Genomic DNA, 144,179 nt, shown 5'->3' with positions numbered 1-144,179 from the left:
AGAGCAAAATACTCTTCTCATTTCTCCATCTTCAACATTGGCGCGATCATTTGATCACGTCGGGGTCACCAAATGATCGCGCCAATGTTGAAGATGGAGAAATGAGAAGAGTATTTTGCTCTTGAATAACGAATTTAATATCATTAACAATAATATTTTATGTAAAAAGAAAATTCTTATTCTTTTGACGTCCAAGTCTCCAAGCGCAATGCTTTTTTTAAAACATGACGTCTCGCCGTAATTAATTTGTATATAGCAAGGAGGTTTTATTTGGCTCGAACATTGTATATATATATATGAGGAATTCAATGATGCATATATTAATCTCGTCTTTTAAACAATCTTCGTGCAATGTTGTTTAGAATTGGTCTTATCGTCATCGCGTATCTTTTCCACATTCTAGTGTTATAACCATCACCTTTTAAATATACAATTGGTAGACAGCCAAATGCCCCACTTTGTGTTAAGTGGTCACTACTCTTCACCATTCTTTACATCCCTATTGCGCCACCAACTTTGGAAATGAGATGTTATGTCCGGATCGTCAGTAGTTACACCAGTTCATTCACCGTTTAAACTGGAACACAACAATATAATATTGCTTATAATACTTGATGATAGAATATATGTTGAGTATGTATGAGACAGTCTACGCAGACGGGCTTGCAAAAAGCCTTACCGTACATAAGTATACAACCATTGCGTATGGTATTCAAACCGTATCAAAAGACTTCTAAGGATTGTCTAATTCGCCATTAATTCAGATGAAATGTATTAATCTTCTTTCATACAATATTGTTTCCCTGTACGTATGTAAGATATGAAATTAAATTATGTCACTCAATGTATCTCAATGTTTCAATTCTCTCGTGAATTCATTCCCATCTGTAGACAACGTAATTAAAACCGCAGGAGATACAAATAATCCGAGTTAATTGAGATTCATGATGGCAACGAACTTTGATGTAATTGCATGAATCACCTTACGATATTCAATGAAATGACAAATTGATTGACATTTGGTAAAACGACGCTCAATTGTGAAGCTAAATTCAATATTACATTTTATTTATGTAGATAGGTTGGGACCCGACGCGACCGCAATTAAATCAGTCGCAGAACTCACATTTTGTGTAACACCGATGGAGTCTTGTCTGGAAATAAAAACATCTAAATTTATTTAATATATAAAACTTAATTAGAATGATAACATTATTCGAAGGTAAAGGTAAGCACTTAGTGATATTAGTTTCAATAAAAAAAAAATCGCTAATCGGGATTTTTACCAATAATTATGTACCACTGATTATGATAATTTGATTCCCGATTTGGACGTTCGATCGATACTCTTTTTAGCTGTTTAACTAAGCCCAAGCTCAGGTCTTATATCATGAAGTATATCCAGTAACGTCTTAGACCATTCCGGGCCCCCGTTCAGTGCGATGCGGGGTTGGATCGAGGGAAAGTCAAGGAATAATCGAAGTAGGAATAAAAATAAAAAATCTCTAGATTTACGTATGACATGCGATTTGCTTATTAGCAAATCTTGGCAATTTTGTGCACTACTGAGAGTTTTTGATTACTATATCATTATTTGTAATACAACACTAATCGACTTAAGAACTAATATTTCCAAGGTAAGATAATAACTTCGTCGACATTTAAAGTTTAATTTTTTCGAAAATCCATTAGGATATAATTGATTATTCAAGCTCGACCAATGATAACGTATCAATTCTATGTCAAAAGTTGTTTATTTGGCTTTTGTCCTCTTATGATTGGAATAGAGAATAGAATTTTTATTTTTTTTAAAGTTATAGTTTAGTAAGTTAAGAAAAGATGATGCGTGCGAATTTTCACGATGCCCGCGCTCAGGGTTATATGAAAACTACATGATGAAGTTAGTCGCGAAACCGCTAATTAAATATCAAATTTCTCGAAATAGACAACTTTACTCCTTACCTTATTTTAAACTGCTCATAGTATTAAAAATAAATGTTTAAATTTGTGAGTGAGTTTTATTATAGTATTAGAGACACTGGCTCACACCGTGAATGAGGCGGTGGTGATCATTTATCATCAGGCCATTTGCTGGTCCGTCTACATAAATCATAAAAATTAATTAGCTAGTATATATTAACTCAAGTGAAACTATGCTAAGTATTTTAAGTAAATAAAAAAAAACAACAACGTCAGTATGTTCTTTGAACAATTTTCACTTATAGCTCTTTAACTTTTCGCTTGGTTAGTTAGTTTATTGAAAAAGTTTTTAGATGAGAAACCGTCTATATGCAATTTGAAGTTTTGTAATTATTACGACGTTGTTAGAAGAACACTCTATTTAAGTTATTTTCTGTTTAGCTGCCTGCTTCTCTTTAATGGACAGACAAAGATGCCATAGTAACAGATTAAATTATCGTCACTAAAAATATATATATTAACCTTTATTATGAAGTTACTGAATATAGAACATATTAATATGTATATGAATATAATATAAAATTGATTTTTCATGTACACAAATAATAACCCCATGCACAACACAAATACAACGCAAACACTTATATTTACAAATAAGTTGGTAACACTGTAGGTAAGGATTGTTGAGTAGCTATGTTTATTTTATTTTATTAAATACACTTATTCATTTTTATTTATATTCGGTGTTGCTACATCGACGACCTCCGTGGTCGAGTAGTGTGTACACCGGTTTTCATGGGTACGCCACGCCGAGGTCCCGGGTTCGATTCCCGGTCGAGTCGATGTAGAAAAAGTTCATTAGTTTTCTATGTTGTCTCGGGTCTGGGTGTATGTGGTGCCGTCGTTACTTCTTATTTCCATAACGCAAGTGCTTTAGCTACTTACATTGGGATCAGAGTAATGTATGTGATGTTGTCCAATATTTATTTATTACTACATTTTACGCGTAAGGTTTGTTTACGTTTTGTATTCAACAGCCTTTACTAGACTTTCGAAACACAACTGGGCACTGAGCATTAGCTGTGTGTTTTTGTGATGTTAATTATAATATGAATTTAATTTGTGATCGTCAGTGCAGTCTTCTGTGCTACACGTTCGATACAATTAAGGACACAAGTGGAAAAAGAGAAACGCTCATTTTGGACTCTAACTCTCGAAAATCTTGGCAAGTCATTTGATCTAATTCTCGACATTAGCAACTAATTGACACATATTTGAAACATTCTAAATCTATGCGACTGTACACGAACATCTTTTAGAAAGAGATGATTGTATTTCGTGAGTGTCTTACTTTACTTTTCCTCGTGCCTTTACCGACTTACTGCATATTGCATAAACATAAACAGCCTGTAAATTTCCCACTGCTGGGCTAAGGCCTCCTCTCCCTTTTGAGGAGAAGGTATGGAGCATATTCCACCACGCTGCTCCAATGCGGGTTGATGGAATACACATGTGGAAGAATTTTGTTGAAATTAGACACATGCAGGTTTCCTCACGATGTTTTCCTTCACCGCCGAGCACGAGATGAATTATAAACACAAATTAAGCACATTAAAATTCAGTGGTGCCTGCCTGGGTTTGAACCCGAAATCATCGGTTAAGATGCACGCGTTCTAACCACTGGGCCATCTCGGCTTATTGCTATTTATACTGCATATTGAAAATGTTTTTTCTTTTGTAACTGTTATCATTTCTTTTTAATAAAATTGTAGGTCGGACATGCAAATGGGCCACCTGATGGTAAGTGGTCACCAATACCCATAAACATTGGCACCGTACTTTTTTGTAACTATTTCTTACAGCACCAATGCGCCGCGTATTTAGAGTACTAAGATTTTTATCCCTTGTGCGTGTAGTTGCATTCAACAACGTTTTAATTTATATCCTGTTGAAATTAAGACATCTGTCTGGTCTGGTGACATAGGGTCCTTGAATATAAAAAAGGTAATAAGCGACGGAGTCAAGTCCGAAGGAATTTAATATGAATAGAAAATCTAAGCTGTTTATGTTGTTACGATCAGATTTCTTTGTTTCTCTTCTTACGACCTGAAGTGACCTGTTTGCGCCTACCCATCTGTTCCATTCAATCTGCAAAAACAATGATCGGAACATTGCTTACAAACCGGTAAACATATTTCCCTTCCGAATGTTCTGGATTCGTGCCAGAATTTATTGATTTCGCCATAAATGTCTACGGAGCTTGGAGAAATTACTAGTGGGTTGAGAATTATGTCTTCTTGAACAATGACTTATAATATTCATAACCTTAAGATTTTTCGTAGAGACAGATTCTTTAGATTGCTTGAGATGATGTCGTTTATACAAAGTTTTATGTAGTACTTAGGTAATAAGAATATTTCATTTGGGAAATATAGCTTGGACTTTTCTTGCTGTGATTTTTAGCTAAATTATTGTAATTAATTTTGTACGAGTATTTATATGAGATGTCTTTTTTTATTATCAGTAGTTAAAATTGCGAAACCATTGTTCTACAACGATATTAAATTTGTTTTACTTTTTTCTGATAATAAAAAAATATGAACCGCTTCTTTTCCAAGGTCATTGACACTGCAAATAATTTTCCTTTCCGTCTCGAAAGCAGAAGATCAGAAGATCTTTAGAAGAAATTTTTAATAATATTAAAGTATTAACGGAAAATATATATTGCTGATGAACTCCTAAATAAATATGGTACATTAGTCGTTAAATACGTAGGAGATATTACAGTACAATGGAAAACAATCCGAAATTACCGAAGAGAATCAAGCACACTGACAATCTTGAAACTTCAAAATATTTTTTTAAAAAAAGAGAAACCCAATATTTTTACAAAGCCGACTTGGGCTTTGACCTTGGACATCAGAATCTCCAGCTTTATAATGGAGCCATTTGACTAACGTAGCATAAATACATTACTTACATGACAAATACATATAAGCCCTCGCAATCTACACTCGAGTTGACCACAAAAGGTCAAATTAATAATTTACGAAACGAAGAGATTAAATGAATTCAAAAATCGGTATACCTGTTACAGTTTAGGATCGCGTATTTAGATAAGACTTATACAAAATGTTCGGTCGGGGTAATGTTACGTATGAACATTCATTTAGACTGACCGTTACACCGAATGGTTCTGTAATGTTTGTTATTTTATTGGTCATTTCCGACTTATTCACAAATTACCCAATTATTTTAAATTAAATTTTTATATCAGATAATGTATGTAAGCCAATTTAAAGAACGTTAGATTATAATTATGTATTATTATGTCAGCGCAACAACATTATTTATTCATGTCGATGTGTAATAAATCATTTCAATTATATTTTAAAATCATATTCTCATAAACTGATCGCTATGTTTATTGTTATTTGTCTAATTATTATATTATTATTAAAATAAGTTACGTTAAATTATAATTATTATTAATAAGTACGTCGCATGTAAACCGTAGGGTAACTGTAAAAAGATCATAAGGTCGCCCTACTATCTTTTTTTTATAAATATGAGTGGTTGTTGTCGCACTGGGGCTTCTGTCACGGTAACCAAACAGGATAGAGCTCTCTTTTGTCAGTTTTATCTGAATAAAGCGATTATTTTTAAGAAGTTGGTTTTACTCACTATTACTATGGAAATTTTCGATAATAATGAGGAGCATTATTATTTTTAAAAAGAATTTGGTACCTGGGAATCTGTCATATATGTTTATCTACAAATGTGCTTGGCATTTAAAAAAGAGCAGAGAGGTCAATCGTGATAATTTCTTAGTGCTCCAAGTTCCATCACGAACCACGTCTTTCTCGTTTCGTTTCTGCCAACACGATGTGACGTTTTGTTTTGACGGAGACGTCAAACTTTTCCGTCGGGAAACATATTCATTATACTAATAGAATAGTTTTTAGAGTATCTAAGGTTTTGGATTGTGATTGGGATATGAAATGTGTGCCCTATTTTTATGATTTAATTTTACCTAAAATATTTATTTATTTATTTATTTAACTCTTTATTGCACACCAACTATACATAAAGATACAAAGTATATTTTCTTTAAAACGAAATTGGCCAAGCAAAAGGCGGTCTTATGGCTTATAAGCCATTTCTTCCAGACAACCTTTGGGTTAGAAGAATAATGTGTATGGAAGACGGCAATATGGTGGTGCAGTAAAAACTTACATTATGAAATAATAAAGAATACAACTCAATAAATATAGCAAATACATAAATACAAAAAATACTAATAAATAGAATATAAAGCAGATTATAGATATTTATAAATAAATCATATATACATACATATATCTATATAGTAAACTTTGTTAATAATAATTATCTGTCGCCAGATGCCGATAATGCAACAGAGATAGCGGATGACGAGATCTTGGATTTGGGCGAAGACGTTCATCATGAGATCTAAGTTAAGTAAGTTCCCCTTTGAAAGTTATTGTAAGATTTGATTTTTGTAAATCAAAAAGAAAGTCAAATGCCGTCTCCGAGGACTTTAATTCGACGCAAGATGAAAACTAATTTTCTTAAAATCGATTTTTAATGTTATTATAAAAAATATGAATGAAATAAAAGTGGTCTTAATATTTTAGGTTATTATGTTCGTTTGGTTTTATTTTGTTAGTTTTAGTCTTGGAAATTAATATTATAAACAGCTTATACGTTTTTGTTTAGTATAAAAATATTTTTTCATTCCGCTGTAATCTTAGCCGAATTTTTACGTAATTACGTCACAAACACACACATATAAACATTTATAAAATACGGGTAATTTGTATTAATTATTTAATAAAATTTATATGATGGAGTGGCTTGTTCCGGCTTGTTTTTAAAAAACATGAATGTCAGGGTTTGGATTTCTATCCATCCTCGAAGGTATGAAATTAAACTCAGGAAATATTCTTCTCTGATTTATTCCAAACTGAGGAGGTCCGATCGCTCCGACGGCTCGAACGAGCCTCCCGATACCGGCGGGCGTTCGGCCTTTTATAACGGAAATGGGTGGGGGCACTATTCACTCAATATAACACCTATTTATGGACGGTGAAATATTTCAAACTAATTTATCATCTCAAAATTCACTAAATATTATTAATTTAATAATCAAACAGTTTTAAATTATTAAAAATAATTAAAACAATAATTTCCGAAAAAAATATTCAAGATAACCTTTTTCTAAAATGAATATTTTAAATTTAAAAACGTAAATGGAAAGTACATTAAAGTACAGATACATACCAAATCACATCATCACACATACAAAAACGAGGGCAGCAACTAGTAATATTGTACGTATATAAAACTTTCTCCCTTAAAAAGTGGACTTTCTTACGCGCTGCATATTCTGGTATAATTTTTGTATATATTAGCTTAGTGTTTGTTGAGTGTGTGTTGAGAAAAAAGGATTTACTATGTACGTACAAGTTATGTTCTATTATAAAACGAATAAAAGTTACTGTTCTAATGTAATTGAAACACAACATAAAATATATAATTTTTGTTAAAACGTGCGGTGTGACCCACGTCCTCCATACGAGGGCCAAAATGTCCACACCTCTATTACTTGGGCGCTGTGATGACGTCATTACGGTGGTAGAAAACAGCCATGGGCCATTTACCTCCAATGTTTGCCAAAGATTACAAGTATTACCGAGAAATCTAGCAATATTTGTTTTGTACAAAAAGTAAAAGGAGTATTATTCGATTATACGATTAATGTTTTTATAAATGTTATTAACGAAACCTTTTCCTTAAGAGAATATTCATTGTAGTAGGATTTTTATAGACTGCTCTATGTTACTTAAGACTTTTCTCACATTTGTTTTTGTACATCATTTCGATTTTGACTTTCATCAATTAAGCATCGAAATTTAATACGATTTTCAATTTTTTTTTTCAATTGCTGTGTCAATAAACAGAGCGATTCAAGAGGAAGGTTTATATGTATGATATATTGCAGTAGAGAAAAGCTGAGAATGTTTACTTTCTTTAAAGTTATCTTTTTATGCTTGATCTTCAATCTATAAGTTATATGGAGACCCTTTTTGTACTGGTATTAAGCCAGGACGGATAGCTAGTACTATATTACAGTGTCGGTCTCAGAGATCTGCAATTGGATGTCACAAGTTCGAACACCAGTGCAGCCAGTCAATGTCATTTTGTTTTGTCTGTCAAGAAATAGTAAAAAAAAAAATCAAGTAGGAGACACTATTTACTTTTATTTTATATCGTAATATTTTTTCGTAGATGTATATATGATTCCACTTTTATGAAACTGGTTTAAACCGGTTAAAAGGAGTTCGCAATTTTCTTTTCCCTTCCAAAATATTTCAACAAAATAATGAGATTAGATAATATTTAGTTATTATATTAAATATAATTATGACTAATGAAATATAATAACTGAACTATGTACCATTTTATTTTATTATACTTGAAGCTAAGTGTTCTTGCCAATCCTTGGAGGATACCGATCTCTTAGTGTATTATTTTGAAGGCCTATGTATTATCATTTACAGATAACCTTCAGATGGATTGTCTACACGTGGTTTGTAAGTATACTTCATTGGATAAAGGCTTCGAATACCGATTTCTTAATCTCAATCGCCTTTTTTAACGAAATAATTTTCCTTTTTCCAAAAATATTTCTAAAAAAGATATTTTGTTTATTATTATATATATTTTTTGTAATAATAATAATATTAGAAATACTTTCTTCAAATAAATGTAACTCACGTTAATTTAAAAGCGAATTAAAGATATTATCAAAGTTAGCAGCAAGTTTATCTCACTCAACTTGAAAATAATACAACATAAATATTATTTATACCCTATACCATTCGGGATTAACGTGGCTTTTTACTATTGAAAACATTCTTAGAATTGGAACATTAGTTTCAGAAATAATTTATTTATTCTTCATTGCATACCAATATTTAACATATTGATTAACAAAAGTTGCACGAGGAGCAACAAGTGTTATCGCTAAAGCAGAGATATCTTGCAGGCAGAGGACTGATTGTAAAAAAAATGTGAGAAGGGGTACAATTATTTTGTATTTCGAATAAAAAATATACTGTATCTATGTTAATAAGTTTCTGTTACATGTAATATAATTTTTAATATTACTTTTTTCATCAATCATAAAAAATATAATATAAATACAAATTAAATTTTACGAATATTTTATAAACAGTACAAATGAGTTTAATTTATAATTAATACTAAGCATTCTACTAATAAGGTTTTATTTTTAATTAATTTCTCTTTGAAATAACACATTTATGTTGAAATTGAATATCAAAATAAATTTAAATATAATGTTTATGTTATGGTAAACGATTCAATGATTTAATTCATTGTTTAAATCATTTATATTACAAATATATTTAATACTATATCATTCAATAAAAGTACTTACTCGTATAATTGTTTTATTCAGTCCGTCGTTCTTATTAGTGTAGTATTATTTAAAAACAAGCGAGCCGCCCCAGCTTTGCAAGGGTGAAATTTAATAGAGAAAATGATATGATATAAATATAATTAATACCCAACCCAGACTGACTTGAAAAATAGCCAACGCATTATCAATACTTCAATAAAAAAGCAAGGCAAACATTTACGCTCCTGCATAGAAAGATTAACCCTCCCAAAGGACAAAGGACGTAGAGATCTTATAGATATAACCAACCTTTATAACATACAAATAAATACATGAAGAAGATTCTTTCATTAAGTAAAATTTAATGAAAAAAAATCACCCCTTAATTTGTCAGAACAGAACACTTAAAGGAATGAAAAAATAATCGAAATAAAAACATGGCTCCAAAATGATTCTACTTGAAAGACATAGCGCTGACCTACCGCAACAACATGTTGACATATACGTGTCAAACGCGTGGCTGAGACGAGGCGAACTATTTCATAAACTCAGGTTATCCAGGATCAAGTTATTGACTAAAAACTACCAAAAACATATCATCTGTAAAGCCAACATCAATGACACCTGTAGACAATAGCAGCCCAGATGCTATACAGCATATAACCGGCGCGTGCAGATCCATAGCACAAATGGACTACAAACACCGCCATGATCAAGTTGTAGCCATAATATATTATCATCAAAAGCTTATCAATATAAATTAATTTCTGAAAAAGTACCATATTATAAATATAAACCACAATCAGTCCTCGAGAACAAGAGCTATAGGATTTATTGGGATAGAACTATACTTACCGATAAAACCATTTACAACAATAGACCAGACATTACAAATATCTAAGTACACTGATTTATCCATAAAAAATAAAAACTCAATGGAAAGTCAAGAACGCCAAAATGGTGTCTATAGTTCTATCGTCCACAGGAGCTATACCTCACACTCTCCATGGCAGTTTAAAATCGCTGAATATCCATAGATCCTCTCCAGAACCTACATACTTTTACAGAAAACTATAATTTTTAATATGTATGTGAATATGCTCCAAACCTTCTCCTCAACGGGAGAGGAGGCCTTAGTCCAGCAGTGGGAAATTTACAGGCTGCTAATGAAATGTAAAAAAAAAACAATTTAAATATTTGCCGCCTTGTCAGAAACTTCTTAAGCCAACTGCCCTAGCTATGCACTTGGTTCAGGCCCGTGAGTTATATACCTTTTTGAAAAAAGAAGAGAATCAACAATGCTAAAAATATCATAATAATAATTATGTTTATGATTCGCCGCAAGTATAACGAATCGTTCGAATATAATAGAAGTTTTTTTCTGTAAAGATCATTGATACACTGTAACACTACAATTGTATTTTGTGGTTTGATTTTGTGTTCTGAAAGATTCTCGTTGCACCATTCTGGTTAGTGCCTGGTGACTTGCTGATCACATATATCACAAAACAACAAAAAATAATATTCTTGTGTTCCTGTTTGAACAATGAGCGATCCAGTGTACAATCCAAGGTACAATAACATCTTATTTTCCAATATTTCAGGCAGTTTACAATGAAGAAATATTGGATAATAATATTACTTGCTAAAATTATATCTAGAAATCATAAATCAATTATATGTTTATTATATAAAATGATTGATCTTTATTTACAAAGCTATAGTTGGTATGTAATTATGATTGAGAGCCGTACAATATTTGCCAGGAAATATTTTTTAAAAGAATATAAAAGGAATGGATTTTTCTCTACGTCAACGATTTCTTATTGATAGCAATATAATTCTATCTCTAGACGTCTTTATAGAACGAGGTTAATATAAAATTTTAATTTTTAAATAATTAATGTAAAATTTTAAAGAAAAAAAAAATCTATTAATGTTATATTAAATTGTACCGTATAATGGAGTGTAATTTATTATACGACTATTCAAATTAGTCAATATTATGATTGCATATAAATCACAGGCAATATAAGTAAGGCAACACAGAGCACTTTTTCTCTTGGTAGAGGTTTCCATCGTATACTCTGCCGCCAAGAGAAACACTTGGTATTGTTGTGTGAAAGTTTGAATGAGTGAGCTAGTGTAACTACGGTCACAAGGAACACAACATTTTTATTTTCCAAAGTTTTTGTCACTTTGGTGAGAAATGATTATCAGGTGGCACATTGGACCGTCAACATCGATCGATCGATGTCATAAATTAAATAGAAATAAAGCGGATGTAGGCTTATTAATTATTGTATAACTGGTAACGGTTTTAATCTTTTAATGTGCACGTAAAAAGAGTTTATTTAATTTGACACTTATTTTAATTTAATGAAGGGTCATTATGTAACAACAGGGACAAGGGACATAAAACCTTAGCTTCCAAGGTTGGTTGCGAATTGGCAATGTAAGGATTGGTAAAAATTTCTTACGCCACCGTAGCTTACGGGCCGTGGTGACCACTTAACACCAGGTGGCACGTCCGCCACCACCAACCACCAGAGATAAATATATAATATATTTAATACACAATTACTTTTATATTAGGTACTTTATTAAAATATACTTTTTTTACTGATACACTTTTGAAATTTAATAATTTGATAGATATATACTTACAAAGTAATATCGTTATTATGGCGCTTGAAAGAAAGTCTAAAATGCATTAACTTATATTAACAAGCTGGGAAGACGTAGCATGGAAATTGTAAGTCGATTTCATTTAGTATCTATCTTTTACGTGATATTTGGAATTTTTGGATGAAAAGCTGGATGTTTCCATAAATTAGATAGAGTACTACTACATTCTATAAAAATTGCGCACTTTTATTGATGTTTTTGAAAGAAAATTAAGCGATATGAATAATGTTATTGATATATTTTCAGAACCCAGAGAAGTCTAAGACTAAGTCAAGTAAAGACTCTAAAAATATACATGTTGAAACGGAATTCCGTAGTGCAAAAGGCATAGTGGTTTGATCAAGTATATTTTATCCAAATATTTGGATTTTTAATGCTAGATGCATGCAAGAACGTGTTATTCTTACATAATTTTTATTAAAATGAATTTAAAAAAAAACAGTCTGTTAACATCCCACTCCCAGTAGTGGGATGACCTCACTCAAGGAACTCACTCCACCATACTGCTGTGGCAGATTCTCTTCCACCTCGTGCAGTTTTCCTCACGATGTTTTCCTTCACCGCCGAGCACGAGACGAATTATAAATACAAATTAATACATGAATTCAGTGGTGCCTGCCCGGGTTGAACTCAGAAACATCGGTTAAGATTCACACTGTGCTTTTTAATATTAAATGGTTAAAAATAACAAATTGGGTGAAGATGTTAAAAATATATTATTATTATAAATTTATTTAATTGCAGCTATCGAGCACAATCTCAGGGCAGTTAAATTTGCCATCGTTTTTAACAATTTTGGGACAAAACAGTGGTCTTATTGTTCTGGCGAATTAAGAGTTTATCCATACTTAATATAATAGAGCTAGAGGTTGTCCCTAAATACACTTATCAATATCAGTACTGCGGTTGGCCTGGATAAATCATAGTCTTGCTAATAATGGACAAATTATCGCTGCCACTGATAAATTACTGTAACCCTACATCATTAGGAAGGCACCACGAGATTGGTTGAGACAACTAAGGCTACTAGACTAAAGGCGTCAACGATGTAGCTGATATTTTGTAAGAGGTCAAGCCATTTGGTTTCAATGTCTGAGCGCTGAGGTGATCACTTACCAAAAATTTACTTTTTTGACCATGACTCTGTAAGAAACATTGACCATTCTTTACAGCGCTCATGCGCCACCGACCTTGGGATCTTAGATGTTATCTCCCTTATACCTGTAGTCACACCAGCTAAGTCAACTTTCAAACCGGAACACAACAATATTGAGTACTGTTTGGTGGTAGAACTCATCAGATAGATGAGAATACCAGTCGGGCTTGCACAATATTTTATATAAAATTCCATCCCTACGGGTTGTAGCGTGAATATATTTAATCTATAACATGTTATCAAACAAATATAAACATCATTTGATATTAACATAATATAATACTTTATAAATATCTTCCAATACACAAAAAAAAAACCTATAAAAAAATTATTTGAATTTATAAAATTTATATTTATTTGCTAAAATGTTTTTATTTATATTTTAATCCAAATACAAGAGAATAAATAAATAATGATGTACTCTTGTATTAGCAGCCTGTAAATTTCCCACTGCTGGGCTAAAGGCCTCTCTCTGAGGAGAAGGTTTTGGAGCATATTCCACCACGCTGCTCCAATGCGGGTTGGCGGAATACACATGTGGCAGAATTTCGTTGAAATTAGATACATGCAGGTTTCCTCACGATGTTTTCCTTCAGCGCCGAGCACGAGATGAATTATAAACACAAATTAAGCACATGAAAATTCAGTGGTGCCTGCCTGGGTTTGAACCCGAAATCATCGGTTAAGATGCACGCGTTCTAACCACTGGGCCATATCGGCCATCTGTACTCTTGACCGATATCAAATTGGACCATGGTGCTGCTAATTAATGATTTAAATAAACTTTGATTTAAGCTTACTCTGTCGATGCAATAGCGATGTATTTTGTAAAAATATCATTAATATTATATATTAATTATAATTTTAACAGCCTCGGTAAAGTAAGTAACGGCTTTGGTTCAAATGAACTGTTAGCATTGGATTATGTGGAGATCAGAGCCTCGACGTCTGGGCCTTAAAACATTGGCCTAGAGCCGTGGACGTGTGAGGTGTCCTATTTCAGTGGGCTCTGAGTAGGACGGCAGCTGGCATGGCCTCGTGCAACTTTTTGAGAAGGAAGACAACCGGAAGTGGTCTCGTGCTACCGTACATGCGAGAGATGAATGCGGGGGGGGGGGAGTTGTTAGAACACCGTCGCCCCCTGAGGAGAGCTCCACAAAGCAACGAACGGAGTAGTCTCTCCGATCCGTGCTGAAGATAGCCATCAGAGTGGTTTTAGTGGTTAGGAATCCCACATATAGAGAAGACGGTATCATACTGAAAATCGAGGGAATCATCATTATCCTTGATATCATTAGTGATACTTGTGACTCTTAGGCATCATCAGGATTGAAAACGAACACAAAACAAAGTATTTAATGTTTCGTACAATTTAATTAAAATTTCATTCTGTTTGATCATTTCACAAATTAGTAATATAAAACATTAATCAAACAGTTACAATCGAGTAGCAGGTTCACGGAACCGATCTAACTCCACCCAACAATATTATTATTTAATAATAACCCTTCCAATGATCAATGTCGATTCAGCTTCCTGACATTCGTATTACGTATTACTCCAATATTAGCAAACATGCCTGGGTAGGTCCCGTCCACTTGTCATATATTCTACATCCAAACACCAGTTTAGTATTGTTGTTTCGGTTTGCCACGAGGGGCATAACATCAGAGCTCCCAGGGTTGGTGGCGCAGTGGTGACGGACTGCGCTGCCAAACTACATTAATTAAATAATAAAAAATAGTATGGGAATATAGGAAGTACCTATATTTGATATTTATGGGCAAACATTTGCGCACTTGTATAGTTTTCTGCGAAGTCAATTTGTCTCCATTGAAAATAACCACCGAAACCAATAAAAAATGTCATAGACGATATTAAATAGATGATATGGGTCTGATTTGAGTATTTACAGATATAGAAATCCTTATCTTATTAGTATGGCTATATTAATATATAAAAAGGTGAAATATAAAAAATATATATGTTGGATATCTTCATTTAGTATTAAATTCGCGGATTTAATACTGAGATTATGCAGGATCTGATTCCGTCTCGTTTCGATCACTGGGTAATATTTTGCGGGTATTTTAATCTAACTCCTTGTTAACCAAGTCTTGAATATCTTCATCGGTATTTTAATATTTTCATTATTGAATTATCAAAACACAACATCATTGGTATTCGAATAAATCGAATTTAAATTTCCTTGATAGGCTTGTTTTGGCCAATAGCAACGTTGGAATTTCGAATTCCATTCGAGTGTAATGCATCCGATTGGCCCTGATCGAATGACGTGATAGAAGGTGTCGCATAAGCACGTTCTATTGGTTTGTTAACTCAAGTTGCAGAGGGTAACTTAACTGATCCCCATCATACATATGCCATATTTATCATATTTAACTCGTAACTAATGGACGAGGTTGAAAGCCTGTCTAGGATCGTTTTGTGCCGTACATTGGATCCAGACTGCTTGTTATACTCCAAAGTGCTGCATATCAATTTCAAGTAGTACGATTGAGTTGATCGAGCCTTGTCTGGATTGCCACGATACCAACTGATAAGTACTTGTTGAAGCCCTGACCGTCGTACATTTTTATCTTGGTCATTTTATTTCGGTTGCTTTGAAATAAGTTCCTAGTTTAATTAATTTAACATAATTATTTATTAAACAGGAGATTAAAAACCGTAAGTTATTTCAACAAAAACAAATTGAAAACTCAATAATGGATTCCATCAACAGATACCTTTTTAAAATCAATAAGTGGTATTATATAAAATAAAATGTTTTATTGATATTTGTGTGAAATAGTAAATTTTGAGTTATTTGACGATAACTAAAAAACCTTACAGTAGAATTTACATCCGGAAGTGCTAGTTATAAGTTCAACAAATATGTAAAATGACGAATTAGAAGTTTCCACATCCATACGGAATTTCCTAATTATATTGGTACGAAAGATTCATATCATCATTGTAATCTGTGTTCTTCTGTTTATTTCTATTACGATAAGATATATGCTCCTGACCGATTTAACCACGTGACCGTTCTCGAGTGTGGCAAAATATTTATGACGTCTATTTAAATCTGGACAAGTTATGAGTTTCCGAGTGTTTAATTCGAGTTTTTTTTTTGTTAGAGGTGGCAAACGAGCAGGAGGCTCACCTGATGGAAAGTCACTTTCCATCAGGTGAGCCTCCTGCTCGTTTGCCACCAATGACATAAAAAAAAAAAAGACTACCACCGCCCATGGACATCTGCAACACCGGGGGGCTTGCAGGTGCGTTGCCGGCCTTTCAGGAAGGAGGACGCTCTTTTCTTGAAGGTTCCCAAGTCGTATCGGTTCGGAAAAACCGCCGGCGAAAGCTGGTTCCACAGAGTGGTTGTGCGAGGCAGAAAATGTCTTAAAAATCGCGCTGTTGTGGATTTTTAGATATTTTTGAGTTAAATAAATTTGATTCAATGGCATGTGTTGTATCTATTCAGCCACATACATATTTACTACTCAGCACTGAATCAGCATGGCGGTCTTCTCTTCAAGAGGAGAATCTTTGATTTTAAGTAGGATATTAAGACATTATTAGGCTTCGACTTACTTATTATAATTCTTCAATTGTTTCTACCTGAAAAAGCGGAACCTGTATAAACCTTTTTTTCATATCTATATTGATGATCATTCTAAAAGTCCATATAGCAAAACGATTTGATACCGATATTTTTGGTATGTGCCAAATGTTCGCTAGCAGCTCTATATAGACTTTGACGTATGATACAGTCGGATACACTAAATGTTCAATTTGTTAGCGGCTGTTTCACGTTGCGTTTAATGGTTTAAATACGAATGTTACGCTTAATTTATTTTACAACTAACGTGAATATATAACTTGTGATGTAACATTCAGAACACGCTGTATAAAGGTTTCATTATATCATGAATAACACGATTCAATCAAAGTGGCCTTTATACGTTTTGAGATCGATGGATTAAGACAAGACAATTCAATTATTTTTAATATTTTTGTCAAACGATAAGCTTCGTATTTTATACCGACCAGAGCGAAGACATATGGAAGATTTTTATCAAACCAATAGAAGTTTAGTCGCGATGAAGGATGAATTATAAATTCAACGGTACCTGTTCGTGGTTAAACGCCACTTTTACGATAATCGAAAATTAATGCCGTACCTTATTCAACATCTCAACCAATGATATCGCGGCAATTCAATATCAAATATTCTCTGTATCCATTCTGTGATTGTAATTGGCTACGGGTTATTTTGTCCGTTACAAATCAGTTTAGACAACTCAAAATGCCATATAATGTTCAGAACTACAGAATACAAAACTTTGACTTTCATTGACATTCCAGAAAGGGTTAACTCGTTAACTTTTTGAGGAGGTTCACTAAGAGCATTTGCATGTTATGGAATAACTTAGAACACGAATTATATATAGTGAGAATTGAGATATGGTGGAGTTGGATATTACGTCAATTATAATTTGCTTATATGTCTTACTCCTCCTATAATTGAAACAGGCAAAGAATGATTATGTCCATATGAAAAAAAGTCATATGAAAAAAAATATATATACATATATTTTGACGAGACAGTGGTTTATATAATATTTTTTTTATTTTTATATAATAGTGGACAACATCACATACATTACTCTGATCCCAATGTAAGTAGCTAAAGCACTTATGTTAAGGAAAATTAGAAGTGACCACGGTACCACAAACACCCAGACTGTCCGTAGACATTGATGCCCGTAATTACGCTTCAGATCGGAACACAACAGTATTGAGTATTCTTGCTTGGCAGTAGAATTTATTCCTCTTGTCTTCTGTTGAGAATTGGAGTTTATTCCATCACGTTGCTATAGTAGCTTGGTTAACATATAATGACAGAATTGCGATCTATACAAAAATGTTCCTCTCGAGCCATGTTTTATATCGCCGAGCCAAATATAAATTAAACAAAATACGCGATATTTGGCATTGATTATTATTTGTGTTCGGTTAATCAATTAATATTTCACAACAAATCATGCTATAGTAAATAGTTAACTGCTTCCTAAATTGCAACCAACGACTCCTTAGTTAATTTGGAATACTGTATGGATATAACGAAAGAGTCTGGATAACATGATCGCAGTAAGGAAGATCACGGGGTCGATCACCTAACCGCTGGTGCAACCGGATCGAAATATAACGGGACTTAATATTCCGACAGCACTGAGATAAAATGAGGACAGTAATCTGGAGGAAGCTAGTCGTCATATCAGTGAAAGCACAAGCATCGGCTTCCGTAATTAATTGTACGAAAATAAAGGAGAACTTGTTAACTTCCTCACAAATTTTTTCATTTTGATTCAGATTTAATTCATAAATGACGACCTCCGTGGTCGAGTAGTGTGTACACCGGTTTTCATGGGTACGCCACTCCGAGGTCTCGGGTTCGATTACCGGCCGAGTCGATGTAGAAAAAGTTCATTAGTTTTCTATGTTGTCTTGGGTCTGGGTGTTTGTGGTACCGTCGTTACTTCTGATTTTCCATAACACAAGTGCTTTAGCTACTTACATTGGGGTCAGAGTAATGTATGTGATGTTGTCCAATATTTATTATTATTATTTATTATATTTATAATCATCCTATTTGTCGCCGGTGTCGGGTAAATAAATTTATCACACATCCCACACAAGTCAAATTAAACTATACCAGTATCTAAAGAGTTTCAGTAAATTGTCACCAATAATAAACACTTCGAGCACGACGAGACGGACATATAACGTCTTTAAAACGACGTGTACAAATTGGATTTTTCCTCAACAACATTTTTCACCACTTTCATTTTACCAATACAAATAAATTTATATGGATACAAACTGTATTATAACATCTATGAATAATATTATAATAAAAAAGAAGTATTTGTTTTCCAGCCTGAAAATTAATGAATATTAATAATACTACTTTTTTGCTTTTTTAAATGTTGAGCGGGAAGGTCTTGTTAAAAAAAAAGGTTTGATCTTGTTTCACCAAGATAATTAATTGCTGGATGCTAAATTTTCGACTCATACTGATACGACAAGGCTCCAATTCATAGCTATTCCTTACAACCAGTTCAAGGTGACATATAAACACAAAAAAAAAATTAAGCTCAGTGGTTAATTTTCAGTCAGAATCAACGATGTATATTATTATCATTGGATATTATTAGCTGCTGGCTAAATGGGCTATCATTAGGAATTTTGAAGTTTGCACTGGATCCCGTACCTCAGAAGTTAATTAAGTAGTCCAAGGCCTTAACTCGATTCGGTCTTGTCGAATTGCCGATCCATCAGATAACGTGCTGGGAAATGAAATGCTATAGAGTCTGTGCTCACACTGTTGCTCTAAAACAGTGACCAGTTTACTCTGACAATGACTACATACATTTACATTTTACATTAACAGCCTGTAAATTTCCCACTGCTGGGCTAAGGCCTCCTCTCCTTTTGAGGAGAAAATTTGGAGCATATTCCACCATGCTGCTCCAATGCGGGTTGGTGGATACACATGTGGCAGAATTTCGTTGAAATTAGACATGCAGGTTTCCTCAAGATGTTTTCCTTCACCGCACGAGATGACTTATAAACACAAATTAAGCATATGCAATTTCAGTGGTACTTGCCTGGGTTTGAACCCGCAGTCATCGGTTAAGATGCACGCTTTCTAACCACTGGGCCATCTCGGCTCAACAATGACTGCCATGGCCTAAAAACGGTTAGAAGGACATCGATAACTAAGCCAATCAACGTGAAAAAACAATACTTTATGGATCAGGTATTTATAAGCAAAAAACTAAAATATAATATAAAAATGATCTTGATAATGTTATAAATATAAACTCAGACAAAACGACTTGTGAGTTATAATATGTTGTGGTAATAAAGTTCTGCTTATATATAAATTTAGCTATTAAATCACAGTAATGAGTGTCATCATTATAAATAACTGTTAAGCATCTAAAATATTATCAATGAAATATTTTCCTTTCATAGCATTTGCAACTTTATTTAGTTGATTTTAAGTTTAATTTGGAATGTCATAACGTAAATCATTAGGAAATTTCATGCAATTAAGTTGATGTTTAGTGTGATTCAAAGTTATTATACTGAAGTTTTGTTTATCAAGTATGTTAATTAAGCCTTTAATTGAATATTAAAGGTTTAAACTTTGGCTTCGAATAAATAAAATGATTAATAAGAAACTAGCCTCATAATAGTCGCATGTCATGGATAACATTTTTTATCCTACCTTGGCAATACACAACATTAACATGATATCCTCTGATAATGGGTTGGTGCTATCTGACAGCCCACATTTACTCTGCGCGCGCTCATTGGTCAAATCACCGAGCGCGGGCATTCCTGTTACATACTTCCGTCCCTTTTTACGAAATCACTACCACAGATTAGAGAAAATCTAAAGGAAAGTTACTCATATACATTGTTATATATATATAGCTACTTAGTAAACAATTTAATTCAATATTGTCATAAGATGATATGGTGTAATTATACACAATTCACTGGAGTGAGTGTCGTATGTGAGTGTATGTAAACAGATAATTATCACATGTTATTATGTCATTCGATGCGTAAGGCCTAGGGTGACCGATTTGATGACGAGTAGTAATATATTCATCATAACATTATAATATAATAACATGATCCTTGGCCACATTCATATTTATTTTAAATTACTTTTGTAAAGTCAAGCGTTACATTCTATCAGAATTATTCTGAATAGAAGAAAAAGTATGAAAATATTTTGAAACAATTTGGAACATCCAAAAGTGTACGTCTATAGAATCTAAAAATAAAACAATTCTACCTATATATATTATTACCAATATTGTTAAGTCTTTTGATATAAAAAATAAAAAAAAATCGAGCCTACAAGTCTATGACAACAGAACATATCCCCTATATTTTTGCAAAGTGAACCTTCTTAACAGTAAAGGTGAATTTACGTTCAACTATACTGGGAAGAAGATTGGTAGCTCCTTTCATTAGCTGTTCAACTGACGATTAATACGCAGGTGGCAGAATTTCATCCAATTAGTGCAGATTTTCTCACGCTAAATCTTTACCGTCAAACTTAAAAATAATAAATACAAAACAAGTGCATTTTACACTCCTAAAGCTCGAGTTTCGAACACTGGTAACGATCTGACTTCTGTTTGCTTCTAATATTCTCGACATAAAACGTTTATCAGTCCGACTCATAACCGTAACATAGAACCTAACTGTATACAACCTTACTAGGTATACTGCTATGGTATTAAAACTATGTTTGTATATATATAAGTATGTATAAAGTTTTTTTTTTGAAATTTCACTTTGATAACTAATGCCCTGAAGCGAAATATTCATGCACGGGATGCTTTGAAATCTAGATAGTGGTACGTTTAAGTAGGATACTCAAAAAGCGATATTCAGTCTGACATAACAGAAAAATCCAGTTACTGTCGAAAATGTGTCAATTATTTACTATCTAGTGTAATATAAGAGCCGAGATGGCCCAGTGGTTAGAACGCGTGCATCTTAACCGATGATTTCGGGTTCAAACCCAGTCAGGCACCACTGAATTTTCATGTGCTTAATTTGTGTTTATAATTCATCTCGTGCTCGGCGGTGAAGGAAAACATCGTGAGGAAACCTGCATGTGTCTAATTTCAACGAAATTCTGCCACATGTGTATTCCACCAACCCGCATTGGAGCAGCGTGGTGGAATATGCTCCATACCTTCTCCTCAACGGGAGAGGAGGCCTTAGCCCAGCAGTGGGAAATTTACAGGCTGATTATGTTTATTATGTAATATATTATGACGATTTATATGCAAAGTTTTGATGATGATGATTTGACGTCACTTTTGATCTTGGTAATAGGGCTCCTCGTCATATATTGTACCGTTAAAGCAATACTTAGTATTATTGTGTTCCAGTTTGAGTGAGTGAGTGAGCAACTACAGGTACAAGGGACATAACATCTTAGCTCCAAAGGTTGGTGGCGCATATTTATCAGAAGTGGTGAACATTTACGATCAGATGACCGATTCATCCGTCCGTCTATGACATAAAAAACCTAAATTTAGTCACAAATTCGACATTAGAAATTTGAATTCCAGGGTTATTCTGATATTCGGTTTTTGACTGAAGATTAGTAATTAGGCCACAGGCTTCCTGCAACCTGATATTTTTTGAATTCCGACATGATTCCTATTTGATTATTTTTCAGCCTTCTGCGAATGTTGGAATAAAGTGGATCATGACTGCGACTAGTTTGAATAAAATCAGTCGAAATGTATACTTATTCTTGTCATATTTAGTTTTTCTTTTTTTAATACCGTCGTTCAGTACGCTTGATAAGACTTTTTTAATATGTTACTTGTGCTTAAATTATTCCGTCAATATATATATATATATATATATATATATATATATATATATATTTTTAATTTGTCATATTTATCACAATTACACTAATATTATTTTTTTTATTTAATAGTGTATATCTTATACTCTAATCTAAGGACTTACGATTAGAGTATATTAAGCCTTTTAAAAGCTAGTGTCTATCCACACTATAATTTATTAATGTAGGAATCACATTATAAATAAAAAAAAAAAAAAAAATCATAGATAGCCTTTTTCTATTTTCCTGTCTCCGATGTAGCTTTTCTGTCCCGTAAAAAACTATTAATTAAAAAAAAAAAAGTAATCGACTAAAAAAAAAATCAAAAATTAAAAATTCCAGAACTAAATCTTCCAATCACAAAAGAAACTCAAAATTTTGTATGTAACGGTCCTAAACACACACACGTAAGGCGCTCATTATATAAAGTAAAGGGGGCCACTGACAAGTTTCGTTGTACCAACATCACTTCACCCACTTTAGGTATCTCAAAAGGGTAAGCGTAGCATAACATAATTTTGCTCTTACTAACATTCCGTCATTGAACTTTCAACTTTATAGTATTGCAATAAGAATCGAGTTAGAGTACAATGGATGCATAAACGAATTTAGCATAGTACGTCACTATTATATAATGGATTGCGCATGAATAAGTTAATTTATTAATACAATAGCTACATAGTGTTAACGAATTCATAAATATGAAATAAGGGATGATACTGGTTTAATTTTGTGTAATAATATCACTTATGAATGAATATTATAACTTCATTGTAAATAAACAGAAAATTGCGAATGAGATTTAATGGCAAATATATATTTTTTTTAAGATTGAGTTCTATACGCGAAAAATAAAATATTTAAAGGAATATTAATTCATAGAAATACTTCTAGATTTATTATTAAGTCACATTTGTTATATGATAGTGTTATTTACAATAAACTAAATCAATTTGTCGTATCCCCCTCCCATTTTGCCCCTTTAGGAGTGAATTAAAGAAGTAGCCTATGTCCTTGCCCCGGGCTCAAACTATCTCTATTAAAAAATTTCATCAATCGTAATGTAAGTATTTTTTTATTCAAGTAGACTCATAAAAGCACTTTCGAATCGTCGTGTTACCGTGTTGAATTAAATTTAAAGCTACCATCTAATTCGATTTGTGCGGTTTAAGCCTAAAGAGGCGACAGACTGAGTTACTTTCGTATATATAATATTAGTATATATTGTATACACTCGTATATATTACGTGTTTTAAAATTATGTAATATATAAAAAAATAAATCATACACGCCACGTCCGACGTCACGAATTTTAGTGTTGCTATCCTTATTCCTTATAGTTCGAAATTCTAATAATTAACTTTATGAATGCGAAAATTAGTTTGTTTCTTAACTAAGCAATAAAAAAATAATTTCTCATAATTTATACGGGAAAAATATTTACTTTTTATTTAAGATCATCACCTTTTATGAGATTAAAAGGCTGTAAAAAATTGGGCATAGTATTTATTTGAATGAATTAATTGGCTGGCTATTATACTAATGGTACAAGTTTCCGAACCCGCAAAGTCAATAAAACCTTTTTGGGCAAGGTATTCGTATCTATAATAAAATTATACAGATAAATTTAACATTTCCGATTCATAAATTCTAATCGCGTAATAACAAAACATTAATACATGACGTATATTATTCAACAAAAGATTTTTATAAATGATAAAAAAGCATGGAGTTAATACTTGGTAAATTTCATACAGGATGTATTGTATAAATGCTATTTTATTTAAGTGACATAACTTTGTATTACAAATTTTGGAAAAGAGTAAACACTGAGATTCTTGCCGGTTCTACTCGATCAATCTACCCGTGGTAGTTTTACTTTTAAAATGAATTTAGAGTAATTATTGGAATATTATTGGTAAAGCATAGACTACACTGACCGCACTACTATACTACTCAATCGTACGACAAAAAATCTCGATCGGACTACAATTATTCTGCTTCACGCACTCTAAGCATCGTAGAACAATAGAATCGGTTAATACGAAAAGAAAAACAAAATCATACTGACACCAAACACACCTAGAACACCTCAATTATTTCTTATTAAGTCTTGGCACTGATTCGTAGTGTATTTCAAAACAGTGCTCAAGCGTAAGCGTGTAATTTAAAAAACACTACAGAGGCAAAACATGTTACATGATTTTGTAGATATGGTACTTGAAATTTTACCGTCAATACGCCCAAACAAGTTTCACCTTTAAAATTAGTAGATAATTAGTGTTAAATTAGAATTCGTTGCTTTTAATGAAGATTATAAGAAATGTTATTGGGAACAATCGTTATAATTATATATTTACTTTAATAATATTACGAGTAAATGGATTGGTAAAGATATTAAATTTTTAGTTAGTTGTGGGTGAAATTTTCATTTCAAACCAATGAGATATTTTTTTGGAAAGTACACAACAAAGTTTTCATTAGAAATGTTTTTTTTTAATTTAGATATTATAATAGATCTCATTAATAATCATACACGTGTCCATAAATTTTGAATTTCGAATTGTCTTAAAAAAAAATTCTAAGTAAAAATATATTGGTAAGCTAAAGTCTCGCGTGAACCACTTTTATCTATAATGCTGCGTGTCGCAAGCCGAACGATAGGCGTAACGTCAAGCATGTCAAGAGATCCTCTTTCCCTCTCGTTGACATCTTGGAGTTTGTAGGAAAATAGCACAACGTTTTCAACCAACGTTTAATGTAACATTTAACTATATGAGCGATATGTGAACGCTTTTAAATATTTATAATGTTCTTAATGACATATCGTTTTGTAGATAAAATTATTTTACAATTTTTAATTTAAGTATTCCATTTAGTCTTAATAAGGGAAAGTACCGTAATGAAGCTACAATCTTAGTAAAATCTATTTCATATTTTCTCATAAATATCAAAGTAATACGACATATATTTATTTTTTTATTTAATTTAGAAAATCTGACCATTTGATTTACGGTCACCATTATAAATGATACTGTCAGCAACAATACTAGAACAGAACTAAAATATCATACGTGCTTAATTACAAGGTACATTCGTCTTCTAAACCAAAACATAGAATTGAAAAAAGGCATATAACCCATACGAAGTGGATGGCACTTACATTATTGGGTGTGTAAATTTTATCACCAATTAAATAAGAAAAACTAAATAAAATAATGTCATTATTCATATTAAGAGACTTTTTCTAAAAGTTTTTAAGTCGCACTGCTGAGAAATAGCTCTTTCACAGCTTTCTTAAGAAGATTTAATGAGTATAATATTTGAGGCTTTTCATGTGGCCTATCAAGCACTTTGCTTATACGAATCGTAAAAGATAAAATATTGAAAGGTATAAAGGTAAATAGGTATATAGATTTTCTATTAAAATGTGGGTAGGCCTTTAAAAGTACCATGTAGCTCAATCAATGCACTTACTGTAAGTAATCTTCTTTTATTATATATACTATACAGCCTGATGGTACATTAGTAAGTAAGCTGTGAAAAATATTAAACATTGCCAATGCACCAGCAACCTTGGGAGTTAGGGAGTCCCTTGGGCCTGTAGTCGTACCTGAATCATCCTTCAAACGGGAATACAAAAGTACTAAGTTTGGCGGCAGATTATCTGATCAGTGGGTGGTACCTATCTACATACATAACATACATAATCAGCCTGTAAATTTCCCACTGCTGGGCTAAGGCCTCCTCTCCCGTTGAGGAGAAGGTATGGAGCATATTCCACCACGCTGCTCCAATGCGGGTTGGTGGAATACACATGTGGCAGAATTTCGTTGAAATTAGACACATGCAGGTTTCCTCACGATGTTTTCCTTCACCGCCGAGCACGAGATTAATTATAAACACAAATTAAGCACATGAAAATTCAGTGGTGCCTGCCTGGGTTTGAACCCGAAATCATCGGTTAAGATGCACGCGTTCTAACCACTGGGCCATCTCGGCTCAGTCTACATGGGCTCGCACAATTCCCTATCACCAAGTACAAATTACAATAAATGTGTCAGTTTTATATTCAATTCGGGTAGTTTTTCAAACGTGTCATTTAGTTCAGTACACAAATCATAATGTTTTATTGAAATATCTTTTTTTTTCACGTTACAAATGTTTTATAGTCTAGCCTATCGCAGTTTGAATAAAATAGAGCCTTTCAAATACTTTATTTGAAAGTCTTACCTTTATAAGTCTTGCTTCCCCCGTAAGTGCGGAAATGGTAGAATATTTACTTGAATTATATATATTGAACGCCTGTTCCCATGACTCTATCCCCTATTGTTTCAATCATGAATTTAACATGAATATCATTTTTTGGAACTCCTGCTTACCAATTTTAGTAAAGATACGTTACGTATACGTTTTCACGGTATATTCTTCATGAGCAAGAATATACCGTAAAATATTATGACAATTATGAAAGGGGTGCGACCTATCCTACCCAGTCCGCATGTACGTACGTATCGCTATAAATATATTCGTACTTAGTATTTACAAGTGGATTCATCTAGGCGTATGAGTTTTCTTGTCCTGTTAAAATAATATGCACTGAATATTCAAAAATTAAGGTCAGAATAGCACCAATGATGATGTCACAATTGTATGGCGATATATGACAAATGGTGTTTATTCTTTGCAGTTATAATAAAATGAACCTTGTCAAACATTTATTCTTATTATATTAATTTAAATTCAGCACAGTGCCTTTCCTAAAGAGCCTGAAAAAGAATATAATAGTTTTACAACAGACAACGAATTGGCTACAAATCCTAATACAAACACTGAAATGCCATTAATACATTCGCTTGTCAAAAGCATTTTCGTTGGCTTAACGAAATTTACATTTAGAGATGATCCGATAGTTGATAGGATCTCTTTTATTCTATAGAAACCAGAATATATTATAAATCGATAGATTTTTTTTATGAATATTTCATCACAGAATACGTAATAAGTCTGTGATGCAACCACCGATCTGTTTCAAGTGACAAAGTCCTTATTTTCAGCATTAAGCGTGTCAAGAACTTCTCAACGTATTCACAATGAGGTCGGCTTGCATTTTGTATAAAAATAGTGCATCGCTAGCAGACTGCGCTGAGCGCTAAATGTGTCATGTAAGTCTTCTAAGGAGTTGAACGAATTAAGTGAATCCACTTAACCACTCAACCGAGAGGTCGCAGATTCTGACCCGTGCATGCACCTTTGCAATTTACCGAGATTAAATCCACACTGGTGCGTAAATAACGGAAACGGTTTATGACATTAGATATTGGGTTACATTTAAGTTATTTATTGAACTGTAATTGAAAATTTCAATCTGCACGTGTCCATATATATAAAGCTTAACTTCTTCTAAAGAGACGAACGACCAGACACATCAAATATTTACGGATTGTTACTATATTAGAATTTGATTTTGAACGCTTCAGATGTCGCGTTCAGGTGCACTAGCAATTGAGTTGTGTTCAATTGCTTGACCAAACACTCGAATACATGATCATTCAAACTCAAGGCACTACGGTAACGTAGGCGAGTGATCGTTACTGAACTCTGAACTCAATTTAAATGCTCATATGCACTACTTCAAACAGAAGGTATATTCGTAACCAATTAAGAATATTTCCTTGCTTTAAATAAGTTATTTCTGCACCTATTATTAAATAACAAAGCCAAGAAAAACAATACAAATTTAAACTAATAGGTACATTATATGTATGCATTAGCAGCCTGTAAATTTCCCACTGCCGAGCTAAGGCCTCCTCTCCCTTTGAGGAGATGGTTTGGAGCACCACGCTGCTCCAATGCTGGTTGGTGGAATACACATGTGCCAGAATTTCCTTGAAATTAGACACATGCAGGTTTCCTCACGATGTTTTCCTTCACCGCCGAACACGAGATGAATTATAAACACAAATTAAGCACATGAAAATTCAGTGGTGCCTGCCTGGGTTTGAACCCGAAATCATCGGTTAAGATGCACGCGTTCTAACCACTGGGCCATCTCGGCTCTCCTACTAATAGATAAGTTTTATTTAAATAGTGATGATAGATTATTATCTATACGATATAAATACTTAGGAAAATCGAAAATTGGTCCGTCAATTCAATTGTTTTCTCAGTCAGGATAGCGATTTATCTTTGCAACAAAAGATAGATAGAAGATGACTATTTCCTATTACAGATTGAATATTGAAATAGGGCATTGCCCGCTACATATTGGAAAGATGTTGAGTTACCGTTTAATATGATATGAAATTAATCATCGACTACTAAGTCAAAATATACATATATACCTACTGGTCACTAGATTTTGCATTGTAATAATTTTTAACTTGCGTCATCTAGACGAGAATTAAAAATCATTGAATAAGGCGTTTCTTTCCTTATTATCACGTCAATATTGATGATGATCATGATTAACTAATTCTGGACCCGATGGCCATTCACAAGAGAGAATATCTATTCATGAGATATCATACTAAGTGCACTAGTATGTGCCCAAGGGTAAGTGCATCCTCGTCTTATAACACTCTCCCAAACCGACGACTCGGCAAATCCGGCAGAACCAGAAAATTTATACTTCGTATTAGGGCTTTGTGCAAGCTCTAGGCAAATATCATCCACTAATCATTAATTTTACCCCAAAGCAATAATACTAAGTATTGCTGTTTTTTGGTTCCGAAACGTTAAGGGAGCCAGTGTGATTACAGGCACAAAGGACATAACAACTTAGTTCCCAAGGTCGGTGGCGTACTGTTTATGTAAGGTATGGTCAATATCGCTTTCATTGCCAATATCTATGGCCAGTGGTGACCACTTAAAATATATTAAAACCTTTATAAGAAAAAAAAATGCAGAATGCAAAAGGCTCCTCTCGAGGAAAAGATTTGGTGCGTATTTCACTACTATAGTCCAATGCTGTTTGGTGGAGTCATTTAGGGTTTTCTCGTTTGCTTCTTCACGTGCTTGCTTGGATTTCAACCCACAATATTAGGTTAAGATCTACACATTCTTTCTTCTAAGCCATCGTATCGTATAAGAAACAATATAAAAGTAACAATTAAAGAAGTAAACTATCTATTTGTTTGTTAAGGAAAATTAGTATGGTGTTTATTTCGTGATTGGAGAGGCATTAACTTGTTCGAGTTTGACCTCTTGAACTTACCAATCGATGTTTATTGCCATTCTATAAACTTTATTTGATTACCTTGCAAGAATCTTATTATAAACGATCGATTGACTAAACTGTAAGTTAAATGCTGATAATACTTTCAGGCAGCTCTTGAATTACCTCGTAACGAGAAGGAACATTGGATTTTATCTTTATTTAATATATGTCTGGATTGCTTTTAAAAAGCGTACTTCTTTTCCAGTGCTATACTCTTTTTAATAGCATTTACTGAAAGTATTCACATGTACATACGCCTTGCTAGATTACCAAGTGCTTTTTGGTAGGGAATAAAGAGCAATGTGTTCTAAAGCGTGTAGAATCTGGTCAAAAGTAGCATCCTTTTTTCATCTTGCTATAATATAGTAACTATAAAATGTTCTTTTTTTATGATATCGGTAAGCGGACGAGCAAATTGGCCACCTGATGGTAAGTGGTCACCACCGCCCGTAGACAATGGCGTTGTAAGAAATATTAACCATTCCTTACACACCAACCTTGGGAACTAAAATGTTACGTCCCTTGTGCCTGTAGTTACACTGGCTCACTCACCCTTCAAACCGGACCACAACAATACTGAGTACTGCTGTTCCGGTACCTACTCAGACGGTGTGCACAAAGCCCTACCACCAAGAAGTTTGTCTATGTCTTACAGTACATAATAGATTTATATTTTTTTTGTTAAAGGGTCTTTTTTTCTACCATTTAGTCGTATTTATTTATTCAAATATACCACGAAAAAGCTTCAACAACAAATACTGCTGTATTATAATAATCCTACATTCCAAACGCACAAGGGCTTTAACACAATGGTCTTGGCACGACTAGATCTTGCGGTATTTCCTTGGAATTCTATACATGCTAAGACGGCGTTTATGTGTGCTGTTTGTGAAAACGTATATAAAACGTCTCTGTGTTCATTTCTGAGTAAATAAGATGTTTGTAAAGTGAAAGGAAATAGTTAGCATTTTATATTTTACACAATAACTTTGAATATTTTAAAATTTTAATAGTATTTTATTGTTGCTTTAAAAATATAATTGTCTTAGATTAAGTTCGTAAGTACAATTACATGAAAGAATTTATGAAAAGGTTCGAGGATAAATTCAGACTAATCGGCGACAAATATTTGTATTGTCTTTGTTGTTTTTTTAAAAAATCTTATTAAGACTAGTTACTGTCATTTTGATTGCACCGATAGCCTCTAAAACCTTTTAAATTCCAAGTAAATAATTAAAAAAATATTTTTTAATTATCTTTAAATCACAACGCAAGCATGTTTGATTAAAATTAAATCAAAAAAAATATGAGAAAACAACTCAACAAAAAAATTGAACGTAAGACGAATGTATATATACACAAATTTCATTTGGAGAACTGTCACAGCTTCTAGGCAGCTATTTCAGTAATGCTTTCAATGTGTCCATTCATTATTAAGATAAGGGAAGGAAAGATATTTTTAACATTGCCGTTTCATAAATTCAAATCATTTGTATGAAATACATTGGTAAAGAAGGCACATTATTCGATACAACATTATATAGATGATAAAAAAGCGTGGAGTTAATGCTTGTTGACTTCCAGACAGGATATATAACATACATATATAATTGTATTTAACTAACATGACTGTATTTTTAGATGTTGAAAAAGAGTAACTACTGAGTTTCTTGTCGGTTCTTCTCGGTAGAATCTACCATTCCGAACCGGTAGCTTTACTTAATATAGTTTGTTAAATGACGATTCAAAAGTGCTTGTAAAAGCCTACTTGAATAAAGTATATTTTGATTTTGATTTCTTGAAAAGCGAACAATCTAAAAAGCAATCTGATGGTTAGTGGCAAGAAGCCATAACGATGCTTACACTGTAAGAATTACTCACCATCTTTTAGACAGTCAACGCAACCAACCATGGGAACTAAACTCTTTCGTCTCCCGCGGCTGCAATTCCATTAGCTTACTGGCACTACAAACAATTATAAAAAGTATTACTGTTTGACTTTAAAATAAAATTAATGAATGAAAATGTGAAAATATTGCAGTTTAACTAAAATAATAACTAAGCGATACATGTTGAGCATTCGTGAATAAATCTATACATAACCTAATCATATTAGCTAACTATAACTACGAATGATTATTTTTTAGTGGAGAAGCTGCTAGCCTTAAATGGTTTGTGGCGTTCTATCTCAAACCCTGCACTGCGTGTTGTCGAGTAATAATAAATGAAAAATAGCATTATAAAACACCCTTTTATTGCTGCTGCGGTTTTATATGTAACTTTAAAAGTGCAGCAATTCGTACAGTCGAAAAGATTAATTTAAAAAAAATATAGATATTCATTGTGGCTGTGAGTTTTTTTGCCGGTGCCGTGATACCGTTCGCAGTTACGTATAATACGGTAGAGTTATTTTAAATGTTCAAGATAAAGCTTTATATATGAAGGACGATCTATCTGACCAATCACAAAATCGAATAAATTACGACCACGGTGCACGCAAGGGATTAGCTAACGCCAGCGGTTTTATAGTCCATACATATTAACGCTTATTGGGAGGGGTTCGAACACAATCATAATTCGATGGGATGGCAATCGGACACGATCGAAAAGAGACGTCCAGTCTCTTTTTGTCATGGTTTCTGAGGCAATGGAGTATAATGCTGCGTATAGAATAGAATAGAAAGCCTTGTATTTCTCATATAAATTAAAGCTAATTATGATTTAAATTATAATTATTTTTTTTTAGCATTAATAGCCTGTAAATTTAAAGTTGGTGGATGCACGTGTGGCAGAATTTCGTTGAAATTAGACACATGCAGGTTTCCTCGCGATGTTTTCCTTCACGAGATCAATTATAAACACAAATTAAGCACATGAAAATTCAGCGGTGCTTGTCTGGGGTTGAACCCGCGATCATCGGTTAAGATGCACGCGTTCTAACCACAGGGCCATCTCGGCTCTTTATTTTTATTTTATATAATATTAGATAATAATATTAATGTGCATAAATAATCTAGTTAAGGGTATAATGTTAATTGTATTGATAAATTATATATTATAAAAAATAAAAATATACGTTTAAAAGGTTCCAATAATTTATCATGCCCCCTCCAGAGTTTTCCATTTGTCTCTATCTTTGGCAATTGTCATGCAGATTTTAGCAGCTATTTTTATTATATCGTTATGCCAATGAGTTACTGGCTTTTCTCTCTTTCAACAATAACGCTGCCTTTAACAAATGTTTTATCAGGAAACATTAATTACTTTAATATATTTTTTCTATGAATATTTGGTACTCGAAAGGTTATACCAATTTATTTGAGGATATTTACTAATGTTATAAATTCGAAAGTGTGGATTTATGAATAGGTGGATTTTTCAATTACTTCAGAATAGCTGAACAGATCTAAATGGAATTGGACACAGACAGATTATAGTCTGGAAAAGTAAACAGAGTAATTTATTCTGTAAAGCTTGCCCACATGTCGTTGAAGCCGTAGGCACAAGCTCAATGCATGGTTAATATTTCTTACAAATTAAACATATTTTAGGAATAAGTCAATGACCTCCAGGCCATTTTTAATGGAAAATTTTGTTTCTTCATCAATGTAATATTATTATTCTAAAATAATATTTGTTCTAATTATTTTGAATGTTATTCAGCTGCGGATCTGACGTTGCGTAGTAACGTTAAATTAAGAAAAGGTACTTGAATCTCAAGTTTAATCGTGACGTCTTTGACTATTCTGATCTATATCCCATCTCAATACTCCTCATGCTTAATTAGCCATCTGAAAATAATAAGTTAGGTAACCTTTTACGAGTAGGTATATAAGTACTTTTTTATTTTATCATCCTGACGATCCACGAAATTGTTATAAAATTAAATTAAATCAATTAAATCAATATTGAAGTATTGCACCTATTTATTGATTATAAAATTTAAAAAATCCACCGGTTCATAAAAGAAATTACACTGATCTGAGAAGAACCGACGAAAGAAACTGAGCGGGTTGTTTTTTTTTTTATTTGTGATTATTTACGTATATTCAATATCAAAAATGAAATAGCCAGGAGTCGATCGGCTACCCAAGGTGTGCTTATTAACCATGAACTCACTAATATAAAATAAACTAATTGTATAATATCGTTTCGCACACAAGCGAGTAAATTATTATATTGTCATAAACCATTAAGCACCTATTTGTTCAAATTTTCAAATTCATCAAATGTCTCGAAGATGGTGAAAATTATGTTTTACCTACTCTAAATAGCAATTATAACTCATATTTTACGAAAAATATTTTAAATCGCTTTGACGGAGTAATCATGTATGTAAATAAGAATCTTAATTGTAACGTATCGGAACCTTGTATAAAAAATTCTTCTTGTCTAGTGCTAACGCTTCCGGACACGGTGATAATAGGTATATATCGTACACCTTCTATAAGAAATACGGATGACTTTATTTTTTCACTTCAAGCTTTACTTCAGCAATTTGATAATTTCAAGAACATTATTCTAACTGGCGATATCAATATAGACATTAAACATGATAGTATAGACCCAAGTTGCCCTAATTATTTAAATACACTCGCATTTCATGGAATTTTACCAGCTCATAGGTTAGTTACTCGCGACAAAATGTGTTATGATCATATGATGCTCAAAACTACTATATCTGCAAAGTCAATTGTACTTAATAACGCTTCTACTGATCATTCAACGGTCCTTTTAAATCTTACATACAAGTATAACCGAGTTTTATTTAAAACAAAAGTTATTACTGATTATGTTTCAGCTTTTAATGATATAAAAAACAACCTTGTGGATATATTGACTATTGAGGACCCGACAATCGCTACCGAAACGTTGATGAATAGTATAAAGGTAGCATTTAATAGTAACAAAAAAACAATTACGATACCTAACAGAAAACGTCACTTACAGCCTTGGATTACCCCTGGTGTTTTACGTTGCCTTAGGAATCGTGATAAACTCCATTTAAAACTTAAAAGGAATCCTGATAATCAGATATTAAAAATAACTTACACTCGGTACAGAAATTTTTGTCATAAACTCGTAAGAAAACTAAAAACTAGCTATGAAAAAAATAAACTAGATAGCGCTCAAAATTCTAAAACACTTTGGAAAGCTATTAAATCAATATGTTATATTAGTAAAAATAAAACTGAAAATACACATAAACTCATTAATCTTTCGACGTCCCCTGTACAATCTGCTAACCTTATCAATGAACATTTTTCTAATATGGGTAGGAATTTGGCTGAAAAAGTTAAAGATTCACCCCCCTCCTCATCTCACAGTAATTTGTCAGAAACCTTCACCCATATAAACTCCTTTGTTCTCCTCCATACCGACCCTACTGAAGTAGATATGATTATAAATAGTCTTTCAAGTGACTCTGCTCCTGGTTGGGACAATATTCCTACGTCATTTATTAAAATGGCCAGGCACACTCTTGTACCAATATTGTGTCACATCTATAATCTTTGCTTCACAAACGGTTGCTTTCCCAAACATTTTAAACAGGCTATTGTAACACCAATATATAAGGGTGGGGATGGGGACGATGTTGATAACTACAGGCCGATCTCTGTAATTTCCGTACTAGCTAAAATTTTTGAAAAACTCATTAACAATCGCTTAAAACAATATCTCACTAATAATAATCTCTTGTCTTCAAACCAATATGGCTTTAGAAATAGCATTTCCACTGAAGACGCAGTTCTAGCATTAACGAATGAAATAAGCAATCAATTGGATTCTGGTAACAAATGCGCTGGAGTGTTCCTTGACTTGGCTAAAGCTTTCGACACCGTGTCCATTCCCATCCTTCTTGAAAAGTTATATAATTTTGGTATAAGAGGATTGCCCCACGCACTACTCTCGGATTACTTAACCGACCGTCAGCAACTACTAAAGTTGAATGAGTATGTGAGCCAACCCTCAAGTGTCAGTTATGGTGTCCCACAGGGAAGCGTATTAGGACCTACCCTGTTCCTAATTTATGTAAACGATCTCTGTAATTATAACGTTGAAAACTGCAAAATTTACACGTATGCTGATGATACAGCCCTCATCTTTAATGCTAAATCTTGGGACGAGTTACATTCTATAGCTGAGTCGGGAATTCATCGAATTTCTTGCTGGTTAAGGTCTAATCTGTTAACATTAAATATAAATAAAACTAAATATGTAACCTTTTCCATCCGCAAAACTACACAACCTGACTCCCACTTTAATCTAAAAGTTCATAACTGTAATTATCCTGATTTAAACACTTGCTTTTGTGATAACATATCGAAAACAGATAAGATAAAATATCTTGGTGTAATTATTGACCAGCATCTCACCTGGAGACCTCATATTGAGAGCGTCGTTGACAAGATAAGAAAAATTACTTGGGTTTTCAAAAAACTTAGACACGTTGCGAGCGAGGCCACTCTTATTACCACCTACAAAGCACTAGCCCAATCTATATTGAGCTACTGTATCCCTGTATGGGGAGGTGCGGCTAAAACGCATTTAATAATTTTAGAAAGAGCGCAGAGGTCTCTCATAAAAGTAATGTTTTTCAAACCGTACCTTTTTCCAACTTTTGATTTACACAATCAGTACAAATTACTGACTACTCGTCAAATATATATATTAAATTGTATACTTAAAATTCATCATCATTTACCTTTTGTTCCCTCTCAAACCCAAAACCGTAGGCGTAAATCTGTTTGTCCTATCCCAACTAGTAAAACCAAATTTAAGAAAATGCAATACAATTATCAATCGTCATATCTTTATAATAAACTAAACAGTAGACTTGACTTCTACAGACTGACAAAGACCAAAGTAAAGCGTGTTCTAGCTGAAACATTACTCACGTATAATTATGATGAAACTGAAAAATTGATAATCAATCTAAACCTTTCGCAATTATAATAAAATTTATACATGTTTAAGCGCACGCACGCACACACACACAGACACACACACACACACACACACACACACACACACACACACACACACACACACACACTTTTCTAGTTGTAACAAAGTTATTGTTGACTTTCTAGTTGTCCTGGTGGATGAGCGGGGCACCCAGTAATACGGGTTTGCACCTAGTACAGGGGCCCTTGCAACTTGTTTGTAATGTAATCCTTAAGTCAATAAAGTTTATTTTATTTTATTTTTTATTTTATTATGTCAATTGATTCCTTTACATAGACATACATGGTCGTGCTATAAAACCATGTTAAAAATCCATTAAAATTTCTTAACATTAATTTAAAAAATATTTACAGAAGCTGATAACTCTGTGTGATAAGTATGTTTTAATATTTAGTATAAGAACTAATTGTGGTAGGTATAATAATATAAATAAAAGAAAAAAAAGGTTAAAACTAACTGTATACAAAATATAAATAAAAATATTGTAAGTTTAATTGAATCAGTTTTATTTTATAATCATTTATTAACTAACATCGAAAGAATAAAAAACAATTCTGTTGTCCTACCTATTTTTTATGAGATTTATGATTGATCTTACTTCGCTGGGTTTGGCGCCATCTATTAGAATATTTGGGCGTAACCTCGTTACCTCGCTTAACCCTTAGTTCACGGGCTTGCCGTTTTTGTCGATTTTGTAAGTGTGTGCGTGCGATTCTCAAGGGCACTTAGCTCTTGTAGTCCTCTTAAGATAAAACGATATCTGGCAATATAAAACGCCCATCGGAACGGTTGGATGCGTTACTCCTGATATTAATATCGATGTTGCCACTACCAAATCATAAGTAATGAAGTTTGCCATATTGAAATACATGTTTACCGAAGGCAAATACGATTTTATGTGCACTTTTTGTTTTACAGAAATATATAAAATCAGAGAGAAAAATGAAAAAGGTTTTAGTAAAGAAATACGCCGGATGTTATGTTGCATTGGAGTATTAAACAAGTGTATGATTATTTTGGAGATTTTACTAATTTAAGAACTTATACATTGGTTTTATAAGAAAGGCTCAATCTCCAATCTACCAACCTTGGAATCTAAGAAGTTATGCTCCTTGTGCCTGAAATGACATCGTCTTACTCATGAGCGCACTTGGCCGGTTATTGTTCAGTAGATCAAAATTAAATGAGATCATTTCGCACCAGATCAAAAATAAAAAATGTTATCTATGTATATAAAGCCGATATCAATATTTCTTGGTATTTTTTAGTAATAGTTCCGGCATTTTTACGAAAAAGTTTAATGTAGTAGGATGTTAAAACTAAAAAAAGAAGTGTAGAACTCTGCTTCATCATGCAACAGAACTCCCATTTAGCTTACGCATACTCATAAACTTACGCATCCCTAAAACCGAAAACAAAACAATACTACAAGTGCTGTTGAGCGGTATAAGGCTCTCTATAGACACGCTCTCTATATTATGATTGGGGGTATCTTTTCAGACGGTAAGCACAAAATCACCAACTAGTATAACTCACGTACTACACCAGTTTATTCTTAGGAATATTATTAAAAAACAAAACAAATAAAATTGTTTAATTTTGTTTTATAAACATTTTTTATGTAGGATATATTGTAATGTAATAGTAGGTAACTTCAAAAGATTAAAAAAAAACGTAGAAAGTAACTTTGATTCTTCTTAGTAGACATCTCACTAGCAATAAAATATATAAATTCTAAAGATAGCTTCAAAATCCCTCTCCTTAAAAGAAAAATGGCCCAGCAGTGGAATAATTACAGACGGTTAACTTTAAATTTAATTTAATCATGTAAAATCACCATCTAAAAGTTCTCGCAAGTGAACGTTTGCATAAAATAAATATTTTGATTTCGTTACTTAACATTTTCATTTGGATATTTTACGTTTCACTCCCAAATAGAAATAAAGCGAAAAGTACTCGAGTAATTTCAAAAATGTTTGCTATGATATAAATGATGAAAATTTCGAATGGATGTTAAGTTGAACTATAAACTGTTCCAGAATTCGAACTGACAGCCGGTAACCCACTTCGCGTTTGTAACACGGAAGTTCGTTACTAAAAATGTCATAACGACTGAACGACGTTTGATCAAGTTGCGATTGTCGATAGCTTGGACTGAAGCGTACTTCTTAACTTCACGCTAAAAAAAAATAAGTTTATTGTTGTCATGTCATTTTTGAAAATCGAGTTCTTTTGTATATTCAAAAAACTACTTCGGACGCCCCAAAAAAAAAAAAATCCGTGAATTATATGAAAAATTAATTTTTGTTGTATATTTATTTTTAATTATATACAAAATTTGAAAACGTCAAAAGGTTTTACATCAACCCTCAATTGATTTTAAAATTACATCTAATTTACAATTATTATACCCATAATTGCTTTGCTCGGTTAAAACACATAAAACTAAACAAATACGGTTAATCATTTACTTTTCATATTGCTTTTTTATAAACGTTGTCATTATTAAACATCTTTCTGAACGCACCCATAAACGTCAAATATGGCCGCCCGTTCAACCGTCATGTTTAATATAATGGATTTAATATGAAAATATCTCGATTATACGAATTTTGCGGATATATGTTATCGACTAAAAATCATTATTTATTAACGATCTATAATTGTGGATAGCTTTCGATCGAGTCTGTTGTGGACCTGCACGAAATTATTGATATGGAAGATTTTTTATCAGAAAAGTAACATAATACATAACTCAATAGAAAAATCCTAAAAATTACTAATACAGAATATAAATGAAAATTAATATTTATTGAATCACAAATTGTAGGCAGATATAAAAAGTAATTTATAATTATTAATTTATTTTCTGTCCTTATGATAAGGTTTTAACAATATTTTATTACTTCATTTTTTCATATCACTCGAAAATATTTTAATTGTATTTATAAAAATATTATCATCATTAAGATTATTATTTTCTTAATAACGATCATGTTTTAATCTTGCAAAGCCTGAGAAGCTCAATTAAACTTATAAAGGCTTAGAACTTTTTCGAGCGCCTTGATCTCGAAAATATGAACTATAATAAATAAATATAAAAAGTTCGAGAATGTTGAGATTTAATTTTATCTCAATTATTCGATCGCTAAACAGGACTACTTATTGTTGTTGTGTTCAGATTTGAAGCGTGAGTGAGCCAGTGTAATTTCTAAGGCACGTAACATCTTACGTCCCATGGCAATGGAATTAATTAGTAATATCTTTATTATGGTCGGTGGTGACCACGTATCATCAGTTGGCACAATATCGCCTACATATTACAAATTAATATAAAACCAGGATTATACGTATCGGTATTTACGCAATACAAAATGCTATCTATGTGTTTAAGTTATGAGAAATCCCTGTCGGGAGAAATGCCATCACAGGGATTTTAGTAAAATAAAAATTCCAATACGCGGCCTTCGCCTCTGCGGCTCATGTATCTTTTTAAAGCTTAAAAAATAATAAGGTGTTATAAATAACTAAGCAGCAGCAAACAAATATTTTCGCGTGGTGTGTTCACTAATAAACAATATTATTAACATTTTTAATATTTTGTATTAGATGTAGACCGGGTAGGTAGGCACTAATGTACTTTGGTAAATATCTATTGTTGTATTTATACATACCTTCTGTCATGGTGACTTGTTGAACAGTATAGAAGTTGATTTGTTGCTGCGCTATCTATTATCAATTTTCAACACAAGTTTACAAAATAAAAATATTTATCATTTTAATTTCATTTTAAATATTCATTCATTTTAATTAATATGTGCCTAAATTAACTTTATAGTCATATTTCGGACAGTGTGTTTTTTATGGATGAACTCCGGGAGCTCCAGGCATAGGTGCTTGTGGAGGTATATCGGTTTTGGGCGGAACGGAACGAGCCAGGAACGGTGGCATCCAGGATCGGTGGAGGTTAGTCGGATCAGGCCTCTAGAGAGCCTCGGAAGCTCTATGGGACGAGGACCTGCGGTCATGTATCTGACCGTAACTAACTGACATAATGGAAACATAAGAAATTCAGGATTACTTGCGTTCTGGTCCCTCGATAAGGCTGTTTTAGGTCAATTCTGTTCCTTCTTTTCCATCTCTGCACAGAGACGGTGAGTCATTGGCCTATATCGCGAACGTGAACTAAACCCGAAGGCGCTATAAATTGATAACGATAATAAGCAAAGGAACGTTTCATTCGAGTAGATTATAATGTCACCGGCAAAAAGATCGTGTGCAAAAGCAGCAATACCGCGAAGGTAAATTATAATGAGGTGCTCCGATTTGAAGCGTAGCTGAGCCAGTATAACTACAGATGCAAGGGACATAGTATCGTAGCTCCCACGGTCGGTGGTCATGAACAACGTAGCGATTTTTTTTATATTTCTATCAGCGCCATTGTCTATGAGCAGTCGTGATCAATTATCATTAGGGGAGCCATTGGCATTTTGTAAGCATTATATCGTTACAAGTACACGCATATTGTTGTAAGGATTCCGAAAAGAGTCACGAAATCCAAGTTTATAAATAGATCGGATAGCTTTATTCACGCATTTAAAATTTCATTACCTTTAAATCTCAGGTTTTACACGTTTTGAATGAAGAAAAATAACGCGATTTTTCTTCTATATGTATTACTATCATAATACGAAATTCACGTTTGTTACGTCAATAGCCGAAACTTTAAGGGGGGTGAATCTCTGAAGCGCAATATTAATATTATCAACTGTCTAGCTATCGCGGTTCTTGAGATACGGCCTGGTGACTGATGGACGGTCAGCAGAGTTAGTAAACGGATTTTACCCTTTTGGTATGGATCCCTAAAAACTTCTTCGAAACGCACTGCATCTTCATGTAAAAGTTTTTTTCAGTTGGACATTATTCGTTAGTATAGATTTGAACATTAAAGACATTTATATTACTTGAACTAAATTAAATATACACTACTATAATAATCATAAAATGTGATTTACAATTATTTCTCACTAAGTAATAATGCTTAAAACCGGCGGAATGCTTTTTAATAACTGCATTTTGTAACCGAAATGCTAGCTCGGCTCCGGGTCACAGGATCAAAATGGCGGCAAATTATAAAATGGAATGGAAGAACTAAATGGAATTAATTTCAACGATTTTGTAAATAGAATTAGTAATGTTTTTTGTATAGTTTTCATTTTATATGCAAGGAGTTTATACTCGTGGACAATTATAATATGATCGCATTAATACTATTTTTTGGTTTTACTTTTTATAGACACCGCACAATACTACGTGTAGCAAAACAGGCAGTTGTGATTGAAATTGAATTAAAAACAGAGTGTGTGATGTAATTATTTGCATATAGTACCATTTGCTTGGTGTTAGGACTTTGTGTAAGCCCGTCTAGATATGTACCAACTTGTAATATATTATAACGGCAAACAACAATACTTACTATTTAATTTAATTCAAGGCAGAGCGAGTCAGCTGAACTACAACCAAAGGGGCATAAAATCTCAATTACCAAGGTTGGTAGTGCATTGGCGATGTAAGGAATGGTTAAAATCTCTTACGGAGCCGTGGACTGCTGAGCTATCTTCAATTGACCTATTTGAATGTCTACCTACATATTAAAATAATATACATTAAAAAAATACTAGACAAGCTATCTACAAAAATATGAAAAAGGATTATTTAAAATTTTAAACCTATTATCGCCTTTGATAAAAAAATATTTCTAACGAATCGTTTGAATTTTTTATATTTATTTTGATAACAATTATTTACATAAGGTCCTAATTATGTACAAAATATATATATATATATAGTTACTGTACAAATAGTGACCATGCGGAATTATAGCAAGAATACTAGCAGCATTTTCTGATCCACCGGGCAAAGAAATGTTATACTTTTAATAAAGGTTTGAATACATAAATAGTTTTAGGGAAAGAGCATTTCATTATTTGATCTATTCTCCAGAATACTTGTTCGTGTGCACTGTTAATAATTCTTGTGAACAATATTCAAATTAGATGTCCTAGGTTTAGAACAAGAAACGAATTAATATTCATAAAGCGTACATATAAATACATGTAGACTTTGCCTAATTCGTGCATGTAATAATTAAATTTGTTTTTGTAAAATGGATTTTGTGTGGAAGTCCGTTAATTTATATATTTTTTACTTATATTAGGTACTTAATAGTTATATTATTTCATTTGATTACATGTGTAATTATAGTATTATATAATTGTTTGTTTCTTAAAAAAAATATAGCAAGTCTCAATTTTGGTGTTCATATTCGTTTTTTTTTTTAATGAAAATTTAAAATTTATTATAACATTTTGTTCAACAATAATAAAACTTTATTAACTTCTTCACGGAAAACCGAAGATATATTTCAATACAAATTCAGCAATTAAATTCAGGAATGATTTACAATCAAGTGTTTGTTCGGAGCTGGTGTCAATTTTTATAGGCAAAATAATAAGATTTTAGTTATTTAGAAAAATTTTATTGTTTATTAAGCACAATTAACTCTTGAAATGTAGTTCGGGGGCGTATTTGAAAACACACTGAGGTATTTCATTACCTAGTTTACAAGAATCTTCATCGGTTTTTATCTGTGAAATGTAAAAATATATTTTAATTAGTACGATAAATATGATATCAAATAAATACTTGATACACGTGATTATGAACCGCTCGGACTACTAAGTTTTGATATGATTAATTTGTGCTTATAATTCATCTCGTTCGAATTCTAGTTTCGTCTCGGAAGCAAAACTTCATACAGCGGATGAAATTCACCTACATGCGCAACCAATCAAACCATATAAAATAAATATTGTCCCGATTTTTTGTCCCTGTTTAAGTAAGTCGATAGACAGACTGCCAAAAGATGCTATGACCTTATAGATATCTTCCTTCTATCTATCTTCTTACAGTTAAACGCAGCTCTGGATATGTACCAATTTATTTACTTGGTGGTAGTGCTTTGTGTAAGCCTGTCAGGTTAGGTACAACCCAGTAACTATGGAAATAAGGGATGTAACATCGTAATTTTTAAGGTTGGTGGTTTGATGTTAGGGATCGTACATAATATTTGCAGCGCCAATGCCTATAGGCTGTGGTGACCATTTATCTCCACCCATTTGCCAATCTGTTCATAATAAATATATATATATGTCGAAGCATCAAAAAGTTTAATTAAGATTTATTTATTTTTATCGTACATGCTGGTAACGTCAGTATGACGTTAAAAAGAAAAGAATCGAAAAGTGTCAGGATTGATTGAACATTAAGAAAAAAGATACGAACAAAAACGACGAGACTTATATTTTTGGAAATAAATATGTCTGATAACGAATTAATACCCAGCCCTTCGTTATATATATATTTCCAATTAAGACGTATTCTAATAAGACAGCAAAATTTGTTATAACTTTATGTAAATAACAGAAGCCTAGTCCTCTGTTAAATTAATGTATCGCTCTGTCATATGATATCCTTGATAATTTTGCCAGGATTAAGTTAACCAAGTTTGAGCTCAGAACTAAATATGATAATTAAATAGTGGTATCTATAAATAACTTAATATGTTACAGGAAGTTTCTAGAAGACTAGGCAAATTTAGGTTATAGAATTAGAAGATAATGGTTTAGTTCATTCTTCGGTAGTCTGCATAAATATTTTTAGTGAGCCAAAAAGAAAAGGCCCAGTGGTTGGAAGACGTGAATTTTAAGCAAAGATTTCGTTTACAAAACGAAGCGCCACAGATTTTTCATGACCTTAATTTATGTTCATTATTTAAAGAAAACATCGTGAGGTAATCTGCATGTGTTAGATGTGTATCTGCCAAAAATATATCCAACCCGCATTGGAGCAGCATGATGGAATAAACCAAATATTCTCCACGAATAGACAGGAGACATTTGCCCAAAAGTGGGACATTTGCCGGCTGTTATTTTACTTTTCTAAAGTCGTATAGTCGTAATACCTTATCAGTATTTTTGGGTTATTTCCAATGCGAAAATTAGAAAACCTGGACACTCTTATAAAGACAACATAAAACGACTTGAATTTCTCATTGAGTTCAATTTTCAGATCTAGCCTCTTTCAGATTATGAAGAAACAATTTAAACTCTACACAACTCTATTTGGAAATCGAAATTAATTATTAAAGTAACCCTTTCAAGTTTCCGAAGTTTCACTTGATATTTATTTATATAAAATAACCTACCCAATAACTAGTAATAAAAGGCTAATATTGAATTATTAAACGCCAATTTATGTTTTAGAATTTATTTATGTTTTGGATTATATTCCAGATATATACATAATACGGAGATGTATGACTCGGAAGATGTTAAAGGTGAAGATGAAGGTGTGTTATTTGTTTATTTGGGATTCTGTATTCATTAGCTAGTACGGTTGATATCCAGCCAGTCTCTTGTTAATTGAATAGACTAAAACGATTCTTATAGATCTGAACTTTAATTTTAATTATATAAATGCACCTAGACATATATTAGAAATGTGTGTGTTCCTTTTTTGAAGTGATAACTTCTTACGGGTAAACAACTTCGTTACGTAACGCGTTACGGTACCAGTCTGTCTGGCTTCCCTTTCTTTTCAATTCTGATATCAGTTTAAGTTATCACTTCTGTCGGGCGTAATGAGACGCACACGTATTTTTTTTTTTCTATACTTATTTTAATTGACAAAAATTACCTCTTTTTCACAATTCTCGGAGACAGTCTTCATGTGATCCAATTTCTTCTTATTTTGAAAGACCAGCGGACCGACGATGACCATGAAGCCAGATTTTGAGAATACTTGGTCCTCCACGATGCCTATCTGTTTATTATTGGGAGATTTGTCAAAATAATTGATTAAAGTTTAGTTATTTATGTTTTCGAATATGTAGTTCTGAATAGCTGTACTGAAAAAATGTAAGGATACATTTTTAAAATGTAGCTCTAATCAAAATTGAAATTTAAAATTGAATTATTTGCGACGTAGATTGCTTAAAGACTTAAGCGACGAATACAATAGGAAATATTTTGTCCTACAACATGCCGCGCAACACTCAATCTACGTGACGCTGCAACGTTGCACAGTGTCCCGCAACATTTTACGTGACGCGCAACATGTTGCACTCTACCGCTACGAGATCGTAACCACGTGTGTCGTGGCATTGTCGCGCCATTTATCACAGAGTGTAGTCGTGTAAGGAATGTGCTTCACATTACACCGTGCAAGGTGGTACACAGTAAACTATTAGTAAATCGACATTACCTCCTAGGGAATATTTATATAAACACTGACCAGTGTGGACTACAGATACACATTTGTCCCGAGGATATTCCACGTATTTGTTTAGGGCATGTCACACATCATGTTAAACTATTTTTTCACTAGTGTATCCGTGGCTTTAACATAACACCTACCGCGTACTAGTTTTAATCATATTAAGTAGCATAAAGAGATTAGGTTTCATAAGGTTATTTTTATTTTTATCAATAAATAGTTTGTGTTGTATTTGTGATCAAGGATAGGAAGGCGCGAGGATCATAATTATATATGTAATAATTTGCTTACTTTTTTTAAAAGACAGGTGACGATACAAGCGGCCTTATGCGGGAAAGGTGGATCATTGCGAAGGTGCATCAGATCAGATTCCGTAGCGTTGGTCTTCTCCATACAGGAACGAGCAGTGGCTCTCAAAGTTTTATGTACCATCGCTGCTAATGGATTGTCTTATAAAATGAAACGTAAATATTAATTTCAACAACACAAATACATTCGTAAGCTAATTAAATTGCATATTAGTGGAGAAAGGCTACGATTTGGTATAAAAAAATTAAGGAATATTACAAAAAGCCTGCGGCTTTACGCACGCGGAATTAACAAAATCTTTAATTAGGTAAAGCAAATAAACCATCAATGCTCATTTTACCCCCTCCAATTTAAAAACCTAGACTAGCTTCCCTGAGATTCTACTTCAATATCTCTATAACAAAATTCATCAAAATCGCTTAATCGGTTTAAGCGTGGAGAAGTAACAGACAGAGTTACTGTCGCATTCATAATATTGATAAGGAGTAAATATGGTATTAAATCAATTAAAATTATGTATTTTTTTACAATTACATAAAAACATAAACATAACATAAACATAATCAGCCTGTAAATTTCCCCCTGCCGGGCTAAGGCCTCCTCTCCCGTTGAGGAGAAGGTTTGGAGCATATTCCACCAGGCTGCTCCAATGCGGGTTGGTGGAATACACATGTGGCAGAATTTCGTTGAAATTAGACACATGCAGGTTTCCTCACGGTGTTTTCCTTCACCGCCGAGCACGAGATGAATTATAAACAGAAATTAAGCACATGAAAATTCAGTGGTACCTGCCTGGGTTTGAACCCAAAATCATCGGTTAAGATGCACGCGTTCTAACCACTGGGCCATCTCGGCTTTTACAATTAATAGAACGAAAATATAAAATATATTATTATGGCACACTAAGCCCTACCGCCGTATGGTCTCTTTTATTTTATTTTGTAATAAAATATTTATCAAGCTTTTCACTGCAATTATTATAAAGAAGAGTTCAGATTTGTTCAGGTTTTATCTCACCTTTTTCATGCTGTGCGGTTATAGAGTACACCAAGAATAAATACATAAAATATTTAAGCATTACGAACGTTGTATATTATAAAATAGTACGAAATTAATGACGGAATAATCACAAGACAGCATCCCGTCCACAGATGATAAAATCTCCACGGAAATATCATTTCACGTTTCGATGGACGTACAGAAAATCGTAATTATATCATAATTGTATTAAGGCAAGGCCGTGAAAATAATATGTATTAAATTAATGAATTTTATTGTGTCCATAAAACCGTGTTACATTAATCTGTATAAATATTATAATGAGGTAAAATTTGTTTGTTCGTATGTAGGGTTAATCTTCGGAACGAATAAACACATTCTAAAAAAAAAAATCCTAGTAGAAAGCTAAACTATTCTTAAGTGCTATTGCGTATACATTATATTTGCACGTGTGTGAAACCAAGGCAGGTCGGTAGCCTTCAATAAAATAAAACATACAACATATCTTTGTATAGAAGTATGGAAGAAGAAGACATGCTGCGCAGACCATAAGTAAAATTGGGATAAGGGCAGGAGGATGACGAATGACAACATATCTTTGTAATGTTACATATTTGTTTTGATACCAGCACGATGTTAGCATAATCATAATAGTATTCTTAGCAGAGTTAAGTCAGCATGTATAGTTTCATATTAATACCAACATTTATATTAGGTAAAGCATAATTTTATGTATTTTTTTTTGCGACTATGCCTATTCATATATACATACATTAGCATCATAAGTATTTGCATTTTCTCATAATATTCACGGACTGAAAATTGGTAAATGGACTATCTGGTGGTATGTGGTCGCCACCGATCAGACGATGGCGTTGTAAAAAGTATTAAACTTTACTTCATCTCCGACGCGTCAACGGTCTTAGGTGCTCAGATATTATGTCCCTTATACAACCCGGAACACTACAATACTAAGTATTTCTTATTGGCGGTAGAATATCTGATTAGTGGGGGGTTACCCACCTAACTAGAAGCGCTCGATAAATACGTCCAAGTATTTTTTTAAATTATAACTATATGGTCATTGATCTCATTTACACCTATTTTGTGTCAAAAATCCTACTCAATATGGTATATTTTAAAGAAAACTAACTCAATATAGCTAAACCATTTCAATTGTCTTCCAAAATTTAAACTCTGCTAATAGTGAGTACGTCGATAACTCAAATTTCCAGGATTGAACTTGTCATTCACTACGCTAGAGATCCCGCATATCATTTTTAAATTGAAACGGCATTTTAGTTCACATCATTTTTATCCTTATCAAAATTATTTGCACCAAGTATTATCTGTGGTGTACAGTCCTAACTTTAACGAAATTGTGGCTACAATAACAATTTCAACATGTTTTAAAACATTATTTTTAATGTATATTTGATGATGTTTTGTTCATGATGTTATGTCATAACTTTATAGTATATTATATAAGGACTGTCCCTTTAGCCTTAGTAGTATTTGGTACAAACTCAAAAGTCACCGCAGGATCCCAACTGTCAAATATCAGAAAGTGCGGGATATTGGCTATGATAATTATATATTTAAAACAAACACGCATAAAAAATATCATTGTATATTGGTTTGAAAAAAAATGGAGATAAACATTATGTTCATACAAATAAGCCCCGTAGAATCAATTCCTCTACAAGTTTATTATAAAAAAAAAACAGCCAAAAATTATTAAATTTTTAGTAAGAAAAAATTAAAAAAGAATTGTTCGCGACCTCGCTTTCGGACTTTTTTCTAAAACTGCTTGTAAAATGAGAAAAAAAAAATCGAGGTACATATTATGTTCATACAAAAAATGCCCCCCAGAATCAATTCCTCTACAAATCTATTATAAAAAAAATGTAACAAAAAAATTTTTGGATTTTTAGCAACAAAATATCAAAAAAAAAAAAATATAAATTCGTTCGAGGTTTCGGTCTCGGACTATTTTCTAGAACTGCTTCTAAAAAACAGTTCCATCATACAATGGTATCCTATTACTTTATCAATTTACACAGCCTACATGGCATGCCTAGGAAGCTCTCCGGTAGCATATTTTTTCCCAACTTAATCTTTATTTATCCTTATGTCATTTACACAAAATATTCTAAAATTATCTAAGCAATTGTAATTTCAATAGGCTATTCAAAGGCAAAATAAAATTATGTTTTAGAATGATGCTCCAATCTCTCTATATTTCTTTACAATCCCTCACAATCATCCGACTGTTTTCCTTATCACAGCTCAATCATTTTTAAAATAAGAAATAGTGTTACATGCCAGTATTAACTGTTATTCCATATAAAATAATATTAACTAAAGTTGTACAAATTATTGATCAATTAATTACAATAATAATTGTATATATTTGTAATATGTGATATTATTAATGATATAATTAATTATGATATCCTATGACGTAGCACCGTATTGGAGGCTAGAGCTAGTCTCTAACACAATGCTTTACAATAAAAATGACACCCATTCTTGTATCTTCGTAGTATCAATTCTACTACATTCGTATAATTGGGGTGAAATTGTCTGTGACTCATCAAACAAGCCTTATCGCTTAGGCTTCAAAAACCGCACTAAATCATACCATTTCGCGTGGCCGCTTTATCGTGTGATCCTTGTGAATAATCCCTACAAAATGGGATAAACCTAAGGGATTTTACACGTTATATATTTCCCTAGTGTTATGAAGACATTTTTTATTTTACTCGTCCTATCAAGAGGACTAATAGTTTATACAGAGTATGTAAACATATCAACGTATCGAATTGGGCAAAAATCACGAAAAAATCAACCTAAATTTAACTGGAGAAAAAAAATGTGTTTTAATTTCCAGTATATAATTTTCGACTTCAAAAGACATATCCAAGTGATTGTTTTATCCTCAAGGCGTGTTATCATCTACGCGGTTTCAGAAAAGCTTTAGAGGATTGCTAGAGCGTTATAAAAATATATCTTATAAAAGATTTACTAGTTCTGGGTACTAGATGGTAACAGAGATATCAGCGTTATGTTTATTGTTAATGTTATGAATTTGAAAAGATACCACTCTTAAAATCCTTTACACCTACTTTTTTATTTATATCAAATGATGTTGTTTGTTCTTGTGTCAGGATGGGTACCATCTCATCATTTATTCTACCAAATATTAATACTTCGTAATACTGCGTTCCAGTTATAAGTTAAAGTGCGAAAGTCATGTACCGTGACTTCATATCAAATAACTTTAACTCTGTCTAAAGTAACTTTAAAAAAAAAGTTAGCCAACCCATACAACAGATTTTATTCGCTACAACTATATAGTAGTAACCATTCATGGTTACTATTTCTCACTAAACTAATGTCTCGGAAAGCTTGGACTACTTAAAATTGGGTATTTCCTCGTTTCCTTTGAAAAAAATATTATAAATAGCAAGCCTACATAGAGTAATCAGTTGGTCTCTCATATCTCATCCTTAAAGTAGAACGAGACATCTTGTCTGAAACTGTATAAATACAACATTATAATAACGAAAACTTTGTCCAACTGCCATTATTTCGTCCTCTGTTATCGTATTTTTTTATGATTTCAATTTAAGTCCGATTACCATATTCAGAAATGGAACACAAATCCTTCCAAAATAACGGTTAATAGGCGACATTTCTTCTTTTATATACAGACTAGTTGCAACCCGTGGCTATGCTCACTTTTAGGGCTTATCATCAGGCATATAAAAGTTATATATATACGTCCACGCTACTTTCGCATATTTCATACTCCTCCATTCATCCCATATGTAAAAATGGGTAAAAAGATTATACTTCACGTATTTATTGATAAACATTCCTAATAAACGGACTATCTGACGCTTTTTTCAAATCAAAATCAAAATATACTTTTTTCAAGTAGGCTTTTACAAGCACTTTTGAATCGTCATTTAACATACTTTATTAAGTGAAGCTACCCCCGGTTTGGAAAATAAATTCTACCGAGAAGAACCGACAAGAAACTCAGTAGTTACTCTTTTCCAACATTTAAAAATACAGTTATGTTAGATAAATACAATTATATGATATGTATGTAATATATCCTACCTAGAAGTCAACAAGAATTAACTCCACGCTTTTTTATCATCTGTATAATCTTGTATTGAATAATATGCTTTCATCACCAATGTATTTTTTACAAATGATTTGACTTTATGAATCTGCAAAGTTAAAAACGTCTGCGGAATTTTATTATAGAAACGGATACCTTGCCCCAAGAAGGATTTATTGACTTTGCGGAGTCGGAAACTTGGGGGGCTGCTAGATGTTTATACTAGATTATTTCACTATTAAAGATCAGTCATCACTTTGACGATAAATCCATATACATTTAGCTCTTGTTCAAAATTAGAAAAAATGTAGTTCACTAGTTGTCGCCCGCGGCTGCGCTGCCGTTTTAGGGATTAGTCGTCAGGTGTTAAGGATAAAAAGTAGCTTTCCTTTCTTTTAGTATAAGCTTGCGTCGTACCAAATTTCTGCAAATACGGTTCAGTGGTTTGACCGTTAAAGGGCAACAGAGTGACCGACAGAGTTACTTTCACAATTATGATATTAGTATAGATTTATTTAATTCAAAAACTAGGCGTTAACTTAGATGCCATCAATGAGGAAATTATTTTTGCCAGATTTTTTTATTTATTATGGATATCTAATTTGGAATCTTAAAGTAATCTGATGCCTTAAACAGGAATATACTATTTTAAAAGGAACCTTACTTTTGTCCCTTAATAAATTCAAATCTAATATTTAGATATAATTAGTAGACAAAAATTATTCAATGTAAGATTAAAAAGAAGAAAAATAGTTCATAATTAGTAGTATTCATTAACTTATTTTAATACGACTATTAATTAAAATAATATTCAAAGAAAGTCAAATAAAAGAAAAGATAAAATTGATTCTAATAATTTTTTATAATTTCATGAAGAACAGGGAAAATAAATTTAAAGGCGTAATTCTTTCTTAATAAATTGTTTAAACTAATTCTTGATTTACTAGATCACCTAAATTTTAAAATACTAGATTGTATTTTTAGCTCCAGAGTAACTATAAATTTAAAAAAAAAATCGGTTATATTAAACTGATTTAATGTTCAGTTGCAGGGTTGTTACCACAAAAACTAACAGAAAGTTAAATAAAGGACTGGAGAGTGAAGGCAAATGATATGATGATGATGATAAGATCGTCGTTGGAATTCCAGGAGAGAAGAAAACTATCTTTGCTGATGTTGTTTAGGAGATGATAAGTTAGACAATTCAGTGTCTTCTTCTTGCGAATATGAAATCAATGACGATAGAAAGAGTCAACAGTAATTAACTTAACACCAGCTGAACAATATTATAAGTAAGGCCTACAGTTCTACAACGCTAACGTCTTCATGAATAAAGTACTCCAAAATTGTTACAAATAAGTGTACCTGTTTTCATAAAATTCTCCTGCTTTAAATTCAAGAACATATTTTCTCGAAGTTGTTCCCATGAGTTGCAACGAATGCGTCTTCAGGGTAGTTTAGACTTAAAATGAAAATAAAGTATTCACGATGAAATATTCTAAGATTTCGAAAGGGTGTGAACAATTTTGGTTTCAGAATTTTCGGAAACATTCATATGTTCGCATGCTGTCCGAACAAATGAGATGTCATTATTCAAATATTCAATGAAAATCGATGATTTGCAAATAATAGAAGCGTACTCTCCTAGAACATTTCGTTATATTGATTGGTCTATACTAAGATTATAATTGCAAATGTAACTCTGTCTGTCTGTAAAGAATTTGTTGACATTTAGTAACTTGAACTCCAAAGACATAGGCTACTTTTTATGCCTAACGTATAAGCGTTTGATAACTTGTTTTATATAAAATAAGTTATAAATTTAGCTATACTCTGGCACATTGAACATGTCTGACAGACAAACTTGAGGCTTTTGTGTTCATGCCTTGATGGTAGAGTTTTTTGGGTCTTCTACGAGTCCCTATTCTATCGCCAAGCAGAAAATATATAATATTATTATATTCCATATTAAAGATTTAATTATGCAGTAACTACAGGCACAAGGGCCATAGCATTTTGTTTCCCACGGTTGGTAACATAAATGCATTAATGATTATGCTCAGAAATATATTTTTTCAAACAACAAACATACTGCGGAATATTATCTCCAATTTTATATAAAACATGGAAAAAAGTTAATACCGTCTTCGGTGAAGGCTGCGCCTTGAAACAGGGCTGACCTAATTACTTTTTTATTACCTTCCGGACTATAATAGTTGTTTTTTTTTAAGATCCTATAAAATTATGCCTTGAACCAGTTGAACGAAAATATATATTCGATAAATCAATGTTAATTCTGACAGTTCAAAAGTGTTTGTAAATGCCTAATTACATAATGTATATTTAAATTTGGTTTGATGACATGAGACATAAGAATCGACCATAAACAAACATAGAACTAGCATTTTATATCAATACTTTTTAATTAGTAGTAGAGCTTCGTGCAAACCTGTTTGTTTAGTGAACCCATAATTATCATATATTCGACCGCCAAGCGACCATATTTGCTGCTATTTAATGGTTTGATGGGTGAGTGAGTCAGTGTAAAAGGGACATAACATCTTATTCCCAAGGTTGGTAACACATTTGTGATGTAACGAATGATTAAAATACCACAACGGAATTTAAAATGTTATTGATTTAAATTAAAATAAAAAACACTGATTATTCATAGATAATATAAAATATAAGTTATATATTAAAAATGAAATAGCGATACCGTACAAATAAATAAAAAATGAACGTACAAATGGCTTTGAGTGTTTCTGTGAAGTGCACACCACTGGCTGATAGCAAAAATAATAGTTATAAATTCGGTCTACTCATTACTTCAAAAGTGTGAATCCGCGTTGATTCAACTGCGTGCTTTGAAATTGACACGTATACATAACTAGCGACATGCCCTGACTTCTCACGAGCGCAATGCTGATACTAAATATACTATAATAAATCGCTTCGTTCCAGTGAACGTCTCACATTGAAAATTCGCAATCACTCCACTACTTATTACAGCAAGTCTTTTTGTATTGAAGCAGCGCGCTTGTGGAATAACCTTCCGTTACACATCAGACATGCGAAATCACGTGAATCTTTTAAAAATAAAGTTAAGGAATACTATTTAAGACTTTAAGTTTGCTGTCAATTACATTATCACTAGCTATTCATATTTGTACTCGATTGTACTCGTACATAAGTTTATGACATGCTGTCTATATATATATGTATGTATGTATGTGTATTTTTTATATATGTACGTGTATATCTATATATGTATGTATGTATGTTTATTGTTATGTATGTACGTGTATATCTGTATATGTATGTATGTATGTTTTATATGTTTTGATATATATGTATTTGTGTAGTATATTTATCTTGTTTAGTGTAATAATTTGTGTATAAATATAATTTAATATAGTATTTAACTTCTGTGCTGTACACCCCCTTTCCGCTTTTTCACATTAACTCCTCCATGCTGGTTGTCTGGAAGAAATCGCTCTTAAGCGATAAGACCGCCTGTTGTACATTTCTTTTTTTTTTTTTAATAATGTGTTATTGAATGTAAGTTTTTCTTTTCTCTCGTGTATGTACAATAAAGAGTTATTATTATTAATATTATTACAGAATGTCTTACAACGTTCACAGTTTTTCAGTCATTAGACAACACAAACCGCTATGTCCCTGCGTTTTAAATCTGTGATATCTTCGAAAATTTTCATTGAAATTACATGCTGTAAAGAGCCATATTTATCTATATTAAATGCACAATGTATTTATGGTACTTAATTGGATCAGGATTAATGCTTTATTGCTTAAAATTGCTTCGAAAGTAAGCCATTATTTCTCGTAAAAAGTAAAGGATAAAAAAGGGTTATTGTGGAGATAGACATATACCACTGTGACCTTTTTCGAATACCTTTATAAAGTGTTCAATACTGTAGTACATTATTTTGATCTATCTCGTAGGGTTCAGCCGGAATTTGCAATGTAAGCTCAAAAAATGTGTTTATTTACGTCATTACTTTAGAAATCTCGAAAATTATCAGTGTGTCTCTACCGTATCGTGCACATACATAGAAACCAAATAAAAAAACACGCATCAAAATCCGTTGTGTAATTTTAAAGATCTAAGGAACAGAGAGCGGTAAGCGACTTTGTTTTATACTATGTAATGAAGAATATGTTATGAGTCTAATTTTTTTTATATGTAATATCTTTTGACACGCCATCGGTGGGCGAGACTATGCCGTGTACGATGAACGGCAGGACGCATTCTTATAGCATGACACATCACCGCATACATCGTAATTAAAAAAAATATAAATAAATATTGGACAACATCACATACATTACTCTGATCCCAATGTAAGTAGCTAAAGCACTTGTGTTATGGAAAATCAGAAGTAACGACGGTACCACAAACACCCTGACCCAAGACAACATAGAAAATTAATAAACTATATCGACTCGGTCGGAAATCGAACCCAGGCAAGTCCTGGGCGTGCAGTGGCGTACCCGTGAAAACCGGTGTACACACTACTCGACCACGGAGGTCGTCAAATGGTTATAATCGACCATTCGCTAAACCATTTACAAATAAATATCGACGGACACTGATTAACTAAGTTTCAGATATATATCAACAGAATATTATGAAATTCATCAAGAATGCAACTGACAGCTACAAACTTGTCACCACCCAAGATAGATGCCCCTTTAACTGACGTCACCTTTCAGACGTAGTAAAAGATGACGTCTGAAAGGTGACGTCACTTAGTTTTCGTTCTACAATAATACATTATTAAAAATTGTTATCGTCCGCGGTTTTTTTTTTACGGCATTGGCTGGCGGACGAGCATATGGGCCACCTGATGGTAAGTGGTCACCACCGCCCATAGACAAAGGCGCTGTAAGAAGTATTAACCATTCCTTACATCACCTATGCGCCACCAACCTTGGGAACTAAGATGTTATGTCCCTTGTGCCTGTCATTACACTGGCTCACTCACCCTTCTACCCGGAACACAACAATACAGTGTACTGTTATAATATTTGATGAGTGGGTGTTCTACTAGGTGGTAGGGTGATAGTTCACAAAGCCCTACCACCTAGTAGAAATAAATGATTATATTACAAACGTTAAATAATGATATAAGAGAACTTGTATTCGCCCGCAATTTCACTCGCATGTTAAGTGTTGATCGTTAATTGTTAGGTATAAAAAAAGTTACCTATCGCCTTCCCTGGAGTTAAAACTTGCTTCATACCAAAATTCATCAAATTCGGTTCATTGTTGTCTCACAGGGGTAATAGATAAATAGACAGTCAAACAGACAGAGTTACTTTCGCATTTATAATATTAGTATGGAAAAAAAAAACATTTATTTTAATAAAGAAAATATATATATTTTTTTACATTAGCAGCCTGTAAATTTCCCACTGCTGAGCTAAGGCCTCCTCTCCCGTGCGGAGAAGGTTTGAGCATATTCCACCACGCTGCTCCAATGCGTGTTGGTGGATTCACATGTGGGAGAATTTCGTTGAAATAAGCCACATGCAGGTTTCCTCACGATGTTTTCCTTTACCGCCGAGCACGAGATGAATTATAAACATAAATTAAGCACATGAAAGTCTGTGGTGCCTGCCTGGGTTTGAACCCGAAATCATCGGTTAAGATGCACGCGTTCTAACCACTGGGCCATCTCGGCTCTTTACTTATATTACTTATAGGTTTATTTTCTTCGTCAATTCTTAACAGGACCCTTCTATTAGATCATTATAGCTCTACCATTGGTTTCGTAGTTATTTAATGTCTTGTTGCGTTTTGAGACTCACTGATACCTTTCACAACTTTATTGAAACAACAGCGACAGTTTAACTGGAAACTTCAGAAGTTGAGTGTTCATTCATTTAGATTTAAGACAGCTGTATTGAAATTTATATTTTGAAGTAAATGTGTCTTAAATTTATTAAAATTTTCATTCATTTCATAACACAATTTAGACTTTTGCCTTGTCTGAAAGTCTATTCGAAAAGTTAATAAAACCCTCCCGCGGCCAAGTATTCGTTTCCGTGATTATATTCCGATATAATTATAAACATTGATTACAAATCATTTATAATAATTTCAAATATTATAATTTAAAAAAAAAAAATAGATCGTATATAAACTTTTTTCTTTTTTTTTTAAAAAAAAAGAATCGGTCTATTCTTCAAATTAATAATATATAATGATAAAAAAGTATATGTAGTAGTATAAGTATATACACATGACAAAAATATAGACAAAGTTTACATTACTTAATTTAAACGAAAAACAAGAAAAAGGAGAAAAAAAGAGATTTAAGGAGCAATGACTGCAATCTTGTCCCAAATAGGTTTACCATTCGGCTTCCAAGTTGAATGAAGTTTGAAGGATGAGAGGCAGTAATAATAGCAACAAGAGACAAGATCTTAGTTAACAGGGCGCCGCATTGGCGAAGTAATAAAAGGGATATCATTTCTTGTAGTACAAGTTCCATGTTATTTATTTTTGACGTCATAATGTTAATATAGATATTATATTTAACTAAACGTCGACCTCGACTTCGTTTCCGTTTTAGTTTAGTATGTAGTATATGAATTAAATTAGTAAATATTATTTTATATTTAAAATTTTATTTTGTTAAAATTAAAATTAATAGGTGTATCCTTTTTTGTGGGTCACTGTGGACATGTACTGCCTTCGATTCTAGAATTGAAATCAACTTTGTATATTTGTATTGCTCATTGTACAAGTGAACTGTAAGGTTCTGTATGAGTAATCTTTCTTTCCTGAAGTTGAAGCTTGTTTCACACTAAATTTCATCAAATTCGATTCAGCGGTTTGACCGTGAAAGACCAACAGACAGACAGACTTACTTTCACATTTATAATATTAATTTTAGCGTTTGTTTTGTTTGTTTCGGTATTGTGGTGAGAAATAAAGTTTTATCTATTCATTGATGGGAGGTGATGACCACTTAACATCAGGGAACTCGTTAGGTAGAATTGCTCGTATTCCTTCATTTATAGCTGCCATTAATTTGAAAATTTTAGTGCAGCAATAAATGAAATCATAAAAGTTCTATGCATTCAGATTCAAGTAGATCTTATTGTCACAGCTGTACGCTTTATGAGAACCTTAATTGACGCTATAAAAGTGTTTAGTTTCCCAATGCGTTTCCTTGAATAGAGACTATGAATTCCATCATGAAACTGTTTTTATCATTACTTTGAACTTTTTTTTGATCATTCGCAGGCGAATCCGCGTGGCACATAGGTAACAACATAGGTGCCCCAACAGCTTATATCATTTGTATACGTAGTTATGTTGGCTCACTCACTATATAATATGTCTATTCTTCTATATTTTAGACGTTAATTTAAAGATTAATATTCGTATTTTAAGAAATAAACGTACGGAAGGAATCCGTAATCAAAACAATACTGATAGAGAAAATATTTTAGATTCCAGTAGTAACATTCGCCAGGCAATTTTTTGGAGGATATATTGATTTCTATAGTTATTTATATTATGTATAGTCTTATTAAATATTTATAATCTTTATATAATTTAACTATAAACTAGAAATGGATTTACAAAAACAAAATTTTAATTTGCACTATTTATCTTATAAGAGAAAATTATCTGAATAAATATTGCCTCACTTAAAATACATGATAAAATAAATCAAAAATTAGATTTATATAAGCCAGTATAATAGAAAGCTCAAGTAAATCCACCTTCTAATTTTACCTTTTAAGCTGACAAAAGAAAATGAAATATTACTGAAACAGGCAGCGATATACACTGAACTGAATCCGGGTTACGGGATAATTAACAGGGAAAATTTATAAATATTGAACAACTAGCTCAGTCGATCCTAAGGATGCTCCACAATACTAATATTTTACTAATAAAACTATTAGGTGCCACTGGTAACCATATTTATTCAAAAAAATCCTAAGTGCTATATGCAAACAATTAGCGAATCTTGCCATCGCGATTTAGAATTGTCTACAATTTGACATAACGCCATCTAGTATTCATAAGTTGAAATATATATGTACATTAGTTACGTATACAAATATATCATATAAAACGAGTTAAAGATAACATACAAAAATTGTTTTGGCAGTTAACCGAAACAAACGAATTCACATTAAATTGTCGCTTGGAGTTTAAAGTTACTTTTGAATGGGTCATTATTGCGTTTTTGGCATATTGGAACGTGTTTATTTCGATGAAATTACCATCAACGTTTTGAGAATTTATGTTTATAACTATTAAACTTGGAAATATGTCATTGTTGTTACAAAATATCATACTGTTTACTGGGTGGTTACCGCAAACTCATCATTATTTCTACCACCAAACAGCAATGCTCAGTATTGTTATGTTCTGGTTTGAGTGATTCAGCCAGTGTAACTACCAGCAAAAGCGACAACATCTTAGCTTCAAAGCTTGGTTGACTTTGATGATGTGAGATGAATGGTTGAAATTTCTTACATCATGGACGGTGGGGACTACTTACCACTACTTACCTTACGGGGCCTATCTATTTAAATGGAATATCTATTAGATTTACGTTCATTTTATTCAAGTTTTTGATTAGCTTTACAAAACTATTTTTATGACTAAGAATATTTTATTGAGATCAACTAAAGCATATTATGCGACTATTATATTTTAATAGATTTATTTTATCTTAAATCTGGTTGGTGATATAACAACTCAGTTCAATTTTTTTTTACGCACGTATTAATACGATGATAAAAAAAAATAATAAAATAAAGAAAACTTCAGCGATTATGTGATCTTGTTATATGCCTTAATTTAACGTACTTATATATATGCTTTTTAAAATTCAGTAAATGGAAATGGTACTTGATTTTTTAATTTCATTGTATACTTGAACAATTTTTATCTAGGTTACCTCAAAAGTTCTCTGGGATTAGTCCACCTTTGTAAACTTTCATAAATAGTAAAATTTAGTCCTAGGATGATCATTGATTACCATTAATTACCATCCGACGCGGCCAAGATTTATACAGTAACTATTTTTAATTCATATTTGTATTATATTTAGGCACTTAATGTTATCTATTCTTATTATAAATAATTATTATAGTTGAATGTTAATGTATGTATCACAACACCAAAATGTAAATGTACCTCAAATAATCAAGTACGAGAAAATTTTATGCCATCAGAGTAATTCAAATAAAGTATTATTTTAGGATGATCACTAATTTGTGTTTAAATATATAAAATGAGAGCTGGTGTCAAAACAATTGTACTTACATTATTGCTCGGTTCTGATTTCAGCTCGTTCCTGTCACTGCAGCCCGTATTTTCTGGCGGTTAAAGCTGTTACAGGGTTCAAATAAAACAAAATAATTTATTATAATTTGATCTGTTTATTTTTACATTATTCGCTTTCAAATAAAATTTTTAGAAGCTATCGTTGGCCTATTTGAAGTATATAGCTTTATACAGTCGTAAGTCACAAAGAGAGATGAAAATAAGACAAAGAGGTCAGTCTTATATTTGGGAAGTTTGTAAACATGACTAAACAATATTTACAAAAGTTGGGAAGACACATACGCGAAGTCATAAAAGGAATATTTAGTAAATTAATAGGTCGAGACTATGTAAATACCTTCACATACCAACATTCCGTACGAACCACCGATCCACATAAAATGTTTATCTTACAGTTTTTTTTTCAATATTGATAACAAACAACCTTAAGTTATTAAATCTCACAAGATGTCTCACACCGTTCGCACTCACTATTTACAAATTTTAATTAATCACGTTTAAAATTATCGTATCTTAAATACAATAAAATTGGGAAATAGTCTAATTGACTCAAAAAGTTTTAGGTACCAGGTCACCTTAAATTGGCGGCATCTAGTACCATTGGCCTAGGCTAAAGTGAGACAAACTCCGGTGGTGGTGGCGGTAGAGTAAGGACAGGGGTCTCTGATATTTCTATATTCTCTGAACTAGCTCCTGGGAGTGACCACGTGGAGCTACCAGTTGCCGTCACTCTAGGACCCATATTGTCATATGCGGGAGCGTTACAACATGTTCTACTTCTCCGAGGTAACGTTGCACCACCACTAAGTAAATCTGGATATTTTCCTGGTTCACCTCGACCGGAAACTTGGACAGATATAAATATATTTCCGTAAGGAACTGGAACAGCAAACTCCGCTGGTGGAGGTGGAAACGCACCTGGTGTACCTTCAATAGTTATGTGGACTGGATCAAAGCCACATCCTCTCGGTTGATCGTCTATAGACCTTTCTGTCAATTCAAAATCACACGGAGAAGCCATATCAGCAATCGAACGGTCACAACTAACTACTACTGAAGCATCTATCAAACGTTTCTCTTGATCAGTGAAACTCCGACTTGGTGGTACTGTACGTCTTCTTAATTGCCAACAAGCTACGGCGGCAATAAACCCAAGACATGCTAATGCACCTAAAGCTCCAAAAACAACTCCGAGCAATTGTGGTATTCCTGGAGCTGTCCGTGCAGTGGCAGTTTGAGATCTAGGTAAAACAAGACTTATAACAGCTCTAGATTCGCCAGCCATACTTTTAGCTACACAGGTCCACTCTCCAGCTGCACTTGAAGTTACATTTAATAATGTTATATTCACCCATCTAACGCTACCGGGAACTTTGTCATCTATAGTATCGTCTTCAACTACTGTATCCGTTTCTTCCATATCGCAGTCAATTGTACTATTTCGTATTTCTACACCATCTAGGAGCCACGTAACTGAAGGTTTTGGTACTCCATGGACCCAACAACCAAATGTAGCAGCCAAACCTATCTCTGCTCTCACAACCAAGGTACTTGATTTAACTTCTGGAGGGCAAGCCATTTTCTCGCTTGGTACATTGCGCCATTTATTCCCTGACTGAGTCGATGGTTCTACGCAAACTAATTCTTCCGTTCCTAATTTACTTTCTAAAAACCAATCCTTAAACTCACGTAAACGACAATCACACCGCCAGGGATTGCCCGACAATGACATAGTCTTTAAGGCCGGTAGTGAAAAAGTAATCAAACGTAGGAATGTTAGTTGATTTCTTCGTAAGTCTATAGTCTCTAGTGATTTTAAATTTCGCAATGCGTTTGTTTGTATTGTTCTTAGTCTGCAACCATCTAACAGGAGCATTCGCAGATGTGGAAGTGTCGGAAACTGATCTGAGATTAATATTGTCAATGGGTTATTACTAAGTACTACCAGTCGCAATCTTTCGTTTCCTCTGAATATATCTCTTGGAAGAACGGCCAAATCGTTATCAGCCAAATCAACTTCAACTAAAATTCTTAATTCTAAAAAAGCGTCTGCGTGAATAGATCTAAGTTTCGTGGCTCGTAAATTAAGCCGTTGTAAATTGAGAAGGCCAATGTTTAGAAAAACTTCCTGCGGGAGATTTCTTAAGGGGTTATCGTGTAGGTCCAATACTTGAATGTCTGATGAGAGAGATGGCGGGCGGCGTAGGTCACCGGAGGCACACGTGGCGGTTTTCTTCCCGGAGGACCACTTACAACGACAGGTTGCGATGTGGGCGCAGTCGAGCCAATCACTGGCGGTCCTCGCGGTACACGTCGTGAAGATAACTATCCAATACCACCTAGCCCACGACACGCGCATACTCATCTCATTTCGCCTTTGTGCTTACATCGGCCGTATGCCTGTAACAAGAGAGAACAATTTATTAAAAAAAAAAAAATACTCTTATTATGTTTTGAATACATTTTTTAGTATTTTATTACAGTTCAGAAGTATAAATGTATATTCTTTGTTATAAAAAAAAAAACAAAGTACAACAATATTTACTCATTTAACTTTCACAAAGTTGAAATAAGTCCGAAAGATGACCGTAATATTCTCTCAGTATGTTCTTTGTGAAACAGTAACAAATAAGCACAAAGTTATATAAAAACAATTAATGTTTTGGGAAAATCGTACAACTTATTTCAACTCAAAATTACCAACCCGCCGTCTCTCAAACCCAAGCATTATATATATATTATTTGTAGACGGACTGGCAAATTAGTGGTATAATAATTACCGATGTATGGGTACATAGACTAGGACTGTATAGTTTAGCTCACTGTCAGGGCATCACACGGCTCCCTAATAATCACTGCAACCTTTAAACATTAGCGCCGTATGGAATTTTAATCATTTAAATACACCAACCACGGGACCAGTTGTGTTATTAAATGTTATTGCATTTACAGAAAAAAAATAGACCCAACGTATTCGTAATATTAAGTTACCTATGTTTATTTTTTTTTAATTATAATTGTACAGATATACAGACCATAATATACAGAAAACTATTAACAGTTTAAAAACTAAATCGAATTATTTGTACCTTCCAATTTTAAAAAGTATAATGTATTTAAAAAAAAAAGACAGTATTCAATATATGAGTTAAATATAATATACAAAAAATCCTTACAAAATATGACAGAATTATTTTCTATCTGCACATTTCAAGATCTATTTGGCATGTTTTGATAAACGTCCGCATCGCCCCCATGCGGTCCGGAGGTTTTCTGTCAAGATTAGAAGGATTAATGGTTTGGATAGGTTATTTGTCTTGTCCAGTTGGTTCCGGCCTCACAGATCGATTCGGGAAATATTTGTAAGACATAACCACATTTTATCCATTCTTTCCACAAGAATTATCGGCGCTTGAATAGATAATAAGGTGTTCAAAAGAACTTACGTATAATAAATTGGCAAAGTCAATAAAGGGCCTGAAAATGTCCCACAAGGGTTTAGATAGGGAGGAGATGTTCAGCCTCTTCTCTTTTTTTTGAGGTTGGTGCTTATTTCTCAGCGCTGCAGAAATATCGTCGGATTTTCATCCAACACTTTTTCATTTTCGTCCAAGGTTTTCTTATTTTTTCACAGACGAGTATGAGATTAATTATAAAACAAAGTATATACATATTATGGAGGCAGTCAACTGTTGAGGCGTCACGGTAGCATGCGATAGCGATTCCGTGGTGCTCCCCGAATAGACAGACAGAGAGAGGCAGCATGTCCCACATAGAGAATAAAATTAGGAAGTCTGCCTGAGATTACAATCTTCGATTTAAAATTGATATGTTCTTATTACTTAGCCAAGTTGGCATCTTCTAAATAACGATTTTTAAAACATAATTATTATTGTGAAATTGTTATAATCCAATTTCAATAATGCTGCTTTTGGTCGTGAGTATTTCCACGAACTAGAGATTGCCTACCCACGTGTTATTATTGCTCATTGGTGCGGAATCGATCTCTGTTTTGACAGCTATTTGTAACAGCCAATTACATGTTTCCATCTGGGTTTTATTATTTGAGTCCACCAATTATAATAGAAAGCGCGTTCAGACATCATTACCTTATAAAAAATATCACCTCTTTGAAAAAAAGGAGTGATTTATTTAAATTCAATATTATTAATACTGTTTTATATTTATAATTCATGCATATTACTATAAACAATATTCTAAAAAATCCATTTTTACAAAGTTTGTAATACGATTTATCTTTGACGTCATAGCGTAACGTGCTTATAAGAAATACATAATCGCTGAAACAATTCTAACCAGTAACACTAAGTCCTGTGTGAGGTATCGATTAGTCATAGCCATTTGTCAAGTCATCCATGATACATTTCTCATAAGCTTGGTTTTGTGCAAATCCGTCTGAGTACTCATGAGTTATTCCACCGTCTAACATCGATACCTTATATTGCTATGACAAATATTAATATTGTAATCAGCGGCACAAGGGACATACTAAACAAAATGGTTGGCGGCTCATTGATATATACATCCATATTGTATATCCATTGTCACATTTGAGATAAAAAAACCGTTCCTTTTAGCCGGACTCAGGTCTTTATTTCCGAATTTTCATGGAAGGTTTTTGACAATCAAAAAGCAAGTGTAACGCTTCTATATTGAAATTGGATTGAGACTTTGATAATAACTTGAAACCAGATAGTACTTTCTAGTCTGCCTACCTACCTAAAATAAATTATAACAAGTAAATCTCTTTAAATCTATTATTTTGAAGGCAATTTATTAAATAGAAGACCTAGGATTATTTATACAAAAAAAAAAATATTCAATTTTCGTAAACATCAAATTCCAGGCGACCAAATCCCAAAAGATTCGAGTTTTAGATAGATATAATTCACGAGGATTTATTTTACTTATCTTCTACGCCCTTAGGGTATAGTAAAAGATTAATTATTATCTTGATGTTTTACTTTTCTTTACATTATTTAGAAGGTCTGTTCCATTTTTTTTTTCTATATTAATTTGGCTTTAGACGTCGTTTCTAAGCGATATTCTCTAAAATACTTCAGAAGGTATATTGTTTGAGTATTAATATATTACTCTTACATAATTACCAATTCATTATATTTAAATTAAATTTATGGAGGGAAAAAAAAACAAGTCATTATTTAAAAAAAAAAGTAACTAAAATTATATTTTTAAAATACATTATGTATATAGCATCGATGCAAAATTATAACTAAAAAAATTAAATTACGATATAAGTAGGTACATATTTGGGTCGTTCTCACCCCTAATAAAGCTCTATATTTAAAAAAAAAAAAATAAAGTACAGTGCAGCAACATCTTGACATTAATAATTTAAATAAATAGAGTCAAAAATTATGATGCTGTTGCTACATTGGAAAATTCATAATTTCGAACGAAAAACGTATCACACGATTTAATGACTGGTTACCAAATATTATCTATTGAAGCACTAATACAAGCAGCTTTAAATATCAAAGAGAAAAAAGTACACAAAATTTTGTACACCATTCTTGGTGCAAAGGCCAGTGCGCTGACCCCAGGCAGATTACCAAGATCATTTACCCCGAGCTCTTTCGATTTCGCTAAACACGATAAAACTCAAACGTATTCAAAACTTGAATAAAACTGCAACTTTAATTAACACATTCGAATTTGAAAATAAAAAGTTAATCCACACAAACAAATACAATTGACGTGTGACATAAAAGTGCTCGTTTACGAAATAAACAGAAAACAAGTTAAACAAAATGGAAAACACTTTAACACGTTGGATTCTCGAGCACTTCACTTCACTGGATGCAGTCAGAAAGTTTAGAAATTTGCGGCACTGTAGGTGAGAATCGAGCAAAGTTTCCACATTGAATAAATAAGACTGCAAAGAGTCACTATAATAAAGCCTTTTTTTTTTAAATCCTCTTAGGTTTAAGCTATGTCTAAAATAAATAATTATTAGTTATATTGAATGATAAGCTGAGACAAATCGTAGGCTAGGATATCCTGAAACTTAGGTGGCGGGTTCCAGATCAAATAAAATGTGCCTAATTAGTGCTCATTACTTTATCATTTTCTGTGAGTGTGTCTCTAGAGATTTTGATACGCAATTTTTATGCATGTATCCCTTAATCCTTTCGTGGTAGGGTTGTGCAAGTCCATCTGGGTAGACACCACCCACTCACTACAAATTCTACCAAGTTATACTTCGTATAATTTTTTCCGGTTGGACGGGTGACTGCGCCAGTGTAAATAAATTCACAAGGGACTTAAAATCGAAGTACCCAAAATATCATACGTGCCCATAGAGTTGTGGCTGATTATCATCAGTTGACCTATTTGCTCGTCGACTGATGTCATAAAAACATGAAATGTCTCATGTTCACTTTCAACTTCGAGCTCGTTCTTCCGTAATAGTTCAACTATTATCAAGATTCTACTATTATGTGAAGAAACTATTCTCATTTCCTTTGAAAACATTTATACGACAATCAAGAACTCATTCACGAGATAAAAGTATGTGAGTTCAATCTGAGATCAATTTAACCATGAACAAATAACAGACACTGCCATGAGACTTGTTGGCAATCCTTTGAATACCTTTTGAAGTGTACGTTGCGTTTAGTTACCCAGTGATGCGGAATAAACGCGAGCGACCGCTTCCAGCGCAGTATGAGGGTTTGTATTTGAATTATATAACCTGCCGTAAATATGATGCCTTAGGAAAGTCTCAACAATATATTATAGTATAGCAAAGCGTACAATCACAGCGTCGTTTTAGCGTACAATTATATGTATATAATGAATTCTATTTTAAGAGTACTGTATTCTAGCTCATATAAATTAAAATTGACAATATCACGTTATTTATAAATACTCTTTTTGTCTGCCTCATTGGTCTAGTCTCTAGCTAAGGTTCCATGTTCAAACCCCAGATGATGAAAAGTCTCAGTTAGTTGACGCGTCACACAGAAACTGAGCAAAATTGGTCTGGACAACATTATGTCCACTGTTTTATGTCATAACCACTCAAAATATAAATTTATTATAAGAAATATGAATATATTAATACTTTTAAAATTGAGTTTAAACACAACGTCATGAAAACTAATTAGTCCCAGGGCCTAAACGGTCTTTTTAATAAGAAACACGATATGAAAGTTGTATCAAGCTGCCATAGATTGGATATAGACCAAAAACATCAACCGACTTCGACTTTAATAATTTTAAAAAGATCAGTATTACAATTTCTTACAATTTCTGATAGAACCATTACTTCGAGTGAATACTAAAACGCAATGTACTTTAGTTGCTTTTAAAGTACGATTCAATTTATCAAAGTCTAAGAGCGAAAAAAAAAAGGATTCCGCATCTAGACTCACCCTTCACTTAATTTACAAAATGTTTCTAGCTCATTTATTCATCATCACGTACTGTTTCTATTGAAATACAACTAAAAAATGTATTTTAGATAATACAATTCTTTGGGAATGAAACGATGGCCTCCTGGCTATTTCTATTCATACACAATTATGTAAATAATATAAGTTACAAAAAAACGACCTGCTGAGTTTCTTTCGCCGGTTCTTCTCTGGTCAGGTATTTACTTTTCCGAACCAGTGGTAGTGTTTCATTTGACTATCAATACGTAAGTGTAATGCTTCTATATTGAATAAAGGAATTTGAGTTTAAGTATATATAGATATCAAAAGATCACATATTATGTTAGTTGACTTAAATTTATTTGAGAAATAGATATAACCAAGTTTTTTCATGTACTTCTTGGTACAGTTCTTGACGTCCCTTAGATGGTCTGCTAAGAACCCTTAGGTAAAAAGCATAGATTTAAGAAAGGTACGAAGACGTAACATCAGTGCATCGCCTAGCAAGGAATGCTGAGGGATATACGAAACTGACTGGCAACCTTCGTTAGCCGGAGAGGAACGCAAAGAAGAGGTAGAAAACATGATAATACAGAATATTAGAGAATACTCGAATAAAGATTTTTTTTCACGCGAATCTTAACGGAAGATTGCGCTCAAATCTGGGCAAGCTAAGCTGAATTTACAGATGTATCATAATTTATATATTAACATCGTGCTCGGTGATGAATGAATTATCGCGAGGAAACCTGAATATATAGTATAAAAATCTTCCACGTAAGCATCGTGAAATGAGCTTCTACTTGAAAAAAGCAGTGAAAATTTAGTGAAAAAAGAAGGAAATTTAGGTTGCGATTTTTTATTTTTTCTTGAATATAGTTTTAACTTATATAAATATGTACTTGAATTATTCAACATCACAAAAGTAAAGCAACATCCTAAACGTTCCACTGGTGTGCTGAAGCCGCCTCTTCAGTTTGAAGCTAATCTCACCAGGCTGCTCAGTGCGGCTTGGTGGATATACATGAGTTTTTTTTTACATTGAATTTAGACAAATGGAGGTTTCCTCGAGATGTTTCCTTAACACCGCACGAAATTAATTATGTCTTAATGATCTCAAAGACATTCGTGTTTACATTTCGCTTATTAAAGCGCTTTTCTATTTCATGTCAAGAAATATATTACCTGAAATGTAAAAGCTTTTCGGATCTCCAGTAAGTTATAAATTCGATTCGAAAATAATAAAAGTGTGCTATCAAAGATTGCTTGTTCAAACACAACGTTTAGTTTTCTTCTTTACTTAAAAGGATTTTGCTTCGAATGGTTTCCTTTGGAACTCTTGAATTGTATCTTCAAACGTCTTTCTCAGCGTACTTTTACGATATAAATTATTTTTTTCTATTGCTTTATCTTTAAATTTAATTGTTGTTTAATGATTAACAATTCAATTACAGATTAGAATTTTCGTCAAGGCTAATCCAGTGTCGGTTGATATTTTAATAATATATTCATTATAAACTAGTAAGTTTCCAAGATTTTAACATGATCTATGAAGATCAAATTGGTAGAATACAATATTATGTAGAAAAATTAGATGCTTTATAAACGAGAAGCGAGATTAAAAAAGAGACTTGACTTGGGCCACCCATTTGGAACGAATTTGATTTCGCTTAAATTACGTATTGAATAACAGACACACTAAAATAAATTAACAAGTTTATGAATTAATAAAAGACAGGAAACACATTTCTGTATTAAAATCTCGTTTGAATTAAAAGAATAACAAAAAATAATTTTAAATAATATCAAACCGTCTATAAAAGAGCGAGACAGAGAAATAAAGAGAGAGAGACAAAGTCGCCCAGAGGGATCGTAACGCATTTTTCCTTACGCGACGTTTTGCCAATTCACTCTAATGTAAGCCGTGTAAAAAACTTCGTTCCAAAAACGTGTAAATCATATCTTGTACCAATTTTTCATTAGCGAACCAATACCGCGCACGTTAACACAAAAGCTAATCTTCCGTTCCTATCATATCATTCGGCTCGTAATGGTTAATATCAAATGTTTATGACAACCAACTTGGCTTCAAGGGCAATCAATTTATACCTAAACAAGCGGAAATCGCGTCTACTGCGTTATACGTCCTTATTCCGTAAATCTTTAATTCCTTTATGTTGTGAAACTCACGCTTGTTTCACAGAGGTACGCGTAGGTTATGTCTAACCATGCAACCCTGAAGAAGAAGAAGAAAAGATAAAGCACAGGAAACAGTCTGTAAGTGTCACACTGTTCCTGTTTGCTCTTCTTTTGAGGAGAATATTTGAAGTTTATTCCACACTGTTCCAATACGATAAACAGCCTAGCCATTTTAAAAAGCGGTGCCATTCAATCAGCTGCCTCAACAGACAGCACATCTTCCGTTCATCATTACGCTATTAGTAATTAGGTTTAGATTTTCCTAAAAATATATCTTATTTAGCCAAAAGGATATGACAGATGTGTCAGATTGATCCAACACATGCAGATTTCCTCACGATGTTTTCCTTCACCAAGACGAGAGAGATAAATTAATTATGAGCACAAATTAATGAATACTCTTGACGAGATTTACGTGTTCTTGGCATTGTACCATCATAGCTCAGAAATAAAAGATACATTAAAACAAAATAAGGTTGAATTTTTTTATCGATATGGAATACTATACCATACTATAATCAGAGATAGCATAATTCTAAAGTTTTTATTGTGACGCTGCTTGCAAATAAAAACACACAGACATAAAAGCCATTAAAAATAGAAATACTTCACCAAAAGAAAGAAATTTGATTACTAAAGAAACGAAAATGATTAAACTTGGCAGTTTTGGAGAGGAACGCAAAGATTTACCGATCTGTGCGCTAGTAAGTTCTTTTGTTTATAATAAGAATCACGTTGCAAAAAAGACGCTTTTTAGTGTATATTTGCGAAGCGTCAAATAATACTGACTTTATTTGACGTGAACTTGACGTTTTCTCTTTAAAATTATGAGAAAATTTAAATTTTGAAGAGAATTATACGAATTGAAAATAGTTCAAGTAATTATCTTTATTAATTTAGTCATCATCCATATTTTGGTCGTTATGTTTGTAAGATTTGATGTAGCAGGTAATATCAGATACTACTTATACGATATAAAAAAAAAATTCACTAAAATTTAGAATGTTTTTATGAAATTCGCATAGGTTTTATAGTATCCAATTAAAATGAAACCTTTTTTCATTGAAAACTTTGCAACAAAAATCAAAAAACCTTAAATGAGAATATACTCAATCACGCCACAACGGCTGAACGGATCTGAATGAAATTTGGCACTGAGACAAACTATAGTAAAAATGTACTTAACATCTCCAAATCTAATACGCTCCCCCCCCCCAAACAGGCGAAGCGGTTTGTCGAAATTAGAATTTAATACAGGCCACGACAGTTTTTTACTAGTATCGAATAAAAATAAAACCTTCGACATAAATGTAAATATATTTATTTATTAAAACTATTTTGTTATTCTGTTTCATTTCTCATGAAGGTATTACAGAGTGTACGAAATAATCCGCCGCCCTATCCGCTATCGTTACATTTTGAAGATCAAAGATATCTTATAAAACGAAAAATTACTTAATATTCAACTTTGAGTGGAAAGGGTAATTTGATGGATCTAGAAAGATACTTTTGAGAGATTTATAGTAATTGGGTGTATGATGTACTTTTGTATTCATTTCTATGTGAAAAGAGAATTGATGATAAAATATTATTGTATTATATTTTGACAAAAGAAAATGTATGATCGTGAATGAATTTCAAATGGGTTTGTTAGCCCAGTCGGCGACCGTCCAATTATCACATAGCTGCTCGCCCCGACTTCGCTCGGCTATATACAGAAATAAATAAATAGTCTATCTATCATTGATAATATTTTTTCGTATAGGAGCAGCAGTTCTTGAGACTAGCGTGTTCAAACAAACGAACTCTTCGGCTTTATTATATTAGTATAGACTACTGCCGAAGTACAATACTTATATGGTTGTATTACGTTTTGAATGGTGATTGAGCCAGTGTAACTATAGGCATACGGACATAACATCTTACTTTCAAAGATTGGTTGTGCATTGATGATGTGTTGATCTACTGGTAAATATTTGTTGATGACAATGTGCGGTAGTAACAACCTACTTTAAAAAATGTTAAATCTTTGAAGTTTCTTGTAAATGATTATCATTTATCACCAGCATGAGGATATACGAGTAAAGGCACGTGGTAAGTGGTCACCATAACTATTATCAAATAAAAATATTTATTTTTAGATATTTTAAGGACTCAAAGACTATATTGTAATTAATATTCTATCAAGAATAACCGGCAAGAAATTCATCACTTACACTTGCCCAAATAAACGACAAATTTTTCTTAAAAAATATAATTAAAAACCAAAAATACCATGAAAGGTGGGATATATGGTTGGAACAAAGATGCTTTTGCTGTATATTTTGTATTAAATAATAGATCCAATGAAATAAATGTTCGAGAACAATTAAATTACAAGAAATAAAACTGCTATTAAAAATCTCATGGGTATTAAAAACAACAAAAATAAGTTTAAATGATTTATTGAATCGTATATAATAGGGACAGAAAAACGGTCATAACGTTTTTTACTTACATGAAGATTTATGTCTGTCTACTCTACTGTAAGCCGCGTAAAATAACTTTGTTCCAAAAACAAAATATGAATTCAATGGTAATAATTTTACAATGGGTATAAATATTTTAACCTGGGTAGATACCACCCACTCATCAGATATTCTACCGCCAAACAGCAGTACTAAGTGTTGTGTTCCGGTTCGAAGGATGAGTGAGCCATTGTAACTACACGCACAATAGATATAACATCTTAATTCCCAAGGCTGGTGGTGGTGTAAGGAATAGTTAATACTTTTTTACAGCGCCTTTGCCTATAGACGGTGGTGACAGCTTGACCGTCCGCCTAACTGTAGCATTAATAGATACACCAAAAGTGAAAAATAGAACCAAGATAGAACTAAAACAATGCCATTTTTCATTTAATATAAAACGTTTTATGACAAGAAAGAAAGCTCAGTATACATTACAAAACAATAGTATTTACCAGAGCTGGTATCTTTACTTGGGATATTCCGCAATATCAATAAATAATTTACTATTTGAAGAAAACCAGCATAGTCCCTTTTTCTCGGACATTCCGTAATATATAAAAAAAAAACTTATAATTCCAAAATCACATGACAACCAATAAAATTTTCTAAATGAGACTTTTTTATTTAATGCCCACGAAACGGGTACCAGCGTTTTAAATGTTCCACTGCTGGGCTTAGGCCAGCTCCAAACCTTCTCCTCAAAGAGCTCTTCCTTTGAAGAGAAGATTAGGAACTTGTCACACCACGTAACTCCAATGCGAATTAGAGATACACAGGTGACATAATCTCATTGAAATTTAACACATCCAGTTTACTTCACGACGTTTTCCTTCACCACTAAGCTCGAGAAGAATTATAAACGCAAATTAAGCACAAAAATTCAGTGGTGCTTGCCTGGATTTGAACCCACAAACATCGGTTAAAGTGCACGCGTTCTAACCACTAGGTCATCTCTGCAACAGAGGGCTTGCCGCATTTTGTCTTAATGTTGTTTACATTTCATCAACTCGACCTGATTGAATCACGATCATATATCAGTATAATCATTGTCACATCCAGCAATCACCCTGAGACATATTTTGTACATGGACAAGATTCAATGATTTCCGCATACCACAGTTCACATGTTGCGTAATTTGTAATGCATAGAATTAGTTCTGTTGGCAGTCTGCCACTAGTTATTCCGGGCGATGACCCCTTTACTGTTACATCTTGTATGAAAACAATGCACGTTAAACGTGCGAAATATTTCGCTGTACGTATTTTCAACCGTCCCTAACGCGCGAGCTGAAGGGCATTGTGCCTAGACATTGTTTTATTTTTTTTCTTGTGAACGTTTATGAACGCTTTTTATGTTTATTACAGTTAAGAGTAAAATATGCCCGTGACGCTCGGTAGATGTGAAACATCGAAATTAATGGTTTTTGAAATCATTTGTCATTAAAGATAACCTATAAATAAATATAGATCAAAAAATTTGGTGGTAAGTGGTCACCATCGCCCATATACATTGGCTGTAAGAAATTTTAACACCTCACATCGCCAAAGCAATGGCAATCTTTGAGACAAATGTGCTTACACTGGCTTACTCATCGTTCAAACAGAAATACAATAATACTAAGTATTGCAGCTGTTGCTTGGTGGTAATTATTGATGAGTGGGTGGTACCTACCTAGACGGGCTTGCACAAAGCCCTACCACCAAATAAATCAATTTAGTAATCATTTATACGACAACACTTTTTCTATTGTAGTTACTTTGGTATCGATAATATAATCTGGAAATAACAATAATATTATAACAAAGTTAAACAAAAATTAATATATTTAACTGAATTAAGCTAAGGGCCCTTTAATTTTCACTTAATAATTTAATGGTAAATATTACGGCATGCGTGATTAATTGAAGTTTATTAATAATTACAAATTATTATTGAACCAGAGCGTCATGAGCACAATAGTTTACGGTTCGCCTAGCGATCTAAAAAGTCGCAAGTTCGATCCTGACCCTTTGGGCTATATTCGTACCCACTCCGAACACAAGTGATAAGCTTAAATGGAGGGGTAAATAGGAATATTAGTCATTCCTTCATTAATTTGGGGCATTGGCACTAATCTTTTTAATAAATAATAATTACTTTTATTCGTAATTCATAAATACATTTTAGTTTTGGCGAATGTAACGGATTATTATAATAACTTAATTACAACCAATCATTTCTTTCGAACAGTATAAGTTGGCGGGTGTTAATTACTTGTGAAAGATTTCAATGTGAATTGATATTTTATGATTATATTTTTTCCTCTCCTGTCCTACATATGTTAACAATAATTATTAGGTACATATATATATGTATTTAACTAACATGACTGTATTTTTAGATATTGAAAAAGAGTAACTACTGAATTTCTTGCCGGTTCTTCTCGGTAGAATCTACATTCCGAACCGGTGGTAGCTTTACTTTAAATAGTTTGTTAAATGACGATTCAAAAGTGCTTGTAAAAGCCTACTTGATTTCGGTAATACCTAATAATTTAGCGTATAAGTTTCTTTTAGTTACCGTATGAATACAGTTCAATTTGTTTTTATGGTATTGTTGGAAATGGGGCAGGAGGCTAACCTGATGGTGAATGATTAACATCGTCCATGGACATTTACAACACCGGGGAGCTTGCAAGTGCGCTGCTGGCCTTTGAGAAATGTGTCCACTGTTTTCTTGAAGGTTCCCAAGGCATGTCGGTTTGGAAAAACTGCCGGCGAAAGCCAGTTCCACAGAGTGGTTTTGCGAGGTAGAAAATACCTTAGAAATCGCGCTGTTGTAGTTTTTCGGACATCAAGGTAAATTTAATATTACCGAAGTATAACAATCGGTAAAAGTGATAAATTTTGCAGTCATTATCACATTTACCAGATCGTGTAGTAATTGTGAACAATGACCGGTTATTTTTAATATTTGCCACATTAATTTTATTTACCGTAACATTTATACTTTCATTATATTTAAAGTAATATATAAAAAAGTATAAGCATTTATTTTATACATATTTTAATTTAAACAACGTCAATTAATGATAGTTTTAATTATCATTGATTTTATTAAATTATTACTGTGTATTTTGGTGGATCTGTTAAATATTTAAATTTTATAATAAAAATATGCTAAGTGGTTTTGTTACATTTTAAACAAAAGAAAAACGGAAATCATTGTTGGATTTCATTTTCAAAGAAATTTCAAGTTGATGACGCGATATAATCAGACGAATAAACAATTTACTAACGTCAGTAAAGAAACATCCAGCATATAGGTAGAATTTTGGGGGTTATTGTTTATCGACTTGGTGGTGAGTTAAGAGTTCATATTCGAATGAGATACAGAACAATTCAACTAGTGCCAGTATTAAACTTATTTAATAGCGTTAACGTCATCTAATAACTAGACTAACTAGAAATCGGAATCACAATTTGTAAGCTTGGGGTTTTTTACGTCGCTGTTATCGTTCATTCGAAAGTGAGAACTTTAACGCTTGTGATTAGTTGTTTCCAGTATATTTCGAGTGCGGGCGGCTATTTTGACATAAATTGTAAAATTTACGTCAAACGTTAAGGCGACGGTGAACATATACGAGTAATCTTGTAAAACTCGCAGTAGGCATACTGAAGTACGAACAGGGTACAATTCTTACCTCTATCGAATTTACCGGGTAATTTAAGTTAAATTGTAATTACACAACTAAAACTACACATCTGTGAATAAATTTGATAGTCTATCGTACCTAGAAAGACTGAAGCCAGTCACCGAAATAGTCATGGCTAATTTTCTACCGTTATATAAATAAACCATTTATGTATAACCAGTTGAGTTGTACATTCGCAGAACACAGAGTTTTCTACAGATAATAAATAAATTTGCTCTCTGATTCACAGATCTATTTAAACTAATCAGAATACGTAATACCTAACGGAGAAAACTACAAAATCGCAATACAAAAAACATAATAAATATACCAGAAGTTGCAGCGAATATCAGAGTAAGTTTTAGTATGTTATATTATTATAGAGTAGCTGAGTTTTTCAGTACCACCCGCTTTAAATTTCGACTATAGTTTAAGCGTGAATGTTATGTTTTGAAAACTGACATTAGAAGTAAAATCATTACATATTATAAAACAAAGTGGCCTACCGCTGTCTGTCCCTATGTATACTTAGATCTTTAAAATTACACAACTTATATTAAATTATAATAAATGCACAATAACGTTGATAAACACTGATAATTTTAAAGGTTTTTGAAGTGATTTCGTAAATAAAAACATGTTTTGCGCTTACATTGCAAACGCTGGCAGAATCCTACGATATAGATCAAAATAATGTACTACAGTATTGTACACCTTAAAAATGTCTTCAAAAAAGTCCCCGGTGGTATACGTGTATCTCTTAAGGATAGCCCACAACAAACATTTTTTATCCTTTACTTTTTACAAGAAATAATGGCTAATTTTCGAAGGGGTGATAGTGTCAAATAAAAAAGTTATGTGACCTTTTTGCTGTACTTATCTTTGATTTTCATTTAGAGACGCTAATAAATCGTTAATTGACTCTGAGAAGGCACTTATTGAAATATAAGGAGTGCTCTAAGTAGACGTTAAATGTCTCCGAGTGTAGCGAATACTTAAAATTTGACGAAGACTTTAATCACAGTAATGCAAAGGCACAATTAAAAATATTATTTCCTTAAAAAAGATTTGAAATCCGTTTGAATTTTAAAAATAGAACGTACTTTCTAAAAAATATGAGTGAAAAACAATAAAACGGTTTGAAGTGATAATACATTTTCAAAGTCCACGAATTTCACAATACATTTAAAAGGTAATTACTGTTTCAAAACTTTTCGCCCCAGACATAATTACATGGCTTTGTGAGAAGATGTTTCTTTCTCACTCACTCGACAGTGTTATTACATAAATATATCTCTGTCTACCGCGTCACATTGTTTCGAGGTTAGGTCTTTAATAAATAACAGGCTTTGAGTTATTTCCTCAATATTGCTTCAGACTGTTTTTCTTTTGTTTCAGCTGCAGCGTAGCCATATTGTTTTATTTTTTTTAATTTACAATAATGTGTTTTCGGTTTGTTTATTTTTCATAAACTACTAAAACCTTGTGGATTCATTTCGTTGCAATATCGAGTTTATTCTTTACAAAACTCCAACGAAGGAAATATGGTACTTTTAATGCCCAACATTTGACGACTTACCCTTAAAGATCGAGCGGAACAGCGGGTTACAACTAGTTTACTATATTTTTTTCTAAATTGGAACAACCAAGCTTAATTTATGGATTTATCGTCAAACTGATGATTATATTTCAATCTTTAATAATAATCAAACAAAGATAAAGAATTTGTTTGTTTGAACAAACTAAGATAAACACCTAACAACCCGATTTGATAAATCTTTTTGCGTCAGATAGTCCGTTTATTAAGAATATTTATCTGTATAATAACGCGTAAAGCAAAAATATTCGATCCATTTTTACATATGGGTGGATGTTTACAGGAGTAAAGTCTTTACGGAGAAGGAGTGCATTTTTTATATAACACTAGCAACCCGCCGCGGCTTCGCACGAGTGCAATGCTGATACTAAATATACTACAGAATCTCTTACAATGTTCACAGTTTTTCAGTCATCACACAATACAAACCACTACGTCCCTTCGTTTTAAATCTGTAATATATTCGTAAAAAATGGTTATTGTAGGTTATCCCTAATACATAAACATATAACATGATCTATCTCGTAGGGTTGAGCAAGCGTTTACAATGTAAGCGCAAAAATGTGTTTAATTACATCACTTCAGAAACCTCTAAAATTATCAATGTTTCTCTACTATATTGTGCATGTATTATACCTTCGTCATGAATCAATCTGTATATTAAAAAAAAAACGAATTAAAATCCGTTGTGTATTTTAAAGATTTAAGCATACATAGGGACATACAGCGGTAAGCGACTTTGTTTTATACTATCTAATGATGAATTACAAATACACAATAACTTTACACACACGTGCGTTTGACACACACAAATACACATAGTTAAACGTTACATATTAACATATTATTAGCATGTGAGATTCAAGTTTATTCGCCCCACCGACTCCGTTCTGAGCCGAGGTGCGATCTCATAGGAGACACCCTCAGGACGAACGTCACTCTCGAGCCCAAAAGGGTTCAGCTTAGGGCAGAGTCTTAACACTCGCCCCAACGTTCGGTGACGCTGTAAAGGCCAGTAGGGCCAACGGCACTGCTCAATCAAGATACAAAAAAACAAGTTAATTCAGACACACGTCATGTCAAAGTTAAAATCAATAAAGTTTTTGATATTAAAGTTTTCTATATTAATAATAACAAGATATCGCCTAACTGAGTTTTGCTTTTTTTCCTACCTTTCGAATACTAAGCAACGTATATTATTGTTAGCAATGAATGTCTAATTTCGGCCAATGAGCGAACACTAGCATACTCTAAAACTTTACACTTCGTATCATGTACAATCGTATAATGTATGTGTCGTATGTTGATTCAAATTTTTTTCCCGGTAATTTTCTTGAAGGATATTAAAAAAAAGTGAAGAGTCCAATTAAAATTATTAATTATACAACATATGTATATTCATATTGTTCGGTGCTATGTAGGAATGTTTTAAATTTTTACTGATTATTATTTAAATATTTTTTTTCTTATTATAGAAAAAGATAAATCTACGATATATTTACGAGATATTTCTACGTGAGTTCTAATAACTATAACGAACTCTTGTAAAAATAAAATTACTTTAAGCGTGATATTATAGTTAGTATAGACGACCATGTCTTATCCGATTTTGATTACTTACGGCTAAAATATTGTTTCAAGCGCTTTCTCTCCCTTTTTTTATTCTCCAAATCCAACGGAGAGAGCTCAGCCGCTGGACCAACAGCTTCACGAGCTTCTAAGCCACGTGAGTTTAAGCGCTGTTAACTTTTAAATTATATTCTACTACTAATAAAATAAAGCGCTGAGATGGCCCATTAGTAAGAACACCTGAAACTTAATTGAAGATTTCGAGTTCAAAACTAGATATTGCTGTACACTCATTTGCTTAACTTTCTGTGTAAGATTCAGCTCATGTTCGGATGTGCATGGTGCACTTATTGTTCCTATTATTCCTCAAAAAAAGGGAAGAAGGCCCAGTTGTGGGACAGATTGTTATTTTACTTATTTTTACTGAGAATTACTATATACACCCAGAAATACCCAAAAACTCTTTATGAGAGAATTATCACTTAACATATGGAACCGCATCTTCATAAGCGTGTAAATTCACCAAGGAAATTAAAATTATCTACAAAACCATTCTTTACAGAGAGATATCATAAGTATTTAACATACATCAAACTTAACTTAAAACATGATACCATATCAAATTTACCTTCACAATATATCTATGTCCCAAAGGGTTAGCAACCGTAGTACGATATAACCATAAGTCTATAACATACATATGTATATTAAACCTTTATGATAAGTACATACGATGAGTTATTGTTACGACCTGCGCGAGACATTTTGGAAATGTCATATTTCCAAAACGACGTGCTGTAAAGTGTATTATGACCACTTTATTGCTACAATAGTTATAGCCCGTTGTAACGTCCATGTGGAATTAGTTACGAGTGGAATCGGGCGTTATATATTGGTTTAAATATATTGGAACATGGTTCTGGCTTTATTGTTTGTTATTAAAATTGTTCTATTTTCAAATTAATTTTAAAAGGCAGCTTAGAAGGAGATTTGTCTTTTTTTTTTTCTATTTTCACAAAAGAGTAAAGCAGTCGTTAATTATAAGATAATTATTGTATTAATATAATATTAATAAATAATTTATAATTATTCGGATTTTTTTCGACGCTCCTGAACGCTGTAAACGTAATTCAAGAAACAACAGTATAGCAGGGGCGATGAACCACGAAAACAAAACGGAAGCAATTTGTTTACACAGTTTCTAATAGAACTTGAAACAACACAAAACAATCATGAAATAACCGAGTCATACGCGACATAACTATAAAACATGTACAATTCTACACGCATCAAAATTGCGTAACGTCGATGATTTCCGGAATTTAACGATTGAGTTCGAGATACGAAGTGAGTTCTAACAAAATACCACCACTGGAAAGAGGGCCAACGAAGTTATCGTGCGTATAGTTTACTCCGCCGTCCTTATTCACATCACTAAATACTTTACTAATGAATTAAGCTTAAGAGATTTTATTATTTGATTATCACGATGGTAGGGCTTAATGCAAGTCCGTCTTGGTAATTAAATACTGCCAGTAGAATACTTATTATTGCTGTAATGTGGTTTGAAAGGGGAGCCACAGGACATAATATCTTAGTTCTCAAATTTGATGGCGCTTTGATAATGTGAGTTGTGGTTAATATTTCTTACAGTGCCAACGTCTGTAGGTTATGGTGATCTCTAACCATCAGCCAAAATTTACAAGACTGCCTACCTATTTGAATTAAAAAAAATACAAAATTAATACCACATTGATGAATAGAAGAAATTTTATATAAAACCATTTAATAGCATTACGCATTTAATATTCAAAGGTCTATTCAATTATGTTTCATAAATTTCAATTCACTTTTTAAGTCACGGAATAAATTCAGTCCTCCATACAATATTTGCATTCCTTCCAACCTTTTAAACTTTTATTATACGAAAAATACATTTGTAATTCAGTAACTACTTATTTAAATGAGTCGTTCCTTTGTTCGCAATTTCAGTTCAAAATTCACGTTGCAAAGTGAAAAAAAAAACCCACAAAAGGTCCCCCTAAAAGATCTAACGAATTTGCCTTTTCATAAGTTTTTACGACATTTAGGTTTCACATGTCGGATAAAATCGGGTATATGTCTATTTTATTTTTAAATTAAGAAACAAAGAATGAGGTGATGATCATATTTTGAAATGTAACATTTGAATAAATTTGCACGACACTGTTTAAATATTATTTTAAATTTATTATATTCGGGTTTTGATCGCGATAGTACCTCTTTATTATTTATCTACACTCAAATATCCAAACGTAAACTACATATCATATCATAGCTTCATATCATACCTTCATAGTGGACTAGAATAACAACCAAGAGTGAGTAAATTACAAAGGTAGTTTACACCGAGAGCGTTCGACTTGATAAGAGATTTGTCATCACCGAACGTCCAACTAATGAAAACAAATATCATAACATAACATAAGCAGCCTGTAAATTTCCCAATGCTGGGCTACGGCCTCCTCTCCCTCTGAGGAGAAGGTTTGGAGCATATTCCACCATGCTGCTCCAATGCGGGTTAGTGGAATACACATGTGGCAGAATTTCGTTGAAATTAGACGCATGCAGGTTTCCTCACGATGTTTTCCTACACCGCCGAGCACGAAATGAATTATAAACACAAATTAAGCACATGAATTCAGTGGTGCCTGCCTGGGTTTGAACCCGTAATCATCGGTTAAGGTGCACGTGTTCTAGCCACTGGGCCATCTCGGCTCCCAATATCATATTAATAAATTATAAAAAATCCAAATCCTTCTGTGCGACTTATCGGAATACATACATAAAAGTCCAACGAATTGAGACCCTCCTCATTTTTTGACGATTAAAAATATGTTTTAACCTCGCAAATCTTTTAAGTATACAAAACTGTTATATTAAGGAAAATTTTCTTGATTACGACTAAGCCCAAGGGAGATCTCGTTGCTTGTAAGGCTTTAACTCGGTAGGCTTAGATGCATAAAATCTTAATAAAGGAGAAACAGCTCATAAATGTTTCACTGTTGGCGTAGAGGCCGTTTTTGGTATAAATGAGATTTATTTTGAAGCATAGCCCGTCATGTGTTACAATTTGATCAAAAATATATTTTTCTTTGCAGCATATAAACATTCTAAATAATGATAAATGAAAAGAAGTATAATTGAGTAATTACAAACTGCCAATGTCGCTGCATCATAAAATAATTGTAGAATAGCTTTTATATGCAAAGTCTATTAAATTATTGAGTTCATGATATGACAAATTTGGGAATGGAAGATGACCTCGTACCTTTTTCGTTATTTTAGATTTTATATAATTATTTAAAAAAAAGTGTGTTGATCCATTAATTAATTGGGTTCTTTTTTTAAAAAAAATAATGGACAGGCACATGGTAGTGGCCTATTTGCCACATACCCATATACATTGACGTTTAAGAAATATTAATTCCTTACATCGTCAATGCGAGACCAACCATTGGTACCAAGATGTCCCTTATTAAACGCCTATCAAACTAAAACGAATAATACTAATATATTGCTGTTTGGCCGTCGAATGCAGGCGGGTTTGAACAAAGCAAAAATATCAATGTAATGCTTCTATATTGAATAAAGGTATTTGAATTTGGAACACAAAAGTAAAAGCTGCAGTTAAAACTAGAATATTAAAATATGTCACTCTAATACAATACGGTCCTATCATCTGTTATTCTATGTGAGTTACTGACGCTTCGAACTGACAAATCCCTTAGGAGTTTAACGTGATGAAAACTAACGTAATTCGTTCACGTAGATACATGAAAACAAGTGAAGATCAATGATTTTTTACAGGATACGGCGCGGAAACTTCTTTATTTAAAACAACGATAAAACAAGAAGTATTGAAGTTATCATTAAATGTTTAAGATTTTATTATTGCCTTTCGAAAATGATATCATTTATGGCCCATTCTGCTTAATACATTGCGAGAGTTCAAATTCGAATATTTGGTCCACTTTGTCCAGGTTCTGTATTGATCTTGGATCTGGTCGATAGCATCACGAATATTGTTTTTCAGTTCATCTAGGGTTTTTGGGCGATGGTTATATACAAAGGATTTAATAATAGTCCCTAAAAACAAATACAGGGTACTAAATCTGATAAGCACGTTGGCACGTAGCCCTTTTAAGGAGATAAGACGATTGGGAAAGTGTACAGGAAGTTTTGGCACCACCTCCAGCTTGTATGGATGAAATAGCAGATCTTCATAATGAATCAATCTCACTGTACGATCGGATTACGCGCAGATTGGTTAGTAAATTTAAAAACCGCTGTCCGCAATCTTTCGACGTTTTCCGTCCGATTTCGAAGGTTTCGGAAGATCCTGATTTTTTTTTAGACATACTATTGATATTCATAAAAGTATCCACCCATCGCACGAAGACTGGTGACGATCGGGACCTTTAAAAGTGATTTTTATTTTTATTCTGAACGCTCGCTGAGTTTATATAATTAAAATTTGGCTAGAAAAATACATCGCTAGGGCGAATGCGCGCTCCTCCCCTGTCCACTGCGTAGTGATTATTGAACTAACCGTTTACGAGACGTTATGTTGGGCCCTTTCAAATGCGCCTATCCACACTCGTTGGGAACTAACGGCTGCTGTATGGTGCGCAATTCAAATAAGGAAGTTCCCACGCCACACCCTGTATAACCAAAAATATTAGGCGAAGAGTCTTCCCTTCATGTGATGTATACTAATAATAGTCTTTTAATTTTCGTGAATTAGATTTCTTGAGAAAGTGTTACTAATATTCGCATTAGGTTGTATTTATCCGAAAGTGTGGTAAAAGTCGGTGTTAAGTAAAACTTTGGTAAGTTAACTATCACGCTGCTTTTGTGCCTATTTTTCACGAAGTTTTTCTTCACTGTCAGCATGTTATAAATAATATCTAAACATAAAAAATAAGTATAGGATGCACTCAAAAATATGCTTGATCATTGTTTATATCCGTTGTGTAAGGTCAATACCACGACAGGATGGTATTTAAAGATAAACCAAAGTTTTATTCTTTAACTATTAAAACAATTGAGCCAATTTTATTATCTGAGTGTGAAAATTTATTTTTCTTTACTAGTGCGTTTACCTAGTGGCCAAGACGACGCGTTCTCTCCTATGTCTATCTGTCTAGACATAAATAATATAAGGTTTACAATATGTAAATAATTTAGGAAAAACAAAATGGGCTCATCATTTTTGTAGCTCTGTACTGCTCTGCTCTGTAACCTTTATATCAGAAATATTAAATCATAAATCGATACAATTTCAAAATAACGGCTGACTATTCAAATTGATAAAAAAACGCAATGATCGTAGCAGGTACTCAAGCACGTATCAACTCATCCGTGACTTAATCGATAATGACGAATTCTCAATTTTTTTTTTTGTTTTGGCTTTTTTTTGTGCCAAGAGGGCACAGATTATTTCGCTAATCTCACGTGCGATGGAGAAGTCACAGTGGAGATTGAACGGTGCGGTCGAGATTACAGGCTTAATTTAATTTTGAAGGCACAATAGTATCACAATGGCTTCTTAACGGTTCCACATTAGTTCACTTAAATGTCAATCAGTAACTTATGACATTTGACGTATCATAGTCATCTGTCAAGTCAACGGCACAGATAATATTTACCCACTGTAATAACTACTGACAAGCAAAGTAAAACCTTCTACCATTCATCCAAATATAAAATTGACGTTTCTTAAAGATAACATTGTCTAATATCTAGTCTGACTTATAACTTGTAGAATTAAAGCGATGAATATAATTTACCTCACAAAATAAATTATTGTTTCGATGGCTGCGCTTAAAATTGTTGGATTAAATATTTAAAACAGTTTTCCTAAACTATTTTGAGTCGCCGTTACATAACAATTATTATTCTTCGAATTATAAAAAATGTTTCAGCAAAACTTTTTTTCAATTTATACACCATACAAAAAGCCCTAATGTAAGAGATAATTATTTTAACCGTATTGCAGCGCTTATGTAAGCAATAAATTGACTCTTAGACGTTTGACAAAATTTATTTCGCAAGACTCAACTAACGTTGATTGTTAATTAAATTATGAGTTTGTTCAGCAAACTGTTTGTAGTCGAAAATTGTATTACATCTGGAAAGTGAGGTTAAGTCTACCTCATAAATACGTTATACCGACATATTGACAAACACGTGATAATATGTGATTCGACTTACGCATAATTCACCTTAAACCTCTCGTTGTTTCAGTGGCTAGATTATAAGACCACAACGCGTTGTCCTTGGTTTCAACTCCGGGTCACACCAATAAATAATTTATAGGGATTTCCTCCGAGAGTTTCTCAGTAGCAGTCCGAAGTCTGGAAATTAGCAGTGTTTATATTTCCGTGACTCTGAAAAAAAGTAAAGCTTGGTCCTGGCGCTTGAATTATTTCGGGTCAAAACGCGGTCATGTCGGATTTTTCGTATCCATGAAAACAAGGAAATATTTACACTGTATGTTAGCCGAGATGGCCCAGTGGTTAGAACGCGTGCATCTTAACCGATGATTTCGGGTTCAAACCCAGGCAGGCACCACTGAATTTTCATGTGCTTAATTTGTGTTTATAATTCATCTCGTGCTCGGCGGTGAAGGGAAACATCGTGAGGAAACCTGCATGTGTCTAATTTCAACGAAATTCTGCCACATGTGTATTCCACCAACCCGCATTGGAGCAACGTGGTGGAATATGCTCCATACCTTCTCCTCAACGGGAGAGGAGGCCTTAGCTCAGCAGTGGGAAATTTACAGGCTGATTATTTATTTATTTTTTTTATTTATGTTAACTTGGTAAACTTGTGTTATTGTGCCCATACCTGTACACTACAGTAACTCCTGCACAGTTGACTAGTTTTCCTTTAGAATAGTCACCGTGACCGCAATCGGTCAGAAGGACAATATCAAATAAAAATAGATTTTATTCAACGCTCATATAAAGTATAAATTCGTTTTCTTATATAATTTGTCGTTTTAAAGAAGTCGATTTTACGATTAATATGGAATTTAATTCCAATTTAAAGGAGTAAATTTTAACGATCGATATGGTATTAAAAATTAACGATTTTTACTGTTTGATATAAAGTCAAAGATAGAAGATTAATTAATGGAAATGAGAACGGAAAAATCGTTAACGAATTTCGCTAATAGCCACTTTATCCCGATATGAATCCCATGGGAATCGCTATTTTCCTCTCTCTTATAATAGTGTAATCTGTTTGTTTGGAGACAATATATTCCTGCGGAACATCTCTAAGGGATCTCTTATGTATCAATTATAATTTTCCGGTCGCGTTCTTTCGACGAGATTTCGCTATCACGACGACGAATTTCCTCATTGCGGACACTTGTTTCCTCTGACCTCATTTTATTTCCATGAAAATTTCATTATGATTAAGTACTTTCAATATTTTTTATTAGTTCCGATTTATTTTGTGGGCAAAAGGGAAAACCAAGAGGCAAATAATTTTTAATTAAATATTCGTCAGAAGCATATATTCAACTTAAAAAAAAACCTAAATTCGAGTACACATTCGAATTCTCTTTCAAAGGATTCTATTTAATATTAGCTACCACTAGTTGAGATGTAGATTCTAGTTAGACGAATGTGTATAACCCGTTTTGCATCAGCTTGTTAGAATAAGCTTCTAACTGTATCTATACGAGAAGAACATGTATTATCCTAACAGTTGAAGATGTTCAGAAACTGCAATTTTAATTATTCTAAACGAAAATTTTTCACAAATTTCGTTCCGCCTATATTGCCGTCGCCACGAGTGAAAATTGTTAAAATAATTTAACCAAATATCACTGAACTTACGCTACAACGCTGAAGTACCTAAATTTTTTTTTTATATCTAAATAAAAATTGGTAAATGGTCACCGTTGCTGGCATACATTGCTTCAATATTAACTCCTTCTCACATCGTCAATGCTACCAACCTTAGAAACTAAGATGTTATATCCCTTGAGTCTGTCTATACTGGCTCCACCCGTTAACTTGGAACATAAAAATACTAAGTATTACTGTTTGGTACAGAATATGTGATGACTGCGTGAATATGTGATGTGGTACCTACCCAGACTTACACAAAGCTCTACCAACAAATGAGACCAACGGCAATTTGTGTAATGTAAATGTAACTAGCCTTATAAGCCTACGAACTAATCAAAAATATTTAAAGTACTAAATATTAATTTCCCTTCATTAAAAGTATAGCACCTCGTCTTATATGCCACTGCTGAGATGAGGGCTGGTTCGTTTTGTTGCCCAGAGGATCGGAATTGCATTTCAACGGGGAAATGTAGCTTGCATTCCTGCCACCATTCCACGCGGTCAAGACTTTTACAGTGACTATTTTCAATTCATTTATTGTATATATTTTTATGACTTTTAAATTAATATTTAAAGTAATTTGAACTACATCACTAGTAAGATTATTGGAACATCATGGATTAAACAATAACTCAGTGAGATATATACCAATATATATTTAATTACGTTGTTTTTTCGTCCTTTAGGGTAAGAAACGCGTATCTTCTGATTTTACGTGCGTAAAATATATATGTAGCCTAGGTAACATTTCCGCTAATGTTTAAAGATTACAGCCGTCGTATCTAGCAGTTTTATTGGCGGCCTCTTATCTTGACCTTATTTGATACGATCGGTTGGTCCCGAGCCAGACTTTTAAAGGCAGTTTTTGGATAAAAATTCATCGGCCATTTGGTCCTAGGTGATCGACTTTTGTGAAATTTAAGATTATTTAATATTATCAATTCATCGGGTTACACGCTTAGTCAAATGCAACTTCCTGTGAAAATTATTATTTGAATATATTTATATTTACTCGTTCAAGGATTAAACAATAATATTGTTGAGATAATATTGTTGATTTATTATCTTAAATATTAGTTGAAATTTAAATCAAATCAAAATACTCTTTATTGTACACCAGTAAACACATATTTTAGTCACGTTTGAGAAAGTCGTGACTTCATTCGAGCCGTCAGCTGTAATTTTAACTTTATCTTAGTTAGGTCGTTAAACAGTTTGGCCACTTAATAGTAAATTAAGTAATCTATACAGTTATCTCAATATATAAAATAAGATATTATGATGATGTTCTTATGCATGAGTTCTTATAGTGATATATATTGTGTTTCGAATCATGTCCGGATAAGCAGAATTGAATTTTCATGTTTATAATAAATAGATCCCTCTATTTATTTCTTATATGTGTCGAATTCCTTTTCCTTAAACTGAGAAAAGGCTTTAACCCAGTACGGGGCATTTAAAAGCCAATTAATTTTTTATAATCCCATCGCTCAGCAAACACAGTCGGTTTGAGAAATTTCAGGCAGAGGAACAACAAATTTTCATAATTTCAAAAGTACAAAATAGTACACACTGAAAAATTCTTATAGAAAACAGTTAAACCTTAATTGATTTACTTTTGAATGGGGAACAATAAAGGATTTAAGCCCAGAACCTAGACATCGTTGAAAAACTCTTTTCTAAATGACGTATTAGAGGCAGTCACAACACCTGTGCCTCAATTTAGAATAGAGGCTACATTATATTATGGCATAGATAATATAATATTTTAACCTCTGAGAGGGTGTAATCGGTCCGAAAAGTTCCTATACATTTTTTCATAATGCTAATCTTTGTACTTTTTCTAGAATATTAAAATCTCGATAGAAAATCATCAACAAACATTTCAAGAAATGAATGTAACAGTTTGTTTGAAAAGTATATAAAATAAAGATAACGTTCTATATAATATAACAGAAATAAAGACGACGGTTCGGTCAATGTATAACGGGCATACTCATTTAGAAATAATATTTGATAAACTAGGATTAGTCACCGCCATAAATATTGTCACATAATGTAACTCCGGGATCAAATTCGAAATTCAAGCACCAATGAGTTTTGTTTCTTTTTTAATTTATTTATATTTTATCAAGTAACATAAAGACTCATTTTGTTAGTAACAATAAAAACTTATTTCCTAGGTTAGTATTTTAATTATTCTATGCCACTTGAAATGGCACAGAAATGGTTGAGATATACACAATCCAGTCTATTAGAGATCATACCTAAGATGCTGTTGGTGCTACCCCGTAGTCTATGCACTAAAGAGCCACATCTTTTACGCATAGTAGCAAAGAAACAGTTAACTTGCGCCGTTGCGAACATACCCGACGCACTACAGAAACAAGGCATCCCCAGCAGCACCCTAAGTGCGTCATTGTATTGAACCCGAAGAGCGCTGTAAGATTTTTGTGAATACCTGGCCCATAGACTAGACAAATAGAAACTTAATTTATATTTTTATATATATATTATTTATTAATTCAGTCAGTATTCATCAGGAGAACATCAGGGTGGAATAAGCTCTAAAGCCTTCTTTTCAAGCAAAGAAGAGTCCTTTATCTAGTCGTGGGGCATTTACGTTTGTTTTATTTTACAATCATTATATAACTATAAAGTTTATAGTAAGATAATAAAAATTTTAAAATATTTATTTGTAAAGGAAAATTATCTTTTAATAATTAAGATATTAAATTCGAACTATAAATCTTACTCGGCGTTAATTTAATAAACTCTGTAATTTTAAGATCACCGAATAAATATATAAGAGAATTAGGAATAAATTTGATATTAAAATATAATTCTACTTAATAAATTAGTAAGTTTTTGAAAGATATTATTTTAAATGAGTACTTTGCCCAGAATACTAGCGTCCAGTTTGAAATGTTGATCTGTGTCAGATTTACTAATGTTATTAAAAGCGCAACGTTCATTGGCTAATGATAACATCATCGGCGGCATTGATCAATGCTTCGGTCGGATTCGGATTACGATAAAATTAGTTAGTTGTACTTCGATTAAAATTATTAATGAACTGTCATTACATTTAGTATTGTGGAAGTAATTTTCAAAAACCAACTAAGCTAAAAAACAGACATTATGGTTTTAGAGAAGCCGGCTAAAACCGAGGGATGTGGAACTTGATGATGTTACTCTGTGCAACGGGATTAACGGCTATGAAAAAATATTATTATATCCGTATACTATATTAGAAAAATTCTATTTACAGATCTAAACAAAATAAGAAAACAAATGCTACGGACAAAAAGGTCTTTGCAGATATAATTAAAATAAATAAATCGTAAGCCATTTATACAACCCCCGATTCCTGTTCGTCCTGGGATCTTTGTCACACTGTTTTATGGTAAATTTAACCTCCTTTATCGATACTCCAAAAAAAAAGCGATTTTCCGAACCAGTTCCTTTATTTGATAAATAAAATGGAGACGTTAAACAAATTCTCTGCACTTCAGTTCGAATTACACGCGTGTAAATTTTAATTTAACAAATTCGTTTCAAAATTGCTCTTAAAAAAATGTATAAAATTCCCGTTATTTACTTAATTATTTTAGATTGAGCCACTGACGCTGCGTTTCAAGTTACTGACTCATCGCTTTAATCTTTACTTATTCGTCTTATCTACGTTCCTTTAACGTGATAAAAAAGTTCAGTAAAATAAAAATGCTACAGTAAAGGTTGTTCACCTTTTCAAAAGGAGTCTCAATTCAAAGTTTATTCCATCATGATGCTCCAATGCACTTGGTAGTCATACGGCAGAATGTCATCTGCATCGTTCAGATTTCCTCACGAATCAAGACCGAGTTCAAGACGAAATATAAAGACATTAATCACAAAAAAACTCGGTGCTTTCCTTAGATATGAATCCACTATCTAAGATAACTAACTAACGTATCTAAAATGTATGTTGTATATATAAATATATCTAGACAATATCGCACTACAATATAAGTATGACAAACAAGCCAATTTTTTATCTTGGTTTGCGTAAGAGCTATGATTTACACTCGCCAAACGCCCTACTACTTTACTAATGTGCGCGTTCTTAGTGGCCAACTCTTGGCCACTAATTTTCTCGACACAGCTTTGACGGTCTATCTAAGATATAAATAATCAAAGGTATTCGTTTATAAATAGCATATTATCAGAAAAAAAATATTACAGTAGTCTAAGCAATTACTTATAAAGCAACGTGAAAATATAATTCGAATAACATTTAAGAAAGTTCTAGAAAAAAATGTAATGAATCGAATTGCGATAAAAAACGACAATACCCAAATAATTGTAATGGCGAAATTTTTCAAGGCTCTGTCAGCATTTATCACTTGAACCAACCCCTGCGGTTGGCCTGTTACGTTCGCTTCACCCACGTTCCACTCAATTAGGGTAGAATCTGATATTGGAGGGGATGTAACATTTTATAGGCATTTTTCATCTCGCTCACTGATTGAACTGTTTACAATTTTTCCACAATCGTTTATAGTCCTTAACACTTTATAATGGTGGAAAAGATTAGCTACTTTTTTTTTACCGGTTTTTCTCGGTAGAATCTAAACTTAGAGCCGGTAAGTTACGTTTAATACAGTTCTTTAAAATTACGATTCAAAAATGCTTAAAAAGTCTAATTGAATAAAGTATATTTAATAAGTATGACAGTAACTTTATTTTATGCTTTAAACTTTGCGTAGTTAGTGAATACATTCAAAGAGTAAGCTTGTCATAAGTTACAAAGGTAATAAAATAAAAAAAAACATAAATCCTCTTTTGTTTTGTTTATTAAGACGTTATCATTTAATCTATTTTATTACTTTAGTATAAATCGGCTAATCACTGTGTGGTAATCGGTTAATATACAAAAATCTTCATTAATTGGTTTAAATATTAGCTATTTTTTTTAAAATATTCAAGCTACTACGCTTTCATTAAAAAACGTTCAGAAAAAAAAGTTAAAGTATGTGTTTCAGCTCTTTGTAGTTATGATGTTCCGTAAATAACTTGTTCTTACTTAAACATTTTTCGCTGCAACAAGAACAACAACTAAAAGGAGAAGAAAGGTTTTGTGGTTTTTTTTTTATCTACACAGATAAAAAAGTTGAAAAAGATGTAAAAGTAACATTTCTATAAATGATTAATACTATAATAGGTCAGGTCAACTTTATTCGACTAGAGTTTACGTAGTTCTAGGTTCTTTTCTTCCTGTTTGAAGAGTGTAAGCCAGTACAACTACAGACACAATGGACATAACATCTTAGTTCTCAAGGTTGGGTAATGGTTAATATTTCCGGTGGTGACCACATACCATCAGATGGCCTATTTATTTGTTCTCCTACCTACTTCATAAAAAAAAATCAAATAAATGAATAATTATTACAATTTTTATCACAAACATTTTTCATCAATTTAGCGGATAATCAATTTAAAATCGTTAATAACTTCATGTCCTAAACACGTTCTAAAAATTTAAACGTAAAAATATAGTCCTTGACTAAAGTTTCATTGGCCTTAATGATATTACAGACTCGTATAGCTTTTTAATTACGTGATCCCGAACAAAACACCTGTCTTAAGAATATTTCAGAAAGTTTTAACGTCGTAAGCAGCCGTGACCTACTTCGCGAGTTATTTTAAACGCATTAAGTATGGTTCGGTTTTAATCTGTGGTAAAAAGTTATTCCCGGAATATTTATAAATGATTCCACATTAATAAACATCTATACTTATAAAATAATTTATCGAGGTTAACTAGCAGACAATACTGCTGAGTCTAGACAGCTGAAAATTAGAACATATTATTCTATAACGTAAGTACGCTAAGGACGTTTTTTAGAAAAACCCACCCATTTCCCCAATATTGTTGATTAAAGGGGAAATGGGAGGATAAAATTCAACCAATGTTACTCATTATTTATAAATTTAACCCATACATAATCGAGAAGCATTTTATTAATATATCTGAAACAATTTAGCAACAAATCGAAACGCTTAAAAATAATCCACTTGAGTGAATTTCCGGAATGGTGGCGAAACTACATCACTTGCTAGCTGCACAGGAGATTTGGTAGTGTATATATTGAGCACTCTCTATTATTTTAATCTTCTGTCTGTTCTTGTTCGAATAGATCGATATCTGAATTGAAAAGTTGTCTGGAAGGGATGGCTAATTAGCCATAAGTCCGCCCTTTGTTTAACACATAAAATATTTGTTTATATTTTTTATGTTATTTTTATTTATTTTATTGTGTTTAGTCCTAAGACTTTAGTATTTTATGTTTATGGTGTACAATATAGCATATTAACATTAACATTAAAAGTTCATATGCAGTACTGTGGATGGACTTGTTTTACAAGGCTCGGACGTATACACACTCAAGTTACCTCAAAACCTGCAGCGTTATAAGCTAGATACGAAACCGACAAGGTGTTAAATATACATATAACATCGCAACAGGGAGAATTTTTCGCATCGCATTTTTTTCTTTAACGACAAAAGAAATTGTTTCAACAAAATGCAGGATTAAATGTAATTAAAATGGAGATTAATCAAAATAACGAAACATTCAATTCCATTCACTGCATTCCTGTTTCCAAAAAGGAAATTCAAACGAAGTGGAGACTGAATTGTTTTTAAAAAGTTTAATATCATTTATTACGTCATATATCTGACGAAATATTCTTCATTCATTCAAAAGCACTTTAAACATTGTTACGTGTACTTAGGGTTTTGTGCAAATACGTCTTGATAGCAACCCTTTGTATTGTTGTCTTCCGTTTTGAAGGGAGGGTTAACTTCCAAGGTTGGTAAGGGATTACTTAGGAATGGTCATATTTCCTATGTATAGTACCCATAGACATTGGCGCTTTAAGAAATACATAGCCACCTGATGGTAAGTGGTACACTGTGTGGGTACCACTATACAATTTCTTGTCCGCTTACCTATAGTATAAAAAAAAATTCAAAATGAATGTAAAGTTTACACCAGCTTAGAATGATATCCATCCAGAATACCGAGCAGAACTAAGACCAAAGCAAGAAACTCTTTGAGATTGAGTTTATTATTTGATATGAGAAATAAAACGTCAGATCCAATGATTAAAACACCAGAGAAATAATTACACATGAAATAATTTACTGCGGCTATTAAAAGAGATTTATTGTGCACGGGATATGAGTAACAGACGGACGTATAAACATATGACGTATAATATTATGGATACGTTATGCTAACAAAGGATTTACTAACGAAACTAGGTCGGATATGCCATATGTTTTGTTTGAAATATTCTTGATTGATATGTATAAGCAGCGGTAACTTGATATTTTCATACAACATCAAAAAACAACGTTCTGAATCACGCTAACGTTTGGTTCACTGCAATTTACAAATGTTTTTGTTTTAATTCAATGACCGGGTAGAAAAAGTGTCGATCGAAACTAAAGAAGCGGTTTTAATAGACGGTGTCCGTTATGGTCCTTCAAGCCGGATTTGACTGGGGTACAATATCAACAGTAGTTCAAAGGAATATTTCTATATGAGGGTGTCAGATTAAGTAAGAAATAAATAAATAATTAGACAATTACAAACAAGGCTTACACTATGTATTGTATGTTTTAATCAATTCTGTAATAACAATAATTTAATTTAAGTTATTTTTGAATTTTGTTGATAACATTGATATTAAATAAGAGGGTACTTTGACTTTTCTGTTCAATATTGTGAGTCACGTGATTTGTAGTGAGGCTTATATAAGTGATGGAAGCTCCGTACGGAACACTTTAACTTTACGTTTACTTTTCACTTTGATCCTGGACCAGCAAGCTGCTGCTAACATTTCAGGTACGATATAATTTTGTGATATAATATAATTGTTATTGTTGTTAAATTATTGATGAATATATGAATTGTGTTTTTGCAATTATCAATATACAAAGTTAGTATTATATATACAAATTTAATATAATTGTATTTAACTAAAATGATTGTATTTTTGGATATTGAAAAAGAGTAACTACTGAGTTTCTTGCCGGTTCTTCTCGGTAGAATCTACATTCCGAACGGGTGGTAGCTTTACTTTAAATAGTTTGTTAATGACGATTCAAAAGTGCTTGTAAAAGCCTACTTGAATAAAGTATATTTTGATTAAGGTAATTGGTTTTATTGTAATGATTAATTGATACAATATTACGATTACTACAGCTATTATAATGGCTAAATAAATATTTGTGTTTCATATATAATCTTTTATAGTCTTAAAACCTTAAAATATAATAAAATAATAAAGAAATATAAATTATTCTTAAAATATCCTGACATAATGTATTAACTCTCTCTATAAAAAAATCTAACAAGTGCAATGAAGGGTATAATATTAAATATGCAGTCTAACAGCTGTACAAATGGGCGGGCTAATTGCTTACAACACAATTTCTTCCAGACAACCTAAGCGCTGGAAGGAAATGTTGTGACATAAACAAACTAAGAGACAGGTGTCTTTTAAATATTTATTGCTATTGGTTTCGCTTTTGTTTTACTAGTTGTTGCTATTGGTTTCGGTTTTGTTTTAGGTTTGTCAAGTTTTATACATAAAAGTAGATTATGTCCTTCAATTAAGTTCATTTCATCAGATCACATTCATTAAATTCGTTTAAGTGGTTTAGCAGTGATCGAGTAACAGACAGACAGAGTTACTTTCGTACTTATAATATAAGTATAGTTAAATATGTACATACACTTATATCTGACGTATCAATAATTTTGAAATCCTGTCTCGCCTAGTTTTAGTATGTACGTGCTTTTGCGCACACACTTTGGCTGATCCCGTAAACGGCCACTGTAGTCGATCAAAAGGTAAAATAAATAACAAATTAAATTATGCACTTTTGTATAAAATGCAAATTAAAACAATATTCAGCAAAAACCGAAATCTTATTTCATTTAATCTGATATTATAACGCCTTAAAAATATTACTGTGTTTAAGTATAATTAAAAAAAACCGAAGCATATTTCAGTTATGTCTTGTTGAGTTAAAAATAATCTGAATTTTTGAACGAATGTAAATCATCTTTATTTTTTTTTATATAAAACGAAAGCAGAATCATAATTAAATATTATTTAGGAGCATATGATTACTCACTTTTCAGTATATGGTCACATTGTTGTTTGTTGCCTATATCGTAAGGGTTGGTGAATATTTCATACAATTGTTATATATCGTGGTGATAATAATTAAAGGTGAAAAAAAAGGTGAAAATGAAGTGTTCATATATATAACACATCTTGTTGGACCAGTTAAACAGTACATAGTGTACATTTTATGAAAAACAGCAATAAAACTGTTAATAAAAGCAGTTTCCTTTTTCATCGATTTAGTCTAGATGTAACCGGTTGACTCCCTTCTCCGGTCCCGCGATTTTTAATAGCTCATCCAGTGTGAAACAAACCATCGAATCGGATAGACTTTCAGATTTTTGATATAAGTATAGAGTAAGACTTCTCTACTGCACACCGTTCTATTTATTTATGTAGAAAATTTTCGTCAAAATGTATCGGACTAGATCTTAATGCATGCATGAATATAACAACCCTCAGTTTGTCCCAAGTTGGACGTCAATATTAAAATTCCTTTATTGTTTAAATTCTTTCTTCGTATCGTCACGTTGGAATTTAATAAAGGCTTGACGAAAAAACGGATACATACGTGAAATTTCGTGCGTTGTTTTGTGACGTAAATTATAATATATCTTTTAAAAGTTTAGAAATTGTATTGATGTTTTGTTTTAATATCTTTATTATTTCATTTTAATTTTTGCAATTTTGCTTTTTTTTGGGTTTTTGAAGATGGATGAAATGTACCACATAAACATTGGCGTTGTTAGAAATACTAACCATTATTTTCATCGCCAATGGCTACCATCATTTGGGTATTACATTTTTAGATGATTACCTGATTGACAGCTACTGAAATTAAAGATTTTTTTTATTTAACAGTAGATTTATCAAATGTTTTTCGGATGGTAAGTCATCTTCGTCCAATGACACTGATATTGTGAGAAACATAAATCAGTAATCTGCTATAACCATTAATTTTGTTAAAAACGCAAATTTTTGCTTCAGATATAAATCAAACGCTTACACCTCAACTATTTAACGTTTTATTATCGTAATAAAGTTGATAACGTGATAACAAAATTCAAAATAAACACATCACTCATAATATGACAAGGAAAACTTACAAGTAATAAGCCTATACATCCAGTAAAGAATGAGCTATATGACGCTAATTATAAAACAAAAATAATTTAACAGCTAATAAAGCTATATTATGAATGCGCAAGTAACTCTGTCTGTCTCTTGATCTTATACGACCATGTCACTGAACATTTTTTTAAATGCCTAAAACCTAGCGACCATCCCCTAAAACACGTTTTAGTTTTACGATGTATACACTGGATTATATAAATGGTTCGTAGAACCGGAAAATGTTTATGAAGAAGACAATATACACCAATCTTTAATACATAACACATACTACATTATAATAATGTTTAAATTTATTTTGCGTAACTTAAAGTATGTTTTCATATTAGCGGGGAAGTGGTGGGGTATGTGGCACTCGCCTGTGCTCAAGACGCCGAGTGCACCCCGCCACACCAGAATACCCACTCCGTCTCTACGGCGGTCGCCACGGGATCGCTTTCGGATGCTACCGTGACACGTGATAGATGATACCTACCCAGAAGTGATTGTACAAAAGCTTACGACTAAGTAAAATCTCGAAAGTCAACTAACTAGACCAAAGAGGTAGAATAGCAACGTGAATATCCATTAATAAATAACATATTAGAAAATAAACCCCTTTGTGTGCAAATGGTACAAGTGATAATTACAGCGACGTCGACGACAGTAACGTCAGCACAAACAAACTTTCGTAATTAATCATGGAATCCCTCAGAACATGTGTTTTATTACCGCAAATTATAACGCCCAACTTAATTGATTATCCTCCGAGTATACTTTTAAAAGGAAACTTTCGAGGACGTTCGTGATTTTAATATCATACATTTAAGGTTGTTTTTTTGGAACCTGTTCCATTTTCAAATTAGAAATTTGGTTGTAATGAAAATATGCTAGAAGATATAAAACTTGGTAATATTAAAATATTTATATTTCATCTCGTGTTATGCTCGAGAGTCTTGAAAAATGCGTAGAAGATATTATATTGTTGACGTTTTCAAGCAAAACTGACATATATAACAAAGGACCTACACAGTCGTAATATAATTTGCGGATAATGTAACGTAAGCACTGCACGATTTATGAGGCTAATATTTACACGGTGTAAATTTAAAAATAATTTGGCAGTTTTTTTTTAATCGTATATAACTATTTAAAAATAAAAAAGAGACAAAAGTTGCAGCTTTCAAAAATAAATGTCAAAGTTCTGATCTTCAGTGTGACGCACAATTTAATAAATAAAACAATTGAATAATAGAATAGATAGTCTCAGGCTTAGAGAATATTTTATTTAAACACCGTTTCGTACATATGTTACGAATTTGCAACGGTTATCGTGTAAATTAAATCTTACTACGCATCACGTAACCAAAGTGACATAAGTTTCTCATTAATCAAAACATACATACCTGTATGTGGCTTATCCCAATGGCATAAGGAGTAAACATAGTAATAAATCATACTCTTTAAATTAATGAACAATTAAATAACCCACTTTGACCTAAAATTACCTAGAATTATATTATATTATTACATTAATAATATAAATATTTTAGACTAAATAAGAAAAACATAGACTTCGTAACGTTCACTGATGTGTATATCAATAAAAAAAAAATACTCATAGTACTAAGCATCTTCAAATCTGGTTGAGCATTAGTATTAGCAGCCTGTAAATTTCCAACTGCTGGGCTAAAGGCCTCCTCTCCCTTTGAGGAGAAGGTTTGGAGCATATTCCACCACGCTGCTCCAATGCGGGTTGGCGGAATACACATGTGGCTGAATTTCGTTGAAATTAGACACATGCAGGTTTCCTCACGATGTTTTCCTTCACCGCCCAGCACGAGATGAATTATAAACACAAATTAAGCACATGAAAGTTCAGTGGTGCCTGCCTGGGTTTGAACCCGAAATCATCGGTTAAGATGCACGCGTTCTAACCACTGGGCCATCTCGGCTCTGGTTTAACTGGTTTAAGTATATTATAACTAAGTGGAACAGTATTGTTATATAAATAAATATATAGTAATCTAGAACGATCTGTGAAGCATAATACAGCAGAGCTATTAACCAATCGGCTTACGTAAATCTAAGGTTTGTTTTCTATACTCCTACTCCCAATGGAATATATTCATAGGCGGCATTCATAAAGCGATAATCCTGCTATTTATTATAATTTTAAAACGTTTAAAATTCGAACAGTATCAGAGAGCTGTCTGAAAAAAGCATCACTATTAAATCGATATAAACCGTGCAATATGTTTTAGCCATTAGTGTGTGTGACGGGAGGTTGAAAACTTCGCTGCTAATGGAGCAAGGTATGCAAAAAGGTGGCCTGCTTCTATAAAATATAGCCCTCCGCTTAAACGTTTATCGATAATAACATTTTTAGTACAGCTTAATATATTATGGCTATGTATAAATCTGTATATTGTATTTTTACAATGTCCATAGAAGAACTGGTGAAAGAAAGTCAACTGTTTGTTTTTTTTAATCTCAAATTTAAAATTTGTTTTACGATAAGGTTGATATTTTTGCCTCTCTTGTTACGATAACAGATCCAATGTCAATAAAAAATATTACAGATTTCTCAGAAATTATAATAGATTATCTGATTAAATGCCTCTGTCAACCATACACAGAAATGGCTTCAGAAACCTTATGATTGAAATTACAGATTTAACATTGCACTTTTAAAGTGCGTAATAAAAAATGGAAATTATGAGGGAGATATAAACTAACTTTTCTATAGGCTGGTTATTCTTCTCTGATGGTACCTAAATTATACGTGACAGCCAAGAAAAATCAAGTGCAATAATTTCCAAGCTATTAAATTTCTTGACATATTCCAGGACATAGGTATCTGCAGCCTCACCAGTACCAAAAGCATTTTATACACATAGAAAAATGTAGGGCCGAGGAATGAGGTTCCATTCCCAAGTCTGGCAAGTAAAAATATATTGAGGTTTCTGTTAAAAATTACTCATTAATAGCTCGAAGTTCGGTAGTTGCTAGCAATAGCACTCATGTACCTCGGGAAGAACTCTCTCTGGCTGTGGTAGATTATCATCCAATCAGGTTATAAGAGAGAGGGAATGAAGAGAGCACCTGTCTTGTGGACTCGATCAACAACACCAATTTGTTTAGTATTGTTAACCACAGTGTGATCTCCTGTGCAGATCCCTGTGCTGAGAATAGATACCATCACCAAAATCAGTCAGGAGAACATCATCAAATATCTTTATATAAATAAGCAACATACCATACATATACCATTAAAATAAAATGCTGCATTCATTTAACGTATACAAAGGAATAAAGGCGATGAATCCAAAAGCATTTTACACAAAAAAATCAATCCTAGACGCGGCAAAGCGGCATAACGAAACCACTCTACGTTAAATCAAAGCGAGATATGTTTGAAATGAAAACTGTAGGATAAAATAATTTATACATCATATCTAGTGGATTTTTTAGCCCTTAACGGCAAATTGATTGGGCTAAAAATCCGTTGGACAGAAACGTATAGCCAATGATAAGCAATGACTATTCGAGTTTTTCTGCGCCAATAGTTTTGCGGTTATCGCAATACAAGCGTTGAATGATTAAAGTAATTTGAAGAGGTATTTTTAAGACTAGTAGTTAATTGGATGTTGGAACCATTTATTGGAGTAGGCCTCGTGTTTTTTCGAGAGTGTATTTCGTTCTATTAAAATGAATACGTAAAGCGTTTATTTTGTTTCGTTAAATGAAATAATTTTTTAATCGATTATTTTATTCGTAATTCGAATTTTGGTAAAAAACATGGAAAAAATATGTAGATTTAGATCGCTTTTGGAATGTTCTTTGATTTATTTACATAAAAGTTGTATATGTCAAGGATTTAATATTCACAAATAAAAATAGTTACTGTGCAAATGAAGATCGCAGGTAGTGATGCCAGCACGATTTTACCGCTGAATCGAAATTCCGATCCGATTCTTTGAACCAACCATTTAGCAAAAAATGAACCAACAATTACAAGCGTAGACCATAAGAAAATTATTATCAATAACAAATTTTAAATCGGTTTTATAAGATTATAACAATCAAAATGATAATACCGTATTTAAAAATGTTATCTGATGGTACAGTTCCACAATTAACATTATTAACACAGCAAACCGCTTAATTTGACTTCCACAAAAATCTTTGAAAGTCCAGTGAAGACGGATGTACCAATATTAATTTAATTCAGCTTAGAGTCTGTTCTTTAGACTATCTAATTTTAATATCTGAAGATTCTCGCCTTTTCTCATGGAAATTATGATATTACAACCTTTGTTATAGTAATTCGACTGTATCATTCAAACTTCAAACTGAAATACAGCAATACAAAACATTTATGTTTAGCAGTGAAATAAATTAGTGTTAACCCTAAGCAAAGTTTTAATACTGGGATATTTTGTACTCATGAAATTCAGCCTTTAGTGTTTGTCGTGTGCTGTCGTGATATCTTTGAAGTTATTTATTTATTTTTCGAATGAGCTTTGGTGTTTTTTTTCGGAATTCAAATTAGCTGAATTTCTTGATGGTTTTGTGCAAGCCCGACTGGGTGGGTACCATTCACTCTTCGAGTAATATTTCTTGCCTGTGGTAACCACCTACCAATTTAACGTTGAAAAATCGATTTATTATTATGCTGAAAATATATGTTATTATGCTTTATATATATTTTTCTTTATGACTTTTATTAATGATGGTAATCAATCTTTATTATGTCCAAAATCTGTAATATAGTACATATTTTGGCTCAAACTTCGTTCACTATTTATTCAAACCTGTATAGCGTATAGTCGGAATTCGAACAAATCATAAAATTCGAATATTTCCGATATTCATATCGATATATTTTATGTCCATTCAATATTAATCAACAATCTTTGTGCTGCTGTTCGCTTTATTCACGACGTGACATTTGACTGCTACTGAAAATCAGCACTGAACTCGTCATCTGATTGGAATCCCAAATTTGTTCGTAATAAATATTTTTGCTAAGAATTTAAATTTTCATATATCAAGTAAAGTAAAATAACAACCTATTTATGATCCACTGCTGAGCAAAAACTCTCCCCTCGAAGAGAAGGCTTTTGGAGCTTATTATACCACAATGTTTCAATTTGATTGGATACACAGGTAGATTGTCAGAATCAGTGAAATTCGGGAAATGTACGCTTCTTCGTTAACTTTTCTTGGTTGAGATAAATTATTTAAGAACAAATATATGTATAATGTTTATAATTTTTAAGATATGATATTAATTTGATTTAATATTAAGAGAAATACATTAGAAGAGGAAGGCACATCATATAATATTGTACAGCTAATCAAATTGCTCTTCTGTTTCACCCTGCATTGGTTGCGCTTTGGAAATTTGAAAAACAAAACACGTAGACTTCTATACTCTAATAATAACTCCAAAATATCCCATTGCTGGGCAATTGTTCACTCCAATTAGGTTTGACATGGTTTGTTTTGTTTTGTTTCGCATGGTCCATTGGATAAGTGTCGTAGATTTTTATTTGATGATTCCTTACGATATTTCACTCCACTGTCCAGCGTTAGATGAATTATAAAAACGAATAAGCTCATGAAGTTCTTATACGCGTTTTTCCCTGGATTTGAACCTGAAATCCACGCCTTATAATTAATATAATACATATCGTACGTTCTGTTTGACGCCATTGTCGCCCCACAACTAGTGAACTGACTTTATAGAGAAGGAGAAGTCTTGCCGAAAATTCCCAAATATTCTCATTATATTTTAGGTACAATTATTATATTAATTTCAGAGCACAGAAGGTGATATGCGACACTGGTTACTGTAATTATATTTAGTAAACAGCCTAAAGTTAAATTTTGTAAAATAAATATTTGGAGCATATGAATCGATCAATCAAAAGATACTTTAAAATTTTAAAACACTTGAATATTTTTCAATATTATTTAAGGTATAATTTTAATAATTTAATCATGCCATTTCTTAATCGTCATTTTACAGAATTGTATTAAAGAGAGAAGAACCTGAAAGCATCTCCTCAGTAAAAATCTCCTTGAGGACTCAAAGGAAGAGGAAGTTTTGGCCCAGTTGTGGGACATATCCATCACATTATACAATATCAGGTTTATGGACAAATTAATTCGAGTTTTCATAAGGTACATGCTTTCCTTCTCCGCCGAGCACGAAACACAAATTAAGTACGTGAAAATTCAGTGATACTTACTTGCAGTTAAGGTTCATGTGCTCTAACAACTGGGTCCTATCAATATGGGCAATAAAATAAATTGTCAGTGTTCAACTTCGACTCATGCTTCTCCAATAATAAGATGCACGATAGAACTACGTTGCTTATAAAATATTTTCCTAACAAGCGTTAAATTAAAAATTAAACAAAGATCAGTTGAAAATGATAATTTATATTTATGACTTAAATAAGTGTCAAAATCGATTTTGATATAGCAACGGTACAAATCGTGACCGCACGGAATGTTAGCAAGAATGTAAGCGGCATCCCTTTTCGAACATTAATTCTGATGCCGAAAATCAACCAGCTCTGTTACCGGTGTTAACAAAAATGGGTCTACAAATTAAATACAATTACAGTTTACGTTTTTACACTGAGTTTTTTCAGCAAACTCTTAGTATAGCTCCAGAGTTAACAATGGCTTAAATATATTACTACGGTTTCATTAGTTCATGTAAAAAAATATATAAAACATGATCAGAATAATTCTGTGTAACCAATAAAATATAATAAAAGTGTTTGAATTTGGAATTCGAATTTGTTAAGATGATTTGGTTTAAAAATTTCATTTACGACATTTGATATACACGTATTAGGTAAATAATATTAATTTAAATAAAACCTTACAATAAGATATTTTCTTATCTCTTTAACACCCAAATATTTCTTACGTAACAGAGATATTAAGACTGTAACTTACTCCAAGTTTCACAGACTTTAATGCTAGCTTTAAACCTAAGTGAAGCTAATCTTTAACCTAAGTCGCGTTGTTCGGTGTTTATGTGATAATAAACATTTTTATTACGGTTTCTTTTAAATATACTTGAGATTTATAATGCTAACCTACAAATATAAAATAATTCAGTCATTATGCTTATATATATTTAAAGGGTTTTATTATTTAATGTTAAAACAAAAGTATATTATACTTATATAAAGTATATTTTTTTAATTATTTGTAATCTTACTGATAAAGTCTATATATAGTATGTATATAGATAATAAATCAATTATTTATTAAAATTGATAAAGACGAATCCTTCCTGGTATTATAAGGTTTATTGGGAGACATACCATACTGATAAAAGTTTAATACATTAGTGAGCTTCGAAAAAATTTGCTTTTCATATGTACATTTTGAAATGTATATATACATGAAAGTTTGTGATTGAAATATTTTTCCAATAGCCAATAAAGTCTTCTCCTTCCTAAAGTATATAATACGTAAAATATTTTATATTTTTTTTATAATTTAGAAGTAAATAAATGGTATAGTTTATATATTATATACAGTTTATATATTATGTTCATAAAGTAAGGCAAACTGTTTTACAAATATTAAATACAATAAAAGAAAAAGTTTTATTTAATTACTAATAAATTGTTATTATTTAATAAACTAAATTATGTAAATACAGGGCATTATTTAAATTTAATTTATTTATGATTTTTTAATTTAATTTTGTATTAATTTTATTGTTTAAAAATGGTTTTAGAATAAAACGAATATTTAAAAAATATATATCAACATATTTTCAAATTGTTTTTGTTTTTTAAACGATATATTTTTTAAACCGTTGTTCTTAAATATTTTTAAGAACCAAATTTACTAATTATAAAATTAATAAAAGTCTACTCACCATGTGCGGAACCGGGGATTCCTATAAAAAGTCACAACACATCACATTCGTCTAATACGTCACTCTCCACAGAACATCACTAGGAAGACGAATCCCGGAGCGCGAGACACGCTCGGGCGTCGCGGCGGCTGCAAAGCTTATGGATGCCGGGATAGCTCCCCCCACCCCGCATCCCGGCGCCATGGCTATCCCATAATATTTCTCTTCACTATTGCGCAATGCATGTATGTACTGCATACAACGTAAACGTCCTACGTATTACGCTTTTTAAGACGTTGATTTTAATTTTCTGAACAATTACAGTTTTATCTGCAAATTTTGCTTAGGGGTGATTATTGAGACAAATTGGTCGTTTTCTTTCGATAAACAAATCAAAGATGATAACAATTTGTATTTAATTAAACACCCGATGACTAGTGAATAATTAGAAATAAAATGTGCTTATATACAAATAACTATAAATTATAAAGCGAGCTGAAATGTTATGAAAAAATAGTCTGCTTTTATGTTTTATTAATTCATCTATCAAAAAGTATAATATTTTAATTTAAACTCGTATATAAATGCGAATGAAACATTGAATACGAATATATTAAAATCCGATTACCTATTATATTATAGTAGCTCCTTTGAATAACATATTTTAAGCAAGAATATATTAAAATGGCCTATCTAAACTTTCACAAAGCCCTACCCAGAAAGTTTCGTCCAGGCACTTTCGAGTTGTACGTTTTTTTAGTTTCGAGACTTGGTGGTAGGACTTTGTGCAACCCCTCTAGATAGGTACCACCCACTCATCGGACATTCTACCGCCAAACAACAGTACTCAGTATTGTTGTGTTCTGGTTTGAAGGGTGAGTAAGCCAGTGTAACTAAAGGCATAAGGGACCTAATATCTTAGTTCCCGAGGTTGGTGGCGCATTGGTGATGTAAGGAATGGTTAATATTTCTTGCAGCGCCATTGTGTATTGGTGGTAGTGACTACTTATCATCATGTGGCCCATATGCTCGTCCAACAACCTAAACCATAAAAAAAAAACTTTATAGTTACCGGTTTGAACTATAGATAAAAGCATAAAGCAAAATCTAAATATTCTTTATTCGACGCTCATAAAAGCACTTTAGAATCGTTCGGCTGAAAGCTACCGCCGGTTCTGAATGTAGATTCTACCGAGGAGAACCAGCAAAAACTCAATAGTTATTCTTTTCCACCATTTTAATTACAGAGTACGTCAATGACATAAAAAAACATACGTCAATAAATAACACTTAAGTTTTTATATATCCTGCCTAGAAATCAATAAATAATATATGATATTTTAATCGGTGTTAAGGAATAAAATAAGAGGATAAAAGAAGGGAGAGGAACAAGGGATCTTCCTTCCCAAGTTTGGTGGCGCATTGGCTATGTAAGAAGTAGTTAATATTGTATACAGTGCTGAATACCAGTTTTGTGCATGGGTGGCGGTTACATAGTATCAAGTAGCCCAAAGGCCAGTCTGCCTACCTATTTTTAAATTAAATAAAAGAAGTTCCTCCTACATATATTCTATCTTTAAATTCAAAAGTACAAATAAACGGAGAACTTGTAAGATTATAACGAATTAATAAAGGCTAATTAAAATAGTAGCGAAACGAATATCATTAACACATGAGAATCATTTTAATTTTTCTCTACAACAACTCACCGCCTTACTTCTCTCTTGTATTTTATCCCTTTCGTTCTTTCATAATTGATTTGATATTGGAAAGAAGAATACAGCAGTGTTTTACTGAACACCTTATAAGGCGCGCGCCCCGCGTTAAACTACACGCGAAACTAAAAAAAACAAAAGTAATCATCTAAGCGAAATTGTAGTTTTTTTCTTGTTGTGTTTACTCTTATGTTAATCGCCTCACGCACACTACGACATTTAGTATGAACAAGCGTAACTCAATGCTGAATGCCGACAATTTAACGTGAAGGGGCGCGACTTCGTGATTAAATACCGTATTTATAAGAAAAGCTTTTGGTAATATGTCATTGTGACGAATTTCGACTACGGTGGCCTATCTTAAGGAAAACTGAGCAACTGCACAGGACATTATAGTGCATTGGTGTGTGTAAATGATATCTAATTGGACAGCAAATTCGACACAATCGAAATGTGTTCAGGCGTATGGCGTGTTCTTTACGTACTTTCCAAGGCACGGCGTTGTGGCACAGTTTCAACTTCCGGATTCCATGTTGCTACTGAGAATTTCGACCGAAAAACCTACTAACTTTTTATCGGCTCGACCTGGGGATTGAACACGTCCTGTGTGCTCGGGATAAAACTGTTCGAGTATTATAGTTTGTAATACTCAAAATATCATATATAGGCACGAGGAGATTTTTTTTAATTAAGCACAAGAAATTTTTTTGTTGTGTTCTGATAAAATCACCTGTTTGGAATATACGTCTATTACGTGCAAAATATATATGTATATACTACATACGAAACATGTATGTATGTACTATATTTTAATGTAAGTAATCTGTAATTTTGTCTGCTTTTGTTTTCTCATTTGTAATAATAGTCTCTAATACTGTTGTGTATAGAAGACATAGCCATGGTCAAATTATCATTTTCAATATTGCTATGAACAAATCTGCAGACGACCTTTGAGTGACAATTACTCACTCAGATTAAAAACAATGAGCCAGGTGCCGAACGTCACCGGGAACATTACCGAAGGTGTAAAGAATCACACAGTTTATTAAAATGTCTCACAATAAGCAAACTGTATCCTTATAGAGATAAGGAAAGTCATTATATCCGACTTTTTTACAAATAATTTTATATGAGAACCAAACTTCATAGTGTAATTACGTCATTATAAACGGTTGGTCAATACAGGCGGAGTCATAATAAACGGATTCTACTGTATATATCATATACAAATCATGCTGCGCAATATTGGTTTCATTTATCACCAACACTAAATATGTAATATGCAGCCAACTTTTGATCCAAGTTTGTCAATAAATTAAAAAATTTAACGATAGTATAACGTCAATAGATTATCGATAAAATACATCTGGTGATTGCCCGTCTGAAGATGATTTCATTATCAATGTCTAGACATCCCTCACACTTCACACGTCAACCAATCTTTCAAACAAAATTTTATTATCACTAGCAAAATCTGGCAGACTAGCCCAAGTATTGATAAATTTTATTTTACATATATTTTATTTAAAAAAAAAAAAAAACGATATCAATTAATCTATCATTTTTGTCTCAACTGACAAATAGTAAAAAATGAGTCGTTTTTTTTTGTTTCATTCGGTTTATTATTTATTTTAAATTGTTTTTTTTATTATTATTTACAACATACACGGGCTCACAGTTGCCCGTGCCTTTTTTTACATTTTGCTTCTATAAATTTTGTCATTTTTATATTTTTACTGAACATCAGCAGATCTTCACTTCGAGCTTGTCGTATTCTTGGAAGACGTGGGCCACACTGTCATTTTTTTCAATTTAAACTCTTGTATTTTATACTGTTTATTTTTCATCATCATCATTCAAATAATTAACAAAATATATACCGTCATTCTTAAAAAAACGTCTGAGTCGTCCACAGACGCAAAAAGGGTGCCATTAGGCTGCAAAATTTTTTCTTTTGCCTGATATTTGAATTTCGTTTCAATTATATATAAGTTATATTAATTAATCTATTTTTATTCCAAACTATTCTATATCTTTTGAAAATAATCCATTACATTATAAAAAGTAAATTCTGCCTTTCGTTAACATCGTCGATATTTCTAGAAATACATAAACCTTTTCATAATATATACATACATATATGTTTTTTATGGCATAGGGACAAACGAGCAAGAGGCTCATTTGATGAAAAGTGACTACCACCATCCATGGACACTGAACAGCTGCAACTCTGGACTGCTTTCAAGGTCGTTGACGGCCTTGAATATTTATACTATTGTCATAGTTCTCAGTTGAACGGTGATAATGATGAGAAGATGCAGGGGCAAATAATAGTCACAACAAAGTTGTATACAAATATTCTCATTAAAATATATAATGTTTTAAAGCAGTTCTTAGTCGTCGAAAATTTCTGATTCTGTAATCTGATTATATCTAATAATATTATAAACGTGAATGTAACTCTGTCTGTCTGTCAAAGCCAAATTTGATGTAATTTGTTATGAAGCAAGCTTTCCAAGGAAAGACATGGGCTACTTTTGTACGCCGAATGACTGACGACTAGTGTCTAAATTGCGATTGAAGCCGCAGGTGACATCTGCTGTGACATCTTTATATAAATTTAATATTGTTTAAAGGAGCTTATGTTGGCACTGAAAAAGAGCTAAATAAATGAAAGTACGTACTTGGTTGGAAAAAGCACTTCCTTGGCGCTCACGGAGAGTCTCGTTTTCGTTATAAAACATGGATTTTATACAACAAGCCTATGGCAGGATATATCTAGGATAAAATATGTGTAAATTTAGAGAATGATCTGTTATTGAACATCAAATAAAACTGGACATGGTAACAAAAAATCATTCGGGTTAAAATATTAGAACTTTTTGGAACTCAACAACTTAAACTCAAGACAAACCCAATGACCGTATCTGGTGTGCATGGATAAACACAATTTTTTGGAACATTTCAGGCCTGATTCTACTGCCCGGGAATCGATTATCCTTTCCGGGAATGTCCTGGGATAGCTTAGCAGTTTTAATTACTCGGCCCGTTTGATCACCGAATATTTAAAAGAAAATATGTTCAGAGACAGGGAGCGAAAGTATATATTCGTCGAAACATGCTGATCCGCAGATTTTCACGATGTACAGAATAATAACTATCAAAGTGTTTTACCAATCGTATACATGTGGCCTTTTAATGGATGACGGAAAACATCGTGAGGGCACTTGCATACGTATATCTAATTTCAATAATATTCTGCCACATCTGTATCCCCCAACCCACATTGGTTTCAAAGGTAGAGGAGCCCTTAGCTTAATAGTGAGATATTTACTGTCTGTTACTTCTTTTTTTTTACCTTATTAAAAACGAGATCATCATCATCCTCCTGCCCTTATCCCAATTTTACTTGGGGTCGGCGCAGCATGTCTTCTTCTTCCATACTTCTCTGTCGGACGTCATCTCACAAGTAACATTCTTGCTATCCATATCGTCTTTCACACAATCCATCCATTGTTTCTTTGGTCGTTCAAGACCTTTCTCACAACATGGTTCCCATTACTCATTCATTTATTAAAAACAAGATAGTGAAAAAAAATTTTGTACGTCTACTAATATTAGTGTTTAAGATAATCGTCACTAACACTATGTTATGGGCCTGGCCTGTTTTTTTTTTTAATATAAGTATTATAAATGACTATTATGGGGTCAAATTGAAATTCAGCGTTGGAGTTTTGGAACCCAACTTGGAATCCGAATGGTACATCTGTTTAGAACACGATTACTATCAATGCTTACCGAATCTCTTTTTTTTATATTTACTTTCCTTTTTTGTAGTGTTTTTTCGTTTTGATTAAGTATTATACTAAGTAGTTTGTATATTTTATTTTTTATTTGTCAAGATTCTTTAATTTTTTTTATTTTGGTCTTTTTATACTTTTTTATAATTGTACCGTATCCTAAATAAACTTTTCCTACTTTCGTTACTTTTAATATAAGCCGATGTAAACCAATCAGTCGAATTTAATTAACTGAAACTCAACACAAGGAAGAAATCGATGTTAATAATACGACGTCATCTTCGCGTTTCAAGTTCTTTTATAATCTTCTAATCTAATTATACGTCGCCAGTCTAATTATAGTGCAACCTATTTCGTGAGCAGTGACATAAACAGTGATACAGATGTCTTGTGTTTCCTTTACATTTTAATTTGAATCAACATCAAACGACAGTGAAACCAGTTTTAACCAGTTCAAATGGAACATTTTGCGTTCATTAGTTCATGTTATAATATTTAATTGTATACAATATTACTTTACAGTCAATATTGAAAATGTTGAATAAGTATTAAAATAAGGTACTTTTCAGTATCCACATAATATGATGTGTAAATTCTTATATCACCTTAGGGGTTATATGCAACATTAATATTATGCCCTCTTGGAAAATTAGTTAGTCCCATCTGACGGCTAAACTAACACCCCGCGCGCTCATCGGTCAAATCAAATAGCGCGAGCTTCCCCAGCATCGTGTTACACACTTCCGTCACATTTCACGAAATAAATACCACAGGAAAGCGAAAGTCACGATATTACACATAATAAATAAATAATCGTTTGATTCCTTAATCAGATTTTCGAATAATATTGAAATAACATAAATTATTTTATTATTTAGTAGATTAATTAAATTCAATCAATTATTATTATTATTTTATATTAAATTTTATATAACATTGGATTAGACCAAAATCGCGATAGTCCATTGTGGTCGTACTACGTACTGTAATAGATCTAAACCGAACGCTGTGAATTGAAATACGATGAAGTTTTGAACTTTTGTTTTTCAGGTCATTTTTAGGTCACAATGAGATTTCAAGACCTGTCAGATATCCTTTAATATGTATTTTCGAATATCATAGGTGTTCGAATTAATAGGAAAAGCGAATCGACTTAAAATAAACAGTTAATAGTCAACGATAGCCACATTCGTATTGCAAAGTAAATTGAATTTACTGTTCTTGGTGTTAAGGTATATTTAAAACATAATATTTCAGTCTTACCTAAATTTAGCAAGCTTGGATTTGCAACATCGGATAACAATCCAATACCTACAGATACAGTGTCAGTTCTGCACTTGTGCGTGACACATGATATCCAAAATTCAACCATTATTTGCATTGTAACGTAACACCGAGCTTTGTAGCAGATCTGGGTGATTCTTGGATAAGATATATTATTTTAATTCATGAAACCCGTTTTATGGAATGATAGTAAGGTGATTATCTTTACTAATATTATAATAAAAGATCATTTTTTTTGTAACCCATAAACTCTGAATATATACTATCAATATATATATAAAACATATAGATAAATCCGTTATCACTGAGGGGATCCCCAATGCTGAGCGCACGTGTTTTTTGTACCCCCTGCTAATCCCATAAATTATCAGACTGATTAATTCATATCATTTCATTGTAAACGGATTTTTCGATTTTCTGGGTTTCTTTTTGGAATATATTTTGGTCTATAATAGCTTCGATACATTTATATATATTTTGTAAGATGAAGCGTCAATAGCTCAATGGTTTCCGGGCCGCCTAGCGATGTAAAAAGTCACAGGATCAATCCTAACTCCTTGGGCTATTGTCGTAGTTACTCCGAACAGAAGTGATAAACTTAAGAGGAGGAGGAGTAAATAGGAATATTTGTAATCCCTGATTAATTTTGGGCTCTGCTTTTATTACTTTGAAAATAACAAAAAATATGACTGCGATATATGTAATCATCGTCGTCCTATTTCATCATGCAGTATTTTAGTTTAATTTAGACTTTATGAAATATAAATATCATTTACAAGCCTCAAATTGTAGTATTATATACATGGTATTCACAAATACTATTCTATAAGAACAAACTCAAAACACGCCGCAGTGTACGATTGCGAAATGTCAGAAAGACCTTAAATCTTTTTTTAGGTAATAAGATTTTTAACAGTGTACTCAAATTACTTTTCAGCGATCACTTCTCTCACGTCAATGGGAAGTAAACTCCAAAGACTTACAGCTTCAGTGTGAAGAGACGTAGACACGAAATCATGTTGAATTATGTTAATTTTTATCATACGAGTTCTACTAGTCACTACTAGTATATTATGTTTTTTAATACTCTCCAGTTGATATCGTATTAAACTCTGAGCTATGAAAATAAGTTATTTTCGTTCCGTAGAATCTAAATCTTTAGTCGTATATACGGCTGGAATAATGCCAATTCCGTTTTGATATTTGCCGACAATGGTTTTACGTCCGACCTTCTGTTGTATAAAAAAGTCATTATTATTATTATCAAACTGTACACATTTTATGTAATCAGCATTGTTTATAGATGGTTCGTTTACTTCATCGTTTTCACGATATATTACTGGTCCTATAAGTGGTTGTTTTGGAGAGCTTGGAATGATATTTTTTATTTTTTACATCGAAGTGGATAACAAGACAACATTACGAGGTGAATATAACCATTGTCTGCTCCTAATATTCAGGTGAGTTAAGCAAAAACTAAAGTAACAAATCTAACTGTATCTGTATGTCTATATATAGGTACTGTAACAGATATTAAACATTCATTACATCGTCATAGTGTCAATAACCTTGAGAACTAAATTGTACTGATCTGCCTGTAATAACACCACTTAACTCAAAATGAAACGGAATAATACAAAGGGTAAGAATTTGTAATGAGTAGGTGATACCTACCCAGGTGGGATTTCACTATACCAAGTATAATTAATACGAGTAGTCTATTCTGTAGATCGCTTGTATATTCATACATTTACAAAAACCGTGTCTCGTCAAACTAGTCATCGACTCACTGACTATTTTAAAACAGCTAGAGGCTTAAAAATTGAAGAAAACCATAGTTTTTACAGTATTATAAAGATTTCAAAACATAACATAAACATAATCAGCCTGTAAATTTCCCACTGCTGGGCTAAGGCCTCCTCTCCCGTTTTGAGGAGAAGGTATGGAGCATATTCCACCACGCTGCTCCAATGCGGGTTGGTGGAATACACATGTGGCAGAATTTCGTTGAAATTAGACACATGCAGGTTTCCTCACGATGTTTTCCTTCACCGCCGAGCTCGAGATGAATTATAAACACAAATTAAGCACATGAAAATTCAGTGGTGCCTGCCTGGGTTTGAACCCGAAATCATCGGTTAAGATGCACGCGTTCTAACCACTGGGCCATCTCGGCTCTTTCAGATTTCAAAAGAGTTTCACATTTTGCTGTTAAAAGTGACATAGTTTTCAGCTCAACAAATCAAATATTGTCGTACGCACTGTACCTAATTATGAAACAATAGTTTCTAATGGGAATATACCATCTCAACAGAAACATTACGCAAAAACTCATCGTATTTTTTTAAGTATTAGAGTTTTTGTTATCTGTTTCCTCTATACCAATTTCCAAAAATGACTAAGTTCCGTACAAACTTTCATCACCAATTCAACTCGTTTAGGAGACGAATTTTGAAATGTAAAAAAAATCTCAGAGAATATTTGGTGAATAAAGCATGATGATCATGTCATCCAGGCCGATTTCGACAACGGCGGCAAATCTTGATAATACAGTGCACAAGTGTGTGCACAAACAGAGGTGCATTCTCCACTCATTATCTCATTCTAGCTGACTGTACTAGTCGTCTTCGCGTTTGGACTCCACTTCCACTTACCATCAGGTGGAGTGGAGTCATATGATTACCTGGACATAATAAAAAAAATATATAATAACAAAACTCCCCTCACTCTCATAATCCGATGGCCCTCAAATCCGACACGACTGGAAAGCGTTCAGGCGCAGGAGCAACTACTTTACGTGATTTCTAAGGCACGAGAGCATATACACTTTCAGTTTATTAAATAAGGCATAATATTCGATACAAGATTATATAGATTATAAAAAAGCGTGGAGTTAATGCTTGTTGACTCCAGGCAGGATATTACCAAACAACAATACTTAGTATTGTGTTCTGGTTTGAAGGGTGACTGAGCCAGTGTAACTACAGGCAGAAGGGACATCACATCTCCCATACATAACGGTTCTCAAGAGAGCGTTAGCGATGTAAGGAACAGTTAAAATTTCTTACGAGCCAATGTATTGACGAAATGTCGTTCAGACTGAAGCGCACTTACTAAAATTGCTCTACTAAAATTGTTAATTAAAATACTAATTAAGCTAGTTGCCTGCGACCAAATATGACCAAATTTCGCCCGTCACATGCAGGTTTCCTCGCGATATTTTAGCCATCGCCAATTACGAGCAAAAATCAAACTTATGAGAATGCTTGATATATGAACCCGCAACCTCGGTTAAAGCTCATTCAATAAATGTATTCATAATATTTTATTAGTTAGTGAACGTGAAATATTTCTGAATATATACCATTAGGAGCCATCTTGTTCCTTTACATAATGTCGCATCACACGTGAAATTTCACAAAAAAGATAGCAAAATATTCTTGAAATATGAAAACGATTTTTACGATGTCTTCGTTCCATTACAAGACCTAGTATAGGTCACAATTTTCTCACTTAATAAAATCGACGACGCAAGGAAATTTCATCCATAAGTCATATGTAATAAAGCGCAATTTCAGGTGCAATTTTTTGATTACATACAATTTATGAGTTCGGCGAAATCCTTTAAGTTTCTCTCCTACATGCCAATACATGTAAAGGTTACGAACACAGCTATTCTAGTTAAGTAACATCATTGAAAATCACTATCTATCTGCATATTTGAGAACTATCGCGAAGTAAAATATTACTACTAAAGGTCCGTCCCGACAGAAATATGAGTAAAGATAAAAATTACACTAGTAAGTTTTCTCCTTTAAGTTGAAATTTTCATTACGTTATCAAATCAAAGTATTATTTAATCAAGAAGGCTCATTATTTGAATTTATACCAGTCAAGAACAATTAAGACTTAAATATTTTATACCTTAATAAAATTTAACACAAATGTATATGGGGAATATCTTATGGTTGCGCACATAGTATCTTATGCACTTTATTGGTTAGCTGGCTGGTTCGTGACCGTTGACTGACTGATCAAAATTGAGTCAGAAATATTTAATAATCAACTATTGTATTATTGAAAAAGTATATTTGACACTATAAACAAGAAAATGAAATTTACGCTTGACGCAACACTTTTAACATTTACATTACATTAACAGCCTGTGAATTTCCCACTGCTAGGCTAAGGCCTCCTCTCCCTTTGAGGACAAGGTTTTGGAGCATATTCCATCACTCTGCTCCAATACGGGTTGGTGGAATACACATGTGGCAGATTTTCATTGAAATTAGACACATGCACGTTTTCTCACGATGTTTCCCTTCACCGCCGAGCACTAGATGAATTATAAACAAAATTAAACACATGAAAACTCAGTGGTGCTTGCCTGGATTTGAACCCGAAATAATCGGTTTAGATGCACGCATTCTAACTACTGGGCCATCTCGGCTCAGTTCGGAACATTGTATACTATTAATAATATTATATAGGTAGGTACTGAAACCTCCGAATCTCGTTGCATTTTTCTGTTAAGCAATACAATAAAACGTCTTCTCGTACATTAGTTTAGATAGATAAATATTCACAAACCAATATTACCAATAAGGTCACAGTAAAAGTTACACAATGTAGGGAGAGTACGTGATCTATAGAGTAATTAATAGTCCTTGGAACTTACAGTTTGAACGAGGCTACGAAATAACTAACTTAATTCCACAAGTTGTTTGTTAGTTTCAATTTCCTTCAAGTTTTGTAACTGTATGATGAAAACCTTCGATTCCAGGATGATAATATTTTTATTAGCAATTATCTTTTTTCAATGAGCCTGGTAATTCCATGTCATCTTTGTCACAATATTGTTGTCACATGCCCTTGGTGGTAGGGGTTTGTATGAGCCCGTCTGGGTAGGTACCACCCACTCATCGGAACTTCTACCGCCAAAGAGCAAAACGTAGTATTGCTGTGTTTCTACAGGCACAAGGGACATAACATTTTAGCTCGCGAGGTGTGATGTACAGAATGGAAAACATCCTTCAACTCGGAACACAATTATACTAAGTATTGCTGTTTAGCGATGGAATATTTATGATGAGTGTATGGTACAGGCCCAGACGGGCTTGCACAAAGCAAATAAATCTATATCTAACTATGAACCTCTTCAATTATGAAATAAATATGATCTTATTTTTTAATATTATTACAAAGTATTGTTATTATAAAAATGATGTTCCATAATAATGATTCAATACTAACTTATTATAAATAATATTTCTTCTTCAGCTCCTTTAAGAAAAGTTGAAAAACTTTTACTTAACTCTGGTACAATATATGGAAAGCGTATGTTGTAACATATTTTTCTAAAGACGAGACTTAAAAATATATAATAGGCCCAAAGATGTCAAATTCTATCACAATTGGTTGGATCATTGACGAGAGTCTTAAAATTAAGATAAGATTAAATAAATATAAATATTGCTCATTAATGTCACAATAATAATATTAGACTATGTCCTTATTTAGGGTTTAAGCTTGATCCGTAAATAACATCAAGTGGTTAGCCCTTAGAGCAGTAACAGACAGACAGACCAACTTTTACATTTATAATATTCGTATATATCTATGTAAAATAATACAGAATATTTTGATTCAAATTCATTCAACATATGTAGGTTAACATTCATGTCATATATTAATTATTCATTTCGTATTTTGTATCCGAGTTTTAATCACGATCATACAATTGTTTTTATAATTTTATCCTTCGCGTTGAAAGAGTTGTATCAGTCGCGGTTAAACAAGTTTTTGCAATATCTATAAACTTTAGAAATACGCCGGGATGGTAATGAAACGTATGAATAGTCTTTGATTATTATTAATATGTCTAGGTAGACTGTCAAAGCTGAGAACGCTTCGCAAAAATAATGTTCAATTGTACTATACACATATATACTATAAATTGGACATTATTTTTAGTAAAGTAATATGATGTTTGAAGAGTGGAGCGTAGGCGTCACACACACCAAGATAATAAAGTTAGCTCCTTTGTTTTATATATGTTATTTCGTTGTATATATACATATATAGCACAGTACTTACTCCGTGGTTAAAAAGTGTCTCTGTGGAATCAGTTTTTGCCGGCGGTTTTTCCAAGCTGATATGACTTGGAAACCTTAAAAGCCGGCAACGCATCTGCAAGTTCCCCGGTGTTGCAGATGTCCATGGGCGGTGGTGATCACTTTCCATCAGGTGAGCTGACTGCCCGTTTGCCACATATACCATAAAATAACCTCTCAGCTTTGAATGCATTTCCATCAAATGTACTTTTATCAAGAGTAATAGTGGCACATTACTGCTATCTAAAGCTGGTACCTATTTATTTGAATATGTTACGTAAAACTAAATATAAATATCACATAAAATATATTTCATAAGGTCGATGCTATCCACAATATTCAGTTTTATCAAGTGTTTCTTCAATAAGCAGTTGATTCTAAATATTCAAATTTACATGAATAAAATATAAATGATATTTATACACTAGTTTCGGGGCCTCCGGTTCAAATAGGCAGCAATAAAAGGCAGTATAGCAGAATTTGCTTCACTTAGGAAGTACATTACTACCCAAGCTTAGTTCTAGACTTTCATTATATAAATTTATAAATTAAATTCTTTTAAGAATGTATAACATTTAGTTAGTTTCAAAAGCATTGTTAGAATAATTTAATCTAAATACTATCTTTTGATAGAAGCAAATTTATTTGAATAACTAGTAACTACAGACAGGAGTATACGCAACGGAGTAGATGAATTATGTTATTAGAGAGCATAGTGCCTTTTGCCGTTACGGCATACAGCTAGCAATTTTTTTTTTTTATATTATAGATGGCAAACTAGCAGGAGGCTCGCCTGATGGAAAGTGATCACCACCGCCCATGGACATCTGCAACACCGCGGGGCTTGCAGAAGCTTTGCTGGCCTTTAAGGAAGGAGTACGCTCTTTACTTGAAGGCGAAAGCTGGTTCCACAGAATAATTCGAATATATAACAATAATTCGACTGGTGAATTTCATGCACAGAAACACTGGCTTTAAGTAATTTCCAAAGCATAGGATTGTATATTTACTGCTAATAAATATGAATAAAACAACCCAATAGCTGGTTGATAGTCCGGCACGAAACTTAAACTTATACTAAGGGCCCTACGGCTTAACAAGCTGCCTCCATTACGCCGCCAACTACGGAATATTTCATGTCCCTTCTGCCTGATATCACAGTATCACATCTTTTCTCATACCCTTCGAATCAAAATATTTACTTAAATATTGTTATATGATTTGTTTATTATCTGTTCATTTAATGTAATTTATAATCCTAGCCAAAATATTTTATTCTAATATTTATAATATATAATGAAATATTTATAAGAGTCAGTCTTAAAATTTGATTGAACAAACCTATTTTGTAATAATAACTAAATTCAATCTCTCTATTATGAATAAAATTTACTATTATTATTACTTTAGGTAAAACAAAAACCTTCTTTGAGTGAAGTAAGATTATAATATTATGAAATATAGAAAAAATATTCGCAAAATATTTATTTCATTGAAACCACCAAATTCGAAACACCAAACTCACTACCGAGTTTTCATGTACGTCATTTGTGTTTATATCATTTCGAGTTCAGCTGTGAAAAATAACATCATTAAGAAACCTCCATCTGGCGAAAATATTTCACGTAGGTATATTCAAAAACAACAAATTTGTTAAACTTCTATTCAAAATGGAAAGTCTTAGCCCAGCAATTCACAGTTGTTTTGCTTTTATAATAATTCATACAGTGCGTGACGTAGAAGAAGAAATCGTGAGGATACCTACTTATGTCGGATGATCAAACTGGCACTGACGACGCCCAGCTGTGGGATAACTAGATTTTAAAAGGCACCACTGGAATAACTACATTAAAAGGCTATTCGATGTTGAAGGCATAATTTTTGAATTATTGCCGACTGAAAACTGCTCAGATAAATATTCATCAAATATCCGCGATGGTCCTAGTTTCGGAATAAACCAAAAATTCGGAGCCCATTCTTGATTTGTAATAGTGATTTCACACAGACCTAGTTACTAAGTTGAGTTTAATTTACATTGTCCTTTCAAATGTTAATACTGAATTGAATTTCATTATAGATTATTATAGTTGAATGTTGAAAGGCAACCATTATATTAAATTGATTTTCTCTTCTTTTTTGTTGCTTGATGCCCTGACTGGTTTTGGTCACAGTGGCCATTGACCATTCTTAATCGCTATAATATGTCATATTAATATATCCAACTAGCTTGCAACCGCGGCTTTTACCACGTTTGTATCCGTCCATCTAGGTAGATGCGAGTTGCCGAAGAAAGACCACAGTGGCGTGCATTTGGAGAGGCCTATGTAACTATGAATTATGGCCTATGAATGTGGGCTGATGATGATGATGATGTATTACAAACAGTTATCACCACTTACTGATATTGACGCCCTTAAAAAATATTAACCATTCCTAACATTGTCAATGCGCCACCAATCTCGAGAACTAAAATATTATCTTGTGCCTATAATCAAATCAAAATATACTTTATTCGAGTAGGCTTTTACAAGCACTTTTGAATCGTCATTTAACATAATATATTTTGTGAAGCTACCATGGTTCGGAATGCAGATTCTATCGAGAAGAACCGGCAAGAAACTCAGTAGTTACTTTTTTCAACATTTAAAAATACAAAGTCATGTTAGTTAAATACAATTATATATGTATGTAATATATCCTACCTGGAAGTCAACGAGTATTAGCTCAACGCTTTTTTATCATCTATACAATCTTGTATTGGATAATATGCCTTCTTTACGAATGTATTTGAATTTATAAAACGGCAAAGTTAAAAATGATTGCGGAATTTTATTATTGAAACGGATACCTTGCCCCAAAAAGGATTTATTGACTTTGCGGGGCCGGAAACTTGGCGTTGTAAGCTTATCCTTACTTCTCGTGCACATACAATGATTATCACTGATTCTATCAAAGTGATCAATGTTACTATGACTCTTTTACCCTTTTCATCGGAATACATGAATACTAAGTATTGATATTTGGTGGTAGAATATGTGGTTTAAGGGCTTTGTGCAGGCCCATCTAGATAGGTACCACCTTCATAACATTTACCACCTAGACAGTCTCGCTACAAAAATCATATTCTTATCACTATACAAAGCAGCAGAGTTGGAGTAGCGTTGCAGAATAAGCTCCAAACTGTCAATTAAGGTAGAGGGAACAGTTTTTCCCAGCAGTGGGGATTCAATTTTCTTCTTAACACGATATCGTGTTTAAATTAATTTTTTTTTTAATTTGCTCATAATTCTTAAAAGTATGTCGCAATATATGCTATCGATTACGTAATTTCTGTGTAGGTAATTTGACAATTTAAAATCATACTTCACACAATAATCGATGAACTCACACACCAGGAAATTAACCCTAATACCCAAGTTTATAATATTATCTTGTAATACGGAAGCTTGGAGAGTAAGCGTGTGAAAAACCCTTAAGATCAGGGATTAATTTGAAGTAAGTGTTTAATTCAATAATAATTTGCCATTCAAAAAAATTCATAAATTATATTCTATTAGTATCGTAAGTTATAACTAAGCATACGCGTAATAGATGGCGCTAGTGTACTCTTGAATCGCGGTATAGTTTCGCTCACGTCAACATCATACTCACCCATACTAATTTTGCTTTGCGCATCCGACCACTAGATGGCGTTGTATTAATCCTAGATCACGCAATAGTTTTGTTTAATAATTTGTACAATACATTTCTTTACTTTAATAAAGTTAGAGTTTTATCAACAGTGTGGAGTTTTAGTTTAAAAGTGCAAGTAAGGACATCTGGTGCCGAAACCCGGGAATTGTGTGGAATTTGGATTACAGTGTTATGAATAGTGTATGTTCGGGACTTGTGTGGAATTTGGATTACAGTGTTATGAATAGTGTATGTTCGGAATAAAAAATTGTGGACTACGGTGAGTTGTGTTAAAGACTTATATTTGCATTTAAAAGGACTTAGAAAATTTGGATTAAAAAATTGACTTAGAAAAATTTGGATTAAAAATTGACTTAGAAAAATTTGCATTAAAAACACTTAGAAAATTTGGATTAAAAATTGACTCAGAAAAAATTGGTTTAAAAAGGACTTAAGAAATATTTTGGAAATTGTACAATGGAGAAGTTACTTATGAAACAGGAAGATACATTAGAGCAATTAAAGAAAGCTTTTATAAATTATAAAAAAACATCCAAAGATAGATTGAAGGCTTCTTATATAGAATCAAAATTAGAAAACTTAAATAGATTGTTCGAAGCTTTCATCAATATACACGGTGATATAGTTGGCAGTATTAAGAGAGAGGAAAAGGCTAAATTACCATACTTCACCGAAGATATGTACACAGTATTTGAAGATATTTATACAGAATATAAAGCTAGAATCAAGGATGATCTCCGATTGTTTAGTGCAAATGCCTTTTCACCACAAGCACATGGTCCTGAAGGATTGGTCCTATCGAATACAAAGGTGAAATTACCACAGATCCAATTACCAAAATTTTCTGGACTATATGAGGAATGGCAAACCTTTCACGATATGTTTACCTCATTAATTCATCAAAATACTGCATTGAGTCCAGTACAGAAGATGCACTATTTAAAGAGTAGTCTAACAGGGGAACCGGAAATATTACTAAGGAATTTAACCACAACAGATTCTAATTATGAAGACGCTTATGAGCAATTGATTCGCCGTTATAACAACAAACGCTATAACTGCAACGAAATCATGAAACGTTTACTCTCACAAAGAAATGCCACTGATTCTGCAAGTTCCATCAAGTCACTACTGGATGTTACATCTTCATCGCTTAAATCATTGCAAAACATGGGCATAGATACCACCTCATGGGATGTAATCGTTAACTATATCGTGGTCTCAAGACTTGATTCAGAATCAAGAAAGTTGTGGGAAGCAAAGGTCAGTGAGTTAGACTCGGACACATTACCGACGTGGAATCAACTAGTAAATTTCTTAGAGTCAAGATTCCGGACATTCGAAATGATTAGTGGCAACAACAAGTCCGTCGTAAAATCCCCAACTATGCACTACAACAACACCAAACCGAAAGTGTTTCATTCCACCGCCCAAGAAGATAATAAACGAGCAAATCCTACTTGTACTATTTGCAAAGGTCAGCATCTATTGTATCAATGCAAACAATTTGCAAAGCAGACTCCTAAAGAGAGAACCGAAATAATACAATCAAGGAGACTCTGCTTCAATTGTTTTGCACCTACACATTCCGTTAAAGAATGTCGATCGTCAACTTGCTGCCGCCGCTGCGGCAGACGACACCACACACTGTTGCATCTGGAGAGGAGCGAACTACCAAGTTTAGCAGAAGCTCAATCTATCAATAAGGACAATATTGAAAAGGAGACACCAGTGGTAGCTCATTTAGTTACTAAAAAAAATCAGAAGGAGATGTTGTTGGCTACTGCAATAGTCAGAGCAAGTTCTGCCAATGGGTACTCACAAGTTGTACGAGTTCTTATTGATCCATGTTCAGAGGGTTCTTTTATAAATGAAGCAACGACACAATCACTGGGTTTAAAGAGAACCAATATCAATGGTCTAGTCTCTGGTATAGGTGATAAGTTAGCAAGATCAAGAAACATGGTGTCATTAAGCTTAGAGTCTATTCACAACCAAAAATCAAAGCACACAATAAATGTTGATGCTTACGTATTGAGAAAGTTGACATCATTTTTACCAACATGTCAAACAAAGATTACCGACTGGCCAGAAATTAAGAGCCTTAGCTTGGCTGACCCTGAGTATGGATCACCTGCAAAAATCGATATGATTCTAGGAGTAGAAGTATATGAAGACATAATTCTAAAAGGCCTCTTAAAACATCCAACAGAGAAGGGCCCGATAGCACAAGAGACACAATTTGGTTGGGTTCTATCAGATCGAGTAAGAACCAATTTAATTTCAACAAACCCCCAATTAGTTGGTTTTCATATACGAGTAAAGGAGGATGACCTATTAAAAAAATTCTGGGAAATTGAAAGAGAGCCTGATGCAATTTCGAAGAAGTTTACTAAAGAAGAACTCAAGTGTGAACAATTTTTTGAAGCCACTACTACAAGAGACAACGAAGGTCGATACGTGGTGCAATTACCTTTCAAAGAGCATAAGCCAAGATGTGTTGAAGGTAAGACAAGAGATATAGCCTTGCGTAGATTCTACTACTTAGAGCGAAAATTACAAAATAATCCACCACTATATGAAGAATATAAACGCGTAATTAATGGATACAAAGACCAAAATCATATGGTACGGATTCAGAAAATTGATGACATACATAACACAAAGGCTGTGTACTTGCCTCATCATCCAGTGGTCCGAGAGGATAAAGAGACTACAAGGGTACGCATTGTCTTCGATGCGTCATGCAAAGGTATTAACAGAGTGTCCTTAAACGATTGTTTTCTTGTTGGACCGAAGCTGCAGCAAGATCTGCGCCACATTTTGATGCGATGGAGACGTCATCCTTTTTGCATACTAGCAGATTTGGTACAAATGTACAGACAAGTTCGAGTTGACGAGAAGGACACTGACTTTCAGCGCATTCTTTGGCGATCGAACCCTAATGATCCAATTGAACATTATAAACTTTTGAGACTTACTTTCGGTACAGCCTGTGCTCCTTATTTGGCTGTTAAGGCATTACAACAACTTGCAAAGGATGAGGAAGCACAGTACCCGCGTGCAGCTAAAATCGCCCTTCAGGATTATTACATAGATGACCTGCTAACAGGATGTGAGACGGAGATGGAAGCAGTAGAGATATTTGAAGAAATGAATAACCTGATGAGTGCAGGCGGGTTTTGTTTACAAAAATGGTGTAGTAACAGTGAGAGATTAATGAATCATATTCAAGAAGAGTGTAAGAAATTAGACCAACCCTTAATTTTTAAAATCAATAATATGATTAAGGTATTGGGTATTAGTTGGAATAAAAACAGTGATAGTTTCGAATATACACTACAATTACCAAATTTATGTGAAAGTATTACGAAGCGCAAGGTTCTATCTGAAATTGCTAGATTATATGATCCAATGGGATGGATTTCGCCGGTAATTATAACAGCCAAGATATTCATCCAAAAATTATGGAAGGCTAAGTTAGAATGGGATGAGAAATTACCAGCCGAGTTGCACAAAGAATGGTGCTCATTTCGTCAAGATCTGCACAACGTAAGAAATATAGTTATACCAAGATGGTTACAGTCTCATAAAGGTGACAAAATAGAACTACACACGTTTGCAGATGCATCTCAAGCAGCGTACGCTGGTGCTGTATATATGAAAGTGACGGATGGTTTTGGCAATATTCGTGTTAATTTAGTGACATCCAAAACGAAGGTATCTCCAGTTGAGAAAGAAATTAGCATTCCTCGGCTAGAATTATGCGCCGCCTTACTTGCGACTAAATTGATACACGAAGTTTCGCAAATTATGCAAATACCTAAAGAAGATTTATACGCATGGTCAGATTCCACAGTTGTATTAGCTTGGGTCCGTGGAGAACCGACGCGATGGAATACATTTGTTAGTAACAGAGTTTCTGAAATTCATACCATGCTAGATTCCAGTCAGTTCCGTCACATCGAAACAATTAATAATCCTGCAGATTGTGCTTCGAGAGGTATAAAGGGTGCTGATTTAGCTGGTCTCATGCTGTGGTGGCACGGTCCAAACTGCCTTCACCACAATAGTACATATGTTTTACGCGATGATTTCTCCACCACTATTGAGGAGCGACCCATAAAGACTTTAACAGCCATCATTCAATCAGAAGAGGAATTGGTCTGGACGAGATTTTCAAACTTAACAAGAATGGTCAGGATTTTAGCTTATTGTAAGAGATACATAGACATATTAAAGTTATCTAAGAAAAATAGAGTAATACTATCAAAAGAACGAAGGATCAAGGAGTTTGAAATGATTACTGTGAAAGAAATGGAGGAAGTTCTTAGAACAATTATAAGAAACACCCAAAATATTTATTATGCGGAAGAAATACAACAGATAAGGTCTCATGGAGAAGTTAAAAGAAAAAGTTCACTACACACTCTCTACCCTATGTTAGACAAAAATAAAGTCTTAAGAGTAGGTGGTCGTATTAAGGAGTCAGAAGCAAGATTTGATGTGAAGCATCCAGTTATTTTACCGAGTAATAGCCATCTTACTTCATTATTAATAACTGATGCTCATTATAAAACGATGCATGGTGGGCCGCAAATCATGCTAAATTATCTACGTTCCAAGTATTGGATAGTACGGGCTAGAGAAAGAGTCAAAAAATGTTATCGAGAATGTGTTAAATGTTTACGATTTTCCCAACAAAATAACAATCAGCTTATGGGTCAGCTTCCAAAATGTAGGCTGAAACCTTCAAGACCCTTTAAATCTTCTGGTGTTGACTTCACTGGGTTTATAAATATTAGGTTCTCACCTGGAAGAGGATCAAAATCATATAAGGGGTACATATGCCTCTTCATATGTATGTCCACCAAGGCGATACATCTAGAGGCAGTATCGGACTTGTCATCAAAGGGCTTCATTTCTGCATTTCGTCGATTTGTATCCCGAAGAGGACAATGCGTCGATTTATATAGTGACAATGGAACTAATTTTATAGGAGCGGAAAGAGAGTTAAGAGACATGTTCCTCAATGCACAATCAAAGCTCCCTATAGAAATCGCTCAGGTACTCGCAAACGACGGAACCTCGTGGCATTTTATCCCACCAAACGCACCCAACTTTGGTGGTCTATGGGAAGCAGGCATAAAATCAGCCAAAACACATCTTAAACGCGTAATTGGAGATTCTACTTTAACTTTCGAGGAACTCTCGACTATTTTGACCCAGATTGAAGCCTGCCTTAATTCAAGGCCCATGTCATACTTGAGTGAAGATCCCGGAGATCCACAGCCATTAACTCCCGGTCATTTTTTAATCGGTGAGCAAATGGTTGCGATTCCTGATGAGGCTTCGACTGACGTACATGTAACTGGCTTGCAGAGATGGAAGATGACACAAAAGATGATAAATGATTTTTGGAAAAAATGGTCAGAAGAATAGCTAGTTAGTCTCAATCAAAGGTACAAGTGGTTCAATAAGAAGCAAGATCCGGAAATAGGCAATATTGTTGTGATTAAGGACCATAACCTACCACCAACAAAATGGTTACTTGGCAAAATAGAACAAAAACATTCTGGCCATGATGGACTCACTAGAGTATTGACTATTAAAACTAAGAATGGATTGATCAAACGTCCACTCAATAAGGTTTCTATTCTGCCAAGTACCATTTAATGTATGTGCATAACAGAAACATCGTATGTAAATTAGGTTAAGTTATTTTTAATTCGACTCCTATATGTTATTTGATATATTCTTGTACTTTGTTTTGCTTCCGTATTTCATGGTGGGCGGTAAGCATGGTAAACGTTAGTTATCATTTAAGAATTTATTTATTTTATATAAATTACTAAAAGAACAAGTTCTTTGGTGGGCGGAATGTTTAATTCAATAATAATTTGCCATTCAAAAAAATTCATAAATTATATTCTATTAGTATCGTAAGTTATAACTAAGCATACGCGTAATAGATGGCGCTAGTGTACTCTTGAATCGCGGTATAGTTTCGCTCACGTCAACATCATACTCACCCATACTAATTTTGCTTTGCGCATCCGACCACTAGATGGCGTTGTATTAATCCTAGATCACGCAATAGTTTTGTTTAATAATTTGTACAATACATTTCTTTACTTTAATAAAGTTAGAGTTTTATCAACAGTGTGGAGTTTTAGTTTAAAAGTGCAAGTAAGGACAGTAAGGATTGCGGATTAATTGTGTTTAGCCCGTTCTACGATTGGCCACACCGAGACCACACCGAATTGATTCTTGTTAAAACTTACTGTCCCATTTGGACCCGTTAGTTAAGAACTTTTGAAGATATTCTGTGTAATAGAATTAGAAGAACGAATCTATTGTTCCTTACTGTAGAAGGATTCTATAGTATAACATCTTTTGTTTGTTATGTTTTTTTCATAGACGTGCTGTCAGTACCTTTATATTATTTTATTTATAATTTTAATTATGTCATTTTAATTTGCCTGCATTTTGTTACCAAGCAACAACACAATCTAAATTTTTGGATTGCAAATTTACATAGAAAATTTTGCATTTAACTCTTCGACGACTTCTTCATTGACTCGGAGTTTGGACTTGTGGAGTAGCGTTTTTTGGTGTTATTAGTCTTCGTAGAATTCTGGATTCCTCAGCTGGTCTGGATTATATTTGGCCACATGTCCCTAACCTAACCATCTGTATTAAGGTTCGCCATTTTGAGAGTAAAATCCATAATCTCCTTAGGGTTTGCCATTGTCTGTTATAAGATGTTTAGAGGCATAAGATATTATTATTATATATGGATATTGGGTAGCCGCTTTATTCAAGTGTCCAACTTAAGCGTAATGCAAATCCTGATTAGTTAGAAAGTTGTTGGTTTTGACCATCAATAAATTTTCAGTTGCAGTTCAGATCCTAACTTCCATGTCTCGGGAAATAATGATAGTCGTTAATGACAGGGAACTTTTTCCTGTCGCGTTGGGTTTGCTTGAGAGTACATTTTTGTTCACGCAAACATTTGAATATATTTAAGAAAGGGAAGGTAAGGGCCTAGATGGCCCAGTGGTTAGAACGCGTGCATCTTAATCGATGATTGCGGGTTCAAACCCATGAAAGCACCACGGAGTTTTCATGTGCTTAATTTGTTGTGTTTATAATTCATCTCGTGCTCGGCGGTGAAGGAAAACATCGTGAGGAAACCTGCATGTGTCTAATTTCAACGAAATTCTGCCACATGTGTATTCCACCAATCCGCATTGGAGCAGCGTGGTGGAATATGCTCCATACCTTCTCGTCAGAGGGAGAGGAGGCCTTAGCCCAGCAGTGGGAAATTTACAGGCTGCTAATGTAATGTAAATGTGAAAAGTGTTGCAACAAGCGTGAATTTCATTTTCTTGTTTGTAATGTCAAATATACTTTTTCAATAATACAATAGTTGATTATTAAATATTTCTGACTCAATTTTGATCACGGTCAGTCAACGGCCACGAACCAGCCAGCTAACCAATAAAGTGCATAAGATACTATGTGCGCAACCACAAGATACTCCCGCTATAAATTTGTGTTAAATTTAATTCAGATATAAAAGATTTAAGTCTTAATTGTACGGACATAAATTCAAATAATGAGCCTTCTTGATTAAATAATACTTTGATTTGATTTGATAACGTAATGAAAAAAAAGTAAGGGCATAGAATACTTTTTATGCCTAATAGCCGATGAAAAAACTCTAAAACGCGAGCAAAGCCACGGACGAAAAATACTACGTAAAACTAACTTTCCACTATTAAAAATTAAATAAAATTTCAATCTTGGTGTTAACTAGTATTCAGCGTTTTAATTAAAAGACAAATTGTCGGATGTTTCAAAGACTTTGAATGTTGAACTTCTTTTTATTTATTTTAATTAAACTATTTCTTATTTTAATAGATATTGCAATTATTTTAAGAATAACTACATATATTATTGCTGTTTTTTGGTTGAATCCATGTTCTGCAATGGAGTACGATGTTAGATTTATATAAACTGCATGACATTTAAAAATCTTTTTTTTTTTTATTATAGAAAAGTTAACGAGCAAATAGTTTCGAATTGGTCACGAAATGTTTTAATATCAGGTTAGTAAGGTTTAATATTATGTGTCATGAAAATTTATTAATTTTTTTGCTATTATATTTTTTAACTTTTTCTCATACAGTTTTACTTTTGACATTTAATATGGTAATTACCAGACCAATCTCTGCCTGTTTAGTAATTTCAACATTCTTGTCGATTTCATTAGAGTGCTGATAATAAAAAAATATTTTTAACTGAGGTGTCGCGTCAGCGTCGATCTGCAGCGAGAGCCTGATTTCTTGGTATACCTCACCCCTTTCACATATATGTAGGCGCGTATTGGTCCCCAAGCATGGTGGGACGAAGCAAAATGGTTAACACACTTTGAGTTTAAAAACAATTTAATTACTTATATATTTAACATTGCCACGATACGAAATTTAATGAATTATTGGAAACAGGTAAGTCCTTTGGAGCATATCTTGCTACTACCGAATCTCCGAAACATAGTGCCTGAACTGCTTAAGATTACCGGAAGTGATGACAATGCAACGTTTCCGCATTCAAACTAATTTTAAATCAGTACTGTAAAATCTCAATTTAATTTAACATAAATATCAAACCCTAAATGAATCGTATGAATATCAAAATAAATCGCAACAGAAAAATAAAGAATAATAGGTTATACGATTGTTTTTTTTTTATAAATCATTTCGTATCCAACTTCGGACATATTTATATTTAACGTTGTGTTTAATTTGATTGTATCATTGTAACTTTTTGTCAGTAGTTGAAATAAAAAAAATTATAGTTTATTATAGTTTAATTCATTGGTGGCAAAATAACAGATGGGCATAATGAAAGATGAATATTTTAATTTCATTTTGAATGTTAATTATTTTGAAATGCGAAACTGAAGTTTATATTATTTTTTCCATCCATTTTTAATTAACTTGGCTTATATATAATAAACACTATCGTAATAATAATTTTAACACATTTTTGATCACATTTTGCTTTTGTTAACTTTGAAATAGACACTTGTTGTAGGAGAATTTAGAATGATGGTCGATCTTAGAGCAATCTACATTGAGCCTTAAACATTTCAAAGTTCTTTTAAAATATAAATAATTCATTCGAATATATGAATATTCAAATCCATAAGTAACAGCAAACCTAGTGTTCATTTTCATTTTATAAGTTTTCTAAGAATCGTACCCGTCATGTTTAACATTCGCTCCCTTAATAGAATGAGCATATCTTGGCAACAAAGAGAATCTATACAATAGTAATAAAGATTTTAGCTTATTTAATATCCATCATATTGGATAAGCCAACGAAATCTTTAACCTAAGTTTTCGTTAAATTTTATATAACACTAAGTAACAACTCGGTCTGAAGCATAAATGCAATGTTGCCTGTTTATTGTTTCTTAGAATACTGACACAAATGTTTGAGCAGAAACTTCAGATATTTCGTTATCTTTACTTCATGTAATACGAGACGCTACGGATTGTGGTATCTTTACGTGATTGATATTCAATCAAATTTCACGTAGTTTTTTATTCATGTTTCTGATTATATCACTAAGGTTTTTTGTTTTCTCAGTTCTCTATGAAGTAAATTTATAATTGTGATTCAATAAATTAGTAATTTACTAAGCGCGCGTCCTACTTGATAGGACATTGTGAAGACACGTCTGGGTAGGTACCATTACTTGTCCGCCATGTTATAAAATGACGCGTTCAAGCTTTAGTATAGCGTTTCATCAGGGGAGATTGTCGTACAGCGAAAGACTAAGAAAAATATGACAACAGACTAGTGGCTACTGTTAGTAGACAAGGTCAATTAAGATTTTTATACATTTCTAGGAAGTATTTCCTCTGAAACAGTCGGTAATTACTGTTGCAATATTTTAAAAAGTCACAAATAAATACACAGCATTGTATCCTTTAAAAAACCCACGTCTACAACGCAAACATTTCCGAAATACCCTACACTTGTGGAGGAGCAGCTTTATATAGATTTGTAGCTATCATTACGTAGTTGGAATGAAATATCTTTGTTCTAACGCAATTCTAGTGAAGACATGAAATAGTTTATATAACACAAATACTGTCTGATAAAATAAGTTTCTTAATAATGTTAGGTCACGCTTAGGGCAGTCAGTGAGAAAATAATATAATATTAGCTAACAGTTTACTTCGATAATGTTATTATTTACTAGCAATACAGCAATATTAATTAGCATTTACTTTTAGTTTGAAAAATACCATTCGAAATTAAGTGACTATTTTTAACTTTGCCGATTCATAAATTCAGATAGTTTGTAAAAAATACACCAATAAATAAAGCATATTATTCAACACAAGATTATATAGTTGATAAAAAAAGCGTGGAGCTAATACCTGTTGAGTTTCAGGCAGGATATTACATACATAATAGAAATAATTGGATTAACCTAACATTGTGTTAGTTACACTGTTTTTGCTTAATAAACATAGAAATGTTTATTACGTGTTATTATATATGTTGATGATCATGAAAGAATTATAACGAAAAACCCAGCGAGTACCGTGGAGTATTTTAAAATCAAAATTTTAAAAGGATATATTGTATTCAAAATTTTACACTCATATAAAATGCAAGACAATAAGGCTTGTGAGATAATTAATTATCCGAAACCTGTAAAATGTTTTAATTTTCGACAAATAAATCATACGATACACGTTTCTAGGAAAATAATCCTTTTTGAATATCATTTTACAACGAATTCGTTTTGTACTCGTAATATTTACAATGGCAATAAGTCGTATATATAAGTAATAATTAACAATGTTTCCTTTAAATATCAATTTCGTAAAAAAAAAATGTTATTTTCGTAATGTTAATTGGTCCAAACTTCAACACTCTTTTTACATGCAAATGAAGAGATTAAAACCGTTTCAAGCTGCCCGAGAATTAATTAGCCTATAACCTCTTTATTGCTTGGTATAATATAAACGGTAGCATTTTAATTGCTCTTTACTTTATCAAAATATATATTTTAATTATTCATAACAGAAACAAACTAGATACAAATCTAACAAAGATAACTGTGGACAAAATACATGCTCTCAAAGAGATTTATTCCAGGAACTTATGTCATCAGAAATAGAAAACATAATGGGATTAAATAGACCTTTGCACACCACATGAGCCTCGTGTAATGTCTTCTCCAAAACATCAATAAATGTCAAGTAAGTCTAAGGGAAGAAAGTTAGTAAGTCGGTCAAAAGTCGAAGGACTTTTTCCAGCCCATTTAATGATTATACCCAAACGTAAAGACATACTTACCAACTAACCAATGAATATACATTGTTTCTCGTATACCCTCAGGCTGTGGCCTACTTACATAATTAGAAGATAGCGTCATACCGAGGCGTCTCTCGAATATTCTTAAAATAAAAATTAATTAGCTTTTTTTACTAATAAATGTCCATTTTTCTTGATGTTCTTATTTTCGTATATTTGTCCAAACAAATAATGTAACAGCTTCAAATTATCATTTCACTAATAGGTTACATTAGCAAACCTTATGTCATTAATCATTTTTGATTCAATATCTCCGACTTTGTCACGGTTTTTGCCCACATATATAAATAAATAAATATTGGACACAATCACATACATTACTCTGATCCCAATTTAAGTAGCTTAAGCACTTGTGTTATGGAAATCAGAAGTAACGACAGTTCCACAAACACCCAGACCCAAGACAACATAGAAAACTTATGAACATTTTCTACATCGACTCGACTGGGAATCGAACCCGGGACCTCGGAGTGGCGTATCCATGAAAACCGGTGTACACACTACTCGACCACGGACATCGTCACATATATACACACATGTGAAACTTAGTAATGTTTGCTTGGTATCGAACTCGCCATATTTAATTAGGATCCACGTGTTACCTACCTATGTATCTGCTATTGGGGACTGTTGAACGATGTCGTAATATACATTACATACATTACATACATTATATTTTCCAACGACTATTGATTAAAACAAAAAAAAAAAACAAAAATTAGTTTTTGTCTTTCTCGGTAGTTATCAAGACGTAGTTACGTTATAATAATATTATGTTGGTACAATGTTATGATCAAGCACACGCTAGAGGAGGTTTAATAAGAACTCTCGGCGATAAGCTATCGTAAAGTTCGTGTCATCGACAACTGAGTCTTCAAGATCGGAAGAACAGGCTGTGGAACTGTGGGATGGAAAAATCGCGTGTCTTATTTAAGACAACCCTGAGGAAACACCTCAAACGAAATTTTACTCTCTGTACCCACGTTGCACATATTACGTCTAAGAGAGAGGATGACTGTGCCGTGATCTTAAAGTGTCCAAGACGCTCAACAAAGTAGCTTTAGTGATTGGGAACCCCACATATTAATCATAATTCAAGATCGCAGGCATCCCTCAAAGTGTACTCCTATGAAAAAAAATACATTAATATAAAATGGAAATTATTTATGATGTAGTTGATACTGATGTAAATTAAATAATATATTCAACGTGCAAATATGAAAAACAAATCCCCCTCCCATATCCCCCTTGTAAGCTTATCTCAATTTACTCGTCTCAAAATCATTATAAAATTATCTGTATTCGTATTTGAATTAAAGGAGCATTTCTTCTAACATGACCTATTTTCACATAAGATAGATAGAAGATAATTAAATGCATTAAGAGGCTTAAGAGTTTTGACCCAATTGGGTGATTGACCTAATTATGGACCCCCCCCCCTATTTTATTGAATAAATTGAATATAAAGATAAGATTTGGACATTCTATCTCTTTGAAGTCGACATTAACAATTAAAAATGGAAATCTGTTGTAATTTTGAAATTGGAATCTTAAATTATTAATAAAAATTGCTGATTGAAAGAATTTAAAACTTCTTTCGAAGGAACTATGGAACTATATATTTCGAAAGTGTTGTATTCGCTTTCCAACTTGGTGTTGACTGAAAGAAAATGCCATTTCTGAAAAAAAATAAAAATTCTTCTTTATATACAGTTTCTGCCAAAGCAAAAGTAATGATTTGGGTTAAAAAATTTGGACATTAATTTGATTGACATAATTTTGTATTTATTAGTAGCTATTGAGTATCTTGCCGGTTCTTCTCGGTAGAATCTACGTTCCGAACCGGTGGTACATTTATGTTTGGTGACCATTCAAAAGTGGTTAAAGCCTATAAAGTATATTTTGATTTGATTTAATTCTTAAGACGAAAGAAAGCTCCATTGTATTTATAAAAACAGAAAATACATAAGATCACATGAACAATAACAATTCAGAGCCTTCTTCAATAACTACTAGTAGCAGTTCGAGATCATAATGTAGTTTGTTTTGAAGGAAGATAAAACTAAGCATGTTTATTTTTATTTTATTCAATAAAATACACTTTGCTTTAACGATAATGTCATGTTTAAACGAATTCATATAGTTGTATAGTTTCATTCTTACCACCGTTTTATGATTTATGAAATGAAAGTTATAAATGCAATAAATTTCATGACTTCACTGCATTGAAAAATATATTATTGCTCTAAAATACATATTTTACAACAGCGTTTTATATTAAAATACCTTAGGGATTTCATATGAAGAGTAATTAAAAGGACTCGACGCATTGATTATCAAAAATCTGAATATAAAATATGTAGTCTTCGTGGTTTGAGGCCATTCAATTTTCCAAGACAAAATTATCTGTCAGTCTCCCCGTCTATAAAATACTTCCAAACAATCGTTTAGTTTCGATGAAACATTCTATCCGATTGTAATTTATAGAAAAGATTGATTTACAAATCGAAATATCTATACAAATATTGTAAATTTGTTTGTTTGTGGTAATCTCCGAAAATAATGGCCCGATTCTAAATAAAATTCAAAGATAGAAATCTATTTTATTTCTGAGTGCTAAGGCTACTCTCAAATTGTATAAATTGCATACATGCGTAGCCGGGGTATCTCGCTAGTTAGTAATATATCTAATATAATTTCAAAGGAAATTTACTTGGTGGCAGGGCTTTGTGCAATCCCGTCTGGGTTGGTACCACCCACTCATCAGATATTCTACCGCCAAATAACTGTACTCTGTATTGTTGTGTTCCAGTTAGAAGGGTGAGTGAGCCAGTGTAATCACAGGCACAAGGGACATAGCATCTTCCCAAGGTTGGTGGCGCATAGGTGATGTAAGGATTGGTTAATATTTCTTACAGCGCCTTTGCTTATGGGCGGTGGTGACCACTTAACATCAGGTGACCCATATGCTCGTCCGCCAACCAATGCCAAAAAAAAAAACTAATTTGCTTATTCCCCAAGATTAAGAAGTCGGTTTGTATTACAAGTAACGGACATTATTTTCCCCCATTTAATAGTTAGCTATAAGATAATATTTATTAACATCTGTTATTTTTTTACTGTATATATTTTGTCTTTATTATGATTTAACTATTAACTATATATTATTTCCTTATCCTTTTATTGCTATTTCTTGTCAGTATCAGTCGTAACCACAAGGTACCACTACAATACCAATGTTACACACTCACGGCTAAGGAGTGACTCTTTAACTAGTTATTGAATTTGTCTATCTGGATCACGTTTCATTTCTTTTTTTTTTTGCTTTGATAGTTTAGGCCTATAATGTGGGCAGTATTTTATAATTATTTTTTTTTAATTGCAGGATTATATATTTTATTAATTTCAGTTTTACATAAGAAGTAAAATCCTTCGATGTACCTAAGTGGAAACGCTAAAACTCCGTTAAATAACGATTTCTATTCAAGAAGCATCGTAATATGTAACCTATTCATAAAGGAAATGGACTTGGGGAAAAAAACTGCGAAAGTCGACAATAACATTTGTATTCAGATGTTGTACCAATTTCCAAGTTTTTCAATATTCACTAACACTTGTTCATCCAGTACTATTTTTAATATAGTATCTCGTGATTGCTTACCTTATGATGCTGTAAATTCCGAAGTCTCGAATTGAAGCAGAGAGGGTTAATCAAACGTTATCGACGTTTTTTTGGCAAGAAGTCAAACCCAAAAAGGCTGTTACAAGCATATAATTTTTTAAATATATTATCTGTGATAATTCACTTGCCATCAAGGAACCCACTGTCTCGAATGCTGTGGTAATAAAAAAACCAGAGGTGTCGTGGGACTCGACGAAACGAAGTTGCTTTTGCAATATTATATCGTGTATTAAATAACAGACTAAAATAAATTACCAACCTTTGAGAATAATTAAATTACAATGACAGCACTATTAATAAAACTCCCATGTGAATTCGAATAGTAACAGAAAAATAGTTTAAATAAATCCGTATAAGACAGAAAGAGACGAATAGAAAGAGAGGGATTACTTAAGACGGTGGTAGGGCTTTGTGCAAGTCCGTTTGTGTAGGTACCCTCATCAGATAACAGTTAATATTTCTTACAGTGCCATTGTCTATAGGCAATGGTGACCACTTACTACCAGGCGGTCCATTTGCCTCACCGCTAACCGATGACATATAAACATATACACTATTATATGATGATTTCTGCCAGTTCACTCTACTCTAAAACGGGTAAGGGACCTACGTTTCAAAAAAATATATAACCTAAATTAATCAAATTATTTTTATCATTTGAAAAAACATGTCAAATTAGAATCATTTTAATAAAAATGTTTTATTTTCCAACGTTGCATTCAAGTTTAATATTAAATTTTACTTCCAAAAAAGCAACATTCTCAAAAAGTTGATGCAGACATGGCGCCAGTACAGTTTTCATATGCATGATAATTATGTATTTCGAGAAATTTCCGCGTAAGTAAAACTTTGTTCCTGAACTAAGTTAAAATTTTAGCTTCCTTATGTATTCCGTTAAGTAAAAAATAAGATATAAGTTACAGATCTCGATGTTTGTAATTCTGAATAACTTTTTCGGGTATATTATTTCATCTTAACTTTAATATTAGCAAATAAGAATTATTTTTCGTAAATAAGTTTTTGTTGTCAGAGCCTTGGAGTCTATAGGATAACTTAATATTTTCTGACACTCCAAAACATTTTATAAGGAAGCCGCCTTTGTCCAACAACTTTAAATTGGAAACATTAATAGATTGTAAGTTTACTTTTTATTACAAATGCGTTTGAACGGTTTAGAGTATTTAAAGATTCTCTATTTTAGTTTGACAAACAGTCATTAGAACATTATTTCTTATGTCATTTTATAATAATATAGGCATGATAGGTACCAATGTTATTTAATTACTGTAAGAGAAAAAAGATTTCACGCAAAAAAAGAAAAAAAAAACATTAAATTTTGGGGATTCCCCATACTTAGAACTGAAACTCAAAAAATGTTTTTTCATCAAACCCATACGTGTACCATGCAAACTTCCACCGAAATTGGTTTGAATGAAATCTAGTAAGTAGTTTTTTTTAATACGTCATAAAGCGTAAACCGCAATTTATCTTTCATTCAATCAACTCAAATTTAAAAATAAAAAACTGAATTTCATAGTTCATCAAACCCTTCATAGGCGAGTCCGACTCGCACCTGGCCGCTTTTTTACCTCTACTTTAGAGTTATATATACAAATCAATCCGTTATTGGTTTTACATTTTATATAATCTTGTAAAATAAATATTTATACATGCTTGTTCGAATGACCTACTTAAATAATCCTTATTTTGATATTGATCGACTTGTTTTATAAGGTAATTTAATATATTTACAAGAGTTATATTTTATGATCTGGTAGAAATTCGTCTTTGAATATAAGTTCAATTGTATATTTTCTTATATTCAAAGATAAACAGCCAAACTAATGTATTAGGTACGATTTGTTAGATGTATTAACGGTAGCAGATATAATCTCCATTCACGAGGATTGAATGTCTTTGTAGCTGTACATATGTCTCTGAATCTTCAATTTAATCATTAGGGACCTAATGATACCGAATGAAACTATTTATTTATTCATCGTAATACATTTCTAGAACGTTCAGTAATAAGTGACAAAAGTATTTTTCAACGTATAAAACTCACCGCAGTAATAAATAACGATCAACCTACTTTCGAAGTGAAGTCAAGAATATTTACAATCACGTGTCCATTGCGTTGACAAAAATATTCACGGATATGACTACACTGAGTTTTCTTATGAAATGATTGTATTTATTTCAGAAGGCAGTATATTGAAATGATTTTACGTCTGTACACTTATGTGTATTTAAGTTAACTTTAAACTCCTCGATCGTTCAAGGACTATCTTCTAAGTCATATTTTGAAGGTCTGTGTTCAAGGACCATAATCTTATCATAGTCGTGGGCTAAAAAAAAGGGCGCTTCAATCAAGTAATTAGATACTCTTTGAGAGTCTATAAGAAATGAGTGCATATAATATGATTGCTTTAATTGGGGAAGCCCATAAAGTTACAAACCATTGGATTGTAGACCAATGAAGACTTTTTTTTTGAAATCCTATCATTTCTGGAACCGGACCACGTTGCAGTCACGAAATATAAATTTCAATCAAAATTACAAGAAGAATATGTTATTAGAAGAGGATACTATCAACTATAAAGTGAAAGTAAATTATTTTCATTACAAATTTTAGTACAAATTCCAATATATCATATACAAAAGGAAAAGAAAAACGCAAACCACACTATTTCGAAAACTCACTTTTGTGTCGTATTTACATGTTAACGACCAACCCCTTGATAAGGGTAGCGTTACAAAGGGAATATTTACGTAATCTGACGAATAACCAATATCGGCGCTGCTTTTTGGTTATATGACTAATCTTGACACATGTCACGTGGTAATCCCTGAGAGAGACAGAGACAACACTATAGGAGATATTATATATAATATATGTCAAACTATATCTAGCGAATACAGTTACAAATACAAATTTGGTATTTGTTACTAGCAGTTAACCAAAACCTTTATTAAAAGTTTAAAATAACCTTCTTTTATTGCGTACACGAGTGATAGGAGAACTGCTTCATTTTTTGCCCATACAATCGGAATTGCGATTCAACGGGGAAATGTTGCTGGCATTCTAGCCACAATTCCATGTGATCATGATTTGTACAGTAACTATTTTGAATTTTTATTTTTATATAATTAAGGCCTTCATATAAATAATTCTTATGTCGTACTAAAACATATATACATGTCTAATCTACGGAATAAAATTTAATTTCTATCTATTAGTATTAATCTATTTTTTATCTTAGTGGGAAAGAGACAGATGCTTAAACTTTTTTGATAATTCAACACCTAAGCGGGTGAAACTTATAATGAAAATGTATATACAAGTTTATTATTTTTAAAAGTTAGAAATATGGAAATCGATATTTAGGCTTCTATTTATGAGTTAAAGGTGTTAAAGCGATTCTGAAAATTCATCACCCAAGAAGGTGTACGGCTTAGTACGGCTTTAATACGGCTACAGATACACGGCTAGTTTTATAGTAAAATATCGAGGGTATTTTAACATTTTCAGCGTAATATGTAATGTTTATAATAAAATCATTAAATACAAGGCATTTTTTTTATAAAAGTAAAATTAATTTAATTTTTTTTTTTATCATATTCCTTATTGTCAATATAATAAACATTCATGCTTAAGTAATAGATTGCACGAATAGCCCTCTTCTGGAATACAATAATCATATTCATATCGGCTACATTCTCCCAGAGTAGAAAATCTTAAAACATTATACTGTAACTAAAATACACTAGGCGAGCCATGTCAACATCAGTCAATACTCTTTTTTTTTACTGGTTTGAAGGCTGCAGAGCTGAGAGCTGAGGGAGCCTAATGGAACTTAGAGTATATTGTGATACCAAGGAACTTTCTTGCTTTTAGACATCTAATGCTTCCCCATATAAAAGTACATTCGTTTTGACACATCTCATGTTAGGGGTAGTAAATTTGATACATTTTGTCTTTTTACTGTTTAACGGTAAGTTATTAACACTAAACCAATGTACTATTTCAGAGAGAGCATTTTTCATATAATGAAACACGTTTTTGTTTTTTTTTTAAATAAAGAAGTATCATTAGCAGACAATACTATCCCGTATTTATTATCTTTAAAATGGTCTTACAAATGACAGATCATTTATATAAACGAGGAAGAGAAATGGGCCAAGAATTGATACTTGAGGGACCCCCAAAGTAAAGTGTTACTATCTCTTTCAACAAATTTGACAAATTTTAATCTTTTTAAAATCAATATAATCATGTATTTATTTATTTATAAGTCTTACATAATATTAACATAGTTGTTACATTAATCAATTGTAAAAGTTAAGAACATTTGCGAATAAAAAAAGATATATCTGAAATTGAAATTGGTGTATTGACAGCCTCATGAGTCGTGTGTATTTTATATTTATTTTCAATTAAGTCAAATGTGTTCACTTGTCATTGGGGGGATTATTTTATATCTGCCTTTTTAAAATAAAAAGAACACAAGCTGGAATTATCACGACGTGGCGTATCTTGGCAAATAAACTAAATAAGCAGTTAATGTGTCTCGTAATTTTGTTGCTTGTTAACAAAATAATGAAGGCATTATAAATAACAACGTTAACACTGGTGTAAAATATAAATCCTCACTGAGCTTGATACGAATGTGACCTCATGATACAGTCCGACCCGTTTGAGGTTACCGGGCATCATATTAAGGACGCCGTAAAAGGGTTTAGAATCTTAATTAGAAATTGTGATGAAGCAAGCTGAATCTAATTGAAGGACAATTGTTATTTTTATATCCAACGCCTGACGAACAACCTCTTAAATGCGAGCGAAGCCTCAGGAGGCAACTAGATACCTATATTTTTTTTAATTATATCGATGGCGTACTAGCTAAGGTGTCACCTGATGGTAAGTGGTCACTACCGCCCATAGACAATGGCGCTGTAAGAAATATTAACCATTCCTTACATCCCAATGCGCCACCAACCTTGGAAACTAAGATGTTATGTCGTATGTGCCTGTAGTTACACTGGATCATACACCCTTCAAACCGGAACACAACAATACTGAGTACTGCTGTTTGGCGGTAGAATATCTGATGAGTGGGTGGTACCTACCCGGACGGGCTTGCACAAATCCCTACCACCGAGTAAAGTTAATGTTTCCAATGATTGATTACACGCACTCACACATACAAGGATGTACAATATAACGACACTTGTACGATGTACAGGCCGTATATAACATTATCAATAAAATAAATAATAGGTTTAAAAGATGATGACCAAATTCATAGTTTAATTATAAACAGTAACGCCCAATTAATTAATAAATAACTACTTTCCTCAAAACGCCTATTGACGTCATAACATTTACTTAGCGATTGTGTCCTAGTGTTCTGTCCTGTACGAGTCCTGTAAGTGGTACGACGTCTCTAATAAGATATAGAAGTTTAAGCACTTGGAGTTGGTGGTTGACCGGATACAAACTCTCAAACCACAGACAAGTATGTACAAATTAAGCTCTAAGAGTTTTATCTATTCGGGTAAAATTGATTTTGAATTCGAAACTTATATTAATAACCCTTTTTTATCGAGTTCGCTTTCGTGCAATTTTTCAGAATAAGAGTCACGATCGAACCTTTAAACTATTTCTACACAAAACACGTTATCTAGAGATTGTTAATTTGAAGGTTGGAAATGTTCTATGTTAAAGATGGTCAGACAAACAAACAATAGTAATTATAATACCTTAAAAACTACGAATAGATGAGTGCTCAAATAAAATGATATATTCATTTTATTTCACAATTTTATAAATATAGAACCTCAAATTTGAATTCATAAGGTTATGTTGTAAAGAATAATAAATTCAAAAATTCCAATTTCATTAAATTATTTTAATAAAACGTCTCATACAAAAGAGGCGTCGTCCTTGTCTGGGGGAGTTTTATTAACTTTGCATTATTTCAATGCCATAAAGAAACAGGATAAGGAGGTTACGAAATCTTTCTCCTTTATTCCTTCACAATGGGACAGGGCTTGGGCGAAAAACCGTGGGATATGCAAACAAATCCTCACAAATCCTCTGACGGCGCGTAACACAGTGAAAAATTTGAAGCAGGTGTAAGGCCGGCGACACACTTAATCTCATTTTAATAAAATAATATTTATAAAATGTTTACGTGTATTTGTTAAAAAATATTAGTGTTTTCATTTTTATTTTTATTTTAGGGATAACGATTTATTAAAATATTATTAAATTATGTATTTTCAGTTTTCCATTTACTCCTTAAGTAAAATTATATTTACCATCACATGTGTCACCAATCAGTTCTAGCATTGCGGTGGAATAAGCTTCAAATATTCTCAATGGCAGAAATCTTAACCCAGCAGTCCGACAGTTATAGG

At 32.7% G+C, this 144,179-nt stretch overlaps 3 protein-coding genes across 3 annotated transcripts; 1 reads left to right on the top strand and 2 right to left on the bottom strand.

Annotated features, from left to right (window-relative positions):
* Window positions 1-43,402: 43,402 nt before the first annotated feature.
* LOC113402278 (general odorant-binding protein 19d-like) lies at window positions 43,403-47,657 on the bottom strand. Its single transcript, XM_026642475.2, has 4 exons — window positions 47,528-47,657; window positions 46,493-46,650; window positions 45,623-45,748; window positions 43,403-43,512 (listed from the first exon to the last, which is right to left on the bottom strand). Exons 1-4 carry the CDS (start codon window positions 47,586-47,588, stop codon window positions 43,423-43,425), a joined length of 435 nt encoding a protein of 144 aa, XP_026498260.2. The 5' UTR covers window positions 47,589-47,657; the 3' UTR covers window positions 43,403-43,422.
* Window positions 47,658-61,065: 13,408 nt separating this feature from the next.
* Window positions 61,066-106,221, bottom strand: LOC113402267 (leucine-rich repeat-containing protein 24-like). The gene is made up of 2 exons (XM_026642460.2): window positions 106,085-106,221; window positions 61,066-63,390 (listed from the first exon to the last, which is right to left on the bottom strand). The coding sequence occupies exon 2, from the start codon at window positions 63,353-63,355 to the stop codon at window positions 61,601-61,603; it is 1,755 nt and encodes a 584-aa protein (XP_026498245.1). The 5' UTR covers window positions 63,356-63,390; window positions 106,085-106,221; the 3' UTR covers window positions 61,066-61,600.
* A 16,903-nt stretch (window positions 106,222-123,124) lies between these two features.
* Window positions 123,125-128,110, top strand: LOC113394292 (uncharacterized). The gene has a single exon (XM_064218395.1). It carries the CDS (start codon window positions 123,125-123,127, stop codon window positions 128,108-128,110), a length of 4,986 nt encoding a protein of 1,661 aa, XP_064074465.1.
* Window positions 128,111-144,179: the final 16,069 nt, after the last annotated feature.

Source organism: Vanessa tameamea, chromosome 22 (assembly GCF_037043105.1).
Source record: "Vanessa tameamea isolate UH-Manoa-2023 chromosome 22, ilVanTame1 primary haplotype, whole genome shotgun sequence".
NCBI classification, from domain to species: Eukaryota; Metazoa; Arthropoda; class Insecta; order Lepidoptera; family Nymphalidae; genus Vanessa; species Vanessa tameamea.
This window is presented reverse-complemented; position numbering and strand designations above follow the sequence as displayed.

Excerpts from the sequence above, each read along its gene's own strand:
- LOC113394292 (XM_064218395.1), top strand. The coding sequence starts at position 123,125 with ATGGAGAAGTTACTTATGAAACAGGAAGATACATTAGAGCAATTAAAG.
- LOC113402278 (XM_026642475.2), bottom strand. The coding sequence starts at position 47,588 with ATGCTTAAATATTTTATGTATTTATTCTTGGTGTACTCTATAACCGCA. Across the intron at positions 45,749-46,492 it reads TCACCTGTCTTTTAAAAAAA|ATAGGCATCGTGGAGGACCA; the intron begins GTAAGCAAATTA and ends AATAATAAACAG. Across the intron at positions 43,513-45,622 it reads CCGAGAATTGTGAAAAAGAG|ATAAAAACCGATGAAGATTC; the intron begins GTAATTTTTGTC and ends TACATTTCACAG.
- LOC113402267 (XM_026642460.2), bottom strand. The coding sequence starts at position 63,355 with ATGAGTATGCGCGTGTCGTGGGCTAGGTGGTATTGGATAGTTATCTTC.